Here is a 144179-nt window from a genome sequence, read left to right on the forward strand (position 1 = left end):
AGACTATTGTGGTAAATGACTGCGAGAACACCGCCCTTCTTTGAGGGTCTATTAAGGGTGCGACAGAGAAAGGCTGAGGAGATGCTTTGACAATGTCAGGGCCAGAGGATTCGTCAGTCCAAGACTCGGTTATGAATGCCACCTTAATGTAATATTTCTCAATGAGGAGAGCACATTCCAGACTGTGCTTGACCAGTGGATCAAGTTTCATTAGTGTATCTCTGGAGTAGCATAACGTCCCAGGGGCAAAAAGACCAGGGGGACTGGCCCTGAGCCTGGTCCGAGTGTAGACGGGCACAGACGGGCTTGCCTTCGGCGCACCAGCGCTGTACTCTGCCTCATACCTTTTTAAATGCTCTTCCACCTGCCGTCTAGCATCTGACGTGCCAGAGGGGTGCGTCGCTCTGTGTGTGTCCGCCCTCCACTCAATCAGCGTCAGCTGCGGTGGACCGGGGTCGGAGCACACAAGCCTGATTCAAGAGTGGCAAGTGCAAACCACGCAACAAAATAGCAGCAGAATGTGCCCAGAATTCTGGACCCGATTCACAGAATGAACTTAAGACTCAATCCTAAACTTACTACTATTTTGGTATTTACAGAATGCACTTACTACTTTGGGCATTCACAGAATGAACTTACTACTTTTGGTATTCACAGAAGTTAGGATTTTGTCTTAAGTCTGTCTTAAGTCTGTCTTAAGTCTGTCTTAAGTTTGTCTTAAGACAAACTTAAGACAAAATCCAAACTTCTGTGAATACCAAAAGTAGTAAGTTCATTCTGTGAATGCCAAAAGTAGTAAGTTCATTCTGTGAATACCAAAATAGTAGTAAGTTTAGGATTGAGTCTTAAGTTCATTTTGTGAATCGGGCCCAATAAAACAGGTAAAAGCAGTTTTTTTAAAATATCCAGCATCGGCGCCGGCAGAACCTACAGGAGTCCGCAGCGCGTCCGTCTCATAGCTGTTTCAATTCCTTTCCGCCTGCCGACTAGCGTCTGATGTGCAAGGGGGTTGTGTCGTACCGTGTGTGTCGGCCCTCCACTCAATCAGCCTCAGCTGGGGTGGACCAGGGTCAGAGCACACAAGCCCGATTCAAGAGTGCCTAGTGCAAACCACGCAACAAAATAGCAGCAGAATGTGGCCAGAATATTAAAACAGGTAAAAGCAATTTTTAAAAATATCCAGCATCAGTGCCAGCACAACTTATAGAAGTCCGCTGCACATCCGTCTCAGCTTTTTAAATGCTCCTCTGCCTGCCGTCTGCTGTCTGACATGCCAGGAGGGGGGTGTCGCACTGTGTGTGTCCGCCTTCCATTTAATCAGCGTCAGCTGCAGTGGACCGGGGCCGGAGCACACAAGCCCGATTCAAGAGTACCTTGTGCAAACCATGCAACAAAATAGCAGCAGAATGTGGCCAGAATAATAAAACAGGTAAAAGCATTTTTTTTAAACATCCAGCATTGGCGCCAGCAAAATTTACAAATAAGGGGGCCTCACCCACGTAATGTGGCACACTTCAACATTGGCCATCTCATTTTACCCTGGTAAGATAGTGCTACAAGTGTGGACTCAACCTCAACTTATGAGGGAATTCTTAAGATGAATGTCTGACAGAATATTGATGGACAGAAAATCTACCTACAAAAATATCAACACAAAATACCGAAAGTCAAAAATATCGAAGTCCAATCTACATAATGGTAAGTACAAAAATATCGAGAAAAAAAGTATAGTGTTGTCAAAAATATTAATGTTAGAAATATCGTTTTTTTAAATGTTTTAATATTAATGTAAAATTAAGTAAATAATACAAAAAATTAAAAGAAATATAGTTTAAAATATTAAAATATATTTAAAAATGATAACTAATACATACAATGTTCAAATAAATTAAACATATACATATAAATTAATATATATACTTACTTCACATAGTGCAACAGTAGGGAAAGTGTTGGACAGCATAGGGGTAAAAATTACTGTTCCCATTTCAGAGAGTGCAACAGTGGGGAAAGTGCTGGATAGCGTAGCGGTAAAAATTACTATTCTCACCCCAGAGAGTGCAACAGTAGGGAATGTGTTGGAAAGCGTAGGGGTAAAAATTACTATTCCTACTCCAGAGAGTGCAACAGTAGGGAAAGCGTTGGATAGCGTAGGTGTAAAAATTACTAATCCACTCCAGAAAGGGCAACATTAGGGAAAGCGATGGATACTGTAGGAGTAAAAATTACTATTCCCACTCCGGAGAATGCAACAGTTGGGAAAGCGCTGGATAGCGTAGGGGTAAAAATTACTATTCCCACTCCAGAAAGTGCAACCGTAGGGAAAGCGTTGGATAGCGAAGAGGTAAAAATTACTATTCCCACTCCAGAGAGTGCAACAGTAGGGAAAGTGCTGGATTGCTTAAGGGTAAAAATTGCTATTCCCATTCCATTGAGTGCAAAAGTAGGGAAAGCGTTGGACAGCGCAAGTGTTAAAAATAACATACTTATAAATCAAATAAATATTGTGAAAAATAATGATTTATTTATATATTTATGAAAAATAAAATATAAACTACAAATATATCAAAATTAATAATTACTTTAATAATATTAAATACTTTCCACCCTATTCCCCAATAAACACACAACACACTCCATATATCATTTCCTACAATTAATTTAATTTTCAATTAATCAATTATTAAAAATTAATTTGCAATTAATAATTATTTAAAAATAAATTAATTATCAATAACAATAAATAATATGTATTTAACAAGTAGTAACTAATTAATCATTCATTAGCAAATAAATATTTATCAATACCAATAAATAATATTTAAAAACGGTTAATAACGCATAATAATTAATGAACACAAAAATAATTATCGATACCCATTTTTTTTATTATTTACTTAATTACAAATAAATTACTTACCACCCTATTCCCAATAAACCCACAACTCACTCCAATAATAAATTATTACAAATAATATAATTATAAATTAATAATAATTATTACCAATTAATAATTATTTAACAAACAATTAGTTATTAATACCAATTATTAAAAATTTATAATTACTTAATTAAACTTTAATTACGTCCCACCCTATTCCCCTATAAACCCACAACGTGCTACTGTACTAGAAAGCAAAATGTACCTTAAAAAAAAATACTAATTTCTAAAAAATATATACATATATTTTAAAAAACAGTACAATACTTAACAAACAATATTGGACAAATACATTTAAAATACATACTAAAATACATAACACGAATATGAATATCGATATTATTAACATCAATAATTTAACTATCGATATCAATAACATCTATATTTGCAACATGAATATTTCTTGCCTTAAGTCCGATATTCTGGTTGTCGATATTCTTGATGTTGATATTCTGTCCCTACGATATTTAAAAACTCGATATAAATATACTTCGATATTTAAAAATCAATATTTTTTCTGTTCACCTCTTAAGATATACTAATTATCTGGTGAAAGCAGGGATGCAGTTCAATTTAAGAATGCCTTAAGGCATACCACATGAGTGCCCTTTATTAAGTGGTACCTTAGATATGATTAAAAAATGAAACAGTTAATCATTGGTTGCTTAAAGGTACTAAGACCATGTCATCCTTCCAATATGCTAAAATGTTTCTGCCTTCACTTAAGCCACGTAAATGGTCTGGACTCTAAAAATGAAAAGGACAAGCCAATATGCTCACGGGACATGGGTAACTGTATACAATAAAAACACAAAGTCATGTGGGACTTATTCAAATAGGGAATACTCAACCAAAGGTTTGAAGGATTCCTATTTCTACTTACTTATATTCAGTCTTAACTCAATTGTCAGCACAAATGTTGATGGTTAGATATTCAAACATGGTTCATATTGAGAACCCTCACACCCACGACTAGGAGGATCACTTTTTCACACCTTCAATATATATATATATATATGTATTAACATAATACATAAATGAGGGAAACTGTCCTTTGTTCAGCATAATTTTCATTTTTCCACATATATGATGTTTTCCCTATTTGAATGAGTCCCACGCGACTTTGTATTTTCGATTTATATATGTACATAAATGGTCAGGGTGGAAAAATAACAGTAGGTAAAACAGGGATTTCCTACCTTCTCTGATGTTAACTGACAACCTAGGATACAAAAACAACAAGATTATTGTTGTGCCCATCATTGTGCTCAAATGGTAGCAGTCTGACAAACAAACTATCTGCATACCTGATTATGAAGTGTCACAGTAAACAACACAAACACACAACATGCATATTCGGTGGGAGAACAAGTGAAAAAGCCATGCACTCCTACAGATTTTCCAAAAGGCTTGCCCTCCTTAGGGCTGTTGTTCATTTCATGGTGTGTTAAAGTTGGTAACTTGTGTAGTCACACACTTCATTGTATAAAGTATTAAGTCATGAATCCTCGTAAGTAAGGTAATTGCATCATCATGGTGCACTTGTTGCCTATGGTGCTAAAGAAGATGTTGTTAGCCTACATTAGCTTCGTGCAAAAAATGGTGGTAATGTAATAATATTGCTAGTGTGTTGTGTTCATTTGGCACTGGATCGAATGTATACTTGTTACACTGATAAAACGTATTAAAGACATTTCAAAAACTAGGATTTTGATTAACATTATGAGAACATTTACAAAAAAATCATACATCAGAACAGTGGCTGAAGTATTAGGTTCACAGCGGAAAACTCCTAAGAGGATTAATGTTTAAGACCAGCGCCGTCTCCCCCATTAGAGTGAAGGAGCGCCACCCCACAGCTTTTTCGCAGCGCGAGAAGCAGAAAACAAAATGGCATTTTAAATACCATTTTATTTTCTGCTTCTCTCGCTGCTAGAAAGCAGAATACAGGGGTATGCCAGGTTGGGGTGGGATGGAGGATATGCCTGTTTGGGGACGGGTGGCTGGGTGGGTCAGGTAGGAGTGGTTTGCACCACTCTGAGTGCCCTGACTGCTTGGTCGGCCCTGGGGCTGACCAAAGCAGTCATGCACACTCTACATTTTCACTATGTAGGCAAAGAGAAAATGGCCCCCCTACCTGGTGCCCGGCTGGGTGCTGCAATGTAGGCATAGATAAAATGGCCTCCCTACCTGGCTCCCGGCTGGGCGCTGCCCGGGACTCAATACCAATCACAACACTGCGTTGTGATTGGCCACAGGATGGGAGGGAGCATGCCTGGTCCAGACCGGCACAGGAGTAGGGGCGGCGGGGGACCAGATCGGGTAAGTTTAACATTTATTTTCTAATTTTACCACCTCCCTCGCATTAACACCCACACAACTCCCCTCCCTCCCGCCAATTGCGAGCTGCGAGTGGGCCACGCTCTCTGATGGCCACCTGAACAGTGGCATTAGATTTGGGAACAGAAAAAATTGAGTGAGACAGCAAATGAAGAATGCAGAGGAGAAGGGAAGGGGGTGGGAGGGTCTTGGGAAGGGAGAGAAATGGAACAAAGGAGAAACGGACTAGGAGAGGAAAAGGAGTAAATAAGATGCCTTGCCGGTGTGTGACCACTTACTGTTATGAGGCGGCAGAGAGTTGCTGTCTTTGTCCTTATCAACTAGGGAAGATGAACGGCTGAGTCTGCCTTACCCAGGCTCTACGATTGTTCGGATTTAAGTCTGTGGCCTATGTGAACAACCAATAGAAAGGAAATAAGCATAAAACTAGAGGATATCCTACCATCTTATCCGCCGTCTGCACTCTTCTCTAGTGGCACGACCCTCTCTGTATGTTTGGTACAAGGGTGCCTCGCTGTCCAATGAGCATTAGATTCAAGAGTGGTGATCGAGCTCTATCAAGTCATGTATGGGGCTTCCCCGGTCTGACTGTGCTCTCCTGTGACTTGCTGAGTGTAAACACTGTACAAGGCCTCAATTAAGACTACAAATCTAAATGATTGGTGATGGGTGCACATAGAGTGCTGCTAAATATTCATTGAATAGTAAAAACTGAGCTGTAAGGGCTACACATACAGAGAAACCATAAAAGCACAGTGCACACGCATGCTTGTGGGTATGTTAAAATAGGCTGTGACTGCATAGTTTTGGGCTGGATTGTTCCTATTGGAGCAGGAAAATAACTGAGGGAGTGAGAGGACATACATAGAGGTGTGTATGCTCCCAAAATTACATGGACTAACAACAGCATATAAAGGGGCCTCGGTTGTTATATTGAGTACCCGGATTACACCGCTGAAGTCATGAGACAACTAGAAGATCAGGAATGTTACCGTAAAATTAATAAAGACCCCACAACGGAGCTACTAGGGTAATTGGCTAATATCCTGAAGGAAGGGTCTGATCAAGAAATTTTGAGTAAAAAGGAGGTTGAATATTTAAATCAGTAACACCCTAGGATTCTGATCCTATATGTCCTTCCCAAGATACATAAAAATTAAACTCGCTCTCCAGGTAGGCCGATAGTGTCGGGATGTGACTCCTTAATGGAGCCCATCGCCAAATATGTGGATCATTTTTTGAAACCATTTCTAAAAGATGTTCCATCGTACCTTCGGGACATGACGGATTTCATCAATATAGTTGAATTGATACATTTTGAATAAGGAAACAATTTTTTGTCACGCTTGATGTAGTATCACTCTACACCCAGATACCACTAGAGGATGGACTCACAGCAATTGAATGTTTCCTGAATGAGAGGGACAAACCAAAATGAGCCCCTAGAGATTCCATTTTGCGATTGGTCAAGTTCGCATTAAAAAACAATTATTTTAAGTTTGGGAATTATTTTTTTTTTCTATCAAATCAAAGGAGTAGCAATGGGGTGTCCATTCGCCCTAGAACTGGCAGTTCTCTTTGTGGCAAAATTTGAAGAGACGTATATATATATAATAGCAACCCATTTTTCCAATTCATTACAAATTGGGTACACTATGTAGATGACAAATTTTTGGTATGGACAGGAAATGAAGACCAGCTGGTGCAATTTCATGGATGGCTCAACTCAAGATCGGCAGACATTAAATTCAGTTTGAATTATGCTTTGCAAAGAATGATGTTCCTAGATGTGGAAGTTTATGTCTCAGAAAATAAGTTGGTGACAACACTTTTAAAAAAATCAACGGACGGAATAAAGCACTCCCTTTCACCAGCAACCATCCACGCAGTTTGCATAACAATTCACCATATGGTCAATTATTAAGGATTAAACGCACTTGCTCATTTAAAGATGAGTACATGCACCATGCCAATAATCTAAAGGAAAGATTACTTGATTGAGGATACCAAAAGAAACTCCTCAAGAATGCCTTGAAAAGAGCGTGGTGGACACCATGTGAGTCATTAGTCCAAAAAAGAGAGAAACAGCCACTAATCAGAGTTGTCTCTGAGACAACTTTTTGCCCTAAATCTAATTTATTTTAAAAAACTATCAATCAGAATTGACATTTGATCGAAAATCTTGATCCAATATTTGCAACATACCCCCTCTTTGCTTTGAAGAAAGAAAAAAGTATTTCGAATCAGATAGTTCAGGCAGCATTACCGAAAGTAACATTAAAAAACACATTGAGAGACCACATGGGCTTACCTGCCATCAGAGGACACCACAAGTGTGGCACTTGTGTATGTTGTTAAACAACTATAGATGGTTTCCTGTTTTCTCATAAGACCCTAAATTGGAAACACAATGGTTACACAAACTGTAAAACAAGAAATGAGATTTATGGCATTCCATGGCCTTGTCCCAAACTTTATAATGGGAAAATTAACCAGGAGGTCAGACATAGGATACCCCAACATACGTCTAGAATTAGGAAAAATTCACAATCAGCCCCTTTGGTGAATCATTGGTAGACTAATAATCATTTGGAAAAAGATTTGAAGTGGTCAGTTATTTCTAAAATACAACAAGACCATTGAGGTGGGGATTTAGACCTCAAACTGACTGAACAGAAAGCGCTACTTATAGTCAAGATTAATACAGTGGTAGACGGCTTCTATGTATTGTCCAAAATATACAGGCTAAAAAAATGAAAATAGATGTTCATCATCGTAATATCTCTAGTGGCTAAGATGTCAAGGTACGCTTTCATCGCATTTTTTCATCGCATTTAGAATACTGCTTTGACAAAACTTAAGTAGTTCTTGCCACTTGACAAAAGCTTGTGCCTTTCATTGTTAGGTCCACTAATTCCAAAAGCTTTGTTTGAAAAAACTTGACAGGACGTTGATTTCTGAATATGAATTAAGTTCATCTGAACACAGTTGTCGGTTATTTTAAATATGATGACCAACTGAGACTTGTTCTTAATGTCCTTTACGTTTATTGTTTTCTCTTTCAATTATAAATTGGATTGGAACGCTACATTGATTTGAATGTGAGATCCGCTGATCTCTACTAATAGGTGAGCATCCTGGTGCTTTTCTGAAACTGACTCTAAGAGGTCCTAATGTTGTGATCTTAACAGAGTTGTGAGAACATAATCAGCACTTTGAGATTAAAAAACTTCCCCCTCTTTTTCTTCTCTATTTCAGTGCTTGTTCCTGAAGCGAACCCCCATCTAGTAAACGTGGGGTTCGAAACACGTCGACCACTTCTGTACAAAGCAAGATATTGGCACAAAAGTAATCGGGAAGTGGAGACAAATGAATTGCCAGATCACATTACTGTTTGCATAGGGCTGTGGAGCAGTTTACACAACAAACCATATTGGCTGACGTAGTTGGGTTACCCACTTCAGTTGCAAGGCATGCAGATGGTAATGTGATGCTGTGGCACCAAGAGTGAATGGTGTATCGCAACACAAGTCACTCTTGGTGAGAAACCTGGCCGAAATTCGAGTTGTGCAATTGCAAATGGTTTCTACTGGTTCCTTTTGCTATTTTATAGGTGATCTGTACATATATGGTATTCACTGGGGAAATTCCAGTGTCTTTCATTCTACCTTGGACATGCTTACACCTGTGTAACGTTTTACGTTTAGTTTTTTTTTAGCCTGAATAATATACCCTGTTTTGGCTTGACACAAAATGTAAATTTCCAAAAACTCAAGTACCTAATCTAGTCAGCAGAACGGCCTTGACGAAAGGAGAAACATCACAACAAAAACAAATATGAAGAAACCGGTTCTGAGCACCATCCTCCATGTCTTCTACATGTGGTTTTGATTGAATTGCATGAGCAAATGTTTTTTATATTGCACACTAGTGATCTGGCGAGATAAAATACTGTGGCGGAGTAACCTGTCCAAAAATATTATAGAATAACAATTACTGGTTGAGACTTTGCCTCTTAGTGGTTCATATTATGCAGCCTTTGCGATAAAGATTGAGCTGATACTAGACTGTTCCTTGGAAATCGTAGTCAGCCAGTCGCAAATTGGGCAAGTGGGCTTTAATAAAAGCGGTCTTAATTCCCGCCTGGTAAAACTTGGGAAATGTAAATCCAGTTGCAACAAATAGACATAATAAGAAACCAGTTCAAATGTGCAACTAAACTCTTCTACGCAGCAGTTCATTAAATGTACAGTCAATGAACGTATTGATTGTATATTTAAAACCATTACAAGTGTATCAGTGTGTTCAAAAGTTAATATGGGCAAATGATAACATCAGCATACGAACAGATTGTCCTCTATAGCTCATAAATAATGAATTATTCAATCGTATTGCTTTATTAACCTTCCTGCTTCCTTAAAGTTGATTGAAAATGCATCATTAGTCCACTCTTTTTTCAAAATGTTCTCGGGGGCGAACCACCCCAAATCCCTGAAGGTTGTTCAGGCATGCTCGCTACGCTCACTCGCCGCAGTGCAGTCCGACGATCATTTTACGCCTCACCACTTTCAAATGTCACCAGCCGCCACTGTTCAGGGCTTCTTGTAACACAGACGAGAAAAGACGATGACTGTTGGTTCAGGCAGAGTGCATTCCAGTCAACGGGGCTAATTGGATTACAACTGGAAAACTGAGCAACATTTATGATGCAAATTTAATAGTTCTACTGTGTTCAAAGATGAAAAAAATCAGAATCTAGTTTGTGTCCATTTTTTGGAAGGAAAAGTGTGATCAGCGCTGAAAGTATGTTTTCTGGTCAATAAGACCAGGGATGAACAGCAGAACGAATGTCCACTCAACGTCACTACAGAACGTTCATGAATGATAAAGCAGATAATGATTTTCATGCAATTGTTCAGAGACAGGGCTTCTCCTAAGGTAATGCTTCGGTTTAGACTGGTTCTAGGCAAACATTTTAGATAAAAGGCTGATGTCTGGCGGAATGCTTATTTGTAACTGAAAGCCTCTGTAAGGGCAGTGTCATGCCATTCCTGCACAACATTTATTTTCCTTTTTTTTTTTTAATTACTCATATTTCACATATACCAGTTTATAATTTCAAATACATTATCAGCATTTCAACTACTCCCGGCAATGTGCACTAAAGTTTTACTGTCGTCAAAAAAAGAAGAAATAATTACTATGAAGAAATGAATGAATGAAGGAACATTTCTAAAGTGCCTGATTACCCATGGGCATCCCAGTGCTACCACGCCAGGTAAACTAAGAGGAGGTTAATGAAAGAGGAAGGTTTTCAGCAGTTTTCTGAACTTGAGGTAGTCAGGTTCGCAGCGTATGTGGAGGGAGATACTGTTCCAGAGTCTGGATGCATTGTATGTGAACAGTTGGCCTCCACTATGTGCACGTTTAATTTTAGGAACTAAGGGTGGAAAGTTTATTAAGTAATAATAAAAAAATATGAATTCTTTAATTGATTATTAATTATATACATTCTGTATTAATGATTCGTGAAGTGGGGGCTGAGAAAAAAGGGGGGTCCACAAAACATGTTTTCCCTATGCAATTTTCCATAGAACTTTTAGCAAGGGCTACAGCCCGAACGGCTGAACGGAATTACACCAAATTTGGCAAAAAGGTAGAGTTTGGTTCGCAGATCACGCCTTTTGTTAACTGGTGTAAATCCGTTCAGTAGTTCCTTAGAAAATCAAAAGTAAAATCATAGATATATCTATAGACGAAGTACAGTACGCGTACGGAAAGCGTACCGAAAACCGACAATTACAAGCACGAGCTGCATGCTGATTGGTTGTCAACTGTCTGTCAACACTCCAAACCAGGAAGTGTTAGCAGCCATCTTGTGCCTCGGTAGAACCGAGTCACAAGAAAACAGTAAATCAAAGTTGAAAAATGCGAAAAGGGGGCAGGGTAGAAGCACCCTAACCCCCTAGGCCTGCTTAAGGGGTCCCACAAGGACCCCCAAGGCCCCAAAAAATTTTGGGGGAAAAAATTGCGGGATACACGTATGGTACGCGTACCATGCCGATCCCCCCCAAAAAATTAAGGCACCACTCTGCAAACGCACCCTCTGGCGCGTTTGCAGGCAGGGAAATAATTCCCCTTGAATACTGGGGGTCCCTGGGGGCCAAGTAGCCCACCAGGAACCTCCAGTAAGTGCCAGGGGGCTGCCTTGCAGAGACGTGTAAAGAGGCCACACCCCTCTTTACACCTCTCTGCAACGCAGCCCCCTGGTGCATACTGGAGGTTCCTTGTGGTCTAGTTGGCCCCAAGGGACCCCCAGTATTTAAGGGGAATTAGTTTCCCCTCTGCAAACGCACCGGGGGCTGCCTTGCAGAGATGTGTAAAGAGGCCACGCCTCTTTTTACACCTCTCTGCAATGCAGCCCCCTGGCGCATACTGGAGGTTCCTGGTGGGCTAGTTGGCCCCCGGTTTCCCCCAGTATTCAAGGGGAATTAGTTCCCCCTCTGCAAATACGCCAGGGGGCGCGTTTGCAGACTGGTGCAATCTGTCACCTCAAGCCCCGCCCCTCCCTGCACCACTCTGCAAACGCGCCACCCAGTATTCAAGTAATTTCCCTTGAATACTGGGTGTCCCTGGGGGCCAACTAGCCCACCAGGTACCTCCAGTAAACGCCACAGAGGGGGGGACCTCAGGATGGAAGAGAAATGTATTCCCCAACCTAAAATGCGCCACAGTGTGTGTTTGCACACATGTCACCTCAGGCCCCGCCCCCTTCCTTCACTATTGTGCACAATATTCCTCTAAAATCAGCGGAACTACGAATTCCGATTTACTCACCTGTTATCACGAGAGACGTCAGTGCTGCATCTTTGAAACCAGCACGGATCCTGAAAAGTAAATCTAAGCATACTTACCAGTAACTTGTATTTCCTTCCATAGGAATCTATTGTATGGTTTTCACCAGAAAAGTTTCAAAGTGTCTATTTTTGAAACGTACAAATATTCCTGTAAAATCTGCTGAACAACGAATTCCGATTTACTCACCTGTTATCAGGAGAGACCTCAGTGCTGCATCTTTCAGCCCACTACTGATCCTGAAAAGTAATTCTAACCACACTTACAGTAACTTGAATTTCCTTCCATAGGCTAACATTGACTGATTTCACTTGGAAATACTACTAAGTGTGGAGTTTTAGAACTTTAAAAAATTCCTTTAAAATCAGTTGAACTACGAATTCCGATCTACTCACCTGTTATCAGGAGAGACCTCATTGCTGCATCTTTCAGCTCACTACTGTCCCTGAAAAGTAATTTTAACCGTACTTACCAGTAACTTGAATTTCCTTCCATAGGATATCATTGCCTGCTATATAAAATATATATAAATTTAAAAAATATAAAATAAAAATAAAAAATATTACAATTTCAATATTTTTAAAAACATTTTTTTCAATTTATATAAAAAATATGTAATGTAATTTAAAAAATAAAATATCTAAAAATAAATACTATAAAACAATGTAGTAAATCAGTATAAAAAATATAACAATTAATACATTTAAAAATTATCATTTCAAAACCTTTGAAATTCACTGAAAAAATCATAGGTTTCAGCCACATTATAGTTAGGAATTAGCATTTAAAAGACCTTAGAAATTCACTGAAAAAACCATAGGTTTCAGACATGTTATAGTAAGGAATTAGCATTTAAAAAAACCTTAGAAATTCACTGAAAAAACCATAGGTTTCACACATGTTATAGTTAGCTGGACATTTGACTCATACAAAACCATTGAAATTCCCCCGTTATAGTTAGTTCAGCTAACTATAACTCGCGCGCCCGCAATGCACTGCTGATGACGTCACATGTTACATTACTCATGACATGGTCAGTGACATCACTCATGACATCACTGATGACATCTCAAATGACATCACTGATGACAAAACTGATGACATCATCCTTGTGAAAGAGTGGCAGACCTCCTCTCGGCGTAATATAACCTTTGATACACACATTCAAAAATAGAAACTAAAATTTTCAAAAAATGGAGATACCAATACCACTTACAACAACCTATACAGTAATTCCGCCATCTACATACACATCCACTCATGCACCAACAGTTCTATATAGTCACTCACACATGTACTCTTTCATCATATGTACTCATACACCTATACATCCTGTTACACACTGACACTCATCCATAGAGTTACTCACACACATACTCACACATGCAAATAAACTATCAAACATCCATTTATTTGCATATACAGCTATACACACACCACTACACTTGCTTTTACAGAAACGTACACACACTTAGGGGTCGATTCCGATTCGGGAAAAAAAACGTCCGTACGATTTGTATCCGGAGCCCTCTCCGTACGAATCGTACCCGACCGTCCGAGTCGTGAAGTACAATCCGTATTCCGTGAATCCGTCCGAATCGTCGCGATCCGTACGTATTGCAAGGCTGAAACCGTGAACCGTACGACTCGTACACATACCGTATGACTCGTACACATGCCGTACGACCTGACGAGTACGATCCGGACCGGTGTATGAGGACGCGATTCGTACGGTCCACGTCAGGTAAGGGCGAGTCGTACGGAAAAGCACACAAACACATACACACCGTACGGTCCGTACCCCGCATAATCGCAGGGGTACGCACCATACCCCTGCGATCATGGGGTGTACGAGCCGTACCCCCATTGTACGATCGGTGTACGAGCCGTACCCCATGTACGATCGGTGTACGAGCCGTACACCCACTGTACGATCGGTGTACGAGCCCTACCCCCATTTTACGATCGGTGAACGAGCCGTACCCCCATTGTATGATCGGTGTACGAGCCGTACCCCATGTACGATTGGTGTACGAGGTTTTTTTAAATGATAATTCCTAACTATAACGTTTGTGAAACCTATGGTTTTTTCAGTGAATTTCATAGTTTTTTTTAAAGCTAATTCCTTTGTATATCGACTTTGTAACCTACGATTTTTTATTTTTTTTATTAGCTGTTTTTTACAACTATTAATTATATATATTTTTTTAACTATTTGTTCAATGTATATATATATTTTTTTATCATTTTTTCCTGGTGCGCTCAGGGTGCGCGCACCGGTAAGCTTACCCGTATCATTTTGACTTGGAGCGCTCAGGGTGCGCGCACCGGTAAGCTCTCCCAAGAGCGCAGCGAGAGCGCTAATTCTGCGTTCGTTAAAGATGATGATTGAGGATAACTGAACGAACTGAAGTAAGGGAACAAGGATGAGGGAGGTTGAGTTCAGGAGAGTGAGGTAGATAAAAAAGGAAAATAAAAAGACGATAAAAGCAAATGAGCTTGAGACAAAGGAAGTGAAAGAGTGAGAACATAGAGGTAGTGAAGGAAACACTGGCAGAAAGAAACTGAATAAGAGACCAAAGAAAGATAAGTAAGGGAGTGTGGGTGAGTTTTAGGGAGTAAGGATGACGGAAGAGGAGTGAGAGAGTGAGAGGATCGAGAGACTGAAGCTAAGAGACAGGGAGTGAGGGAAAGGGAGAGAGGATGTGAGAGGACAGAGGAAGTGAGAGAAGGAGTGAGTGAAGTGTAATAAGGTGAGTGAGAGAAGGGGAATTATTGAGGAAACAAAGAAAGCAAATAAGGGGAAGGGGAGTGAAGTAGAGGGACTGACAGCTGGAAAGTAGTGAATGGGAGAGCGGGAAAGGGCAGTGAAGGAGTGGTTAATGAGAATAAGTGAGGAAAGTCTAATATGGGAAGGGAGGTGAGGGAGAGTGAAAAAAGGCCAGTGAGGATGACTTAAGAGGAGTGATAGAGGGTGGACATAGATAAGTGACCATAAGAGAATGGGAAAATAATATATATTTAATAATAATTGAAAATACAAAATAATTTCAACATCAAGTTAAATGGTTTATTTTTGCTGTTCTCAGAATATATTGAATTTCACTTAAAACAGTGACTTCAATGGTACTGATCATATAACAGCGGGCAAAAAAACCCACAATCAAAATGATTGTGTTTAAAAAACCCATTAAATCATTTCTTAAATAATGTAAAATTTTAAAAAACATATCTAAACTAATTTTTGATCCAACCACTTTTCCATGAGGCCAAATAGTATTTGGAAAGTCCTTTTCTATGGAAATTAGTCCAGAGTATTCTTAATGTCTCATTTACCCAACTTTCTGAAAGAAAAGCTCCAACATCTTTTACATTATGAAACAAGAGTTTTACTTCCACCTCTAGCTTACTTTTTATAAATAATTTGTATAATACTCACAGCACACACTATATGATAAACATATACTAGCTCTATGAGAACTACATGTTTTTTATTATCTTCATCACTCTCATTCAGAAAGTAATTTTGAAGAGCAAACTAAGTTATATTAACTGCTGCAATCTTCATAGGCCAATTATCTTCCCTAAAATTTCGGTTGTAAGAACACTAGGTAAGAATTTAGTAAGTCAGAAGGCAAACGTTGTTTGAAAGTCAATTGAGTATCATTACAGAGCTTGCAGCCTTTTTGACATTTTAAATAACATGTGTAATGTCCTGATGTTGTTGAAGGAAAATCATGGTAAATAATTGCTGCAGTTGTAAAGGTTCTTCCTGAAATTGATAATTGAGAAGCCAAAAAATGTTTTAATTAATGTTGTCAATTTAGTTCCATCAGGTCTACATCGTTGGAACATTAAAATAACATACTGTCCATATCTTCTTAAAAATAAAGTTGACAGCATTGCAGATTTACATTGACTACAAACCATGTTTTGATTTGCTGCTCTAACTAGATTATTAAAAGACACTGATTTGCAGTCTGGTAAAGTCAAATATATAAATGTTTCAGTGTCTATTGTAGTACTACTTGAAAAGGAGCAATTGTCACAGTCATGTTGCCATTTATAAGAAAGGCCAAAAAGATTTTCTACATCTACACCTTCATCTTGCAAAACAACAAGCATATACATTAGACATTCCTGACAATATTGCTGAATATTCTGTGTAAATTGATTTAGACCAGAACATATGTCTAAAACCTTTCGAATTTCAGAAACACTTTGTATTTTTGTTCTATCACTACTACATTTCTCTAATACAGAATTTAATAAACAACAACGTGTTTGATCACGATTTTCAGCAATCTGTTCTTTTACAGTTTGGAGAAAAAAAACAACATTAACCACTACATTAGCATAGCAGTTGACACCAGAACTATTTTCAAACTGAAATCCAACAACATCTTTACCTGATTCCATTTCGTTTCTGCTTACAATTACTGTTTCATCTACTTTTTTTCTTTTTGCTACAACTTCACTACAATTTTTCTCATTTCTTCTTTTTCAGCCTACCACATGCTTTTCAGACAGAGGATATTGAGGTAAATTTGGAGCATACTCTCTTCTTAAACTATTATATTCTCTTACACAATTTAGATCTGCATTAATCTTTGTCTCATCAAAATCAATCAAGTACCATCCAGATAAAGTTCTGACTCGAGATAAAGCAACACATGCCATACCCTCCTTGAACACAAAATTTCCAATATTCACCAAAGCACTATCAACACTTAAACCTTGAGATTTATGAATAGTTACTGCATATGCCAAAGAAACAGGAAACTGTTTTCTGCAGACATATAAATCTTTCACTAGCAGAAAACGAGCAGAACAACGATTGATTTGTTGTACTTCTTCAATACCATCAAATTTAATTTTTATAATTTCAATTCCATCTCTATTTCGGTAATTCAGAAAATCCACAACATGACCCATTGCTCCATTTACTAAACCTCTTTCCACATGTAAATTACATCATAAAATGATATGACAATTTAAAGATGCATACAGAGTCTTTTCCATACCAGCAGTTTTAGATATTGTCTTCTCTAAAGAATCTAATTTTGATTTCAACTTTTCTGACAAAATAATAGTTGCTCCTTCATGTTCTATTTTATCAATAGCTTCCAGTTTCACAATCTCTTGATTTTCCAACTTTAACATTTTGGTGTTGAAGATTCAACATTCTTGCAGAGTTGGCATCAAGCATATGACAGATTTGTTTTCAGGAATTTTCTTAAAAATATTTTCTGGGAGAATATTTTCCTTTGGAAACACATTTGAAATTAATCGTCCATGTAAAGGTTCTTTGCCATGCTCAGTTAGTTTCCCAATTCTTACATCTTGTAGAATATTTTTTATAATCTTCATCCTTTGCCTGTCGCATATTTTGAAGTAGTTCTGCATGTTTAAAATTTAACCATATGTTAACATTTCCAATGCTTCTAAGCAATTCCTGGTATCTTCATGCATAAGCATTTTAAACACTGGCTGTCCTTTCACTGGAGTTAGTTGCAGTAGATCTCCAAAAACAATGACGTGTTTGCCTCCAAATAATACATCATAGTCCGTTTTAAGAATGTCTTGCATTCTTAAATGCACAAAAGCAAACATTACATTTGATACCATGCTTACTTCATCAATGATACGAAGTTTCATTTTCTTTAGGACTCTTGAAACTTCACAACAAGCTTCTCCAGATAGCTTGTGGTATTGTAATTTGTTATCATGCTCCACTGGCAGCATCAATAAGCGTTGTAAAGTAATCCCTTTAATGTTGTGTGCTGCCAACCCAGTTGGAGCAGTAACAACACAAGAGAGCGATGACTCCGTTGTTTTCTGCAAATATGTTGCAATCGCTTTAATCAGGAAACTTTTCCCAGTTCCTGCTTCTCCACTCACATACAGTTGGATAGGTACAAATGATGTACATGAGCACTCTTTTTTCTCATGAGATAAACCATGCTCAATTTGTTCTGTGACTTGGTCATATATTTGTCTCTGCTCAACGTTTAGTTCTTTTTCCAAATCTTCTAAGTCAACTCCATCCTCCTGAGCTTGTTCCATGGCTCTTTCAACTTCATCCATGGCAGTGGCAGCTTCATTTTGTATAATTGGTCCTCCTAATGGATCCTGACTCAATGAAGCAGAACTCTGACTATCTTGAGAACTGTCTCTAGCAATCTCTGCTACAATTGTAGCTTCTTGCTGTATTTCCTCGTTCAACATTTGCAGATAATTTGAAAAAACATGACATTCTATCGTATCCTTGGTTGCATTGAACGAATCTTCATAAGTAAGAAAATCTCCAAGTAGTTCCTCTTCTCTACGCCAAGGCTTAAAGAGTTGCAAAAGAGCTAAGTAACAAAATTCCCTTTTGTTCGGAGAATCACAACTCAATTTTCGATGATTAATCAAATGGCCTTTTCTTTGTTTTACTAGACAGCCTTCACATCCAATTACAGCATATACACCTTTATTGATGTCTTCTGTGACGTTCTTTTTAAAAATGTAGGTTTGCAGAACTTCTTAGAGACAAGCATTCTCAAGGTGAGTACCTCTATTTGGATAGTATGTATCCAACATGTTTGTCTTCAAAATATCTGTACTGTCTGGTTCTTTCTCCGCCAAATACTCTATTTCTTGTACAGATTTCAAAACTCGGTTTCGTGTTGCAGCAAGACCTAGACTCACCCAAATGATGGTTCTAGATTTGGCATATAGACTTGCTGATGACAACCGATCAGAACATTCATATGCTCCAATTTCTCGATGCGACAACATCTTCAGACTGTAACTGTATAATTTCATGCTTAGACTCTTTTCATGTGAAATTTCCTCCCACATTTCCTTCAGTTCCATTTTTTCTGATTTTGTGATGTAAGACGTCACATATTGAGCCACAGCAATAGAGTTGTCAGCCACATATTGAATATCCATGTTAGCATTCCACATGGACCAAATGACTGGGTTGTAGTCATTTATAAATTTGGATTCCACATTTCTTCTTAGGTTGTATGTATTTTTGGGTTATTTCCTTGTCACAGTATGTCGCAGAGAAGACATAAAATTGTTGACTCTTCCTTTCAATGTTACTGGACGTGGAAATGCAAAACAACATTTCGTGTAGAATTTGTCCTTGGATTTGTATTTTCAACGACAGTATTTCCCACAACGATGGCTTTGAAAGCGTAAAACTTGGTGTCTTAAATTGTTTTCTTCTGTACTATTCGGAACAGCACATGTAGAATACTGCTCAATGAAACTCATCCCTTTCTCATCTGAATCTGTTCCAAATTTAGGTGCATCTTTAATCCATAACAGCATATGTATATGAGGAGCACCTCTTGCTTGATACTCCTTTCTCCAAAAGAAATCCAACACCTCTCCAAGCGGAGGATTTTTTTTGTTTGTAATAAAAGACATCATAGCTTCAAACCTATGATTGAAATACCTGCATACATTAACTGGATCCAAAGAACACAGTTCTCCAGGTGTCTTGTATTCAATATTTTCAATATTTTTATTTGCCTCTCGTAGAAATTCAAGTAAGTCTTCCCAAGCATACTCAGCACAGCTAAGAGTGAGGAACCATGTAGGAGTTCCTAAGTTTCTTAGCATACATTTCAATTCCCCATGACGACGGTACCAATACTCGTTAGTACCACGCTGACATGCCATGAGATTAATTAGCTGAGATTCCAAAACACTGTCTTGCAGTTTCACTTTATCCATAAAATCCCTTGCCGAAACATTTTGTAGATGTGCTCCACTTTTCAGTATATGGTTTACTGCATAGGAAAGTCAAGACAAGTCACTCTCAAACAGTAGATGGAACAAATATGGAATGCATTGATGAAACCTTGGATCTTTTGCATATAATCTTGAAGTCCGGTATTCAGATGCAGGAATTTGAACAGGTCGGTCGTCATATCGTCCACCTTCACCTGTTGGAAATAACTGTGGAAAACAACGAGCTTCGTCTTTTTTCATCTGAAACAAGTTAATAGCATTCCGCATTACTTCTTTGGAATGCAATGGATAAACACTATAATTTTCGTAAATTTCTTCACTTCTAGAGACATCAACTTTTTCTATTTACCCAGCAGAGACATCAGTGTCGTCTTGTACAGTTGTTTCCACTTCTCCCACATACACATTTTTATAGTACTGATTATTTTTTACCAAATACACCGTTGCCTTTTTGACTTTCCTAACATCCACTAATTCTTGCCAGATTTTCTTAATTTTTGTCGGAACACCATTAACTAGAATAACCAGAGTTTCCTCTTCTACTTTTTCAACACCAAGGGGTCGATTCCGATCCGGTAAAAAGCGCTCCAAATTGCTGTTCGGAAAGTTTTTCCCCGTACGAATCGTACCCGTAAGCGTCCCCGTACGATTCAGCAAGTACGATCCCAACCAACAGCGTCACTCCATACGCCTCATAAAAAACGCCCTACAAATCGAAAGTCCATACGATTTGCATTCGGCTGACGCTCTACGCTATGTCCGAACGTAAATAGACCGCGTCTTCCAAACCAGGAAGTACGATCCGTGTTGAACACACTCCGTACGGCTCTTTTTCTATGAGAGCTCAAAACTACCGTAAAACCAGACACCGGCACGAACCGCACCCCGGTACGCGACAAGCAGGACATGAACGCCATCGTCCGTGTCATCCCAATCCTGTACGGCCACCACCTCGTACATAGAAACCGACGACGGCGCAGAAGGTGAGTACAACGAAGTCCAACATACCTGTACGTGGTGCTACACGCGCACATCTCCATTGCACGACTGTAATGTCTGGGTACGTTACGACACACACTCCCGCACATCACCAGTGTAATACGGAGACGTGCCGCTCCTACGTCATTGACCTCGGGGTACGGTAAGTCACCGCACATCACCTGTGTAATACGGAGACGTGCTGCACCTACGTCATCGACCTCTGGGTATGGTACGCCACCGCACATCAACATGTAATACGGAGACGTGCCGCACCTACGTCATCGACCTCGGGGTACAGTACGCCACCGCACATCAACAGTGTAATACGGAGACGTGCCGCACCTACGTCATCAACCTCGGGGTACGGTATGTCACCACACATCACCAGTGTAATACGGAGACGTTCCGCACCTACGTCATCGACCTCGGGGTACGGTACATCACCGCACATCACCAGTGTAATACGGAGACGTGCCGCACCTACGTCATCGACCTCGGGGTACGGTACGCCACCGCACATCAACAGTGTAATACGGAGACGTGCCGCACCTACGTCATCAACCTCAGGGTACGGTACGCCACCGCACATCACCAGTGTAATACTGAGACGTGCCGCACCTACGTCATCGACCTCGGGGTACGGTATGTCACCACACATCACCAGTGTAATACGGAGACGTGCCGCACCTACGTCATCGACCTCGGGGTACGGTACATCACCGCACATCAACAGTGTAATACGGAGACGTGCCGCACCTATGTCATCGACCTCGGGGTACGGTACGCCACCGCACATCAACAGTGTAATACGGAGACGTGCCGCACCTACGTCATCGACCTCGGGGTACGGTATGTCACCGCACATCACCAGTGTAATACGGAGACGTGCCGCACCTACAACATTGACCTCGGGGTACGGTACGCCACCGCACATCAACAGTGTAATACGGAGACGTGTGGGACATACGTCTGCTATGTCAGTGTAAGTGTAAGAGGTGTGTAGAAAACACACCCAGCAGTGCCCAGCAGCATAGGGTATGTGTGGCTAAGACCCCCACCAGTGCCCAGCAGTGCCCAGCATTAGAGTGTGTGTGTGGCTAAGACCCCCATCAGTGCCCAGCAGTGCCCAGCATTAGAGTGTGTGTGTGGCTAAGACCCCCACCAGTGCCCAGCAGTGTCCAGCATTAGAGTGTGTGTGTAGCTAAGACCCCCACCAGTGACCAGCAGTGTCCAGCATTAGAGTGTGTGTGTGGCTAAGACCCCCACCAGTGCCCAGCAGTGCCCAGCAGTGTCCAGCATTAGAGTGTGTGTGTGGCTAAGACCCCCACCAGTGCCCAGCAGTGCCCAGCATTAGAGTGTGTGTGTGGCTAAGACCCCCACCAGTGCCCAGCAGTGTCCAGCATTAGAGTGTGTGTGTGGCTAAGACCCCCACCAGTGCCCAGCAGTGCCCAGCAGTGCTCAGCATTAGAGTGTGTGTTTGGCTAAGAACCCCACCAGTGCCCAGCAGTGTCCAGCATTAGAGTGTGTGTGTGGCAAGACCCCCACCAGTGCCCAGCAGTATCCAGCATTAGAGTGTGTGTGTGGCTAAGACCCCCACCAGTGCCCAGCAGTGTCCAGCATTAGAGTGTGTGTGTGGCTAAGACCCCCACCAGTGCCCACCAGTGTCCAGCATTAGAGTGTGTGTGTGGCTAAGACCCTCACCAGTGCCCAGCAATGCCCAGCATTAGAGTGTGTGTGTGGCTAAGACCCCCACCAGTGCCCAGCAGTGTCCAGCATTAGAGTGTGTGTGTGGCTAAGACCCCCACCAGTGCCCAGCAGTGCCCCGCAGTTTCCAGCATTAGAGTGTGTGTGTGGCTAAGACCCCCACCAGTGCCCAGCAGTGTCAAGCATTATAGTTTGTGTGTGGCTAAGACCCCCACCAATGCCCACCAGTGCCCAGCAGTGCCCAGCAGTGCCCAGCATTAGAGTGTGTGTGTGGCTAAGACCCCCACCAGTGCCCAGAAGTGTCCAGCATTAGAGTGTGTGTGTGGCTAAGACCCCCACCAGCGCCCAGCAGTGTCCAGCATTAGAGTGTGTGTGTGGCTAAGACCCCCACCAGTGCCCAGCAGTGCCCAGCAGTGTCCAGCATTAGAGTGTGTGTGTGGCTAAGACCCCCACCAGTGCCCAGCAGTGCCCAGCAGTGTCCAGCATTAGAGTGTGTGTTTGGCTAAGACCCCCATCAGTGCCCACCAGGGTCCAGCATTAGAGTGTGTGTGTGGCTAAGATGCCCATCAGTGCCCAGCAGTGCCCAGCATTAGAGTCTGTGTGTGGCTAAGACCCCCACCAGTGCCCAGCAGTGTCCAGCATTAGAGTGTGTGTGTGGCTAAGACCCCCACCAGTGCCCAGCAGTGCCCAGCAGTTTCCAGCATTAGAGTGTGTGTGTGGCTAAGACCCCCACCAGTGCCCAGCAGTGTCAAGCATTATAGTTTGTGTATGGCTAAGACCCCCACCAATGCCCACCAGTGCCCAGCAGTGCCCAGCAGTGCCCAGCATTAGAGTGTGTGTGTGGCTAAGACCCCCACCAGTGCCCAGAAGTGTCCAGCATTAGAGTGTGTGTGTGGCTAAGACCCCCACCAGCGCCCAGCAGTGTCCAGCATTAGAGTGTGTGTGTGGCTAAGACCCCCACCAGTGCCCAGCAGTGCCCAGCAGTGTCCAGCATTAGAGTGTGTGTGTGGCTAAGACCCCCACCAGTGCCCAGCAGTGTCCAGCATTAGAGTGTGTGTGTGGCTAAGACCCCCACCAGTGCCCAGCAGTGCCCAGCATTAGAGTGTGTGTGTGGCTAAGACCCCTAGCAGTGCCCAGCAGTGGCCAGCATTAGAGTGTGTGTGTGGCTAAGACCCCCACCAGTGCCCAGGAGTCTCTAGCATTAGAGTGTGTGTGTGGCTAAGAGCCCCACCATTGCCCAGCAGTGCCCAGCAGTATCCAGCATTAGAGTGTGTGTGGCTAAGACCCCACCAGTGCCCACCAGTGCCCAGCAGTGTCCAGCATTAGAGTGTGTGTGTGGCTAAGACCCCCACCAGTGCCCAGCAGTGCCCAGCAGTGTCCAGCATTAGAGTGTGTGTTTGGCTAAGACCCCCATCAGTGCCCACCAGGGTCCAGCATTAGAGTGTGTGTGTGGCTAAGATGCCCATCAGTGCCCAGCAGTGCCCAGCATTAGAGTCTGTGTGTGGCTAAGACCCACACCAGTGCCCAGCAGTGTCCAGCATTAGAGTGTGTGTGTGGCTAAGAGCCCCACCAGTGCCCAGCAGTGCCCAGCAGTGTCTAGCATTAGAGTGTGTGTGTGGCTAAGACCCCCACCAGTGCCCAGCAGTGTCCAGCATTAGATTGTGTGTGTGGCTAAGACCCCCACCAGTGCCCACCAGTGCCCAGCATTAGAGTGTGTGTGTGGCTAAGGCCCCCACCAGTGCCCAGAAGTGCCCAGCATTAGTGTGTGTGTCTGGCTAAGAACCCCACCAGCGCCCACCAGTGTCCAGCCGTTAAATCAAAAACATACCATTGTTAACCTCATTACCATCAGGAGATAGACACATGTTAACATACACATATTTGAACATCACACCAGCTCCCAGGCACACACCAGTCACAGACATTATCAGACAAACTAAAGTTCAGAAACTGAAACAAATAGCTTTATTCAGCTGGTTCCAAATAGAAAACGCAAATAAGAGTCCTTGCTCATAAAAGGCCAATGGCCAGTCCAAACAAGTCAGAATAACAGTTTGTGCCTTCATGGATGTGCTCACACCCAAACTTGCCTGCACATGGAGTTCAATCCGCTGTGGTAACTTTGGGGACATCATCTGTGAAATCCTCCGGCACCGCATGGACAGGAGAGGGAAGGACAGGTGGAGTGGGTGCAGGTGTTGTGGATTAATCGCTGGGTGCATCGCTGAAAGTAGCAAGATAAACTTGGCTGCACACTTCAGCCAGTTCGGAAAAACTACCACCTGAACCCGGAAACACATTGGGGGTGGAGGTAGAGGGATGTGAGTCTGTTCTCCTGGGTCTGTGGATGCATGTGTGAGGTGTGTCCCATCTCCCTGTGGGTGTGCCTACATCCCCTTGAGATTGTGTGCGTGGAGATTTGAGCTTCTTCTGCCGTGTGGGTGTGCTGGGTGTGTCTGGTGTTGTGTCTGACCTGTGGCGTCTGAGTGTATGTTGGGTAGTTATGGGAGCGGCAGAGGTGGATGGGTCTGAAGGATGGGGGGACAGATGCTGCTGGGTGTACAGAGCTGCCGTCAGTGTTGACTCTATGGCAGCCACACTCCGACGTAGATCAGACATGGCAGATGACATAACCTCCATGAACGACACCAACTGTGTAATGAGTCGTGTATGTCCATGGAGGACAGTCAACATGGATGTCTGACCTACTACAATCTGCCGAAGTAGGTCCACAGACTCAGCACTGAGGGCAGCAGGGGACACAGGGGCAGGGGCTGCGGTGCCGGGAACAAAGGAGACACGGGGCTAGCATGGACCCTAGGGACACTAACCACTGGGAGGGTGGAGATGGTACTGGAGGAGGGGAGGCCAGACAAAGATGAATAAGTGACCATTGCTGCATATTCCCCCTCCTCCTGAGAGTCTGATTCGGAGCCGTCCGCATGGTAGGATGTGTCAGTCACATGTGGTCCGGCCTGCAGACTCTCCTCACCCTCCGTGCCACTGCCTCCCTCTGACTCCTCAAAGCAGGTGGCACTGTCGCTGGGTCCCTCTGCCTGGTACGCGCCTGTGTCTCCTCCAGATTCTGATGATGATGCTGTTGGCAAGGAGAATAAGAAAAACATATCAGTCACCTGTACACATCAGACATATCAGCTACAAATCATTTGGGCACATTTCTAAACATGGCATGCATCATGAGTCCCATGCCACTGAACTCTGCACAATGCTAAGTCTAGTCATGGGCAATTGTAAGAGACACAACGCTCAATGTATAGTAGGACACAAGCAACAGGCAAGGCAAAAATTTGTATGAGAGACACAATGATGAGCCACTGCCTGACAACAGGATAGCTGATGATGCATCATAGTTCATTTGCCCACCCTGCCACCCAAATCCAGACCTGGTCATGTTTGATTTGCTTTGACCTTGTGCCACATGGGAAAAGTCCTGCCTGAACTGCCATGTGATGCCATCCTGGGACCTGAACCAAGTGTCCCATCACCTCACACTGGCATCACAGCTGTCTACACCCAAAGCCACATTGTGTGGCTGACCATCAATATTATTTACAAACAACATGCAACATATTTAGAGAATATGCAAACACGCACTGCCCAGTGTGAGTATGCACAAGCCAAAATTAGTGCACATGTACAGTGTGCACCTGTAGCTAACACATGACAATTAGAAAGTGTACCATGGACAAAGGCCACTGAGACTGACTCGTCCAGTAAACACATGTTGAGACTCAAGATCAGTGCCAAAATATGAAGAAGGCAAAAAACACAGTTGATGGACAGAATGTAGAACAATGTCATACATTCACCCCAGTACAAGGATCTGGGCCTAAATCCATCGTTTTTTTGCACTCCACACAACCCTGGGTTAGACACTGGCTATTTGCAAATCAGCTCTGACCCTGTGCCTCATGGGAACAGTCCAGTCCGAACTACCAAGCCATGTCTTTCCCAGACCGGAATCAAGTATCCAAGGACCGGTTTCTGGCTATCAGCCTTCATTCAGCCTGGATAGCTTGACTCCAATGGTGTGGAGAGCCTGGGACTTACGTCTGAGCATACCCAGCCCACTCGGGGTGAAAATTGCAAAAAACACAGTTGATGGACAGAATGTAGAACAATGTCATACATTCACCCCAGTACAAGGATCTGGGCCTAAATCCATCGTTTTTTTGCACTCCACACCACCCTGGGTTAGACACTGGCTATATGCAAATCAGCTCTGACCCTGTGCCTCATGGGAACAGTCCAGTCCGAACTACCAAGCCATGTCTTTCCCAGACCGGAATCAAGCATCCAAGGACCGGTTTCTGGCTATCAGCCTTCATTCAGCCTGGATAGCTTGACTCCAATGGTGTGGAGAGCCTGGGACTCACGTCTGAGCATACCCAGCCCACTCGGGGTGAAAATTGCAAAAAACACAGTTGATGGACAGAATGTAGAACAATGTCATACATTCACCCCAGTACAAGGATCTGGACCTAAATCCATCGTTTTTTTGCACTCCACACCACCCTGGGTTAGACACTGGCTATATGCAAATCAGCTCTGACCCTGTGCCTCATGGGAACAGTCCAGTCCGAACTACCAAGCCATGTCTTTCCCAGACCGGAATCAAGCATCCAAGGACCGGTTTCTGGCTATCAGCCTTCATTCAGCCTGGATAGCTTGACTCCAATGGTGTGGAGAGCCTGGGACTCACGTCTGAGCATACCCAGCCCACTCGGGGTGAAAATTGCAAAAAACACAGTTGATGGACAGAATGTAGAACAATGTCATACATTCACCCCAGTACAAGGATCTGGGCCTAAATCCATCGTTTTTTTGCACTCCACACCATCCTGGGTTAGACACTGGCTATATGCAAATCAGCTCTGACCCTGTGCCTCATGGGAACAGTCCAGTCCGAACTACCAAGCCATGTCTTTCTCAGACCGGAATCAAGCATCCAAGGACCGGTTTCTGGCTATCAGCCTTCATTCAGCCTGGATAGCTTGACTCCAATGGTGTGGAGAGCCTGGGATTCACGTCTGAGCATACCCAGCCCACTCGGGTGAAAATTGCAAAAAACACAGTTGATGGACAGAATGTAGAACAATGTCATACATTCACCCCAGTACAAGGATCTGGGCCTAAATCCATCGTTTTTTTGCACTCCACACCACCCTGGGTTAGACACTGGCTATATGCAAATCAGCTCTGACCCTGTGCCTCATGGGAACAGTCCAGTCCGAACTACCAAGCCATGTCTTTCCCAGACTGGAATCAAGCATCCAAGGACTGGTTTCTGGCTATCAGCCTTCATTCAGCCTGGATAGCTTGACTCCAATGGTGTGGAGAGCCTGGGACTCACGTCTGAGCATACCCAGCCCACTCGGGGTGAAAATTGCAAAAAACACAGTTGATGGACAGAATGTAGAACAATGTCATACATTCACCCCAGTACAAGGATCTGGGCCTAAATCCATCGTTTTTTTGCACTCCACACCACCCTGGGTTAGACACTGGCTATATGCAAATCAGCTCCGACCCTGTGCCTCATGGGAACAGTCCAGTCCGAACTACCAAGCCATGTCTTTCCCAGACCGGAATCAAGCATCCAAGGACCGGTTTCTGGCTATCAGCCTTCATTCAGCCTGGATAGCTTGACTCCAATGGTGTGGAGAGCCTGGGACTCACGTCTGAGCATACCCAGCCCACTCGGGGTGAAAATTGCAAAAAACACAGTTGATGGACAGAATGTAGAACAATGTCATACATTCACCCCAGTACAAGGATCTGGGCCTAAATCCATCGTTTTTTTGCACTCCACACCACCCTGGGTTAGACACTGGCTATATGCAAATCAGCTCTGACCCTGTGCCTCATGGGAACAGTCCAGTCCGAACTACCAAGCCATGTCTTTCCCAGACCGGAATCAAGCATCCAAGGACCGGGTTCTGGCTATCAGCCTTCATTCAGCCTGGATAGCTTGACTCCAATGGTGTGGAGAGCCTGGGACTCAGGTCTGAGCATACCCAGCCCACTCGGGGTGAAAATTGCAAAAAACACAGTTGATGGACAGAATGTAGAACAATGTCATACATTCACCCCAGTACAAGGATCTGGGCCTAAATCCATCGTTTTTTTGCACTCCACACCACCCTGGGTTAGACACTGGCTATATGCAAATCAGCTCTGACCCTGTGCCTCATGGGAACAGTCCAGTCTGAACTACCAAGCCATGTCTTTCCCAGACCGGAATCAAGCATCCAAGGACCGGTTTCTGGCTATCAGCCTTCATTCAGCCTGGATAGCTTGACTCCAATGGTGTGGAGAGCCTGGGACTCACGTCTGAGCATACCCAGCCCACTCGGGGTGAAAATTGCAAAAAACACAGTTGATGGACAGAATGTAGAACAATGTCATACATTCACCCCAGTACAAGGATCTGGGCCTAAATCCATCGTTTTTTTGCACTCCACACCACCCTGGGTTAGACACTGGCTATATGCAAATCAGCTCTGACCCTGTGCCTCATGGGAACAGTCCAGTCCGAACTACCAAGCCATGTCTTTCCCAGACCGGAATCAAGCATCCAAGGACCGGGTTCTGGCTATCAGCCTTCATTCAGCCTGGATAGCTTGACTCCAATGGTGTGGAGAGCCTGGGACTCAGGTCTGAGCATACCCAGCCCACTCGGGGTGAAAATTGCAAAAAACACAGTTGATGGACAGAATGTAGAACAATGTCATACATTCTCCCCAGTACAAGGATCTGGGCCTAAATCCATCGTTTTTTTGCACTCCACACCACCCTGGGTTAGACACTGGCTATATGCAAATCAGCTCTGACCCTGTGCCTCATGGGAACAGTCCAGTCTGAACTACCAAGCCATGTCTTTCCCAGACCGGAATCAAGCATCCAAGGACCGGTTTCTGGCTATCAGCCTTCATTCAGCCTGGATAGCTTGACTCCAATGGTGTGGAGAGCCTGGGACTCACGTCTGAGCATACCCAGCCCACTCGGGGTGAAAATTGCAAAAAACACAGTTGATGGACAGAATGTAGAACAATGTCATACATTCACCCCAGTACAAGGATCTGGGCCTAAATCCATCGTTTTTTTGCACTCCACACCACCCTGGGTTAGACACTGGCTATATGCAAATCAGCTCTGACCCTGTGCCTCATGGGAACAGTCCAGTCCGAACTACCAAGCCATGTCTTTCCCAGACCGGAATCAAGCATCCAAGGACCGGTTTCTGGCTATCAGCCTTCATTCAGCCTGGATAGCTTGACTCCAATGGTGTGGAGAGCCTGGGACTCACGTCTGAGCATACCCAGCCCACTCGGGGTGAAAATTGCAAAAAACACAGTTGATGGACAGAATGTAGAACAATGTCATACATTCACCCCAGTACAAGGATCTGGGCCTAAATCCATCGTTTTTTTGCACTCCACACCACCCTGGGTTAGACACTGGCTATATGCAAATCAGCTCTGACCCGGTGCCTCATGGGAACAGTCCAGTCCGAATTACCAAGCCATGTCTTTCCCAGACCGGAATCAAGCATCCAAGGACCGGTTTCTGGCTATCAGCCTTCATTCAGCCTGGATAGCTTGACTCCAATGGTGTGGAGAGCATGGGACTCACGTCTGAGCATACCCAGCCCACTCGGGATGAAAATTGCAAAAAACACAGTTGATGGACAGAATGTAGAACAATGTCATACATTCACCCCAGTACAAGGATCTGGGCCTAAATCCATCGTTTTTTTGCACTCCACACCACCCTGGGTTAGACACTGGCTATATGCAAATCAGCTCTGACCCTGTGCCTCATGGGAACAGTCCAGTCCGAACTACCAAGCCATGTCTTTCCCAGACTGGAATCAAGCATCCAAGGACTGGTTTCTGGCTATCAGCCTTCATTCAGCCTGGATAGCTTGACTCCAATGGTGTGGAGAGCCTGGGACTCACGTCTGAGCATACCCAGCCCACTCGGGGTGAAAATTGCAAAAAACACAGTTGATGGACAGAATGTAGAACAATGTCATACATTCACCCCAGTACAAGGATCTGGGCCTAAATCCATCGTTTTTTTGCACTCCACACCACCCTGGGTTAGACACTGGCTATATGCAAATCAGCTCCGACCCTGTGCCTCATGGGAACAGTCCAGTCCGAACTACCAAGCCATGTCTTTCCCAGACCGGAATCAAGCATCCAAGGACCGGTTTCTGGCTATCAGCCTTCATTCAGCCTGGATAGCTTGACTCCAATGGTGTGGAGAGCCTGGGACTCACGTCTGAGCATACCCAGCCCACTCGGGGTGAAAATTGCAAAAAACACAGTTGATGGACAGAATGTAGAACAATGTCATACATTCACCCCAGTACAAGGATCTGGGCCTAAATCCATCGTTTTTTTGCACTCCACACCACCCTGGGTTAGACACTGGCTATATGCAAATCAGCTCTGACCCTGTGCCTCATGGGAACAGTCCAGTCCGAACTACCAAGCCATGTCTTTCCCAGACCGGAATCAAGCATCCAAGGACCGGGTTCTGGCTATCAGCCTTCATTCAGCCTGGATAGCTTGACTCCAATGGTGTGGAGAGCCTGGGACTCAGGTCTGAGCATACCCAGCCCACTCGGGGTGAAAATTGCAAAAAACACAGTTGATGGACAGAATGTAGAACAATGTCATACATTCACCCCAGTACAAGGATCTGGGCCTAAATCCATCGTTTTTTTGCACTCCACACCACCCTGGGTTAGACACTGGCTATATGCAAATCAGCTCTGACCCTGTGCCTCATGGGAACAGTCCAGTCTGAACTACCAAGCCATGTCTTTCCCAGACCGGAATCAAGCATCCAAGGACCGGTTTCTGGCTATCAGCCTTCATTCAGCCTGGATAGCTTGACTCCAATGGTGTGGAGAGCCTGGGACTCACGTCTGAGCATACCCAGCCCACTCGGGGTGAAAATTGCAAAAAACACAGTTGATGGACAGAATGTAGAACAATGTCATACATTCACCCCAGTACAAGGATCTGGGCCTAAATCCATCGTTTTTTTGCACTCCACACCACCCTGGGTTAGACACTGGCTATATGCAATTCAGCTCTGACCCTGTGCCTCATGGGAACAGTCCAGTCCGAACTACCAAGCCATGTCTTTCCCAGACCGGAATCAAGCATCCAAGGACCGGGTTCTGGCTATCAGCCTTCATTCAGCCTGGATAGCTTGACTCCAATGGTGTGGAGAGCCTGGGACTCAGGTCTGAGCATACCCAGCCCACTCGGGGTGAAAATTGCAAAAAACACAGTTGATGGACAGAATGTAGAACAATGTCATACATTCTCCCCAGTACAAGGATCTGGGCCTAAATCCATCGTTTTTTTGCACTCCACACCACCCTGGGTTAGACACTGGCTATATGCAAATCAGCTCTGACCCTGTGCCTCATGGGAACAGTCCAGTCTGAACTACCAAGCCATGTCTTTCCCAGACCGGAATCAAGCATCCAAGGACCGGTTTCTGGCTATCAGCCTTCATTCAGCCTGGATAGCTTGACTCCAATGGTGTGGAGAGCCTGGGACTCACGTCTGAGCATACCCAGCCCACTCGGGGTGAAAATTGCAAAAAACACAGTTGATGGACAGAATGTAGAACAATGTCATACATTCACCCCAGTACAAGGATCTGGGCCTAAATCCATCGTTTTTTTGCACTCCACACCACCCTGGGTTAGACACTGGCTATATGCAAATCAGCTCTGACCCTGTGCCTCATGGGAACAGTCCAGTCCGAACTACCAAGCCATGTCTTTCCCAGACCGGAATCAAGCATCCAAGGACCGGTTTCTGGCTATCAGCCTTCATTCAGCCTGGATAGCTTGACTCCAATGGTGTGGAGAGCCTGGGACTCACGTCTGAGCATACCCAGCCCACTCGGGGTGAAAATTGCAAAAAACACAGTTGATGGACAGAATGTAGAACAATGTCATACATTCACCCCAGTACAAGGATCTGGGCCTAAATCCATCGTTTTTTTGCACTCCACACCACCCTGGGTTAGACACTGGCTATATGCAAATCAGCTCTGACCCGGTGCCTCATGGGAACAGTCCAGTCCGAATTACCAAGCCATGTCTTTCCCAGACCGGAATCAAGCATCCAAGGACCGGTTTCTGGCTATCAGCCTTCATTCAGCCTGGATAGCTTGACTCCAATGGTGTGGAGAGCATGGGACTCACGTCTGAGCATACCCAGCCCACTCGGGATGAAAATTGCAAAAAACACAGTTGATGGACAGAATGTAGAACAATGTCATACATTCACCCCAGTACAAGGATCTGGGCCTAAATCCATCGTTTTTTTGCACTCCACACCACCCTGGGTTAGACACTGGCTATATGCAAATCAGCTCTGACCCTGTGCCTCATGGGAACAGTCCAGTCCGAACTACCAAGCCATGTCTTTCCCAGACCGGAATCAAGCATCCAAGGACCGGTTTCTGGCTATCAGCCTTCATTCAGCCTGGATAGCTAGACTCCAATGGTGTGGAGAGCCTGGGACTCACGTCTGAGCATACCCAGCCCACTCGGGGTGAAAATTGCAAAAAACACAGTTGATGGACAGAATGTAGAACAATGTCATACATTCACCCCAGTACAAGGATCTGGGCCTAAATCCATCGTTTTTTGCACTCCACACCACCCTGGGTTAGACACTGGCTATATGCAAATCAGCTCTGACCCTGTGCCTCATGGGAACAGTCCAGTCCGAACTACCAAGCCATGTCTTTCCCAGACCGGAATCAAGCATCCAAGGACCGGTTTCTGGCTATCAGCCTTCATTCAGCCTGGATAGCTTGACTCCAATGGTGTGGAGAGCCTGGGACTCACGTCTGAGCATACCCAGCCCACTCGGGGTGAAAATTGCAAAAAACACAGTTGATGGACAGAATGTAGAACAATGTCATACATTCACCCCAGTACAATGATCTGGGCCTAAATCCATTGTTTTTTTGCACTCCACACCACCCTGGGTTAGACACTGGCTATATGCAAATCAGCTCTGACCCTGTGCCTCATGGGAACAGTCCAGTCTGAACTACCAAGCCATGTCTTTCCCAGACCGGAATCAAGCATCCAAGGACCGGTTTCTGGCTATCAGCCTTCATTCAGCCTGGATAGCTTGACTCCAATGGTGTGGAGAGCCTGGGACTCACGTCTGAGCATACCCAGCCCACTCGGGGTGAAAATTGCAAAAAACACAGTTGATGGACAGAATGTAGAACAATGTCATACCTTCACCCCAGTACAAGGATCTGGGCCTAAATCCATCGTTTTTTTGCACTCCACACCACCGTGGGTTAGACACTGGCTATATGCAAATCAGCTCTGACCCTGTGCCTCATGGGAACAGTCCAGTCCGAACTACCAAGCCATGTCTTTCCCAGACCGGAATCAAGCATCCAAGGACCGGTTTCTGGCTATCAGCTATCGTGAGTCCCTTGCTCACTTTGCCACTGGATTCAAGCAAGCCGGGCTGAAGACGGCTGGAATGCCAGAAACCGGTCCTCGGAAGCTTGTTTCCGGTCCAGGGAAGACATGGCTTGGCAGTTCGGGCTGGACTGTTCCCATGAGGCACAGGGTCAGACTGATTTGCATATAGCCATGTCTGAACTGGGGTGGCAGAGTGGGCTAAAGAACGGTGATGGATTAAACCCAGATCTTTTGACTGGGTGTGAGTGTTTGATTGATTCAGATGCTCAATCCATCACGACCCCCTTTTGTACCAATTTTGGCCGCCATAAGTGTGGCAGGGTATGCTCAGACGTGAGTCCCTTGCTCACTTTGCCACTGGATTCAAGCAAGCCGGGCTGAAGACGGCTGGAATGCCAGAAACCGGTCCTCGGAAGCTTGTTTCCGGTCCAGGGAAGACATGGCTTGGCAGTTCGGGCTGGACTGTTCCCATGAGGCACAGGGTCAGACTGATTTGCATATAGCCATGTCTGAACTGGGGTGGCAGAGTGGGCTAAAGAACGGTGATGGATTAAACCCAGATCTTTTGACTGGGTGTGAGTGTTTGATTGATTCAGATGCTCCGTCCATCACCACCCCCTTTTGTACCAAATATGAAGAAGGGCAGACACAGTGCACATGTGGTGCTACATGATGATGTGCAAAGGAAGATGCATACTAAGACATTGCACCATAGGAGTACATGTGAAGAACAATCATTAGCCAAAGCGCTGGTCAAATGTGGAGTAGGGCAAGGCATGTAAAGAAGCAGCTGCTAAAACTGGGACATTCTTATGCCAATGCATTAAGTGCCTGTCTGACTACACGACTCCAACTATGGGAGTGTTACCATGCCTCGGAGCACTGCAGGTAGCATGTGACACACATGAAAACAAACAGACAGGTACCTACCCCCTTCTTGCTGCTGTCCCTGCTGCAACTGCCTATGGAGGTCTGGGAACACCACTTCCAGGACCCGGAGCATGTGGGGGGTGAGGTGGCTGGTGCCGCCATGCCGGCGTGGAGCTTCCAGCTTCAGCTGTACTCTGGCGATGCGGCGGGTCCAGCACCGGATGTCCTGCCACCTCTTCTTGATGTTTCTGAGCCTCCTGCGAGGCCCCCCCTCACTCCTGACAGCCCTGGCGATGGCCACCCAGATTTCACCCTTCTCATAGGCAGATACCTGTCACAAATGTAAAGTAAAAGAAAATCAGTACACCTGGTCCATGTTTCAAAGACACACATATGTGCACAAAATACTTGAGGACAACAGGGCATCGGATGCTCCACACATTTGCATCATTGTCCAGGAATATGTGGCTGTGAGAAAACACAACTGCATTACATGCCATTTAAAGGCTACAGATGACATGAGGGGTGCAAACCACTCTTTGAGCATGGCACTCACTGAGCGATATATGCTACATCTGGGTGCACTGCAGCACGTGACATGCTGTCACACACCCCACTACAACAAAGAACCCTCTTGAAACAACACTGTACACCCTGGCACTCACTCCCAACAACATAGCATCTATCCACTATGCATACACAGTGGCTATAATGTCACACACACAACAGGTGCACACTCCAATGTAGTGCACACATCACTCACCTGCTCCTCTGGTCTCCCATACAGCTTGCTGTAGTTAGGCAGGAGGGCATCCAGCAGGGCCTTGTTCTCACCATCACTGAATGCAGGTGCCCTCTCCATGCTCAGCTAATCAGGGTCAAGAGGATACAGAGACAGCAGCTGTGTTTACCACTCCAATGTTGTGCAGGCAAGTGCCCTCACACAGCCACATGCTGCCTTATATTTGTGCTGCAGAGGGTCTCTGAGTCCAAGGAGTAGTGTGTGATAGGCCACCATAGTTAGCATCCTATGTTTCATCCAATCCCATCACACATAAGGCCATGACACACATATGCATGGTTTGAAAACTGAGCCAGAGCTGAACAACAACTTTTGCAACATTGTATTCTTTTGCCCAACTGAATTTTCTAGAACACCTGTAGGAGGCTCAAAACTCTCTGTATCCATGACAACCTGGTTGCATTCTGATCATTCCACTGTTCCCCTAGATGTTCCCTATGTATGTGTTTGAATACCCACACAAGTACGGTGCCATTGCCGCTGCAAATGCAACCCATTCAATGGTGAAACGAGGCGTACACACGCACGTATCATTGGGGTACGCTGTGCACGCATATGGCTACATTGCAATAGGGAAACAAGGCGTACACACGCACGTACCATTGGGGTACGCTGTGCTCGCGTATGGCTACATTGCAATAGGGAAACGAGGCGTACACACGCACGTACCATTGGGGTACGCTGTTTACGCGTATGGCTACAATGCAATAGGGAAACGAGGCGTACACACGGACGTACCATTGGGGCATGCTGTGCTCGCGTATGGCTACATTGCAATAGGGAAACTAGGCGTACACATGCACGTACCATTGGGGTACGCTGGGCACGCGTATGGCTACAATGCAATAGGGAAACGAGGCATACACACGCACGTACCATTGGGGTACGCTGTGCACGCGTATGGCTACAATGCAATAGGGAAACGAGGCGTACACACGCACGTACCATTGGGGTACGCTATGCTCACATATGGCTACATTGCAATAGGGAAACGAGGTGTACACACGCACGTACCATTGGGGTACGCTGTGCACGCGTATGGCTACAATGCAATAGGGAAACGAGGCGTACATACGCACGTACCATTGGGGTACGCTGTGCACGCGTATGGCTACAATGCAATAGGGAAACGAGGCGTACACACGCACGTACCATTGGGGTATGCTGTGCACGCGTATGGCTACATTGCAATAGGGAAACGAGGCATACACATGCACGTACCATTGGGGTATGCTGTGCTTGCGTATGGCTATATTGCAATAGGGAAACGAGGCGTACACACGCACGTACCATTGGGGTATGCTGTGCATGCGTATGGCTACATTGCAACAGGGAAACGAGGCGTACACACGCACGTACCATTGGGGTACAGTGCGTCAGACATGCTCAAGTGAACGCTTGTGTAGGCTGCGTTCCTGACCTCCTTCATGTCACCATTGGGAGAGTGACTCCAGGAAATCACATTGCAGGGATGTAGTCTACACTCATGTTGACGATGTGGATGCATACATCACCATGGCATCCTTACATCAGCATGCCCCAGGTGTGGCAGACATTGAAGAAGCACAGGGGCTGTGATCTTGTGGGTCAGTTGATGTGTGAAGAGCTGTTGAGACATGTCATTAATCATTGTGCACATGTGTAAAACATACATTCAACACTTCGCACCTGAGTAACGTCTACAACATATTGTGATGCACATCAACACTGGAATGGCACACCATTCAGTACAGGGAACTGTCACATAATGACAGCAACATGGCCACTGTCACAGAGGTCGAATTGACGCACAGCATGACCCTGTGTGACCATGTCATGTGTGTGCCATGTGCGACATTGTGCATGCTGTTTGCATATGAAATAAACAGGTCAGTATTATATTCCTCACCTTAGAATATCCCCAAGTGTCATACTGGATATGCCAATTTCGGCTTAGCAGTACACTTGTGTGTCGGTAGGCAATTCCTGCGGCTCCGCGTGTGTCGTTGGCGTTGTGTGCGCCGTGATGACGTTGTCTGAGTACTCATACATCGCCTCTGCTTGCTCACGTCAGATCCTCTCTTTTTCACACCACCAGCGCTGTTCCCGTATAAGTGTAACCTTGCTCATTTTTCTTTTTCAAATCATAGTACGATCACTTCTGACGATTTAACTTGGATTGTCCGACTCAGGACAGTGCCAATAGGGATGGCCGTTTCCAAGCCTGTGAGGATTGCGACCGACTCATGTCGGTGACTGACCCTCACCGTCGGTGTCTCCACTGTTTTGACGTCAAGCACGACAACAAGAGCTACTCCGACTGCCGGGACCAGACATATGAAGCTAGGTGTGAGTGGTCCCACAAGCGGCTCGGACTCCAACAGTTGGCCCTGCATCGCAAGAGCTCATGGTCTGGACGTAGGTTGAGTGCCCGGGCGTGGGGGTTGAGACATCAGAGCCCCGGGATTTGACATCAGTCCTCCAGGGCAAAGTCGTCAGGTAATCACAAGAAGTCAAAGAGACGTCATCGCACTTCAAACTCACCACAATGCACGTGCAATGCTGCATGGGATTCGGGTGACACCGCCCATGCGGCTCCGTCAGATTTGCAGCCGTCGTAGCCTGCACCACGACCTCCGGTCCCTGGCCAGCATCCGACGCAGGAGGAGTAAGTGCGCTTCCTCATGGCCATGATGTCCCTCACTCCACCGACGGGCTACGCCGCGGCTTAGGGCCCAGCAGACCCGTCTGGGGGCACTAGCGCGTCTGGTGCTTTGCCCCCGATGCCGTCACTTGCTTTGGATCTGACGCTGGCGGCGCCTTCGTCCCGACCCCGCTGGGACAGACAGGATCCGATTGGTGATCCTGGTCCTCGCTGGTTCACCTCACGACCTCACCGGCAACAGTCCCCCAGGAGTCACCCTTGGCGCCGTCCTCCGGTGGTGCTGTCCCCGATACCACACACTATACGGCTCCGGCGTGGGAACTGCACGGCAGAACACCGCTTTTAATGCTGCATGGGGAGTTAAACTTCAACAAGCCGGGCACAGCTTATGACAACCCTGATTATCAGGGAATGGGTGATAAGGAGTATTGGGAGGGTTCTGAAGACCCACTGACACGTGAGTGTCAGTCCCAAGACGACAGGACAGGTGGACTGGGGGATGCGGAGTGGTCTGGACACCTCGCCAGACACTGGTAATGTCCCTACTCCAAACGTATCCTTCGATGAGCGGGCAACGTACAGTGTTGTGTTTACGTGGGTGGCCAAAGCCTTGCCCCTTCATCTCCCCATTGCGGCCGTGAGGACCAACCTCCTCACTGAGGTCCTTAAACTGCAGTCAAGCTCAGCTGAGCCTCTACAGCCGTTTCTCTTTCAGAAAGCAACTAAAAACTTGGATATTCGATAAGTAAAATACCCCCTATCCCTCAAGCACCTTGAGACCCTCTGGGTGGGAAGTGTGCTATACAAATTCTTGAACTTGAACTTGTTTCATGAGGCATTGACTGACGCTATGTTGGCCACCATGTCCAGGCCCGCTGCAGGTTTGGCTGTAGGTAGGCACGTTGCCAGACGCCCACACCCATCCCCGGACGACCCATGTTTCCTGTCCTCCCACCCCACCCCAGAGAGCATGGGCATCCAGGCCTCCAAATCACAGACCACATTCCCGTTTACTCCGCTGGACAGGGTATCCAAGAGGTATGAGTAGTACGGAAAGATGGTATCATCCTCCCTGAGTCTGGGGCTGAGGTTTTCCAACATCACATGCCTCTTTGTCCGATACACACACTCTCTGTGGGACATGGTTGTGGAACTGCTGCCAGAGTGCGGGTTGTAGGTACGGGCAATACTTGGCCAAGCCCTTGTAGAATGCCGATCTGCGGCACGGTATTTGATCCAGTGTGGGCTGGATAGCACTGACTCACTGGGCAGAGCGATGGCATCCACGGAGGTGGTTTGTTTCCAAGCCTGGTATGTATTCCAAGGTTGGAATATGGTACTAACTACTGTTCCTTACAGATATTTATTTACATAAGGTAAGTAACTTGTTCATACTGTTCAGTATATCTGCTGTAGGAGCATTTATGATGGGTCCTTGCCGTGATGACAGGGTGTCACATGTACGCACACCATGCCACTTGTGCAAATGAACCGCTCACATGTGTGATGGCATCACAGACCATTTGTCACAAATAACACATTTCTGCTGTCTGATGATGTCCATGGAATAGTTTAGGAAATATCACACCGCAATAGGAATATGTCAGATATGTGCAAATGATGCCACATGTGATGTGGGTGTGTGTATTGCTGTCAGCTGTCTGGATGTGCATACAACCTCCTAATGCAATTCACGTGACGTGTGTCACTAATGTCATACATTGTCATGCTCACTCACACCTTCCCATCAGATCATTTGTATGCATGTCATATCCATTCCACAGACCACAGGTCTTTTACTTTTCACGGAGGAGTGGCTGGCAGCTGGCACATGTTTCCTCAGTGTGTATCCCACACCACACTCAATTCAATTTCAATTTCAAAGCTTTATTCGATTATTAAAAACAATCCCAAAAGCATACAATATATAAAACACAGGCTACAACATTTCAGTAGAATAGGAGAAAAACAGTTCATCAATAATGGGATTTAAAGGATTAAAACACCAGGCTTTTCCTATGTGAAACAGCTTTAAGTAAAAAAGTAGCGGTAAAAAAGCAGATATCCAAAGTATCAAGTGCAAATAAAAGTTTCAATGCTTGGGCTGTAGTATACACAGAATATTTCTTAAAAACAGGTCTGAGATAATAACGACGAAGGTGCATGTAAAGAGGGCAGATAAGCATAAAGTGCAAAGTGCTTTGCCTAGTTAGGCCATCACAGTGGCAGGGAGATTGGCTATAAATTTTCATCACTGGAAAAGCCACTAAATTATGAACAATACCAAGTCTCAACCTCGTGAGAACAAACTGGTGCGATTGCTTGGTAATAGTTTTAAGGTACATAGGCATACCCTTGTCTTCCAACATATTAGAATAATAAAATACATGGGTTGACATGAGGCTGCATTTAGCCCTGCGTGAATTAGATTTGGTCCCAAGAAAGACATTTTTGAGTTCCTTCTTAGGTACAGTAACAGCACTAAGGGGGTCATTAGCAATGTCCAGGTTAAAGATTCCACTAAAGGAAGATGAAACATAGTTTAACCAGGGAATTTTACGGGCGTTGTACAAATGGAGACAATCTAAAATAATCCGCCTGGTAAAATCAGTCTCATCTTTAACCCAGATTGACCTCCAGACCATTAAAGGTCGCATTCCCATTAGGTCTGTAAGATGGTTCATGCCCACCTCGCTATGGCACAGTTCATTAGATGCCGAGGAGGGTAGACAAAGGAGTCTTTTAAGGAACCGGTTCTCAGTGACTTGCAATTCCCTGTGATTACAATAGCCCCATATACCAGAACCATATAGAGCAATAGATACACATCTATGCCTATAGATATTTAACATGTCAGGTATGCGGCGACTACCTAGCTTGGATGCAAAGCGGAATACACCGGAGGAGCTTTTGCCCATCCTAGCATTCACGTTTAAAATCTCGGGTGCCCAAGTCCCTCTGTTATTGAATATTACTCCAAGGTAACAGAATCTATCCACCACCTCAATTTTGTGATTATTAAAATGAAACGGTTTGGAAAGTTTCATCTGTTTACCACAGGCCATAATGTAAGTCTTGGAGTTGTTGATTTTCAATTTTCTCCCTTTAATAAAATCATAAAAATAGTTCATTAAATTTTGGAGCCCGTTAGGAGTACGCGAGAGTAAAACCGTGTCGTCGGCATATAGCAGGACTGGCACAGGAAAACCACCAACCTGCGGAGAGTCAGCCTGTACCCTCTTCAATTCGGACTCCATAGAATTTATAAAAAGGGAAAAAAGCAGAGGGGCCAGCACACAGCCTTGTCGTATGCCTGAGTTAACCCTAATTTTCCCAGTGCATTCACCTGCCTGACCATAATGGATCTGAGCCGATAAGTTGTTATAGAGTCTGGCCAGGAAGTATATAATTGCTGGGGGGGCTCCCATGTCCAATAAAGTGTACCATAACAAAGCATGGTCGACTAAATCAAAGGCACTTGAGAGATCAGCGAAACAGAGAAATAAAGAGCCCTGTTTCGCTTTAGTGTACTTTCCGATGAGGAGGTCGAGATTGATACACTGCTCTATTGTCCCAAGGCCTTTACGGAAGCCGTATTGGGACTCGGCCAGAATTTTATTTTCCTCCGCCCATTCCTCTAAACGCACCAGGAGAACCCTACTCATAATTTTGAGGGAGGAATCCAGAAGGGAGATAGGGCGGTAGTTCTTTGCCTTTCCTCTATCTCCCTTCTTATAGATGGGTAGGATTATGGATTCACTCCAGGTGGGTGGTGTACTCTCTATGACCGTGGCATTAAACCCCTGTGTTAGGAGTGGACTCCAAAGTGTCGGGTTGGATTTATACAGGTCAACCGGGACCCCATCAGGTCCCGGTGCCTTTCCTCCTTTACTCTGACTAATAGCAATTTCAACTTCTTGTAGAGTAATGTCCAAGGATAACTTCATTTCGGATGGGGGGGGGGGGGAGAAACTGACGCAATCCTCCCTAGTCGGGTTAAAAATTTCAGAAAAGTGTGCAACCCAGTTCGCTTCACTAACCTGGGCTGACAGTATCGGGAAGTCTTCTTTTACAAGAAAGGGGCTATTAACCGTAGTCCAAAAGAGCCTACTATCGTGCAATATAGCTGCTTTATTAAGATCATCCCAAGCTTGTTCCCTTAGCTCTTGTTTCCTGCGTGTAAGATGTGTTTTGTACATCATTCTAAGGGATGTAATAGCCTCCCTGTCTCTGGGTTGTTTAGTGAGTGCCTGCTTGAGTTCCCGGAGAGATGTAGTGCACATACTATCAAACCAACCAACATTATCCTTCTTGATTTGGCCTTTGGTAAGGGTAAGACATCTTTTTATAATTGTGCCTAACTCCACAAAATCGACTATAATGCACTCAAGGGTTGCCTCTGGATCCAAACATTTATATATTACAGCAAACCCTGTTTCTACAATTTTAAGCTGCAGCTTCTCGGAATTACCCATACACCACTTAATATGGATACCATTCTGCCTACAGGGGGTTACATCTTCAATTATCAAGCGTTGAGTGTTAGCTGGTAGCCCCCATACAAAAATCGACGAGGTAATAGCATTATGATCACTACTTCCAAGATCGGCAACAATGGGAACCGTACAAAAAGGGACAAAATGTGTAGAAACCAATAAATGATCGATAACAGAGGCCAAATTCGATCCAACAAAAGTTGGAACAGGGTTACCATCAGCGTCTGCAGCCGGAGGGTGAATCATAAGGTCCAAATTTAACATTAGAGAATTAAGAGAATCACCATAGGGTGAATGAATGAAATGTGCCCGGTTTTCCCCGTTATCCCCATCATATCCGCAAATTCTAGTAAATGAATGGGGACAGGTACGAATATTAAAATCCCCTCCCCAGATGATATCAAAAGATTTGTGAATGTCCTTACGAATGTTACTCACGGCTAAACCCAACTCATCCACCACAGTAGTATTAGAAGCATCAAACAAATTGTTGTAGTGGTTAATCAACATAGTTACATGGCCCCTTACATGTTCCAAAATTAAAATTTGTGAATGGTGACCCACAGACTGGTGTAATTTCATACATACAGGAAGATTCACAGAAAGTAGAATTACTAACCCCCCTTTGGCCCTGCCCATATTGGACCTTTGGGCCGGGTTGCTATATGACACAAATCCATCGAGATTGATATCGGTGGTTACCCAAGTCTCTTGTAAACATAAAACATCAAAGTCAGAAAGGATTTCGCTCCAGCCCAAGGACGACATTTGCCGGCTCTAACCTGAAATATTCCAGCTGGCAAATTTAAAACCAGGGAAACCAGGGGATGGTTCGATGGTCTCGGGTACATTGGAAATTGGAGACTTGTTGGCAACTGGGGGAACCATCGTAGCAGGAAAATGGGCAAGGACGGGTGAAAGAGCTTCATGAGAATGTATGTGCACCAGTGTAGAAATGGACGGGGTTACGGCTACAAGACATTGGCCCATATCTTCAACTACATTATTATCGATGGCTTCTATTCCCTGGGAGGGTGAGTACGCCGGGACAGCAGTAGGAGGCATCACAGAAGGGGGAATGAATGAAGAGCTGGTACCCGATGTAACAACTAGACCTTTTACACTAATGGGGGGGTGAGAACTAGGGCTGGAGGCAGTCAATAAACACCATCCAGCCCATTAAGACAGTTGAATCAGTTATAATCACAAAAAGGGGTCTCCGGGGGCAGAAAACCCGGTCTTGCTTCATGCCCACGAAATTTACCCCTCCGTTCAACCCTCGTCCAATTACCTAGGACTTGGTCATGGTGCATATGGGTAGGGGGGAAGAAGAAAGACACTGGCAATGTCTGAATGGTGGAATTGGGAGATCTATTAAACCCGGCACATATGTGTAGAACTGTCCTAGGGTCTCGAAAACTCACCGTAATACAATCCCCATTTATGGATTTTCTGGTTTTACCCAGCCAAGGTACCCTTCTCACCATGATAATTTCATTATTAAAATGGGCCGGGAGGGGTCTATTCCAATTCAGCCATTTAATGACTTTACTTTTAAGTGAGTGAAAGTTCTCACCTTCACCCACCTCAAGAGGGGGGACCCCAGCCATAACTACCATGAAGCGATTGGCCTCAGGGGGCAGGTCGGGTCTACGTGGTCTGGGGGCAGGCTTTTTGGGGGGTGGGGGAGCTAAATAGTCATTGGATATAGTCCCATTAAAGGCGGTCGTAGGGTGAACTGGACCTACTGATAGCAAAGGTGGAATAATAGGTTTGCTATTTAGTATCGGGGCAGGGTTGACCATAAGAGGTTGCGGAGGGGGGGCAGTAGTAATCACTAAGGGAGGTCCTATGTTAGTTGCAAGGGTTAGAGGGTTAGAAGGAGGATAAGAGGGCGAATTAGACTCAGGGGACCTACCTAAGATAGTAGCCGAGGTTTTCATACTACTTATGGCAGTCTCCAAATTGGTGAGTCTAACTTCCACTTTCTTTATGCTCTCACTAATGGGCAGGAGCAATGACCTAAGTAATAATTCCAGATTCCCTAGCAAAGTAGCGGGGGGTAAAGCATTCGGTTGTGTATCCCCAAGAACATTGGCATGGTCTGTGAGGTTGGTACCCCTGACAGATGGAACTTCTGGCACCTCCACTATTGCCCCTTCAGAGATGGGAGGGGGTTTTGAAACTTTCCCAAAATCGGAGTGGGGGGTTTTGGTTTTGCCCTGCCCTACCCTCAACTTCCTTCTTCTCTTATTTGGAGGTTGGCCATGCATCTCTACCACTACTACTTGCTTCGGCTTCGTTTTCCTTGGGTTTACTGCAGTAGGGATCTGGGTGGTTAGATCAACAGCCGTACAACTGAAACTGTGAAGGGGGGGTGCACTTGAGTCCTGGTCAGGAGGCAAACAAGGGTTGGGAATATAATCCCGCAATAAAAAAGGGACGCCATCCTGAGATAGTAGGTCCTCACTAATGTTTGGAGAGCCTCCCTCCTGGGCGACAAGATGGTGGGAAGTGTCGATAAAGGGACTATTATTTAGGTTCTCAAAGGAGCGACGACGCTCAGCCCTTCACTCAGCCAGGGAGGTTTCCTTATCCCCATCACCCGGAGCCCTAGAGAAATAGTTATCCAAAGTCCCATTTCTGGCTCCCGCCGCCTTCCCAGTGATTCCCTCCACAGCCGGCGATGTCATGTCCGTCGCCTGTGTCGAGGACCACTGATCCAGTACAGAGCAGGCGTAAGAGGGTAGGCCCAGCCCAGCCTACACTGGCCTACGAGGGCCTCAGAGGGCCCGCCCTTTGCCCGGGCTTAGCCCCGGGCTACTCCCGCGCGCGTCCCGCGATGCGCGTCAGCAATTCACACTTATGTGTGTACGGGGCGTGGCACTGAGAGGGGGCGTGGCTCGGCCGGGAAGAGGAACCAGCTGTAGATCACGGAATGCTGGTCCTCGCAGTCCCGGTCACCACATCTCTCGCCTCTTCAGCCTTCCAGGTCAGCCCTCTGCAGCAGCAACAGGGTCCACAGGGAGCAGGGACCCCCACGCACTCCGCAGTCTAAGCAGACGAACTGCGAATGCCAAGTCAATCTCGAGCGGCTCCCACGAAGCGGGGGCTGCGAGAGGTAATGTAGTGATTAGAGGGGGCGTGGCACTGAGAGGGGGCGCGGCTCGGCCGGGAAGAGGAACCAGCTGTAGATCACGGAATGCTGGTCCTCGCAGTCCCGGTCACCGCACCTCTCGCCTTTTCAGCCTTCCAGGTCAGCCCTCTGCAGCAGCAACAGGGTCCACAGGGAGCAGGGACCCCCACGCACTCCGCAGTCTAAGCAGATGAACTGCGAATGCCAAGTCAATCTCGAGCGGCTCCCCTCAAAATTGTCTAGATTTGTTGAAGCAGTGTTGCTTGTGCCGTGTACATTGTCATTGTCTTTGTCTGACAGTGGTACACATTTTCTACTAAATATGTTTTGCAGGGCACCCCCTCTGGAAAAGCCGTTGCCAGAGTTGGAAGCCATGAGGGAACATATTTGCATACGGCATTACCGCTTCGGCAGACAGTTGATCAAGGACCTGACGGACAGGCTGGCACAACACCTGCAACCACGACACAGGTATCCAACTGCGCTGACAGCCAAGGTAAAGGTGATGGCAGTCCTACATTTCTTTGCCACAGGTACGTTCCAATTTACCATAGCTGATGTGGGAGGGATGTCTCAGACAATGGTTAGCCGGGTATTGAGCGATGTATTGGCAGCGATGTTGCTGCACATAGATGAATTCATTACATTCCCTACTCCAGAACAGTTGACCCATGTCAAGGGGGAATTCTATGCCCTGGGACGCATGCCACATGTAATTGGTACAATTGATGGTACACATGTTACTCTGGTGCCACCACAGGCTCAGGAGCAAGCGTACCGCAACAGGAAACACTACCACTCGATAAATGCCCTGGTGGTGTGTCTTGCCAACATGCTTATCTCACATGTTTCTGCATGTTTTCCAGGATCGTGCCACGATGCTTTCATCATGAGGCGTAGCAGGGTACCACAGATGATGTTGCAGCTGCACAACCATCGGGCATCTCTTGTTGGTGGGTAAACTCTGTCAGCTATGTATGTCAGTATGTCAAAACTTCATGGACTGCATCATATTACACACTCATTTCCATGATTTCAATTTGCAGGAAACGCAGGGTATCCAAACATGCCGTGGCTAATGACTCCGCTACGCAACCCCAGGACAGCTGCAGACCAGCGGTACAACAATGCTCATGGGATGACCAGGTGGGTGATCGAGCGAACATTTGGACTCCTGAAGAGCCGGTTCAGGTGCCTGGACAAGACAGGTGGAGCCCTCCAATACACCCCACGCAAGGTGTGTGACCTCTTCACCGTGTGCTGCATGCTACACAACATGGCAGTGGAGAAGGCCGTGCCACTCTACCTTGATCCTGATGAGCTGTAACATCCACCCGTTGAGGATGATGACCTTGCCCAGGATGCCAGTGATGAGGAGGATGAAGATGATATCCGGAGTCACCTCATCCGCAACTTCTTTTCATAATGGTGAGTCATAGGTGCATTTTGGTAAAACATGTACTATAGAGTTGCATGGGTAGCATGCTGTGTATGCAACTGACTGTAGGCAATGTCAATTGGATGTTTGTTGTGCAGTGCCACACAGGTGCAGATGTAATGCAACACACATACATGCTATGTGTGTACTTGGAATGTACAGATGTACTACAACATCAGGCTATTCAACAGGACAATGTCAGAATGACATTATACGGAACTTGACCCCTTGTGTGCCTCTCATCCACAGCTCGCCCTGCCTGTTGTCCGTTGGTGTCATCGTAGTCAGCCTGCTATTGCTCATTATGATTGCAACGTCAGCCGAATCAACGGAGCATGCATGGACATGTGGAAAAGTCAATTTGGGTAAGGACTCATATGAGGCTGTTTAGCGTTGGTATGGTTTCAAATGTGTGGTACATGTTCATGCGCATGTTGTTAGACCATGCATACATGCAACAACATCATGTTTCTTATTACATGTAGGCCCACTCCCATGACAGGATAGTCACCCCATCTGACAGTCATCTGTTGTAGTTTTAGACTCTGGTGAATGCATCAATGTGTGTAGACATTGACACTGCAACATTGCATATACCATGGTTTGACATTGTGTTAGAGGTCACAACCACGGACTCTGTGGGTGATTGCAGCCTCACTGTGTGCATTAGAATGTGTCTGGTTCCTCTCTTCCACCTTGTTGGCCACTCCAGTTTGTTTACCACAAAACCATGTCGTGTAGGTGTGGCCCAGTGTATGTTCCACATGTTAAGACAACTGTCCTGTGATTCTGTTTTCGCATGGATGCATTGCCCCTTGTTGCAGTATGTCATGTCACTGTCATGTTGTTACCTCAGTGCAGGTTGAGAATACTGCTAGGCCAGCCTTCACAGTGAGTAGCAGTTCTGTTTTAATTCACATGATGCCATGAATGTTTAGCATTAGACATGACAATGTTGGGATGATGCATATGTGAATTATTGTGTTGCACCAGTGGAGTGCGGTCATTCACATGATTCTCTTGTCCCGTGCAGCATTTCTGTGCGATGGTAGGGTATCATTATGTGGCTTGGATCAACATCACTTGCTGTTGAGTTATTGTCAACCTGCTTGTCATGTTTAGCATAGTGATGCAAAGTTGATAGAGCAAAAGACTGGCGACAGAGTGCCTTCATTGCATGTAGGTCATTAGCTTCCTCATCATATGTGATTCTTACAGCTGTTGTGGGTGATGTCAAGTTTGCCTACATGGCCCTTACGGGTACACATAATCAAATACAGATATTATACTTTGCGTAAGTAGCAATGCCATATGTTTTAATTTGTTTGTAGGGTCCACATCATCAGAGACAGTGAATTAGTTTTTGTCCACATAGATCTCATTGCATGGTAGCTGACTTGTGAGCATTACACAAGACTCAAATAGATGACAGACTGTCCTAGGTCTTATGTGTCCGTGTTACAGCATCGGATCTCATGTGATAGCATGATGAGTGATCTCTAATTGGCTACAGTTGTTACACTTCACAGGTGTGACTAGTACAGTGTATCTCATGAGGTATTTGTAGTGTCAGTGACATGAGAAACTACTCCTAATGGTTATTTGCCTCTGTTTCAGGTCTCCCTCCCTGCAGTTCCCATCCTCTCCTTCCCTCGCCTGATCACCCTTTTGTGTCTGTTATTTGTACTCAGACCAAGGGGCTATTTGGAGGTGGAACCCTTTGAGCATCACACCACTCTGATGAAGAAAGGTACGGCCAGTCTCTGGCAGGCTTGTAGCGAATAGTTCTGCTGCATTACAGGTGACATCATTCATAGACTTTTTTTGTCTTCTTGCCAATGCCAATGACCATGTATGTTTGATAATGCTCCATGGGCTCACAAGGTAATTCTTCATGTTGTGCATGACATGTGATTTCAACTGAATATTGTGCCTTCTTGATGTCAACGCACATGTCCTTCTAATGTGCATGTATACTATATGGCATGAAGTAAGCTTATGCTTGTTATGTGGTTACGTGTACAGTGACTACATGCATGGTGTTGGTTAAGGCTAAAATACTATATTGTGTGTGAGGTAGATGGCTTTGTAGCTGCTGTTTAGCTTGGAACACACTAGCTGTAGTCTACACCTGCTGACGCTGTGTGTCCTGTGCCCCACTTGTCCCTAAGGGGCCTGATCCAGTGACCGTGATCTTTGGTGATTACTGTGCCATTTTATTTGCAATGACCCTGAGTGAAACAGACACTCCTGCATTCACATAACATGTCACTTTGTGGCTTGCCAATGCCCTTGTGGTATGTGCTTGTTTGAACAAAACTAGAACAGGAACTCGCACAGCTGAAGGTGATCAGGGTAATGTTTTTTAAACAGTGAGTGTGCAGCGAGAGGGAACACTGTCTGCACTGGCAGTGTGGAAACCAAGGTACTCTTACAAAGCTCACTCAGTTGAGAGAGCGCCTCTGCGCACAACAATAAAGACCAGATGGTCTAGTTCTTTATAAACATGAATGTAAAATCGTTGATTCCAAGTAAAGTGTTCATCAGCTGTCACATTTTATTCATGTTTTACAGATGAGAATCAAAAGATGTATCCAAAACGTAAATTTCATCCCAAAAGTGCGTCTATGCCAATCACATAATCACGCATCCCAATGCATTTCGGGCCGAGCCCTTCTTCAGGGGAATGCTCTAAGAAAACAATCAAAATGAAAACCATTCAGTCTGATATTCAAATAAACCATAGTCAGTTACATGCATCGCGAAAAATTAAATAAAAATGTATAGTCATGCCACAAAACTAGACCAACCTCAAGGTTTATGTGCCTCCGTGATTTATGTACCCCCGTGATAAATGATAACAAAAACACACTCATGGAGTAGCCAACAGTCGTTACAATGAACTAACGGTGATCTTTAATCTCTGAAAGAGCAGTGAAATCCCTCGGGTAGCCGCCGTGATAAAGGTCTGCTTTAACCAAAAAAACATGATAGAAATCGATAACCCGTGAATGTTAAAAAACCTCGCGCTCCCAAATCAAGTGACGTGTAGATTCATATGTCCGGGTGCCGGTACTTACATCATGCGGGCGTTTGGTCAGTTCAGCGTTGGGCCGCCGAATCAGTGAACCATCAAAGGAGTCATGGTGCGAATGTTCAATAAGGCGAAAAGTGATCCGGAAAAGAATCCGGAAAATAGACAAAGGACTATCGAACTTAACCAAGGGAGAGCTAGACAACCAAAGTGGGGGCCATCTTAGAACGACAAAACAGAGTGAAAAAGAGTGAAAAAGAGTGCAGGAACTTTCCTGCACTCTTTTTCACTCTGTTTTGTCGTCCATATTGTTGGTCTAGCCTGGCTTTTTGCTCTGCCTGCTGTTCTTTCACCTGGTTGAGGGCCTCCGCTAGCTGGCTTACCTCCCTGGTGTCCCGCCGGTATGCCTCCAGGATGTTAGTCAGTTCAGGCATACCGGGCCCTGCAGCTGACTGGCCAGAATCTCGCCTCCGCCTTGCGCCACTCCCACCACCCTGACCCACACGAGCACGGCCTGCGCTTGTGGGCACATCCGATCGACGGGCCCCCTGAGTGCTGGCAGGGTGGATGTTGTCTGCCACCTCAGGGGTGCTCGACAAAGGGTGTCCCTCATTTTCAGACAGGCTCTCTGGTGGATCATGGGCAGGGCTCTGACCTGTCTGCTGGGATGTGGTGGGAATGGTTCCAGTGGTTGGCACGGATGTCGCTGGTACAGTTGCTGCGGGGATTTGGGATCCAGAGGAGCAAGGATGGTTGGGGTCATCCACAGTGCGTTGAGTGGCGTCGCTGTCGGTGGGGTCAGGGTCCTGCTGAGCCTGGGACTGGGATCCTTCTCCCCCCTGGTTGGGGGGGTCTCCACACGTTGCCCTGTGTGTGGGAGAGACAGACACTGTTAATGCACTATCAAGTGACATCTTAATTAGTTAGCCATTATCAGCATCACAGTTCCACAAGCTTTACATTGTTGCCATTGTTCAGTTGTGTATGTAGTGGTAGTAACTTGACATGTACTCTGGGGTATTTTCCTTCTTCCATTCTCTTGACAATGACTGACACAGCCATTGCTGTGTCTTGTCTTGCCGGCACAAGACATATACAGCAGTGCTCTGGTTCACGCAACATCCAGGATACGGTGTTAATCCTTATGTCTGCGTCAAGCATACACAGAGTTTAGATACAGCATGTTCATGTAAGAGACAGAGCATTATTTTTTTGGATAAATTCTTCTACTTTGGATAGGTGTTGCTGTTCCGTGATGGCCAACCAATGCCAACACCCCTGGACCTGTACACCGACTTCTAGATCATGGCTTTAGAACATGGTACTTCTCCAAGATGCATTACCTTATCAATACCCATGTCCATGTAGGTACTTAAGTACATCCACAACGTTCATGAGATGGGGCACGTGCATTGTGTGAGAGGCACAATGGACTGGAGCATCTGCAATGTGCATGTAAAAGTTGTATGCGTATTCATATGAGTGAGTGTTTAGTTGTGGTACATGACAATTGTGACAGTGTTGCACTCCATTGCTTGTCCCCAGGGGATGAGTTTCTGTAAGGGGGGTGTATGACAGGCCATGCTAGTAGTTTGCGTGTGATTTGCAAGCGTCCATCCTTCATGATTTGGCTGTCCCCTCATGCAGCATCCTGGCATAATCGTGGTTGTGGGTTCCTGCACAGGAAGTGTGACCTTGTCCTGGTGTTTGTGTTTGCAATGATCACAGGATGGACTTGTGCAGCCTACACCTGTGCCCATTGTGTACTACAGAGCTTTCCAAACTGTGTGTCCCGACACAGTACAGTGTCGCCTGCAAATGGTGGGTGTGTCGCAGGCACTTAGTACAAGACTGCTGGTAATTAGGAGACATCCCTAAACACTCTGCTCTATGGTCTTTATAAGGCCTGTGCAGTGCTCGGGTGCAACTGTGTGTGTGCCCAGGGAGCTGGGGTGAGGTGACAGAGGGAGGAACACTGAGGGATGGATACAGAGGGAGGGAGGGACACAGAGGGAGGGAGACAGAGGGAGGGAGGGAGACAGAGGGAGGGAGACAGAGGGAGGGAGACAGAGGTAGGGAGACAGAGGGAGAGGGAGACAGAGGGAGGGAGACAGAGGGAGAGGGAGACAGGGATGTAGGGAGTCAGAGGGAGGGAGGGAGACAGAGGGAGGGAGGCAGAGGGAGGAGGGCAACAGAGGGATGGAGACAGGGATGGAGGGAGTCAGAGGGAGGGAGGGAGACAGAGGGAGGAGGGCAACAGAGGGATGGAGACAGGAATGGAGGGAGTCAGAGGGATAGAGGGAGACAGAGGGAGAGAGACAGAGGGAGGGAGACAGGGATGGAGGGAGTCAGAGGGATGGAGCGAGACAGAGGGAGGGAGACAGAGGGAGGGAGACAGAGGGAGAGGGAGACAGGGATGGAGGGAGTCAGAGGGAGGGAGGGAGACAGAGGGAGGGAGACAGAGGGAGGAGGGAAACAGAGGGATGGAGACAGGTTGTTTGTGCTCGCTTGCTTGCTACACTGCCTTACTGTGTAACAAAATGATGCATCTCAGGAAGGTGTGTCAGCAACATGAAATTGTTTAGAAGCTGTGGTCTACTATCTTGTGTGATATTTCCCTATCCCTGTGTATTGGGCATGGTGCTTGGGTTTGTCCCTGGGACATATGGGATGAGAGCTGCCTCCTACCCTACACCTTCCACCCTTTGTGCCTCCCCCTTGCAACTAACCCCATTCTGTTGTGTCCTGCTGGGACTCATGGCCACCCACCCCATGCTGCTAGGCACTGTTGTTAGTCCACCCATGTAACATGTGTTTTTTGTACACTCACCAGAGTCAACGGCTCCTTCAATTCCGTGTACTCCCACCAGTGGCAGCAGGCCATGACTTTCTCCTCCCAGGGCTGGTATACAGGAGATCTGCGGGGACCACCACCTCCAGTGTAGTGTGCATTGGCGTAGTCCTGGTCCATTTTCTTCTTCACCATCCTCCGCAGATCATACCACCTGGACTGGCATTTCTGCCTGGTGTGCCTGATGGGTGCAACAGCATTGACCTTGTCAGCGATCCTCTCCCACATGCGTGTTTTTTCAGCCATGCTGGTCTGTCTGACCAATGCGCCAAACAGCTGTGGCTCAACTCTGATGACTTCATCGGTAAGTATCTCATTCTCCGGATTAGTGAACTTTGGATTCTTGGGTGTGGTTATGGTGTGGGGTGTATGTGATTGAGGGGGTGATGGTGTGTATGGATGAGGGTGTGTGGGTCTGATTGTGAAGGGGGTGGTGTGGGTGTAGATGAGATAGGGTGTATGTGTGAAGGTGTGTGGCTGCAATTGTTTGTGAGATGTCTGTGTCTTCGCAAGAATGGGTATGTTGCAAAGGATGATGGGTTGTATGTGTGGACCCTTTTATTGGTCAATTTGTGGGTGTGGTTTAATTTGAATTGGTGGTGTGTGTGTTATATGGGGTGGGTGTTAGTGTTGACCTCTGTTTGCCTGTTTGGCTGTGACCAGGACATTGTTTCTCAATGGTGTGTACACAGGAGGCATGTTTAGTGTGGTTGTGCGACTCGTTAGCAAAGTCCTTGTGCTGGTTTAGGTGTTGGCGTTATGTGTGCGTGTCGTACTTGTGCGTGCGGTTGACTTGTACGGGCCGTTGGTGGGTGGGGGGCTTCACGTGGGCTAGATCGAGGGGGGTGTGCGTGTCGTACTTGTGCGTGCGGGTGAGTTGTACGGGCCGTTGGCGAGTGGGGGGTTCACGTAGGCCTGATGGGGGTGTGTGCGTGTCGCACTTGTGCGTGTGGTTGACTTGTATGGGCCGTTGACTGGTGGTGGGGTTCGCGTAGGCATGATGGGGGTGTGTGCGTGTCGTACTTGTGCATGCGGTTGACTTGTACAGGCCATTGGCGGGTGGGGGGGTTCTTGGTCGCTTGATGGGGGGGTTCGTGTCATACTTGTGCGTGCAGTTGACTTGTACAGGCCGTTGGCGGGTTGGGGGGTTCGCGTAGGCCTGATGGGGGTGTGTTTGTGTCGTACTTGTGCGTGCTGTTGAGTTGTACAGGCCGTTGGCGGGTGGGGGCTTCATGTGGGCTTGATCGAGGGGGGTGTGCGTGTCGTACTTGTGCGTGCGGTTGACTTGTACGGGCCGTTGGCGAGTGGGAAGGTTCTTCGTCGCTTGATGGGGGGTATGCGTGCTGTACTTGTGCGTGCGGTTGACTTGTATGGGCCGTTGGCGGATGGGGGGCTTCACGTGGGCTAGATCGAGGGGGTGTGCGTGTCGTACTTGTGCGTGCAGGTGAGTTGTACGGGCCGTTGGCGAGTGGGGGGTTCACGTAGGCCTGATGGGGGTGTGTGTGTGTCGTACTTGTGCGTGCGGTTGACTTGTACGGGCCGTTGGCGGGTTGGGGGGTTCGCATAGGCCTGATGGGGGTGTGTGCGTGTCGTACTTGTGCGTGCGGTTGACTTATACGGGCCGTTGGCGGGTGGGGGGTTCTTGGTTGCTTGATGGGGGGGTGGGCGTGTCGTACTTGTGCGTGCGGTTGACTTGTACGGGCCGTTGGCGGGTGGGGGGCTTCACGTGGGCTAGATCGAGGGGGGTGTGCGTGTCGTACTTGTGCGTGCGGGTGAGTTGTACGGGCCGTTGGCGAGTGGGGGGTTCGCGTAGGCCTGATGGGGGTGTGTGCGTGTCGCACTTGTGCGTGTGGTTGACTTGTATGGGCCGTTGACGGGTGGGGGGGTTCGCGTAGGCCTGATGGGGGTGTGTGCGTGTCGTACTTGTGCATGCGGTTGACTTGTACGGGCCATTGGCGGGTGGGGGGGTTCTTGGTCGCTTGATGGGGGGTTCGTGTCATACTTGTGCGTGCGGTTGACTTGTACAGGCCGTTGGCGGGTTGGGGGGTTCGCGTAGGCCTGATGGGGGTGTGTTCGTGTCGTACTTGTGCGTGCTGTTGAGTTGTACAGGCCGTTGGCGGGTGGGGGCTTCATGTGGGCTTGATCGAGGGGGTGTGCGTGTCGTACTTGTGCATGCAGTTGACTTGTACGGGCCGTTGGCGAGTGGGAAGGTTCTTCGTCGCTTGATGGGGGGTATGCGTGCTGTACTTGTGCGTGCGGTTGACTTGTATGGGCCGTTGGCGGATGGGGGGCTTCACGTGGGCTAGATCGAGGGGGTGTGCGTGTCGTACTTGTGCGTGCAGGTGAGTTGTACGGGCCGTTGGCGAGTGGGGGGGGTTTACGTAGGCCTGATGGGGGTGTGTGTGTGTCGTACTTGTGCGTGCGGTTGACTTGTACGGGCCGTTGGCGGGTTGGGGGGTTCGCATAGGCCTGATGGGGGTGTGTGCGTGTCGTACTTGTGCGTGCGGTTGACTTATACGGGCCGTTGGCGGGTGGGGGTTCTTGGTTGCTTGATGGGGGGGTGGGCGTGTCGTACTTGTGCGTGCGGTTGACTTGTATGGGCCGTTGGCGGGTGGGGGGGTTCGCGTAGGCCTTATTGATGGGGGTGTGTGCTTGTCGTACTTGTGCGTGCAGTTGACTTGTTTGGGCCGTTAGCGGGTGGGGGGTTCTTGGTCGCTTGATGGAGGTGTGTGCGTGTCGTACTTGTGCGTGCGGTTGACTTGTACGGGCCGTTGGCGGGTGGGGGGTTCTTGGTTGCTTGATGGGGGGGGTGCGTGTCGTACTTGTGCGTGCGGTTGACTTCTATGGGCCGTTGGCGGGTGGGGGGCTTCACGTGGGCTAGATCGAGGGGGGTGTGCGTGTCGTACTTGTGCATGCGGGTGAGTTGTATGGGCCATTGGCGAGTGGGGGGTTCACGTAGGCCTGATGGGGGTGTGTGCGTGTCGTACTTGTGTGTGCGGTTCACTTGTACGGGCCGTTGGCGGGTGAGGGGGTTCGCGTAGGCCTGATGGGGGTTTTTTGCGTGTCGTACTTGTGCATGCGGTTGACTTGTACGGGCCGTTAGTGGGTGGGGGGGTTCTTGGTCGCTTGATGGGGGTGTGTGTGTGTCATACTTGTGCATGCAGTTGACTTGTACGGGCCGTTGGCAGGTGGGGGGGTTCTTGGTTGCTTGATGGGGGGTGTGCGTGTCGTACTTGTGCATGCGGTTGACTTGTACGGGCTGTTGGCGGGTGGGGGGCTTCACGTGGGCTAGATCGAGGGGGTGTGCGTGTCGTACTTGTGCATGTGGGTGAGTTGTATGGGCCGTTGGCGAGTGGGGGGGTTCGCATAGGCCTGATGGGGGTGTGTGTGTGTCGTACTTGTACGTGCGGTTGACTTGTACGGGCCGTTGGCGGGTGGGGGGGTTCGTGTAGGCCTGATGGGGGTGTGTGCGTGTCATACTTGTGCGTGCGGTTGACTTGTACGGCCCGTTGGCGGATGGGGGGTTCTTGGTCGCTTGATGGGGGGTGTGCGTGTCGTACTTGTGCGTGCGGTAGACTTGTACGGGCCGTTGGCGGGTGGGGGGGTTCGCGTAGGCCTGATGGGGTGTGTGCGTGTGGTACTTGTACGTGTGGTTGACTTGTATGGGCTGTTGGCGGGTGGGGGGTTTCTTGGTCGCTTGATGGGGGTGTGTGCGTGTCGTACTTGTGCGTGTGGTTGACTTGTATGGGCCGTTGGCGGGTGGAGGGGTTCGCGTAGACTTGATTGAGGGGTACACGTGTGGTATGTGTTGATGCCTCTAGCTGTGAGGCGAATAATCCCGTACGAATCATTCTTCATGCGCAAATACTTTGGGCCGTACGAATCGCGGACAGGCTTTTCGTACAGGATCGTACTAGTGTGTTTGTACGGCATGTTTACAAATCGTACGGTAGGATTCCCGATGCTTATTCGTACAGGTCATCGACTGTGGTTCGTACGGTTCGCTGATATTTGTACGGCAATCGACGGAAATGGATCGGAATTCGAAGGTCGGACGGTAGTTTCCCATTCGTACGGATTCGGCTACGAATACGATTCGTACGGCGGATTATTTTACCGGATCGGAATCGACTCCCAATTGTATCAACATACTGTTGGCAGAGACAGACATGGTACATTATATCTAAAATCCTACTAATCTGCCTAAGATCACACTGTAAGTGAAGCTTGATTCACCCATCATTGTAATCTTAGGCACAGTCACACATACTGTTGGCAGAGACACACATGGTACATTATATCTAACATTCTGATCATGAGCCTAAGATCACACTGTGACTAAAGCTTGATTCACCCATCACTGTAATCTTAGGCAGAGTCACATATACTTTTAGCAGAGACAGACATGGTACATTATTTCTAACATTGCGCACACGGCTTGTAAATATTCCAATGAAACCATTACACTATCTCTGGACCAGCATTAATGTCAAACATTGCGCAAGCGGCTTGTAAATATGCCAATGAAACCATTACAATATCTCTGGACCAGCATTAAAGTCAAACATTGCGCATGCGGCTTGTAAATATGCCAATTAAACCATTACACTATCTCTGGACCAGCATTAATGTCAAACATTGCGCACGCGGCTTGTAAATATGCCAATAAAACCATTACATTATCTCTGGACCAGCATTAATGTCAAACATTGTGCATGCGGCTTGTAAATATGCCAATGAAACCATTACACTATCTCTGGACCAGCATTAATGTCAAACATTGCGCACGCGGCTTGTAAATATGCCAATGAAACCATTACACTATCTCTGGACCAACATTAATGTCAAAGATTGCGCACGCAGCTTGTAAATATGCCTCTCTTTTTTTGTATATTCTATCTCAATTTTTGCCATTAAAAAAACCTTTAAACATCTCTCACGGCATTTCATATTCTTGTCTGGGTACCAATTTTATTATGCTGCATTAATTTTCTGCTTGCACCCATGTCTAACATTGCGCAAGAGTCTTGTAAATATGCTCCTCTTTATCTTATATTCCATCTCAATTGATACCATTACTGAAATACTTTATGCATCTCCCACACCATTTAATATGGTTTTCTATCTGCTATTCCTATCCCTCTCCATACATTCACTGCTTCCACCCAGGTTAAAGGTTTCACAAGGCGCTTCAAAAAAGGAGCATATTTACAAGTCCAATGAAACCATTACACAATTTCTAAACCAGCATTGAATCCAAGCATAAAAAACAATTTATAAAGAAGTCTACCTTATAAACACACAGCTAACATTGTGGAAAAAGGTAAACATATAATTCCTTAATTCACACAGACACTCACTGTGATACTTGTCAAAAATCTTTGAGCTCTCTATCTTTTTTAAAAGAATCATTACTCACCTTTAAAAATGCTTTGGAAGATGTAAAACAGTGTCAGTCACAGTCAACAGATATTCTTAAGCAGAATCTCTGAATAATGCTTCCTTCACTGGAGCCTTTCAATAATGGCACAGCTTCTTTCTCATTTCAGACCGATATTCTTGTAAATAGCCAATAAAAATTGTTCCCACATAAATTCAAAACCAAACTGCACATTTTAATTGGTTGTACATTTCAAGACTTTGAAACTCACATAACATTCACCCATCCCCCCAGTGCTCATTCACCAAGTAACCATGGTAACTGCCTCTTAAACCAGCACACAGTTCACAAGTTCATCATACTATGTTGCAAAACAATCCATCAAGGCTGTTTGACCTCTCAATCTACTAGCTAATGAAATGCAATGTTTCTTTAAATGACTTTTTCTCAACCATTGAAATTACTTCTTACAACAAAAAAAAGCATGCACCCAAATTTTCAGTGGAGATTTTTAACAAAGCTCCAATCATTTCTGGTTATTCATTTGCACTGATTCTCAACCACTTGTTTTCATAATCAACCTGCCATTTCATTTCCACAACTCATCTGACTAGAAGCACACCTACCTTCAAAATGCCAAAAGTCTGGTTTGTGGGTCATAGCTATGTCCACTGGAGTCAAAAATACGCAGCTAACAGAGGTATTTACAACCTTGATTTACCAAATGTGGACATTGTATGGATTGGACAGAGAGGATTGAGGAGTCACCAATTGATACCATTGGTAAAATCCTTTATGCATTTACCACACCCTGACCTTATAATTGTGCACTGTGGTGGAAATGACCTGGGCACTTTGACTGGGGTAGGTCTGGAAATGCTTTTAAAGGACATCTATGGGCAATTGATGTCACTTTTTCCAAAAACTGCCTTGGTATTTTCTAATATATGCCAAAGGCAAAAATGGAACTGGTCCAACCAATTTTGTCCACAGATTGAGAAAGCAAAAAAACATGTAAATAAAACTGTTTCTGCTTTCCTCAGAGACTATGGTATGGGTTCCATTTATCACAACAACTTGCGTTGCAACATGCAAGGCATGTATAGGGGAGATGGTGTGCATTTTACAGATGAGGGGAATAGAGTTTTCCTCTTGAATATAAGACTCTGCATTGGTACCTACTTGTAGGTACAAAAAACACCCACTTAACACAACAGCTCTTTTCAGAGCTAACTTACCTCTAAACACTCAACTTAATTTTTTTCCTAATTTTTTTACACTGTTTTTCCCCGTGGTGCGCTCAGGGTGCGCGTACCGGAGAGTGTACCCGGGAACGCACCCCGTGCTTACCCCGAGAAAATGTTTATAAAAAAAAGAGTTTTTTGCCCTTCAGGGTCGTTCTAGGCCCCCCTCAGAAAACTTAGGGGGTCAGGATGTGTCTACTCTGCCCCCTTTTAATTATATCCGCTTTCTTTTTCACCTCTTGTGTCTCGATTCTACCAAGACACAAGATGGCGGACTCTCCAGACTGTTTAGAATGTTGACAGACACCCGACAGCCAATCAGCTTTCCGCTCGCGCACTTCCGTAGCGCGCCGGGTGCGCTCCCCGGTACGCGCACCTGTGAGCGCTCGGAGAGCGCTTATAGATATATGTGTGTTTTTTAAGTTAATTTTCAAAAAAACCACTGGAGCAATTTTTAGCAAATATAGCAAAGGCACATCTGCGTACCAGTCCATACAATTTTGCCAAGTTTGGCGTAATTCCGTTCAGCGGTTCGGGCTGTAGACTTGTCAGACCGTCCCATGGAAATTAACATGGGGAAAACACGTTTTGGGACCCCCCTTTTTTCTCACTTCACGAATCCCCCCGAAACTTTCAGGGAAGAAGCGCAGCGGAGCTGGCCAAAATTTTGGAAAATTACACACAAATTCCTCAAGCGGCGCCAGAGGTATTCCCAATAGAATGTTGCGGATTTCCTATGGTAGCCAATCCTAACTATAACTACCAACTGGCGACCGCCAGTAGGTAAAAAAAAAAAAAAAAAAAATATATATATATATATATATATATATATATATATATATAAACACGAGTTCCACCAGTTGTCAGCAGCAAACGGACTCGATTTCCAACCACTGCACCACCAAGAAACAGGAGACCCAAATTTTTCTGTGAGTTGATTTATTCTGCAACAGACAGCATAACGTTTCGGCCTACAAGAGGCCTTGGTCACATGGCGCCTAAGGAAGCGGTGGCAGATTTTTAAAGTGCAAGTGCTAGTGAATACAACATTTTCATTGGATGTCAAATGAATGCAATATAAACATAGAAAAAATACTAATATATTTTTTTCTCCTCGTGTAAAAAGGCAAATATATATATATATATTACCTACTGGCGATAGCCAGTAGGTATATATAGTTAGGATTGTTTTCCATAGGGAAATCGCAACATTCTATTGGGAATAACTTTGGCGCCGGTTGAGGATGTTAATTTCCATAGGGCGGTTGGACTCACTTTTAGCCCGAACGGCTGAATGGTTTTCCACCAAACTTGGCAAAATTGTAGGGACTGGTAGCCCGCTGTGCCTTTGCTATGTCTCAAGATATGTGCTCCAGTGGTTTTTACGAAAATTAACTTTGAAAAAATATATATTGGGCTACATTGGGCTATATATATGTTAGAGCCCAAATGTAGCCCAATGTAGCCCAATGTAGCCCAAAGATGGCCACCAGAGACAAAAAAAAACAAATGTAGCCCAAATATCAGCCAGATGTAGCCCAACTAAAGCTTTGATTTTTTCAGTGAATATATATATACATTCATACATATATATATATATATATATATATATATATATATATATATATATATTCACTGAAAAAACCATAGGTTTCAGGCCTTATATAGTTAGGAATTAGCATTTAAAAAACCTTTGAAATTCACTGAAAAAAACATAGGTTTCAGGCCTTATATAGTTAGGAATTAGCTTTTAAAAAAACCTTTGAAATTCACTCAAAAAACTATAAGTTTTAGGGGTGTTATGGTTAGCTGGACATTTCACTCATACAAAACAATTGAAATTGCTCCTATATAGTTAGTTGTACTAACTATATTTCGCGCACCCGCAATCCACTGCTGATGATGTCACATATTAGATCATTCATGACATGGTCAGTGACATCACTGATGACATCACAAATGACATCACTGATGACATCATCCAGTGAATGTGGTTAGCTTCGTTATTTAAATATGCATTATATATATAATATATATATTGGGGTCCTTGTGTCCTAACTATATATTGGGCCTCAAACCTATGTTTTTTTCAGTGAATTTCATAGGTTTTTAATAGCTAATTTCTATAGCTGTGAAATATAATATTTTTATAATAAATCCTATATTGTATATTTAGGTAATACTATTTTTTTTTATGTATATTCTTCTCTTTTTTTATTTTTTTGCCTTGGTGCGTACCGGTGAGCGTCCCGTTAGCGGCATTGCCGGGAACGAAAACAACATCGTGACGTATCGCGTAGCCGCGTGATGCGTCTTATGACGCACAGCGTAAGCGCACCTGGAAGCGCCCGAGCGCATACGATCGCGCAACATAAGCGCCGCCGGGCGCGACCCCGGGCGCGCACCGGGGCGCGTAGCGTAAGCGCGTCGGGTCATGTGACCTGAAAATAACACTTTTCATTGGTTCAGAACAGTTTTGGTTTCCAAATGATGAAAGCCCGGATCATGTGACTTGAAAATAACACTTTTCATTGGTTCAGAACAGTTTTGTTTTCCAAATGATGAAAGCCCCCACCTTTTTTCCTCTTTCTCACTTTTTTCTTTGAGTGAGGAAGACCTGCTTTTTTCTTAGAGATATGGCTACAATACTGTCAGCAGCTGGAGCATCTGCCCCACCACCACCACAAGGACCACCAGAACATCACATTGGTGGCCAAGAAGAAGAGGAGGAGGAGGAGGAAGAGGAGGAAGAGAGAAGGCAGTTCCTGCCAGAAGACAATCCCCCATACAAACCTAGGGAGCACTTTATATGGGAGTTTTATAAAATCCCAAGGGGTTCCAAAAAAGTAAACGCTGCAAAGGTGACCTGTCTCATCTGTGGCGCTGTACTATCCAGGGGGAACCCTGCCAAAAAATATTCATTTGGCAATCACACAATGATTCACCACATGCAACGATTGCATCCCAATAACTATTCTGCAGCAGAGGTGAGAGAACTGTGCAGAAACCTACCCCAATCGTCTTCCAGAACCTCAACAACAAAAGAACCCACTCCATCGGGTCCAGAGGCAAGGGAGATGGTGCCAAACATTCAAACCAAGTTTGGTGGGTACAAAATCGTTTGCATTGTTTGTGGAAAAACAATTACCTATGGTGAGCAAAGTATTAATCTCATCAACCTTGCTGGTGACAACCACCAGTGCCGAAAGAAGCCTTAATTTTTTCCAGTTTTTTTTTTGCTCCAGTCGAGCCGTTTACAATTCCCTGTTTTTTGTTTGTCCCCATAAAAAATACAAAAAAAATATAAAATTCTTCATAAAGGCCAAAAAAAGTAAAAAAAATTCAAAAAAACAATAAAAAAATATAAAACAACAAAAAGAATAAAAAAACAGTTCTTTTTAGAACTACCTCTAATTGTTTTTTAAAAATGCTACATTTTTTGAAAACTCTGTCATTCTTTTTTCTCCAGGGTACGCGTACCGGAACGCTCCCCGGTGCGCGTACCGGGGCGCGCACCAAAAAAATAAATAAATAAATAAAGGAGTGAGCATGAGGGAAGCACACAGAGAGAGTGATGTTAAGAGAAAGAGAGCTAGAGGGAGCAACACAGAGGGACTGTGTATTAGATAGTAAGACAGAGAGAAGGTGTAATAGGGTGTAAGTGAGAAAAGGAAAATGAATAAGGGAGCAAAACAAGGGAAGAGAGAGGAAGAAAACTAAAGCAGAGGTACTGGGAGAATGTGAGTGGGTGTTGAAAGTAAAGGGAAGGACAGTAAAGGATGGGGAATGAGGGGTAGTGATGGAACTGGAGTAAAGGAACAACGGTGAGGGGGGTTAGAAAAGGGCAGTGACTGTAAGTAAAGAGGGGTGAAAGAGGGTGGATAAAAGTGAATAAGGGTAAGACATGGGGAGTGACAGAGAGAAAGGAGAGAGCGAGTAAAGGAAGGAGTGACTGAAAGGGAGTGAGTGAAGCAGCAAAGAAAGGTAAGTGAGGGAGCGTGGGTGAGTTGTAGGGAGTGAGCATGACAAAAGAGTATTGACAGAGTGAGGGGACAGAGACAGCGACGGTAAGAGAGACAGAGTGAGGGAACGGAAGTGAGGAACTGTGAGGACAGACGGACTGAGAGAAGGAGTGAGAGAAGTGAAGTAAATGAGTAAGGGAAAGGGAATGAGTGAGGGAGCAAAGGAAGGGAACAGAGGGTAAGGGAAGTAAAGCAGGGGGACTGAAAGAAGTTGAATGTGGGAGGGGAGTTAGGGAAAGGGGAGTAAACATGGAGGATAAGAATAAGTGAGGGGAGCAGAGTAAGGAAACAGGAGTGAGGTAGGGTGAGAAAATAGTAGTGAGGTTAAAGCAAAGGATGATGACAAACTACATCTTTTTTAGTCACACTTACCATATAATTAATGTAACTTTAATTACATTTTTTACTGCATTTTGTATCTGTGAAAGAGAGAAGAAAAAATAAGTTATAATTAGTAAAATATCTATTTTAAAATAAAAGATACAAATGAAGAGGTTAAAAATCATAACAGTGTATTAAGAAATAAAGTACGAGTGAAAGACACAGAAAGGGAAATAAAGTAATGTAGAAGGACAAAAAGAGGGTAAAAGAAATAGAAGGAGAACAAATTACTAAGAGTAAAGCATATAGATTCACTGACAGAGAGGAAGAGAAGAAGAGAGAAATGAACTGAAGGTAAGAAAGATACTAAAAGAATGTGAGTTAGCAAAACTAAATCAGGAAACAGGAGTAAGTAAAAAGAGAATGACTGAGAGGGAAAGGAGTCTGATTGAGGATGTATTTAGAAGAATGAGGAATGGAAGATAACTGAGAGTAAGTGAAGGAGAGTCATAGAGTGAAGGGATGAAGGGATGAAGGGAGAGAGGATAATATAGAAGGATTGAGGGAAAAGGAGTGAGGAAGTTAGTAGACAGAGAGACTAAGGGAAGGACTGAGTGAAGTGCAGTACAATGAGTGAGGAAAAGAAAATGAGTAAGGGAGCAAAAGAAGGAAAGAGAGGAGAAGAGGACTAAAGCAGTGGTACTTAGAGAAAGTGATTCGGTGATGAAAGTAAAGAGAAGGACATTGAAAGATAGGAAATGAGGAGTAGTAATGGAACCGGACTAAAAGAACTGGGGTGAAGAACGATGAGAGAGGAGCAGTGAAGTTGTTGTAAGAGAAATGATAGAATGTAGATAAACACAAATGAACATAACACAAGGAGAGTGAGGGACTGAGGACATAGAGGTAGTGAACGGAAAATAGAGAGAAGAGGTCAAAAGAAAGGAGCAAACAAAGATAAGCGAGGGAGAGTGGGTGAGTTTTAGTGACAGAGTGTGACAATACTGGTGAGTGAGTAAAGAGGAATTACTAAAAGAGCAAAGGAGGAAAAGACGGAAAAGGGAAGTAAAGCAGAGAGACTGAAAGCTGAAAAGTGGTGCAAGGGAGAGAGGGGATGCAGACAGTTGAAATGGAAATGAGGGGTTGTGAAAGAAGTGCAGTAAACGAATGGGTGTGAAACAGAGTGAGAAAAAGGCAGTGTGAGTGAGTAAAGAGAGCTGAAAGAGAGAGGAAAAAGGAAAGTGAGTGTGAGACAATGGGAATACAATATAAATTACACAATACAAACTATAGAATAATTTGTACAACATGTTAGATAGTTTATTTTTGCTGTTCTCAGAACATATTGAATTTCACTAAAAACAGTGAGTTCAAACTATTCATCATATGATAGCGGGAAAAAAAAACACAATCAAATAGATTGTGCTTAAAAAAACATATAAACTTACAAATCACATATGTACACTAATCTTTGATTCACTTACTTTTCCTTTAGGCCAAATAGTACATCATGAAGGTCCTTTTCGTTGGAAGGTACTCTGCTGTTCTCTAAAAATTCCATTTCATCGACTTTCTAGAAGAAAAGCTCCAAGAACATCTGAAATATGTTTCAATGTTTTCATATACTCCTTGTGTTCAGTCATGACTCTTTCCTCATTCCTTCACCTTTCCTTAAGGCCAAATAGTGTCAAATGTATCATTATATTTTCAAATTACTTAAAACAAACTCTAAAATTACCGTTTTCCCGACGTTCTGAAAGAAAGACTCAAACAACATTTTCACAATATTTAAATATTCATAATTCCATCTCTGGCTCTCTCATGTTGAACATTTCCTATAATACTGATATTACTTACTATGCGATCCACTTACCGTACCTTTATGAGAACTATAATTTTTATATTATCTTCATCACTTTTACTCACAATATAATTTTAAACAGCAGAGTAACTTTTATTAACTGCTCCCGTCTTCATAGGCCAATTACCTTTACTTAAATTTTGGTTGTAAAAACACTAGGTATGAATTTTTTAAGTCAAAAGGCAAACGTTGTTTGAAAGTCAAATGAGTATCATTACAGTTAGTCCAACCTTTTCGACATTTTAAATAGCATGTGTAATGCCCTGATGTTGTTGTAAGACCGTTATGATAAATAATAGCTACAGTTGCAAAAGTTCTTCCTGAAATTGATAACTGAGAAGCCACAACATTTTTAATAGAAGTTGTCAATTTAGTTCCATCAGGTCTACATCGTTGGAACATTAAAATGACATACTGACCATAATTTTGCATAAATAATGTGGACAGCATTGCAGACTTACATTGGGTGCACACCATATTGTGATCAGCTGCTTTAACTAGATTATTAAAAGGCACTGATTTGCAGTCTGGTAAAGTCAAATATATAAATCTTACGGTGTCTATTGTAGTACTACTTAATAAACTACAGTTGTCGCAGTCATGCTGCCATTGATAAGAAAGGCTAAAAAGATTTTTTATATCTACACCTTCATCTTCCAATACATCAAACATATACATTAAAAATTCCTGACAATCCTGCTGAATATTCTGTGAAAATTGATTTTGACCAGAACATATGTCTAAAAGTTTTCGAATTTCTGAAACACTTTCTATTTTTGCTCTATCACTGCTACATTTCTCAAACACAGAATTCAATAAACAGCAGAATGTTTGATCCCGATTTTCAACAATCTGTTCTTGTAAATTTTGAAGAAAAAAAACAACATTAAGCACTACATTAGCATAGCAGTTGACACCAGAACTGTTTTCGAACTGAAATCCAACAACATCTTCAACAGAATTCTTTTTCTTTCTGCTTACAATTTCAGTTTCATCTACTTTTTGTTTTTTTGCGACTACCTCACTGCAATTATTCTCATTTCTTCTTTTTCGGCCTACCACACGTTTTTCAAACAGAGGATATTGAGGCAAATGTGGAGCATACTCTCTTCTTAACCTATTGTATTCTTTAACACAATCTAGATCTGCACAAATCTTTGTTTGATCACACTCAATCAAGTACAATCCTGATAAAGTTCTGACTCGTGATAATGCCACATATGCCATACCCTCTTTAAACACAGAACTTCCAATGTTCACCAAAGCACTATCTACACTTAAACCTTGAGATTTATGAATTGTCACCGTATATGCCAAACAAACAGGAAACTGTTTTCGGCGAACATATACGTCTTTCACAAGCAAAAATCTAGCTGAACAACGACAAATTTGTTCTATTTCGTCAATGCCATCAAATTTAATTTTTAAAATTTCAATTCCATCTCTATTTTTGTAATTCACAAAATCAACAACATGACCCATTGCTCCATTTACCAGACCTCTTTCAACATTTAAATTCCTTCTCCAAATGATACGACAATTTAAACACACATTCAGAGACTTTTCAAAACCAGCAGTTTTAGATATACTCTTCTCTAATGAATCCAATTTTGATTTCAAATTTTCGGACAAAATAATTGTTGCTCCCATATGCTCTATTTTATCTATAGCTTCCAGTTTCACAATCTCTTCATTTTCTAAATTTAACATTTTGTTGTTGAAGATGGAACATTCTTGCAGAGTTGGCATCAAACATATCCCAGATTTGTTCTCAGTAGTTTTCTTAAAAATATTCTCTGGAAGAATATTTTCATTTGGATACAAATTTGAAATCAATCGTGCATGTAATGATTCTTTCCCATGCTCACTTACTTTTCCGATTCTTACATCTTGTAGAATATTTTTATAATCTTCATCCTTTGCCTGTCGCATATTTCGAAGCAGTTCTGCATATTTGAAATTTAACCATATATTAACGTTTCCAATGCTTCCTAGGCACTTCCTAGTATCTTCATGCGTGAGCATTTTAAACACTGGTTGTCCTTTCACTGGAGTCAACTGCAGTAGATCTCCAAAAACAATAATGTGTTTTCCTCCGAATAAGACATCATAGTCTGTTCTAAGAATTTCTTGCATTCTCAAATGCACAAAAGCAAGCATTAGATTTGAGACCATGCTTACTTCATCAATGATAAGAAGTTTCATTTTCTTCAGGACTCTGGAAACTTCAGAACAAGCATCTCCAGATAGCGTGTGGTATTGTAATTTGTTATCATGCTCCACTGGTAGCATCAGTAAACGATGTAAAGTAATCCCTTTAATGTTATGTGCTGCCAACCCAGTTGGAGCGGTAACAACACAAGACAGCGGTGATTCAGTCTTTTTCTGCAGATAAGTAGCAATTGCTTTAATCAGAAAACTTTTTCCAGCTCCCGCTTCTCCACTCACGTACAGTCGGACAGGCTTAAATGATGTACGTGAGCACTCTTTTTTCTCATGACTGAATCCCTGTTCAACCTGTTCTGTGACTTCATCATATATCTGTTTCTGCTCAAGGTTTAGTTGTTTCACCAAATCTTCTAAGTTAACTACATCATCTTGAGCTTGTTCCATAGCTCTTTCCACCTCATCCATGGCAGTGGCAGCTTCATTTTGGATAATTGGTCCTCCTAGTGGATCCTGACTCAATGAAGCAGAACTCTGACTGTCTTGAGAACTGTCTCTAGCAATCTCTACAGCAATTGTGGCTTCTTGCTCTATTTCTTCGTTCAACCTTTGCAGATAATTTGGAAAATCAGGACATTCTATGGTATCCTTGGTTGCATTCAAAAAGAATCTTCATAACAGAGAAAATCTCCAAGTAGTTCCTCTTCTGTACGCCATGGCTTAAAGAGTTGCAAAAGAGCTAAATAGTAAAATTCCCTTTTCTCTGGATTTTCGCAACTCAATTTTCGATGATTAATCAAATGGCCTTTTCTATGCTTCACTAGACATCCTTCACACCCAATGATAGCATATATTCCATTATTGATATCTTCTCTGATGGTCCTCTTATAAATATAGTTTTGCAGAACTTCATACAAACAACTGTTCTCAAGATGACTACTTCTATTTGGATAGAATGTATTCAACATGTTTGTCTTCAAAATATCTGTACTGTTTGGTTCTTTCTCTGCCAAATACTCAATTTCTTGTACAGATTTCAAAACTCGGTTTCGTGTTGCAGCAAGACCTAGACTCACCCAAATAATTGTTCTAGACTTGGCGTAGATACTTGCTGATGATAACCGATCAGAACATTCATATGCTCCAATTTCTCGATGCGAGAACATCTTCAAACTGAAACTGTATAATTTTTTACTTATACTCTTTTCATGTGAAATGTCCTCCCACATTTCCTTCAGTTCTGTCTTTTCTTTTTTTGTGATGTAAGACGTCACATATCGAGCCACAGCAATAGAGTTGTCAGCAACGAACTGAATATCCATGTTAGCATTCCACATGGACAAAATCACTGGGTTGTAGTCATTGATGTACTTGGACTCTTCGTTTCTTTTTAAATTGTATGTATTTTTTGGTGATTTCCTCGTCACAGTATGTCGCAGAGAAGACATCAAATAATGTTCATATATTTCTTCACTTCTAGACACATCAACTTTTTCAATTTGGCCGGCTGAACAATCACTGTCTTCTTCTGCAGCTGTTTCCTCTGCTCCAACACATACATCTTTGTAGTACTCATTGTTTTTGACCAAATACAACGTTGCCTTTTTGACTTTCCTAACATCCACTAAATCTTGCCAGATTTTCTTACTCTTTGTCGGAACCCCATTAACTAGAATAACCAGAGGTTCCTCTTCCACTTTCTCTACACCAATTGTATCAATATTTTTCTTGAAATCTAGAGGCAAATAAACAACTCTTCCCTTTAATCCTCTCTGTAAATCCGAAGGAGGCAATTTCCCTATCTTAGGCTCCATGCGAACAATAGCCTGAAAAGGATGGACACATTGAATCAAAATAGATTCATATATATTTAAATCCATCAATTCAGGAGGAATGTCTACCAACTCAAGATTATTATGAACAGCTCTAGCAGGCATTCTGTTTTCATTTAATTTATTATAACAATATTTACAAATACGCTGATCAGAACTCAAATCAAAAGAATTCTCCACCAACAAAAAAGTTGCAAAATTCTTCCATTCACTATTATTTTCCATTTCACTTTCTGCATATAAATCAACTAACCTAGTCTGAATCTTATAATGAGTCTGTCTACAACACACACAAGTAAAATTAGGCCTTTCACTTGATTTCACCTTAAACTTGGTAATTTCCTGGTCAAACTTTTCGGGTACTTGAAATCTGACATTGTCTTCCACATTACCTTCTATTACTGTGCCAATTTCTACACTGTCCTCTTTTTCACCAAAGTAACTTAACTCAATTTCTTCACAAATTTTCTTCACATCTAATTCAGTTCCATGCAAAAGAGCACTGTTTAACTGTTTAAGCTTAAGTGCTGGACTTTTTGCATAATATAACATTCTCACTAATTTCCTCATTTTAGTATGATGCACTGCTAACATCCTAAAATGATGAAAAACACTCTGACATACTTTTCTAGAAAGACAAGCCAGTGAATGCACATGCAAACCTGTGTTTTCATTGACTCTGCAAGGATCTAAGTCTTGCAACATCTTCATTTTCTGTTTTAGACTTTTCTTACTATATGTCCGTAAGAAATTACGAAGCAAATCAATTGAATCCTGTCGCACACTACAAATACTACTATACTTCCAATTGTACACAGGACCCTTAGTACGTCTCCCTAAAACGTCATCAGCTAACACCTCCTCTGCATCTCTAGACACAAGTTTCTCTTTTTCAATCGGACAACCATCTATCACCTCATATGCTCGACCATTGTGGTCAACTGCATGCACCAAATCATTCTCCTGGAAGTAACTCTCCTCATTAAAAAATGGCTCACAACTTGAACTATGCATCCATTCTCCAGAAAAAACTTTACAAAAATTAGTCCGATTAATTACTCTTTTGCATCTACTGTTTGATTTGAAAACATCAATTGTCTTGTTAAGTGTCCTAATTATATTGATTACTAAAATAAATAATTTGTTCTTAACTTCAAAAGCCTCATCAACAATTTTCTCTACATTTTTCTTTTTCTTGTAAAAAGCAGCTCTCTGTTTACCTTTCTTAATATTTTTTAACAAATTTAAAACTACCCTATTGCGAAACATTCGTTTACGAATGTCCCTAAATTGGTTTTGCCTTCTATTTCTATACATATTATTCTCTCCTGCTGCAGTAGTAACATTTTTGGGGGGCCTCTCCTTCCTCTTCAAATTTGCTCTCTCCTTCTGTTTATTCACATTCTCATCAACATTTTTTATTGATCTACATATGTTCCGAAAGAAAGACTTAGTTGTCTTACCAGGCGCTTTTTCCTGTCTTTTGAAGTATTTGCTGTAGAGGAGTGCTTTAATTCCGTTACTGTTTTAGATTTTTTCTGCTTGGCATCTTTTCTTCTCCTCTGCCTTGAGGGCATATTTCCTTACTATTGAAATCTTGATTTTAATCTGTGTTAAAGAAAAAAGATAACACATTTTAGACCACTATTACCAAACAACAAAGCAATGACAATAAGCAAACGATATAAACACTACTTTACAACATATCTAAGTTTATATCACAGCAACTATGTAACTAGGAGTAAGACAGAGAAAAAGAGCTAGAGGAACTAACACAAAAAGACAGAGAGAGTCAGACAAAGAAACAGGTAGAGGGAGTAAAACATAGAGAAGGAGTAAGACAGAAAGAGTGTATAATATGTTGTAAGACAGAAAAAGGATGTAATAAGGAGAGGGAGTCAGTCAAAGAAAGGGACAAAGGGAATAAGTCAGAAAAAGGAAGTAACAGGGTGTAAGACAGAGAGAGGGTGTAAGAGGATGTAAGACAGAGAGAGGGTGTTAGAAGGGGAGAGGATGTAAAAGAGACTAAAACAGAGAGAGGCTGTAAAAGGTAGAGAGAGAGACTAAGGGGCCGATTAGGATGGAGAATTTTCCGCCTCCTCCGGGCCGGTGGAAGCCCCCTCCGGCCCGGAGGAGGTGGAAAATCCTCTGCGGAGTCACCAAAGACCCACCGCCGCATTACGATGGCTGGTGGGTCTTGGTTTCTGTCCGCTGCTTTTCCGCCGCGGTCGGATTACAACCGCGGCGGAAAAGCTCTCATTTGGCTGGCAGTGTCTATCAGACACAGCCAGCCAAATTAGGATGCATTTGGAAACATGCTTTTCCGCGGCGGTTTTTCCGCCGTGGAAAAGCATGTGTACTTTTGATTTTGGGGGCCCGTTGCGGGCCCCCAGGGTGTAGGCGGGTGGGGGGTGCACATGGGGGGTACCTATGGTACCCCCCAGTATTTACATGCACAAAGCGGCAGGCACCGCGCGGTGCCTGCCGCTTTGTGCATGTAAATGTTAAACATGCACTTTTAACATTGCGGCGGGTGCTGCTTGAAGCAGCACCCGCCGCAATGTTAAATATCCAGGACGTGACCGCCAGGGTGGCGGTCACATCCTAATTTGCACGGAGGGACCGCCGCAGCCCATGCGGACGGTCCCTCCACCTCTGGGATGGCGGACGGACGCAAGTCCGTCCGCCATCCTAATCGGCCCCTAAGTTTGAGAGAGGGTGTAAGAGGAACTAAATCAGAGAGAGGATGTAACAAGGAGTAATAAGAGAGAGGGAGTAAATCAAAGACAGGGTGTAAGAGAAAATAAGTCAAAGAGAGAGTGTAAGAGAGTGTAACACGGAGTCAGGATGTAAAAAGAAATACGTCAGAAAGAGGGTGTTAGAAGGGGACAGGTGGAAAAATACAGTAAGTCAGGAAGAGAATATAAGAGAGACTTATACATTCTTGATAATACTTAGTAAAGAAATGTTGGTGCATAAAGGAATTGTATTTTGTAAATGAGCGAGATTTCAGTACTATAATGAAATGCTTATACATATGACCTTTTCTCTGTTTTTGATTTCGGGCACATGAATTTGTTTTACATTATTGACAAGGATTAGATAGTATCTGCATGATTAAATAAATATATTTGAACCTTTCACAATCATGTCACCTGTGTTTCCTCAGATTAGTAAGCAGATTGTGCACATGAGGTGAGGCATGTCCAGCGGTGCAGAGGAGGTGAGGCCTGTGTCCAAGAGTGCAATGGACAGGACTTATCTCCTCTGACCCTTGGACAAGCCTCACCTCCTCCGTGCGCCCTGGACAGGCCTCAATGTATTGGATATAATTGATGGTAACAGGATGCAGATAAGGTGAGGCCTAACCAGACGTGCAGATGAGGTGAGGCCTGTCCAGGGGAGCACAGGAGGTGAGTACTGTGTCCAAGAGTGCAGTGGACAGGACTTCATAAAGCCTCTCCCCCCACTGCACTCTTAGACACAGGCCTCATCTCCTCAGCAAATTTCACAATCATGAAAGCCATTTCGACTTTCCTCACCTCCTCTGCACCTTTTGCAATCATGTCAGGTGTGTTTCCTCATATTAGGAATCACATTGTGTTTTTTTATTGTTGCTTTCTGTTATTTTTTTTCTTAATGCTTCGTTAAAATTTTCTGCTGCATACAGGAATTGTATTTTGTAAAAAACTGAGGTTTCAGTAGTGAAATGGAATGCTTGTACATATAACCTGTACTCAGTTTTCTTAATGTTAATTTAAATTGATTAAAGGGCAAATGAATGGCTTTTACATTTTTTAGAAGGAATAAATAGTGTCTGCATGATTAAATAAAAAATGTTGAACCTTTCACAATGATGTCACCTTTAGGCCTCTTTAAAAAACGATTTAGGGTTGCAGATGAGTTAAGGATTGTCCAGAGCTACAGAGGAGGTGACACCTGTGTTCAAGACTGTAGTGGGAGAGAGGCCTCTCCAGGGGAGCAGAGGTGGTGAGGCCTGTGTCTAAGAGTGCACTGGACTGGACTTCATGAAGCCTATCCCCCTCTGCACTCTTAGACACAACCCTCACCTCCTTTGCACCCCTGGACATACCTCTCTTGCACTACACTCTTCAACACAGGCATCACCTCCTCTGCACCCCTGGACAATCCTCATCTCATCTGCAACCCTGAATAGACCTCAACTCATTTCCACCTCTAGACAGGCCTCAGCTCATCTACACCCCTGGACAAGCCTCATCTCATCTGCACCCTGTTACCATCAATTATACCCAATATATTGAGTCCTGTCCAAGGGGCACAGATGAGGTAAGGCTTGTCCAAGGGTCAGAGGAGGTGAGTCCTCTCCACTGCACTCATGGACACAGGCCTCAACTCATTTGCACCCCTGGACATGCCTCACCTTATCTGCACAATCTACTTCCTAATATGAGGAAACACAGGTGACATAATTGTAAAAGGTTCAAATGTATTTATTTAATCTTGCAGACACTATTTATTCCTTCTCAAAAATATAGAAGCCATTCATTAGCTGCAAAATCGTTTTTTAAATAACATTTACGAAACAGAGCGCAGGTCCTATGTACAAGCATTCCATTTCACTACTGAAACCTCACTATTTTTCAAAATACAATTCTTCTATCTAGGAAATGTTGATACCAAACATTATCATTAAACTTAACAAAATGCAGCAAGAAAAAAGCTCAATCTGCTCCCTAATCTAGAGTAACACAAGTGACATGATTGTGAAAACTGCAAACATATTTATTTAATCATGCACACACTATTTATTCCTCGTCAAAAATGTAAAAGCTATTCATTTGCCCAAAAATCGTTTTTCAAATAAGATTTTAGAAACAGAGCTCATGTCCTATGTACAAGCATTCCATTTCACTACTGAAACCTCACTATTTTACAAAATACATTACCTCTCTCTTGCAAACATTGCTACCAAGCATTATCGAAAACCATGACACAATTCAACAAGAAAAATTCTCAATCTGCTTCCTAATTTGGGATAACAGAGGTGACATCATTGTGAAAGGTTCAAGTATATTTCTTTAATCATGCAGACACTATTTATATCTTTTCAAAAATGTAAAAATCATTGATTTGCCCCAAAATCATTTTTTAAATAACATTTTAGAAACAGAGCACAGGTCCTATGTACAAGCTTTCAATTTCACTACTGAAACCTCACTATTTCACAAAATACAAATCCTCTATCTTGCAAATGATCTTACCAAGCATTATCAAAAAACATGACAGAAACCAACACCAAAGAAGCTCAATGTGCTTCCTAATCTGAGGTAACACAGGTGACATCATTGTGAAAGGTTAAAATATATTTATTTAATCATACAGACACTATTTATTCCTTCTCAAAAATACAAAAGTCATTTATTTGCCCCAAAATCGTTTTTTAAATAACATTTTAGAAACAGAGTGCAGGTCCCATGTACAAGCATTCAATTTGACTACTGAAACCTCACTATTTCACAAAATACAAATCCTCTATCTTGCAAATGTTGTTACCAAGCATTATCAAAAAACATGACACAAACCAACAGCAAAGAAGCTCAATGTGCTTCCTAATCTGAGGTAACACAGGTGATATGATTGTGAAAGGTTCAAATATATTTATTTAATCATGCAGACACTATTTATTCCTTCTAAAAAATGTAAAAGCCATTGATTTGCCCCAAAATTGTTTTTTAAATAACATTTTTAGAAACAGAGCGCAGGTCCTATGTACAAGCATTCCAGGTCACTACTGAAACCTCACTATTTTACAAAATACATTTCCTCTCTCTTGCAAACATTCCTACCAAGCATTATCAAAAAACATGACACAAAACAAAAGCAAAGAAGCTCAATGTGCTTCCTAATCTGAGGTAACACAGGTGACATGATTGTGAAATTTACAAATATATTTATTTAATCATGCAGACACTATTTATTCCTTCTCAAAAATGTAAAAGCAATTGATTTGCCCCAAAATCGTTTTTTGAATAACATTTTAGAAACAGAGCGCAGGTCCTATGTACAAGCATTCAATTTCACTACTGAAACCTCACTATTTCACAAAATACAAATCCTCTATCTTGCAAATGTTGATACCAAGCATTATCAAAAAACATGACACAAACCAACAGCAAAGAAGCTCAATGTGCTTCCTAATCTGAGGTAACACAAGTGACATCATTGTGAAAGGTTCAAATATATTTATTTAATCATCCAGACACTATGGGGTCCATTAGGATGGTGGGCGGACTTTGTCCGCCCACCACCCTAACAGAGATCGGGACCGCCCGCCATAAGGGCGGGGGTCCCGTTGTGGGTATTAGGATGAGCCCGTCACAGTGGTGGGCACATCCTATATGTTTTGCATTGTGGCGGGCGGTGCTCTCTGCACCGCCCGCCACAATGCAGAACATTTGTTGACGCATTTCAGGATGCAAAGCGGCAGGCACCGCGCGGTGCCTGCCGCTTTGCACATGTACATGTGGGGGGGTACCATAGGTACCCCCCCCCTGTCCCCCCGACAGTGGTGGCAACCTGGGGGCCCTGCAGGGGGGCCCGCAGCAATCACCGCCTTCCTTTCCGTGGCGGCATTGCCGCCGCGGAAAGGCCCCTACATTGTGGCATGGTAATATGGCTGGCGGTGTCCATTGGACACCGCCACCATATCAATCTATTACTGCCGCGGTCGCAAGGCGACCATGGCGGTAAAGCGGCGGACGGTCTTTCCGTCCGCCGCTGTCCCCTCCGCCATCCTAATCTGGCGGAGGGGAAAACGAGAGTGCTTGTCGGGCGGATTGCCCCCGCCAGGGTGGCGGTGGCCACCGCCACCCTGGCGGAGGCAATCCGCCCGACATACTAATGGACCTCTATGTATTCCTTCTCAAAAATGTAAAAGCCATTGATTTGCCCCAAAATCGTTTTTCCAATAACATTTTAGAAACAGAGCGCAGATCCTATGTACAAGCATTCAATTTCACTACTGAAACCTCACTATTTCACAAAATACAAATCCTCTATCTTGCAAATGTTGATACCAAGCATTATCAAAAAACATGACAGAAACCAACAGCAAAGAAGCTCAATGTGCTTCCTAATCTGAGGTAACACAGGTGACATCATTGTGAAATGTTCAAATATATTTATTTAATCATGCAGACACTATTTATTCCTTCTCAAAAATGTAAAAGCCATTCATTTGCCCCAAAATCGTTTTTTAAATAACATTTTAGAAACAAAGCGCAGGTCATATGTACAAGCAATCCAGGTCACTACTGAAACCTCACTATTTCACAAAATACAAATCCTCTATCTTGCAAATGTTGATACCAAGCATTATCAAAAAACATGACAGAAACCAACAGCAAAGAAGCTCAATGTGCTTCCTAATCTGAGGTAACACAGGTGACATCATTGTGAAATGTTCAAATATATTTATTTAATCATGCAGACACTATTTATTCCTTCTCAAAAATGTAAAAGCCATTCATTTGCCCCAAAATCGTTTTTTAAATAACATTTTAGAAACAAAGCGCAGGTCATATGTACAAGCAATCCAGGTCACTACTGAAACTTCACATTTTTACAAAATACAATTCCTCTTTCCAGCAACAACTTTTTGTCAAGCATGTTAAAAAAACATGAAAAAAGTCACATTAAAAAAACACAATTTGCTTCCAAATCTTCTCCATAGAGGATACATGTCTCTATCTATATTAAATGAATCATTACTCACCTTTACAAATGCTTTGGGAGATTGAGAACAGTGTCAGATACACACACCAATATTTCTTTAGCAGAGCAAAAGGTATGTACTCCAGGCACTGCAGCCATGAATGGCACAGAAAATCTCTAATTCTACACACATATCCCTCATGTTAACCAATCAAAACTCTTCCCTCTCTATTTTCAAACCAACCCCCTTCCCCCCTCAGCTCTTTCTACCTGTTACCATAGCAACTCCCTCCTCACTGAGCTCTCAGGTTTAAAAGTTTATTCTACAATGTTGCAAATGAACTCAGCAAGGATGTTTGACCTCTCAATACACCAGCTTATCCGGTGCAATGTTTCTTTAAATGACTTTTTTCTTAACCATTCAAATTACTTCTTTCACACAACAGAACCATGCACCCTACCTTTCAGTTTTCAACTATCTGAATCCACCAATCATTGCTTATTATTCAAGAGCACTGAAACTCCACAGTTTTTTTTTTGCAAACTCCTACTGTTCCAACTGCCATTTCATTCCCACACTTCATCTGACTGCACCAAAACCTCCTCTCACCATGTATTCTGTCTGGATTATTGGACATGGCTACATCCACTGGGCTCAAAGGTATGCAGCTATCAGAAATTTTCACAACCTTGATTTACCAAATGTAGACATCAAGTGGATTGGCCAAAGAGGATTGAGATGTCATCAATTGATACCATTGGTGAAAACCTTTTACCATCTGCCACACCCTGACCTCATAATTTTGCACTGTGGTGGAAATGAACTAGGCACTTTGACTGGGGTAGGTCTGGAAATGCTTTTAAAGGACACCTTTGGGCAATTGATGACACTTTTTCCACAAACTGCCTTGGTATATTCCAATATATGACAAAGACAGAAATGGAAGTGGTCCAACCAATTTTGTCTGCAATTTGAGAAAGCACGGAAACATGTGAACAAATCTGTTTCTGCTTACATGAGAGACGATGGAATGGGTTCAATATACAACAATAACTTGCGTTATAACATGCAAGATATCTACAGAGGAGATGGTGTGCACTTCTCAGATGAGGGGAATAGAATATTCCTCCTGAATTTAAGACTGTGCATTGGAACCTACTTGTAGGTACCTAAATCAGCCACAGAACCCAAAAGCTCTTTTCAGGGCTACCCTACCTCTCATCACTCAAAATGATTACTTTACTCTTACTTTTTTCACTGTTTTTCACCAAAGTACGCTCCCCGGTACGCTCCCCGGTACGTGTACCGGGCGCTCCCCCCGCAAATGTAAAAAAAAAACAAACAAAAAAAAATTCGCCTATATGGGCCTCCTAAGCCCCCCTCAGAAAACCTAGGGGGTCAGGGGGTGTCTACCGTGCCCCCTTTTACCCATTCCCAACGTTGTTTGTCCTCCATCTTGTGTCTCAAATCTACCAAAACACAAGATGGAGGACTCCCGTTGTGCTGCCGGTACACGTACCGGGGCGCGTACCGGGGCGCGCACCGGTAAGCGCTCCCAAAATTTTTTTAAAGTTAATTTACATAAAAAACGCTGGAGAGACTTTCACAAAATATAGAATAGGCCCTACTACATACCAGTCCCTACCATTTTCCCAAATTTGATGGAATACCATTGAGCCATTTGGGCTGTAGCCCTGTCTAAATATCCTGAGGTAAATTACATGACAAAAACACATATGAAGTGTTAGAATTTACAACCAATTAAAATGTTACTTTCATTTTCTACTTTTATTTCCTGACATTTGATTGGTTATGTACATGAATATAAATGAAAAATTAGAGGGAAACACGGCCATTTTGACTACAACTACCTGAGGTACATCTTTAAAGGATTTTCTCATTTATCTTCATCACCTTTATATAAGGTAAGTTGTTAATTTGTAAGGGTCACTTTAAGTTAATTTGTAAAAATGTTTTCTGATAGTTATTTACTGTCCCTCTGTTATAGTTATAGATTAAGATAGGCTTCTTCTGTGTTACTTTGATTTGCTTTCTGTCATGTAGAGGATCCTGGGTAAATATAATGGTTTCTGTACAGCCAGTACCTTTCACCCCTACCCCCAAACTGCTTACTGCCTGATACCATAGTAACAGTTCATGGAACATTTATGTGAGCGCAGAGGTTAGAAATTCACCACAGAATGTTGCTAATCGGAGCAGTTACTGTGCTGGAGTTGTAAAGGAACCGTTAGTAGTAGCTATAGACTGTATCTATGGGCGTGGAGTAGGAGGGACATCTGATTGGCTGATGTGTTCTAAGGAGGAGCTTCCATAACTTAATGTTGATTGGTTGTGAACCATTGAAAGTAGAAGTGTTGGCAGACATTCACTTCCGCTTGGCAGAGTAGGAGGGACATCTGATTGGCTGACGTGTTCCAAGGAGGACTTTCCCAAGCATAATGTTGATTGGCTGTAAACCGTTGAAAGTAGAAGTGTTGTTAGCAATTTCATCCCTCTTCGCAGAGTATTAGGGAAATTTCATTGGGTAACGTGTTCCAAGCGGGACCTTACGAAGCTTAATGTTCATTGGCTGTGAAGCATTAAAAGTTAAAGTTTTGGCCGTCATTCCTTCCTCTTCTGCGGAACAACATTGAACAACATGAACATTTTATTGGCTAAACTGTTTTGAGCACAAGTTTGCTCCTTATTGCGTTGGAACGGTTCACTATTGTCAGTGATTTTGTGACGCACTTGCAAAGGAGTATGGGAAAATAAAGTAGTAGAGGGGAGGGGAGGAACACTATTAACTCTGTACAGTGGCTATAAGGTGGTGGACAGGGATTATGAAGGTAAAAATTGTTTTATATGTTTTAAGGGCCATTATATATTTGCTGTGGGGTGTACAAATCATGGCGGAAAAATGACAGTGTATTTCGGTGTTATTTTATCAAGTTTGCAGGTGGGATACTTCCCAGGAGCACTATTTACTTATAATGTGGTGTTTACTTTTCTGTTGGGGAGGTGTGGTTGCGCAGCAAAAATTTCAGTCTACGTTTTCATTGAGCAAATACAAATAAACTTTCTTCAGAAACTGACGCTGTATATATGAAAGGGGTGAAAATAAAAATGGAATTTAATAAAATATCAGTTAAGCGTGGACATTATCTCCTTTTTTCTGCTATAGTTTGTAAAAGTGTTGCCCCATATTCTTGATAATATAAGAGGGCATCAGTTACTTTTAGATAAAGTAGAATACAAGTGACTTTATATTACATAGAACTGTATGCATTATTATTTTTTAAATTTGTATTTTGTACAATTCAGGAACGTTCTGTCGTAGTGCTTAGAGGTCGCACACTGTTTCGCTAACAAATCACATAGGGCCATATGTTTGGCGAGGGATACCCCTTTGCGATTCTGAAATAGCGATTTTTAGCGAATTGCAATATAAGAATCGCAAATTGGTATGTATGTAATAATTTGCAATTAAATAGCGATACAGTAAAAATCGCAATTTAATTGCGAGATTCCCAATAGCGATTCCTTAACAATGGGAAAAAATGGCAATTCTGCGAATTTCGCAAATCTGCCAATCGGAAATTCAGGTGCAGCTTGATGACATCACAACCAGGAAGTGTGACTACCCATGCTGCACCTGAGTTGCTGAGTCACAGTCAGAGAGAAGGAGTGGTGGAGAGGGAACTCTTCAGTTTTCAACAGTATGGCAGAAACTGGAGACATGGCCAGCCAGGGAGCACAGCAGCAGCAGCATGATGAAGGTAAGAGGAAGAGAAAGCAGAAATTCTCAGAGGCAGAGTTGGAGGTATTAATCCAAGAAATGGTGCTCAGCCATGAGCTACTATTTGGAAAAAAATCATTGAGGGTGCCGGAGACTTGCAAGAGGCGCATTTGGGCTGAAATTCAGCAGAAAGTTAATCCAGTGGGAGTGACACACAGGAGTGTCGATGAACTGAGAAAGCGATGGTATGATCTGTGCCAGCGCTCGAAGGAGAAGTTCGCTGCCAGGCTGGAGCAGTCCAGGATGACCGGTGGAGGGACCTCAGCAGTCTCTGACTCTACACCTCTGAAGGAACTGGTGGAGGGGACCCTGCAACCAGAAAAAGTCATGGGCATGGCTGATCTCGACAGCTCCGAGCAACCAGTACCAGGACCATGTAAGAAGCATGCCATCACACCCCTGACACCCCCTAAACACCCCCCAGCAGCGACCTAGGGGCAGGAGAAAATTAGTAGTCCAGAGCAGGTACAGAGGCACACACAGCAATGCATTATGGGAGATGTAGTCCCATGAACAGTGAAGTGGTGCATTTTCACCCAGCCAGTCCCCAATAGCATGTGCACGTCAGGAAAGGAAAGTACATGACACATGTAACCTAAAACAGTGAAATTTATTAATTGCCAAGTGCAAGTGACAACAGTTAATAAATCTGTGCATTTACGTCCACAGCACCATCTGGAACACAGCCCACAGGGAGTGGGACACTGGCCGAAAGTCCAAACTTAGGAGACGCAGGGCATGAGGAGAATACAGATGAGGAGGGCAGCCCCATCATCCCTCCGAAGCAACGCAGGAGACACGTAGTCAGACCACTACCCACATTGGAGGGCGAGGCCGAGGACAGCTATGTCAATGTGCACCCTGAGCCAACACAGCCACAGCAACAAGTCCGTGCACATGCTGACCAACTCCCACAAGGCACAACCAGATGCAGGTCTCGCACAACCAGCAGTGCTGCAGATCCGGGGGAGGGAACAGTCTTTGCTGACCTGGAGATGCAGGTGCAGCGCCTGCAAGCAAAAAACATAAAATCTTTACAGAGAGAAGTGAGGGCAGGCTTCAGGGGCATGATGGGTGTACTGACGGGTGCCCTGCAGGCACTCTGTGAAGAACTAAGAACAGACCGTGCTGCTAGGCGCCGAGAGATGCAGCGCCTGGACATCTACACATGGGTGGTGAACCGCCTGGCCTCTGCCACCAATGTCCTCTCCAGGTGCAGCATATCCATGCAGCGCGAGGTGGCACACGGTAGCCAGGACGTAGCTAGGGCACTGGTACAGGTTACAGCTGCTCTAGACGAGCTGTGGGCAGTTCGTACTACTGGGCCAGGAGTCCTAACTCCCACTGAAGAGGACGCACTGTCAGGGCGGAGCAGCACCACCCCCCCAACCTTCATGGAGAGGCGCTGTAGTGGCCGAAACAGTCGGCCTACCATGCCTAATGAGGAGGACACTGTGCAATCACCAACAGGGGCTTCATCTCGCCAGAGCCGCATGTGAGGTGCAAAGTTTGTGACCACTGGAAGGGGGCAGCTAGCCACTTGACTTGTACACTACCTCCTGTTTACAGACTTGCACTGTGACAATAACATGTGCAGGAAATATGGAGTGTGATTGGGTGGCATTCAGGCTGTGTGACATAATTGATCCTGCAGTTAAGGAATTAAACACAGTCGCACACATGAAAACTGCCATTGTGCCATATTTTCTTACCTAGAAATAGTTGCGTGTAATCTTATCTCGCCTCTGGTGCCCAGCTGCTGCACCAGGTACACCAGCTGGCATATGTCCTGGGCCAGGCCCCTCCATGTCTGAGGATTCTGATTCACTGACCTCCACTGGTGTGCCTTTCATGGTGGCGATGTTGTGCAGCATGGCACATGCTACCGCTATCTTGCAACACGTCTGGGGGCTGTATTGTAGTGTACCTCCGCTCTTGTGTAGGCATCTGAATCTGCTCTTCAGTATCCCAAATGTGCGCTCAATGATGCCTCTGGTTGCTATGTGTGCTCTGTTGTATCGCCGCTCCCCAGCGTTGGCAGGCTTCAGGTAGGGTGTCAGTATGAAATCCCGGACAGCATATGCACTGTCACCTGTGGGGTGGGATGGATTTGGTTAGTCACTGTACTGCACATACTAGTCTGAACAAATGTGGCCTTTGTTGAAATGCATTTACCTAGTAGATATCCCTCGTCAAACTCCCCACTTGTGAGTCTACGGTATATCCCACTGTGACGGAAGATGAAAGCGTCATGAGTGCTGTCTGGGTATTTCGTGACAATGTCTGTGATGATGTGTTTGGCATCACACACCATCTGTATGTTCAGTGAATGGTAGCATTTGCGATTCCTGAACATGTACTCATTCTGGGAGGGAGGGGATATTGCAACATGTGTCCCATCTATGCATCCTACGATGTTGGGGAATTAGGCTATTTGGTAGAAGTCCTGCTTGGTCTGGCCTAGTGCCTGTGGGGTGCTTGGGAAGTAAATGTGGTGTTGCATCCTCTGTACCATGGCATCAAGGAACGCATGGAAAAAGCGCGATAGTGCACTTTGTGACACCCATCCTGCTGAGGCTATCACCCCCTGGAAACTACCTGATGCCAAGAGGTGTAGTGAGCGCAGGACCTGGATGTGAGTGGGTATGGAATGTGTCCTGCATGTGGGGTGTTCATGGAAGGGTTTGACTTCCTCAATGAAATCATGGATACTCTCTTCATCCAGTCTGTAGTGTGTGTAGATGTCCTCCTCAGTGCGCTGGTAGATGGTAATGTGCGCACAGAATATCCTCTTCTGGCGTCTCCTCCTCTGTGCAGCAGCTCTGAGTCGCATCCTCCTGGCTATCACGTACAGCCCAGCCATTGTGGAAAACAGTCTGTTGCATTCTGGTACTCCTTAAATAGTTTGCACCTGGTTGCCACCTGCTCCTACTTGGTGGTAATTGCTATTCGGTAAATTGCCAATTTTCCCCTTCGCAATTTGAGATTTTTTCATACATTCCATTGCGATTTTTTGATTTGCTATTTCCTGTTTGCAAATTTCGCACACTGAAAAATCGCAAGGAAATTCGCAGAATGTTGATGCTTGCAAAATACGGAATCACATTTTTTGCGATTTCTCATTTTGCGAGGCACTTTTGCTTCATATATTCGAAAAAGCGAATTTAAATTCGCAAACGCTGTTGTTTGCGATTCACAGAGTTTGCGAATAAAAATTGGCTTGATACATATGGCCATACTCACTTAAGAATATATATGATAGTGCTATTATAATATACAGTACTGGTCCTATATATTCTTTAGGGAGAAGGAGAATAGGAACCATAACTGAGAAGAATAGAAATTAGAAAATAACATTCAGAAATGTAGGGTTTATCAAATGTTTAAAGTAATAAAGTATGTATGAAAGCTATATTTTTTATTCTGCAATTTTGTAAAATATGCTCCTTGAAAAAAATATCTGATCAAATACGTTCTAATACGTTCTAATGTTTCGTAAGCTGTAGTACAGATGGCACCGAAAAATCTCCTATTCCTCTTCTGTAACAATAGGACAAACTATTACAATATAACGATTGATACCATTGTTACAGTAAAAAGAAAAGGAAAATAAAGTTATCTATTTAACAGAACATCCATAACGAAATACTATCGAGCGGTAATTATTTTCTGAGCTTCTTTTCTTGGGGAGATCAAAAAGTTTGATCTTCGTGGCGACGGGTCATAAACTCCTCTGAGATCATGACTGTGAAAATTATAATATATATATTCACAGTATATGATCAAAATGGGGGAACAGACTGAAAACCAGAAGCTGGTGACGTTGCTTATATATCTTTACTCTTTGTGCCGACGGGTCATGAACTCCACTGAGATCAGCATAACTGTTAATATTATAATATACATATTAACAGTATATGATCCCTAGGGGAAAACACACTAACAACTGGAAGGTGGTGACATTGATTGTAAATGTTTAGGGTTTGCGTCGACGGGTCACCAACACCTCTGAAGCGAAGTACAGTGTCAATATTATAATATAGAAAGTTACAATATATAAGCTGAAAGGAGCCAGGAAAGGAGCACTGTTTATTGTAATCTTTCTGTTTTTGACATTACAGAGAAATACATGCAATAACTCTTTTTTTCTAGATATAAATGTTTAAATATTGACAAATAGCCACAAATTATAACTATCTACTATGCCATAATGAAACAACTTACAACTCCGGAATATGTTTGTTGACGCAAAACAAGAATCCGATGCTAGAAAAGGGAACCTGCATCACTGATTGGCGACGCAGAAATAACTCGCGAAAACTAAACTAATCGCACATTAGGTGTGGTTTATATAGTTTTTGGCTGTTTAGTAGTCTATGGAAGGAAGATCCGGCTCCGCCTATGTAGATGTCACGTTTTACAGTTTACACATGCTCATGTTTTAACTGTTTTACTTGTGTACGTGTTGGGAAAAGTTACAAACTGTGAAGCTGTAAAGGTTTCGATTTCCATAGTAACATGTATAAGGTCCTTACTATCTACGCACGATGGAGGGTTTAACAAGTGTTACCCGGTAAACTGTGTCCTTTGTATTCTCATGATTACAAACATTCAAATAGAAGACATAAAAAGGTGTTACCTACAGTGAGATAGTTGTGGGCTAAGATGCTGATGGACTTTGGAATCGAACTGTGAACGCTGTTGTTTGAAGTCACGTATTATAGGTGTTGCGTCATACTTTTAGCACACTTATATGTTAATTACTGCTAATTAAGTTGTAAACATTCTTAAATTATAAGTAGGGCTTCTTGGTTTCTGTTTTTACTGATTTTTACAGATAAATACAGACAGAAAAGTATTTATTTTCCTCTGTATTTATTTTTAAAGTGTGGATAAATACGGAAATGGGGTTATTTTTTGAGTGATTGTAAATGCTGGCAATGATGAGTACTAGGCCAATAGGTCTGTCGTTCTAATAGTAAAAGGGTAAATACAATAAAAGACTTTTAGTAAAGACCCTTAAAGAGCAATATATATGGTCATATAAGAAAACTTGCACATTTTAATATGAAGGTTGTGTATTGTTTATCATCTAAGAGTGTTTACATGAGTGAAAACGGTCAGTCTTTCAGCCATGAGTGTATATTTATCAGTAAACTAAATGTGGAAATATACAAATTTCAGATTCATTTTTTTTTACAAAACCCGAAATAAATATGGGTAAATACAGATACAATTATTTAAAAAAAAATATGGATAAATACAGATGGAAATGTCCCAAAAATAAATATCATAAAACCAGGAGGTATAATTATAAGTTATAAAACAATACTGTTAAGTTTGTTTTTACTATAAAAAGTATACATGTGTTTTTAAAAGTTACTTAAAAAACACTATAGGTTATAGGGATATTGTAGTTAGATATTGACATTTAAAAACCTTTGACATTCACTGAAATAACCTGAGGTTTGAGGCAGATTATAGTTAGGAATTATCATTTAAAAAACTTTGGAAATTCACTGAAAAAATATAGGTTTCACGGGTGTTATAGTTAGCTCGACATTTCACTCACACAAAACCATTGAAATTCCTCCGATATAGTTAGTTGTACTAACTGTAACTCTCGCGCCCGCAATGCACTGGTGATGATGTCACATATTAAATTATTCATGACATGGTCAGTGACATCACTGATGACATCACTGATGACATCTCAAATGACATCACTGATGACATCACGGATGACATTATCCATGTGACAATCAGATACACCTCATCATACACTAGTATAACCTTACATCATTCACTAAAAAATACAGAGTATCGTATTTTAATCAATTGACACACCAATACAAGTATCTAAAAACCTACTCAGTGATTTCTAGATCTACACACACATCTAATCAATTACCTATAGATTCACTCATACATGCTGTCAATAAACAATAGAACACTATCAAATATACTTATAAACCTATATTGATATTACACACTAGCACACATTCTATTCACTTATGCAGTCATCCTACTCACTTTTGGAAATAATGTATCATATTTACATTTACTCAGCTACATACTTATACTAATAGCACTTCATTTATTCATCTAGATAGTAACTGATACTTGGTGTGTTATGAAATCACTATTACAAGTATACAATTATCTATACAGTCACTCATGCAATTAATGAGTTTTATGTATAGTTATTTACGACTGTCATATATACTGCCTTTTATTTTTTGTACTTTGTTGGACATGTACCATTGGGAAATATATTTGCTCATCACCATACCCATAAAGATATTAACTCACCCAAACAACTATTATAACAAGTAGTCTTAACGTTATATACCTACTGAATTACCTATTTACATATCTTTGGGCAGTCACAGATCCCCCACATAACCACACACAGATTTACTCTCCCATACAAATAATAAGTTAACTAACCAATAACTAATATAGACTTTCACGTAGCTAGTAACTAACTGGTGCAGCAGTTTACACAACAACTGACAAAATAATATAGATATTCACACAGTTTAGTCACTATCCAATATATTTAGTGAGACACTATAAATTAGTCAAGTAAACAGTCAACCACACTGCTGCTGAATCCTCTCTCAAGATAGGAATATATTCACTGATTTTCAAATGCAGATTGCTATTTATATAATAATTCCTATTTAAATATCAAACCAAACCACATTCACTGGATGATGTCAACAGTAATGTCATCAGTGATGTCATTTGAGATGTCATCAGTGATGTCACTGACCAAGTCATGAATTATGTAATATGTGACATCATCGCCAGAGGATTGCGGGCACGAGAGTTACGGTTAGTACAACTAACTATAATAGAGGAATCTCAATTGTTTTGTATGAATGAAATGTCGAGCTAACTATAACACCCCTGAAACCTATGTTTTTTCAGTGAATTATATATATATATTCATAATTTTGAGTGTCTAATGAATTATGTACATATTACACTTTTTACATTTCTTCTAAAATAATAGGATTGTTCAAATATTTAATGTGTTTGAAGTGAAGTACTTTCCCTGCTGTTGCACAGACCAGACTGGAACTAGCAAATTTATTTCCTCCGAAGTCCAAAGCTTTCCCTACCACTTCACAGTGCAAATAGTATATCATATCCCTCTGAAGTCCAATGCTTTCCCTACTTTTGCACATACTGGAGTGGGAATAGTAAATGTAACCACTCTGAAGTCCAACGCTTTCCCAACTGTTGGACAGACTGGAGTGGGAATCGTAAATTTAACCCCTTTATAGTCCAATGGTTTGTCTGCTGTTGCACTGACTGGAGTCGGAATAGGAAATATTACTCCTCCAAAGTCTAACGTTTTCCCTACTGATATGCAGACTGGCTTGAGAATAGTGAATATTAACCCCCTGAAGTCCATTGCTTTCCCTACTTTTGCACAGACTTTAGTGGGAAAGGTAAATATTACCCTCTGAAGTTAGATGCTTTCCCTACTGTAGCACAGGTTGGAGTGGTAATAGTGTACTAAACCCGTCCAAAGTCCAACGCTTTCCCTACTGTTGCACAGACTGGAGTGGGAATAGTAAATGTATCCCCTCCAAAGTCCAAGGGGTCCATTAGGAGGATGGGCGGATTGCCCCCGCCAGGCTGGCGGTAGCCACCGCCAGCCTGGCGGGGGTAATCCACCTGCCATCCTTCCCTGCATTCCTCCCCGCCATATTAGAATGGCGGGGGGGACCATGGCGAAGCACAACACCGCCCGCCACTTTTCCGCCCCCGTCGCATTGCGGCCGGGGCGGAAATGATTAATATGGTGGTGGTGTCAAGCAGACACCGCCAGCCATATTATGATAGGCATTTCGGCAAGCCTTGCCGCCACGGAAAGGCAGGTGGTGTGTGCTGCGGGGGCCCCCTGCGGGCCCCTGATGTAGGCAGAGGTGGGGGAGGCAAGGGGGGTACCTATGGTACCCCCCTAAATTTGCATATGCAAAGCGGCAGGCACCGCACGGTGCCTGCCGCTTTGCATATGCAAATGTGAAAAAGCATTTTTAGCATTGTGGCGGGCGGTGCACTCTGCACCGCCCGCCACAATGCTTAAACTACAGGATGTGCCCGCCACTGTGGCGGGCACATCCTAATTCCCCCCACGGGACCCCCGCCCTTCAGGCGGGCGGTCCCGTTCTACGATAGGGTGGCGGGCGGACAATGTAATGTAATGTTGCACTTACTGGAGGTGGAAAAGTACATTTTTACCTTCCTAAGGATGATAATTTCCCTCCTGTTGACCAAGTTGAAGTAAAAATAGGAAATGCAACCCCTCTGAAAGCCTACCCTTTCACTACTGCTGCATAAACTGGAGTGGGAAAGGATATCTATTATTGCCAGACTTCAATACTTCTCTTAATATTGTTTACATATATCTATAACTATTATTTCTTTAACTTTACTTTATTTGTTTATTTATATATTTTTCAATTTTTAATAAAATTTTTAGTAAATACATTTCTTGGGATTTAATAGTTGTTTATATTAAATTAAAGTGTTACTTTATTTAATGTTTTGCTGTTGATTTGTTAATATTTCTTATGTTCCATCTATCTATATTATGATGTAAAAATATATATTTTAAAAAATAGTGTTACTATATATGTGTGTGCGTGTGTATGTATGTATGTATATATAAACATATACATACATGTAGACATGTGTGTGTGTGTTCATATGGGTATACATTAATATACATTATGACATATTTACATTTATTTAATTTACAGTATATCAATGCTAAATAATAAATATCTAATATTGACTATTTTAAATGGTATATATTGGAAAACGATATATATATATATTTTTTTAATGATATTAGTGTGAAACGGTATTTAAAAATATATATTTTTGTGCTTACCATTGTAGGTATAGGGAAACTATAGTTTTGTAATAAATATTTTTGACACAATATTTCTGTATCTCGATATTGCTGTTCCCGATATTCTGCCAGTGATCCGTAGGACAGTCCTTTTTAGGTCTTGCCTAAGCAGTGCATATACTGTCTCTTCGCGACATGCTGTATCTAGAATATGGGTGTTAAGCACTGACCCTTTTTTTCAATTGGCTCCTTTAACTGTCCTTCCTAAATGCCTGCTTTTCTTTGGTTAATTTGCTTAGTAGTTTCTCCTTTTCGGCTTTTGTAACCTCCCTTGAGAATTGCCCCTATTACATGTGATTCTACTCTTCATGTTATTTTACAATACTTAGAGCGCACTCTTCTTTTTCGTTGGCCTACCTCTGCATTGTTTACTCCATGCATGAAACTTCGGTCGCCTTGCAGTCCCTTAATCTTCCTGTGGCATACCTCTCCCCCTCACCCCTCCCACAACACTCCTACCACCCCTCTGAGGTCGCTGCTTGTTTTTTTTCTTATGTTTAATTTGAACTAAACTGTTGCTTCATTTGCTGTGCCATCTCCCCCACCCCTCCTTCCTCCAGCAAACACTGTATGCCTGTGTCCACCACCCCTCCGAGATTACTGATGCTTTTTTATATTTAATTTAAAATTAGATTAGTAAATTACATTAGTAGATTTATATAACGCTCTCCAGGGAAATGGTGGAAATTAGGTGAATTGCCCAAAATCAAAAGGTGTTGAGCCAATGCTGAAACTCAGATCCCCAGATCCCGAGTAGGCAGCTCTGGCCGCTGTGCCACCCCCCCCCTCTGATAGCAAGAACAGTTGAGAAAAAAAGCGAGAGGCACATTTCTGCAGGCTACTCCTGTTCTCCATCCACCTTTCCCTTTCTGGGAAGCCATGGATTTGTTTGTTTGCAGCTCTCTGACTCACTTCCCTTCACTCTCCTCCCCAGCACGTAGATTCAAGGAGAAAACAGATAATAAATCTTCCAGCCTGACTCGAAAATCAGTTTAATTTCCTCAGAAACTGACATCTAATGGTTACCTTTTGCATAGAAAAAGTGTCTGTAGAATGCATAACAGGAATCTCCTTAAGTGTTTAGTGCAGGAGTGTTGTTTTCACTTAACTCAGTGATTAAGGCAGAGGTGTGAGTGTGGATGACACAGGAAGACTTGAATAAAAATTATTTAACCAAAGCCTGGAATAAATGTGAAGTATCCATTTTACTTGAGTATTTACAAGAGAAACAAGAGATTAATGGTCACAAGAAAACAACTGAAGAAAGTGAATATAAATTTTAATTACCCCTTTAAGCAAACGTGTACATTGTTTTTCTTTTTTTTTTTTACACAGAGCATGCAAAACTGCTATTAATGTTGGTTATGTGCTTATATCGTTATAGCGGTCACACACTTTTTTTATTTATTGTATATTTTTTATAGCAATAGGATGGGAATATTGTTTATATTAAGTACTACAACATCTCCAGGCACTCTGCTGCTTGAATCAGAAGATCTTTAGAACTACTAAAATGTGGTCACTTAAAAATGTTCTCAAAATTGCCAGCAAAAAGATTCTGACCTAATACATATTTGCAAAGTGTTCTGTTACCAAACTACCAGATTTCAAAATATTGTCTTCCTTGGTGTTAAGATTTAAAGACAAAAAATTGTGACATTGTTGTTTAGAAAACCAAAGGCTCTATATCACGCAAATTGCATTACAAATCTTGTTCTTCTTTTGTTCCAGGCAGCGAGCAGAAGAGCTCCTACAGCTCTGCAATATTTATCCTCCAATCTAGGCTTGCAGGAGGGATACACTCCAACCAATGGTAATAACGATGCCACCTCTGCTATGACCACTTCCTGCGAAGTGTGGCATATTTATGACCCAGAATACACTATTCTCCAAAAATCGAAATAAACAAAATCTTTGCCTGGTATGTGTTTGTGTAACCCAACTCAAAGGTGTGGTTAACAACCGACTATACTCCCCTGACTGGCCCTCTCCAACTCTAATTAGGGGGGCTCCCATTTGGCTGGGGATCAAAGAAATGGGGGCTTGCCTGGATCCTGTGACATCTGTTTTCTTACCTTTGAAGTCCAGCTTATTTCCTCAGCCCCCTTCTTTTCCATGACTTCTCCAGGACACAGATCTCCTCCCACCAAATAGTGGTATTGTTTCAGCCCCAGGCTTTTTCACACCTACTCAGGGTGCAGGTTGGCTCAGGCTGTCAAAAGATGACCAATCAGAAGAGGCTGCTACAGAGCTGATTTAGGTAACTTCAAGAAAGTAAATTATAAAACGTATTTCCTATACTAGTTATTTTAAATCCTACCCTGTCAGGTTGTTGGATTTATGTAGCCAATATGTTGATACTTTGAATGGGAATGCTAGCTATTGCCAATGAAAAGAAAGACTTTAGTAGATTTAATAAAGTCTTCCTACCTTATGTTATCTTATGGGGCTAGCAGCACTACAATAAGGAAAAATGACTGTGGCTGCTTTTCCTTAGCGGGGCACATAAAACATATTTTATATTGTATCTGCTTTTTATAACAATTCTCCTTACCATTAGGACACCTTGGGCTGACCTTAGGGGTGACTGATAAGTCAGAAAAAGGTAGTTTTGGACTTTGGATGTACATTAAATTCTAAAGTCGAATTTGAACATAGTTTTATTTTATAACCAGTTTACAAGCCAGGCATGGCCTTAATATGACACCCGACATCACAGTATTATACACTTAAGTGCTTTAAGTCCACTGGGGCCCCTAAGCCCACTTGCCCTAAAATATACTAGGGACTCACAGGTAGGTTGTTTTTGCCAAATAGAATTATACCAATTACCATGTACATTTAGGGGACAGATCACTGGCCCTGGGCCTGGTTAGTAAAGCCCAGAGCCCTTTCTGAATCAGTAACCATCAGCATCTGGCAAAACATGTGGGTGATCAGGGCAAAAAGATGACTCGTCTACAATGGTTAAAACCTTTAGCAAACCCAGTAGGTTCCATTGTTGAGACTTACTGGCTTTGCCAATGTTTGTTAATAATACTGTGAATACTACATACATCAAAAAGTACCGATTTTAGCCATTAATATGCTAATAGTAGTGAAGAAACACAATTTAATAAAGCACTGGCTCTAATTATTTGTATCTGTCAGAAGCTATTCTGTGTCTACGTACCACACAAACAAGCATGTGCACTGCCTAATGCAGTAAATATCAGAGGCGCTGCTGTTTACATATTCAGCAACACCTGTTGGCGTTGCCTAATGCCCAGCCCATTTTCCTAAATTGTTAAATACTGAAAGTTCTGCTTAAGAGGAACTCAAACTTAAGTAATTAGTATTTGCATTGTATAATGAGCTTGATAAAAAAACAATTAGGTAAAATATTTACTTTTAAGATAGGAAGCATAATTGTCGCCGCCTATTCTTTCCTCATTAAGAAAGGTTTCACTTGCTTTAACATTATATCTTTCCTTTCATTGAGTTAAAGTCATTGAAAGTGTAATGCTGACCCGTTTAACTAATGGTCTAAACTATGTTTGGAAGAGCAAAATTTTATATGCGTTCTTTGTTTTATAGCACTCTTTAGAAACACCTCATAAATATCTGTGGTTAGCATATAAAAGGAATACAAATGTAAAGAATGTCTTTTTCAAAGAAAACAAAAGCTGAAATGTTCTCCTTAAGGCTGGGAGGAACTGTTCTAACAATTCAGTACAGCGGACCGCCCTTTTCCCTCAGTCATGGTGTTAAAACATACATCAAAAACAAAGCACAAACACATCTTTTAGCCATGTCACACACACATCAGATCGGTTCTTGCCAATAATCAGCAAGTTACATATGATGAGAAAATAAGGATACGTGCTGGCTGCAAATAATCAAATCACTGCAGGCAGATGTTGCCTCTATCTTCACTATTAGTGTTAGTATTTCCAACTGCGTTATTTAAAGAGCATTCAAATTTAGGAAACCATCTAGCTTGTACAAAATATTTAATACAGAACAGATTTTGGGGGTTATTATAGCATGGCAGACTGCTGGTCAGTCCCCCAACCCGTGGGGTCATTTAGAGTTTGGCAGAGGAAGGGGACTGCTGTACATTCGCAGTTGTGAGAATGTGGATTATCTGTTAACTTGATGACAGTCCACCACAAGTAATAATGGCATTATCATTATTAGGTCCAGTAAACGTTTCAGTAGTTAACCTGAGCTCAACCCCTGGGACTGTAGTACAGAAAGTGCCTTGGGTGCACAACGGGCATGTGAGTCGACATTGCAGCCTTTGGTATTACAGAAGGGGCCACAGACGCTTTTGCGACCCCTACCACTATCTTAGGAGGACATTGGCTCAATTGCATGGGGGTGTGGCCCTAGGTAAAGGAGGGAATCTCTTTACCTCTGCGCCATATTATGGATGCAAGTGCACTGGCAAAGAAACTGTTAGGAGGCTCATTTAAAGTGTGCTACAATAAGTTGGCGCACTGTCAGGATGCCTCCTGATGACAGGCCTCTGAAGGGGGAGAAGCTAAACATCATCCTGCAGGTGGGTGTAATCGCTCACTTTACCAGCCTGGAAAGGGAACTTGAATCCCTCTTTTAAGTGCAGGTGGGTTCCCACCTTCACAGTGAAACACGGAGTGGCTTGGAAGCAGCTGCTCCTTAGTTCGCTTCAATGCACTGTTCTTTTGTGGCTGCCTCCAGGACAGGGCATTCACTGTAATAGGGCGCACTTTCCTAGTTTGCACACAGCGCCCCTACTTAAAGGTGTGCCATGGCACAAACAGGAAAAGGGCACCCATGTGCAATAGTACCCCTAGTGGATATGGCACAGAGCAGACAGGCTTAACTTAAAAAAATGAATGTGTAAAGCATTTAGAAGTACCAAAACAAGTACATTTTAAAACACAACACAATAAAAATTCCACTCCAATTTATAAAAATAGAGAATGTTTTAATGAACACAATGACACCAAAATGACAGAGATTCAATAGGGGAACTAGAGATATGAATTTTTAAAGTTCAAATAACATTTTAGCGCCAACATTCACAAAGTGCCAAGCGTGAGCAACAGGCCACACAAGATATGGACATGCTGACTGGAATAGAGCACTGGTCTGATACATACACCTGTTTTCCCCCTCAACGGGGCAAACTAGCAGGCTGAGATGGTCTCCATGAGGATGTGTACCTATTCTGCGAAGTCCTGTTGAAACGGGAGCAATCTGATTCATCAGCCACACACCTTCGTCAGATTAACTTGGCAGGTTGTGCCTGGTCTTCTGTCAAGGCAAAAATCCTTAAAGAACTTTCAAAGTCACATCTTTTAGGGTTAAACAGGAGGAGTACACTCTGACAAGAATACTAAAGGCCCTAGAGCCTTAGGCACACCACTTAGGCCTCAGGGCTCACTCCAGTACAAGCCACCAGTAGGGTCCAGGACAGGTCCATTTGGAAGTGGTCAACTGGGCTCATGAGGAAAGTTGACTTCTTTCAGCTTTTGTGTCCTTGTAGCTTAATTGAAGGTCAGCCAACTGACCCTTGTAGTCCACTTCTCAATCCAAGGTATATGTGGGAGGAGATGCAGCCTTTGATAGTCTCCGTACAGGTCACAACAGCAGGTTCAGTCCTTCTTTTCTCCTCCATAAGTCCAAAGGTATTCTGAAGGTGGTATTGGAGGTGGCACATGTATGCCCAGTTCCAGTCTGTGGGCAGGGGAAATTCCTGGCAACCCGCTAACCAATTAAGTCAAACTTCCCTGGGGTGACCCTACATACTTTTACAGCACTTCCTGCGTGTTTTACTGTAAACTATTCCATAGTGCCCTCTCTACCTAAAACCAACATGGCAAAAAACTTCCCTCTCTTGTGCAGAGGTTCCTGTGCCCAAACTAGAAGTGTGGCCTCAGAAATGAACAAACCCTTCTATGTGGTCACTCAAAAACAGTTATTGGGGCAGCTCATCTCCTATTGGGAGCGTAGCCAGGCTAAGAAAAACAGAGGACAGGTCCAGGTGTGAGCTACATCTGCTTGTGTAAGGCAGGTCCCTTTAAGGATAATTAAGTTATTTGCACTGCCCAAATGGTAATCCTGTTAAAGGAAAAAGGAACAGGACACATCCACTCACACACAGCATTGTTATCTCAGCCCTTGTATCCACTTCCCACCTCATAAAGGAGCCAGTCAGCTCTTGAGTGACACTGCACACTGAAGACGGCTCCTGGTTTTTCGTTTAAACAGTTTTTGCATTTAAATACAGATGGAAAATATTTTTCCTTTGTGTGTATTTATAATTGGAAACAAAAAATGCCAGTTAAATATGTTTAATGTTAATGCTATCTGCGAGGAGAAGAGGAGCCTGTCCGAATGCAGACAGGGAGAGGGCGTATCGGAATACAGCTGAGCTCGTAACAAAAGTCGCAGTTGAAGGGCCATCAGGCCTCCTTTTGTTTAAGTATGGTGCCAAGAAGCAGGAGAAGAGAGGGTGGAGGCACACACCTAAAAGCAATTGAGGGTAAACAAATGCACACATCTTATCACTTCACAGGTATTCAAGAGAGGAATGCGTTTGACATTGTTCAGTCCCTGAATCCAAGAGATATGCATGCACTGTATGAATGTTAGATGTGTGGGTCTGTCCAAGTATTTACATAAATAACAATTTAAATACCACTATGTTGGTATTTCTTTTATAGCACTACTCATCCCAATGCAGGGTGTCAGAGCGCTTTACATCACACATTATACATTGACAATAAATCATGGAAGTGTGTAAATCAATGCATTGGATATTTTACAAAAGACAGTGAGGGTTACAAGGTCCTTCATGGCTCATTTTGCTATATTAGAAGGATTGCAATTTATCAACTGCAATTAACAAAATAATCTATTTGTTAAAAGCAGTAACCCATTTACCCACCTATAAAAATCTATCTAAACCTATAAATACCAATCACACAGTGCCTATGTAAATAAATGTGAAAAAATACTAACTGCAGCATCTTTTTTTGCGTCCAACAAAATAAAATATGGATAAATACAGATAAAATTACCAAACAATAAATATGGATAAATACAGACAGAAATGTTAAAATAATAAATACCATAAAACTAGGGCACTAATTATAAGGTGTTATAATTTAACCCGGTGCTTTTCTATTGGAGAGCCAGCCTTACCACCGTGAAAAATGTCTTTGGGGAGTTTTCCCTTCCATGTTATGTAAACCTTAAGTGCACATGCCCTACTTTTTAAAAACCATGTACCCTGCCCTATGGGCATTTAGGAATGACTTATAAAGCCTGGAATATGATTGAGAAGTCGAATTGACAGTTTGAATACTGACTACCATGACTGCTATGGGAGGTCTGAAGACTCACTTTGTATTGGCACTTTAGTGATAGCACAATATGTACTGCAGTCTGTTAGGGACATTTAACTTATTGGCCCGGGTAATCTTTTGTACCATATGCTAGGGATTTATAGGTATGTTAAATATGCCAATCTGGAGTGTACCCAATTTTGGCATGGTTTAGGGGTCAGAGAACATGCATTGGGGCCTGGTTAGCTGAGTTAAAAAACAGCAGCATTAGTCCTGAAAAATGATGGTAACCATACAAAAAGAGGCATTTTCCAACAGCAGTGCTCCCTCCCCACCAAACTGGCAGCTCCCATGGTCTATTTAGAATTGGGAGAAGAACTGGATTTCCGATATTTGAACCTCCAGTAACGTTGCAATTAGAAACTCTGACCCAATGGATTATTTGCCACAGGGCTCTTAAGCCACAGTTTGTCCACCTTTATTTGGTAGAGTGACTTTGTTTATATTTCCCAGCCTAGCATCGTCATGTAAGGCATGACAGTCTCCTGAAGTGTGATCACCCAATGACCCTTATGTGCAGAAAGAAATCTCTTGACACCTTGAGGACATTGACATTGATTGTTTGTTTTTCAAGAATAAGCTTCTGCTTTGGGAATTTATTCCTAAAAAGCAAACATTGCAACGTAAGTGCCAAAACATTTTGCCCACTCAACAAAATTCACTTCATTAAATGGAGACAGCACATTAGTGGTTCCTCTGAAGGCAGAGAGATCTCTAGGGGGATCGCTTTGTATGACGTGTGGCAACTTGACAGGAAAGTGGAGGTAAAGACCTCTGCCAAAAAGGCAGCTTGGTAAATAACTCACCCTACTTTATATTACCCTCTTAAACTTTTCATGTTAGTAATATTTGTGTACTGAAAAGACACATTTACTAAAGATATAACCGAAATGCCATATTTCCTATATGGTGTGTGTTAGGCGTGTCAGCCTTAGGGCGGTCTTCCCCCAAACTTTTTGCCTTTTTCCCTCCTGTTTGCTGAATTTGTTTTTGTTGGACTTAGGACTCTGTGCACTGTGCAAGTGGAGGGTAAAAGACAAAAGGTTTGAGGATTTCCCTGCTGACATGACCAGGTCCTACAGTAACATAAAAGGAGACTAAGTGTTGGCAGAACGGGCCATTCTGACAGGATGGAAGGAGCAGAAATATGCACAGTTCCACCTACATTTCAAAGGAGCTGCCTCAGCACACACACAGAGAACTTCACTCTAGCCTTTGGTAACCTCGGACCCAGTGGAGCCTGGGCAGAGAAGCAAAACATTCCAGTACTATCTGTGCTTGGAAAACTCAAGAAGTTTCTTCCACTGGTACAGAGTATGAAAATGTAAGTTGTAGCCCTGCTCTTTAATTCACTTTTAGATCTGCCGATGTCTCCCACAGTGCTTTCCTGCTGCCAGTGGCATGTTGTGTGCTTTGAGGTCTGTCCTGCTACACCAAAAGAACTGTCTGTCTGCCTGAAGCCCTCAGAGGACTGCCATGCTGCTTGAGACCTGCTTTCGATTTGAGCCCAGAACAACCAGTGTGACTCCAAAGGCTAGTTTGCTAGCCTCCTGTTTCAGAGATACTGGGATACAAAAAGCTCCAACAACTTTTAAAGTGCACCTTGAACTAGCCCGACGTGAGCCTTGACCCTCCAAGTGGTGTCCCTCCAGTATTGGACCCAACTAGCCAAACTCCAAAACATGGGACTCTGACAACCGAGAGGAGATCAAGACCTACTTTATTGCCTATCTGCCCAAGGTAAATCGCCAGTCGGCCTGACTTCATGGCAGTTTCCGCTATGTTCTTCTCCCTAGCAGCAAATCCTGTTCAGCAGCTTCTCTCTGGAAAGGGTATCTGGTCTCCTGCAACCCTCGTCAGCTACTGTCTGCAGCTTTGTCCCGCTGGAGATTTACAACTTCCAACAAAGAGACAAAATCCAAATAGAGAAATCTTCACCACAGCTTCGTCCAGCAGCTCACTGATGATGATGCCTCCTCCTCGGACACCACCGTCTGCCCTGCTGAACTTTACCTTCTCAGGCATTTTCTGTAAAATTTCTCTTAAGTCCAAATAAATAAAGGGACAGGGCCCAACTCACCATGTGTATACAAACCCCGCTCCATCGCGGTCACCATAACGTTCAACTTTGGCCCGGTCTCACATGAGTACGTTTGAGGTTGGCGCTTTGAACTTTTAGGCATTAAATTGCACTGAAATCTTTAGAAATTCATGAATCTGGTTCTACTGATTTGATTTTTGTAGTTTTGGTGTCAAATAATGTATTACATTTTATTCTAATTTTCTAAATTTGCATGGGATTTGTCTTGTGTTGCGTGTTCTCTTTATTATTCTTTATGTGCTGCAAAAATACTTTACACATTTCCTCGAAAAATATTTATTCTAATGGAACTGGGGTAATTAAGGCCATTTATGCAAAACACTGCTCCTGTAGGAATCTCTTCAAAAAAACATAAAATTCTTCGGCAGTCGATATCCTACTTAATTGAACTGCGAACACAATCAATGTGCTACAAATCTGTGAGAATGATAATTGTATCCTTTGTCATTGGTTGTATATATATATATATATATATTACCTACTGGCGGTCGCCAGTAGGTATATATAGTTAGGATTTTTTCTCTATGGGATTTTTGAAAATTCTATGTCTAATAACTTTGGCGTTTGTGGACGGAATTGGCTGAAATTTTCAGGAAAATGGAACATTTTGTTTCTGAGCAGCCCTTGAAAATTTGGGGGGTGTTCGTCAAGGGGGGGCTGAGAAAAAAGGGGGGTCCCAAAACGTGTTTTTAACATTGAGTTTTCCATAGGGCGGTTGGCCTCACTTTTAGCCCGAACGGCTGAATGGATTTGCATGAAACTTGGCAAAATTGTAGGGACTGGTAGCCCGATGTGCCTTTTGTAGGTCTCAATATATGTGCTACAGTGGATTTTGAGAAATTAACGTTTAAAAAAAGATATATATCTGTAACAGCGGACCGGGCAGCGCTCTGGTTCGCGGACTTTTCGCGCAACGGAGCTTTGTGAAGCGAAGCTGATTGGTTCTCCGGCGTCTGTCAACATTCCAAACAGTCCGTAGCGGCCGCCATCTTGTCTCTCGGTAGGATCGAGAGACAAGAGGAGGCCAAAGCGAAGGGGCAAATGACCATAAGGGGGAATAGTAGATCCTCGCTGACCCCCTACGTTTGATGTGGAGGTTTTAAAAGGGCTCCGCGGGGCAAAAAAAAAAAAAAATAATAATAATCGAACGGCTGAATGGATTTGCACGAAACTTGGCAAAATATTAGGGACTGGTAGCCCGATGTGCCTTTGCTAGGTCTCAATATATGTGCTCCAGTGGATTTTGAGAAATTAACGTTCAAAAAAAGATATATATCTGTAACAGCGCTCCGCTTCGCGTACTTTTCGCGTTACGGAGCTTTGCGAAGCTGATTGGTTCTCCGGCGTCTGTCAACATTCCAAACAGTCCGTAGCGGCCGCCATCTTGTCTCTCGGTAGGATTGAGAGACAAGAGGAGGCCAAAGCGAAGGGGGAAATGACCATAAGGGGGCATAGTAGATCCTTCCTGACCTCTTAGGTTTGATGTACCATTTTGTCAAGTTTGGTGTAATTCCGTTCAGCCATTCAGGCTGTAGACGTATGTAAATGTCCTATGGAAAATTGCATGGGGAAAACACATTTGAAAGTGTTGAAATTTAGAACCAATTAAAATGTTACTTTGGTTTTGTATTTGTGTGTGATGAAAGTTAATTGGTTATGTATATATGTCAAATGAGAGGAAACCACAGCCATTTTGTGATACTACTGTCTGAGGTACATTTGTGAGGAATTTTTGGTGGTGAATTTCTGGTGTTTGATTTACACAGTACTAACACTTCTGCTACTTTTAAAAAGGTGAGTTGTTAATTTGTAAGGGGAACTATGTTGTACACTTGAAGATAATTTGAAAAATGTTTTCTGTTATTTATTTGCAGTCCTTCTGTTATAGTAAATACTTGATGAAGTTAGTTTTATATTATGTATTACTAAAAACGATAAATGAAAGTGATTATTTTTTTCTGCAATTTACAGCAAGCAATTTCAAAATAAAATGGCTCACAATGAAGAGACCGTGGCAATTTCTTTTGAATTGTCCACTACATTGATTGAAATTGAGAGCACCAATAATGAAATATTGTCACAAGGAGGACATGACTTGTATGATTCCATTAGATTGATTGAAATGGACAGCACCAAGAATGAAATATTGTCACAAGGAGATGACTTGAATGATTCCACTACATTGATTGAAATTGAGAGCACCAATAATGAAATATTGTCACAAGGAGGAGATGACTTGTATGATTCCATTAGATTGATTGAAATGGACAGCACCAATAATGAAATATTGTCACAAGGAGGAGATGACTTGAATGATTCCACTACATTGATTGAAATTGAGAGCACCAATAATGAAATATTGTCACGAGAAGATGACTTGAATGATTCCACTACATTGATTGAAATTGACAGCACCAATAATGAAATATTGTCACAAGGAGGAGATGACTTGAATGATTTTTTTGATCAATCTCTTGATGGCGAATTTATTGAGTGTTTGGAGACCATAGAGTTACAAGAATCATCATTGGAGACTTTTAATGAGGACATTGCTGATGAGGACATGTTACTAGTTCTTTCAAATTTAGAAAATTCTGAAGAATAAATTTATATTTAGAAATCAAAAATTGTTTGAGACATTATTCATTTTTATTTTTAATTTATGAGGTTGTAGCGAAGTGATTGTAGTATAAAATGAGACTTATAGTATAGAGTGCAACATTTTTATGTTACATGGTAAGTTTACTCATATTTACTTGCCTTCTGCCACTATATTATCTCCAATGTGTATTTGACATCTCTTCTTCATCTCCGGCCTCCTTTCTCTCACTGTGTGTCTCCGATGCATCTTATCGCTGTTATTTTGTGTAATTACAGAAGAGAGTAAAATAAGATAGTTCGGAACGTGAAAAGGGGGCAAAGTAGAGTATTCCTCACCCCCTAGGCCTTTTTAGGCGGTCCCAAAAGGATCAGTTTCTGCTTTCCTGAGAGATTATGGTATGAGTTCCATATACCACAATAACTTGCATTACAACATGCAAGATATCTATCTCCTATTACCAACTTTTGGAGATATTCGCGCTAAGCGCGAATATCTCCAAAAAGTAACACCTGCCCTGAGCAGTTCTTAGCCATGTTATCCAATGGGAGGTGGATAACATGGCTAAGAGCATTAGCTCGGTAATGCATGAATATCGCTGAGTTTTTAGCGATATTCATGCATTGCGGCCGTTTATTATCGCATTTGCGATAAACCTTGATAATAGCAAGGTTTATCTTCGATAATTTCTGACGATGCTTAGTGGTAAAAAATTGGTTGGTAAGCATCGTTAGCGATAAATATCGCTTAACTTTGGTAATATGCCCCAACGTCTGTTAACGTTCGATTCGAAGGAAATGAGGAAGTGTTGAAAAACATTGTCTGCGCCATCTTGCCTTTTTTGAAATGCCACACTTTTGTCGTGCACGGCAGCCATTTTAGATGTCTTGACCAGACCCACTCTCTGCACGCTGTCGATTCGTAGCATGGCTCCTCACCCACGCAAGCATCTTCCCTAGGCACTGGTCACCACCGCTCTCTGTCTTATGCATGGGCAATAAACCTCCCCCCATCTGCGCTGCTCTTCCCTGAGAATCACACTCTGTGCCCGCCCGACACCTCCCTTTCGCCCTATTCACTACCGCACCCTCTGACACTCCTCTTTCTCTGTGTCCGATTGTCCAGGCTATCAGCTAGCCCTGCAGATGTAGTTTATGGCCCCAGCTGTAAAGAATCACCCCTCTTCAAAGGAGTTATAGTAGATCAAGGCCCACACCCGATGAGATCCGTCACACCACACGTGTTCCTACTATCTGAAAACCATCCTGTATTGTGATTGGGGAGGGGACCGAGCCTGAAGCGGAAGATTCCAGGAATGACTCTTTGTACATCAAAGTTTTTACAATTATGTGTCACATTAAAAATATATAGCACTCCAACAAAGTAGTAGGAATATAAAACTTTAATAACATATAAATATATACAAGAAAACAAAAACAGTAAAAACATTTAAACAACGAAGAGACCGTGGCAATTTCTTTTGAATTATCCAATAGATTTATTGAAATTGACAGCACCAATAATGAAATATTCTTGTCAGTAGCGGTCTGTTGTGCGAATAGTTCCAAGGCAGCAGAACGCGCTGAAATCTAGATGGCACGAAAGTGATGTCTAGTAAGTTGCCGCCCAGCAAAAAACGGCGTGGGGCGCCGCGGGGGTGAGTGAGTCCAGTAGGCACCACAGCTATTCTTACCGGCATTGCAGAATTACTGCTGGGGACAATGCCTGTGCTGTAGCAGGGTCACAGCAGAAACAAAAAGGATTCTGTTGAAGATGTTGTTGGTTTTCAATTTGAAAACAGTTCTGGTGTCAACTGCTATGCTAATGTAGTGGTTAATGTTTTGTTTTCTCTAGAAAATGTAAAAGAGGGGGAGGCAGTCCAAAGTTCCGTTAAAAGGGCAAAGGAAAGGATCGGTGGTTTGAACTATCAGTCAAAAAGGGGAGGGGGTGCAATAATTTTTCCTACCGGGTCACACTGTGCTTTCACCGGAAGTGAGGTCTGCAGGATTCTAGTAATTCAAAGTGAGGCTGGCGCCAGCATGGGAGCGCCGACGTCCCGCGGATACAGTTTCGTCACTCCACGGGCGATCATGGCAGTCATTCCCCATCGGGGGTCGGAGACTCCCGCGGCTCCTCTAGAATTTTCAAGGTCGTGGAGGACTACGGTGGTGGAGTCAACCAGTGACCGGGCCATTTCTTTATGCTGGGCCCGCTCTTGCCAGGTCGACCGCCATTTTGAGAGTTCGGCAGCTACCGGCGATCGCGGGGTCACATGAGCGGACGGGCTCCACCCTGCCGGGCGAGACGTTGCAGCATGGCCACAGTGGAAGAACCCTTTTCCGGGCGCCTGGAGCGCTGAGGGTGCAGCTGGGAAGCCTCCACCTGGGGAGGCAGGAGAGGCCTGTTCGCACCGTCTCTCCCTCCCAGTGCACCCCACGGCGTCTCGCTTGAGATTTGTTATGGCCGGACCAGGCGATGAGGACGAGGGGGGGGGTCGGAGGCATGTGCAAGACATCCCCCCCCAGTGTTGTCGCAGCCATTATAAAAGAAAGAAGTGTCCCGTCCGTCTTCGGGCCGGGCTTCCGGTGGATGTCGGCCGGACGCCCCTGGCTCTGGCCCCATGAACGGGTTTCTTGGTTTATCGGCTGCAGCCGGATCCCGTCGGCCTCGGCCCCCCGACCGTTGGTGGCCGGACCGGAAGAGCATGTGGCGGGACTACCTGCAACTCTCAAGGGCCACCGCGGCCGGACTGGGAGAGAGAGGGGAGGGTCGAGGAGACATTCCCCCCCCCTGCAACTGTTCAGCGTTGTAAAGGCAATCCCCTGGCCGGGTCCCGCTGGCCTCGGCCTCTCCTCCGGCTACACCCTACGTTAGGATCTCCTGGCCGAGGCGTGGCAGCAGGACCTGCCTTATATGGGCTGCTTCCGGCTGGGCGTAGCCGGAACCCTGCCCCACCTTGGAAGTTTCCAGAGTGGGGGCGGATGTTCTACTGACTTGCATTTTCCCTAGTCTATCGATTTTTTTGGCGTGGCAGGCGGTGGGACAGCGAGGGGTGATTTGGTTTCTCTTACTGTTTTTCTGGTCTCTCACCACTGGCATATTTTAACGTTTTCTTGTTTCTAGGACATTAATAGGTTTTATCATTACGTTATGTTATCGTTTCTTTGTTCGTTGTTTAATAAAAGTTCATGTTCATCAGTGGCCTACTGATTTTCGTTTTCCTATTTTTTTCTTTCCAGGTTGTTTCATGGTAAAGTTTCTGTTAACAGGATACAGTGATCACTTCGTTATTATTGCATATGTCCTTTTCACTAGGGGTGCTCTCTGGTCGGGCCAGATGACGTATCTCTAGTAAATGGTCCGGGTGAAAAAGGTGCATCAATCAGTGGGGAGTAGATAGGCATGACAGATTACAACGGGGGAGAAAGGTCCGCATTACGTACCCTTTCACTACTTGCAAAGATTTTCCTACGTTTATTTGCAAACAGGGAATACCTCCAAAAAGAACTAATTCCCAAACAGTCAATGTTCGGACAATCAATCAATCAATGAGGAATGAAATAGGTACGACGTGTTAAAGGCTTGCGTTACCTACCCTTCACTATCTGCAAAGGGAGAGAGAATATTCCTATTCTTCCTCGTTTGCAGGTAGAGAAGATCCTTAAGAGAATTAACTTCGAACAATTCAATGCTCGATTGAAACAATCAACAAGGGGTACTGTGAACACAAATGAACGCCGCTTATGTACATACGCATTGCTATTTTCAACAGGTTGTTCCTAATGTTTCTATTTTAGCGAGGTCAAAAAGAGATCCCATTAGTGGCCTACTGATTTTGCTCGATTCCTTTTGTTTTTTTACACGATTTTTCGCTATCTGCAAAGACTAAACAGAGTATTGCGACTCTGTGCTTGTTTGTAAATAGAGAATGAACCAAAGAGAACAATCAATCAAATGGAGAGAGAAGCAGGCACGACGGATTACAAAGGGGGCAAAGGGCTGCCTTAACTACCCTTCACTATCTGCAAAGAGAGAGTACTCCTAATAGAAATGAGGGGTGGGGGGCAGCATTCAAAGCAGATCAGTGTGCATAAACACGAAAATGTTTTTACTTACCACGTACTTGACATTCGACAGCTTATGATATTTGCTATTAAAAAACCATTGAAATTCACTGAAAAAACCATAGGTTATAGACCATATATAGTTAGGAATTAGCATTTACAAAACCTTGAAAATTCACTGAAAAAACCATAGGTTATAGACCATATATAGTTAGGAATTAGCATTTAAAAAACCTTATTTTACTCACACAAAACCATTGAAATTCCATATATAGTTAGTTGCACTAACTATATATCGCGCACCCGCAATCCACTGCTGATCATGTCACATATTACATCATTCATGACATGGTCAGTGACATCACTGATGACATCACTGATGACATCTCAAATGACATCACTGATGACATCACTGATGACATCTCATTTGACATCATTCTTGTGCTAATACGATAAACCTCTTCAGACTCTAATATAACCTTAGATACACTCAGTGTATACAGACACTCACACGCTGCCACTCATCCATGGAGTTACTCACACACCCAGTCAGTCATGCAAAGAAACAATCTCACCTCCATTTCTTCAACTATACAGTTAAACACACCTTACTTATTGAAACATATACTAACACATATTTACTCTCTTATACAATCCCTGATACAAGTTCACAATGATCGATACAACCACTCACTCATTCAGTGGCTCTCATGCACAGTTATTTATATATGCCAACTCTCACATGTACTGTGTTTTACATATGTACTTACTATGACATGTAGCATTGAGATATCCATTCACTCATCAATACACTCATGCACACAGTCAACTGCCCATGTAGCTGTTTCCACATGCACTCTTGAACTCATACACCTAGTGAATAAACTGCTCACACATCTATGCATAGAGTCTCACACCTTCCAGCCACCCCCACACAAACTCAATCTCCCATAGAAATACTTGGGCAACCAATTAATAACACATATAGCCTCTCGTATAGCTAATGATCAACACATGCAGCAGTTTACAGAACAACAGACATAATGATGCACAAATTAAGACAGTTTAGTCACTAACCCATGCATTCAGTGAGACACATTTAATCACTCACTCATACAGTCAGTCATGCACCTACTAAATCCTTCATCCAGACACTTATACATCCACTCAAGACATATTTTAACTTTACAGAAAAATACAGTCACTGGATGTTGTCATCAGTGATGTCATCAGTGATGTCATTTGAGATGTCATCAGTGATGTCATCAGTGATGTCACTGACCATGTCATGAATGATGTAATATGTGACATGATCAGCAGTGGATTGCGGGTGCGCGATATATAGTTAGTGCAACTAACTATATATGGAATTTCAATGGTTTTGTGTGAGTAAAATAAGGTTTTTTAAATGCTAATTCCTAACTATATATGGTCTATAACCTATGGTTTTTTCAGTGAATATATATATATGTATATATATATTACCTACTGGCGGTCGCCAGTAGGTATATATAGTTAGGATTTTTTCTCTATGGGTTTTTTGAAAATTCTATGTCTAATAACTTTGCCGTTTGTGGACGGAATTGGCTGAAATTTTCAGGAAAATGGCACATTTTGTTTCTGAGCAGCCTTTGAAAATTTGGGGGGGGTTCGTCAAGGGGGGGCCGAGAAAAAAGGGGGGTCCCAAAACGCGTTTTTCCCATGTTAATTTCCATAGGGCGGTTGCCTCACTTTTAGCCCGAACGGCTGAATGGATTTGCACGAAACTTGGCAAAATTGTAGGGACTGGTAGCCCGATGTGCCTTTTGTAGGTCTCAATATATGTGCTCCAGTGGATTTTGAGAAATTAACGTTTAAAAAAAGATATATATCTGTAAGCGCGGACCAGGCAGCGGTCTGGTTCGCGGACTTTTCGCGCAACGGAGCTTTGTGAAGCGAAGCTGATTGGTTCTCCGGCGTCTGTCAACATTCCAAACAGTCCGTAGTGGCCGCCATCTTGTCTCTCGGTAGGATCGAGAGACAAGAGGAGGCGAAAGCGAAGGGGCAAATGACCATAAGGGGGAATAGTAGATCCTCGCTGACCCCCTAGGTTTGATGTGGAGGTTTTAAAAGGGCCCCGCGGGGCAAAAAAAAAAATAATAATAATAATCGAACGGCTGAATGGATTTGCACGAAACTTGGCAAAATTGTAGGGACTGGTAGCCCGATGTGCCTTTGCTAGGTCTCAATATATGTGCTCCAGTGGATTTTGAGAAATTAACGTTCAAAAAAAGATATATATCTGTAACAGCGCTCCGCTTCGCGTACTTTTCGCGTTACGGAGGTTTGCGAAGCTGATTGGTTTTTCGGCGTCTGTAAACATTCCAAACAGTCCGTAGCGGCCGCCATCTTGTCTCTCGGTAGGATCGAGAGACAAGAGGAGGCCAAAGCGAAGGGGCAAATGACCATAAGGGGGCATAGTAGATCGTCCCTGACCCCCTAGGTTTGATGTGGAGGCTTTGAAAGGTTCTCGCAGGGCAAAAAAATATATACCGTTTTTTTAGTTTTTTTGCGTGGAGTGCGCTCGGTTCGCGAACCGGGAAGCGTTCTGGGGAGCGTACTTTCTTGAAAATTAGTGAAAAAAGTTAGAGTACAATAATAATTGTGAGTGATCAGATGTAGGGTAGCTCTGAGAAGAGCTTTTGGGTTTATGGTACATTTAGGTACTTATAAGTAGCTACCAATGCACATTCTTAAATTCAGAGTGAAAACTCTGTTGCCCTCATCTGAGAAGTGAACTCCATCTCCTCTGTAGATATCTTGCATGTAGTAACGCAAGTTATTGTTGTACAGGGAGCCCATTCCATGGTCTCTCATGTAAGCTGAAACAGATTTGTTTACATGCTTCCTCGATTTCTCAATTTGTGGACAAAATTGGTTCGACCACCTCCATTTCTGTCTTTGGCATATATTTGAATATACCAAGGCAGTCTGAGGAAAAAGTGCCATCAATTGCTCAAAGGTGTCCTTTAAAAGCATTTCCAGACCTACCCCAGTCAAAGTGCCCAAATCATTACCTCCACAGTGCACAATTAACAGGTCAGGTTTTGGCAAATGCATAAAGGTTTTCACCAATGGTATCAATTGGTGACATTTTAATCCTCTGTGGCCAAACCACTTAATTTCCACATCTTGTAAATTGAGGTTAGGTAAATTCCTGTTTTCAGCGTACCTTTGAGCCCAATAGATGTAGCTATGTCCAACAATCCAGACAGAAAACATGGCGAGAGAAGGTTCTCCTGCAGTCAGATGAAGTGTGGCAATGAAATGGCAGTTGAAAAAATGAGAGTGTAAAATGAAAAAAACTGAGGAGTTTCTGTGTTAATGAAGCAGTAAGAGTGATTGGTGGATTTTGATTGCTGAAAACAGAAAGTTAGTGTGCATGGATGAGTTCGTTGAAAGATGTATTTTGAGTGGCGAAGAAAAAATCATTAAATGAAAGAATGCTTTGGATATGCAGGTGCACTGAGAGTTCAGAGTTCAATTGCAACATTGTTGTGTGAGAGGTCTTGCAAGAGGTGGTTGCTATGCAGAAAAAGCAGAGAGGGGGCAGAGGGGGGAAGGGTTTTGCTTTGAAAAAAAGTGAGGGAAGAGTTTTGATTGGGTGACATGAGAGATCTGTGTGAGGAATTACAGCATTTCTGTGCTTTTGATAGCTGCAGACTCTGGAGTGCATACCTTTTGCTCTGCTGAAGACAAATTGGTGTGTTTCTGAGACTGTTTTGAAACTCAAAGTACTTGCTAAGGTGAGAAAAAATTTCTTTAATTTAGATAGAAAATAGTGTGCTTTAAGGAGAAAATTATGAAGAAAGTTGTGTTTTTCAAATGTTGCTTTGTCTCAAGTGTTTCACAAATAGATTTTGTTTGTTTGAGAAATTGTAATTGGAGAAAATGTGAAGTATTAGTACTGACAGGGCTTTTATGTGCATAGGAGCTGTGGAGTGTTTTCAAATTATGACTTGTAAATCGTTTTTGAGAAAAAGCAATGGTTTTAATATTGATGAGAAGGACATAATGGTGTCTGCTTCTTTATAAGGTAATTGAGAGTCTTTCCCATTTCAATGTAAGAAGTTTGTCTGTGGAGCAAATTGCTTGTAAATATGCTCCCACCTGTGCATGGCAAATTTAGATTTTGAATGTTTCCGTTACATAGGCATGTTAAAGGTGACTGAAACATGCTGCAAAGGCAATCAAAAAATGCTTTTATGTGTCTTAAGGACATTTTAAGTCATTTCCCCATGTGCAGTGTTTTCAAATTATGAGTTGAAAATCGTTTTTGAGGTAAAGGAATGTTTTCAAAATTTATGTGCGCCATATGACCCCAAATTTTTTTTTCAGGGGTGCAGCAGGGTGTTCTTGAGATACCCCTGCACCGTCGGAAAAATTCGTAATTTGCGATGAGGTAATTGCTAATCGCAAATTGCACCTTCATTCCTATGGGCCTCCTGCTGCATGGAAATGAATGGGTAATCTTGCTGAAATGCAAAGTCGAATCTGTATTTAAAAGGGTCTGCACCTCTGTACGGGTGTTCGCTATGTGAAGCACGAAAGTTTCACGGGCCGAACTCAAGGCCACCTCTCTCTGAGACAAAAGAGCTCTTATTCTTGCCATGCTGTTGAAATGTGCTCCCAAGGTTGGTATTTGTGGCCAGATTGAAAACTCCCTATGTTCATGTGTGGGAGGAAATAGAACATTTCTGCAGCAAATAACCCGTTCATTTACTGTTACGATAAAATGAATACTTTTAATTAACCCAGAACAATCTTCATTATTGAGCATCAAATAACTACCATTTTCCAAGAACTTGAACGTGGGGATGATAGCAGGAACTGGCGTGCCTTGCAACACGCAAGCCATATTTGGTCGGTGTTTGTTGCATGAACCGTGTAACTGTCTGTGCCTACACATTAGTGAATGATCTGGCGTCTCAGTGCATTCCTCTCCATTCAGATAAAGTTCTTGATCATCTTTGAAAATCTGTATGTGTATGGAAGCGACCAGACTTGATGAAGAAAACCACTACCTAAAGGTTAATAACGACCTATTGGTATATATTTCATACAATTTGAAAACTTATATAAAGCAAAAGGCAGCGTTATTAAACCGTGGATAAGGCACGTTGCCAAAGCAGTCAACCTTTTGGATTTATACTGGAAATGTTAAAGGAAGAATTACGGAGTAGGGCCTGTAAATCTTTAATAGACAACGAGTAAAATTACTCCAACCATCGTATTCCTCTAACTCCGGGATAGTAGGGGTGTTTAATTTTTTAGAAGTAGCCAATCCAAAGCATTTGGTCTGGGAAATTGTTTCATTCACAAACAACATATGTTTTGGGATGAGACATGCACGGTGGAAAGCCTCAGTGCCTTGTACCTGCCAGGTTCGTGAACCCCAAACTGATGTAGATCCTGGATATTTTTACTCTGTATTACGTTAGCATGGTCTCATTACTGGTTTAAACGCCATTTTTCCTTTTTTGTAACTTCTGCACACGACACTTAGTTGTTGCTTTAGCTTTCAGCCTACCTGCGTCAAGATCTATGCCTGCTTCAAGCAGGCGCAGGGTTTTGATGTAGCTTTGTCCTATCTGATTGTAAATGCGGCACACCGTGGGTGGCAGAGCAGCGGTGCACGTTAACTGGTGCATCCCTGGGGATGTGCTAGTTAATATAAATCTGCCCCTTTACATTTAATTATGTGCAGGGGACACAGAGTAGGTGAGGTTTATCCAAGGTTAAGAAGAGATGAGTCCTGTTCAGTGAAAAATTGAAGATAGGCTTCAGTATATTATATACTTAAGTAGTGTGTTAAGTTTTTGATGACTGTTATTAATTTACTGTTGGGTAATAGTGGTTAATAACATTTTTTATTATATTTTACCACAGATTCAACTGCACATTATTTCAAGATTTTAGGATGCCTAGCAAAGAAAGAGTAAGAAAGGCTGGAAAACGTCAAAGACAGCAGGAGCATGGAATATTGCAGCAGTCCTCTAACAAAAAGATTTGTCAAGTCACCAAGAAAGCACCGGGTAAGAGTCGAAAAACAGTCATAAGAAATATGTGTAGTAAAAAAAATATTACTACAGAAAATGTTTCACTCCAGAAAAGGAGACCGAATTCAAATGGTAAGGAAAGGCCAATGAGAAATGTTACTGCTAGAGTAAGAGATAACTCTATGCATGAAAGTAGAAGGAAACAACAGTTTAGGGATATTCGTAAACGAATGTTCCGCAACAGGATAATTGGGAATTTGTTAAAAAATATTAAGAAAGGTCAGCAGAAAGTGTTTTTTTATAAGAGAAAAAAAATAGTTGAGAAAGTTATTGATCAGGCCTTTGAAATTAAACGTAAGTTATTTATTTTGACAATCAATAGAATTAGGAAGCTAAACAAGGTAATTTATGATTTCAAAAGAAATAGTAGATGGAAGAGAATAGTTAATCGTAGTAATTTTTGTGAAGTTTTTTCTGGAGAATGGATGCATAGTTCAAGCTCTGAGGCATTTTTTAATGAGGAGAGTTATTTCCAGGATAATGATTTGGTGCATGCAGTTGACACCAGTGGTCGAGCTTATGAAGTGAAAGATGGTTGTCCAGTTGAAAAAGAAAAACTTGTGAGAACAGAGATAGAAGAGGTGTTAGGTAATGAGGTTTTAGGGAGACGTCCTAAGGGTCCTGTGTACACCTGGAAGTGTAGTAGTATTTGCAGTGTACGACAGGATTCCATCAATTTGCTTTGTGATTTTATACGGTCATTTAGTAAGAAAAGTTTGAAGCAGAAAATGAAGTTGTTGCAAGAATTAGATCCTTGCAGAGTGAGAGAAGTGATAGGTTTGCATGGTCATTCACTGGCTTGTCTTTCCAGGAGAGTATGCCAGAGTGTTTTTCATCATTTCAGGATGCTAGCAGTGCATCATAATAAAGTGAGGAAATTAGTTAGAATGTTGTATTATGCTAAGAGTCCAGCAATTATGCTAAAACAATTATGCGCTGCTCTTTTGCATGGTTCTGAAATAGATGTGAAAAATATATGTGAAGAAATTGAGTTTTGTTACTTTGGAAGTAAAGAGGAGAATGTTGAAATTGACCAAGAAGAAGAGAGTAATGTGGAAGATAGTGTACAGGTTTCCAGTACAGATAATTTCCAGAGGGAAATTGCGACGTTTGAGGTGAAATCAAGTGAGAGGCCAAATTTCACTTGTGTGTGTTGTCGACGCACTTATTATAAGAATCAGACTAAGTTAGTGGATTTATATGGAAAAAGTGAAAGGGAAAATAATAGTGAATGGAAGGATTTTACAACATACTTGATGGTAGAAAATTGTTTTGATTTGGGATTGGATCAACGTGTGTGTACTTATTGTTGTAACAAATTAAATCAAAACCAGATGCCTGCTAGAGCAGTTCATAATAATCTGGAATTGGTTGAAATTCCTTCTGAATTGAAGGATTTAAATACTTATGAATCTATTTTGATTCAAAGTATCCATCCCTTTCAGGCTATTGTAAGAATGGAGCCAAAGACAGGGAAATTGCCTCCATCAGATTTACAGAGAGGATTAAAGGGAAGAGTTGTTTATTTGCCTCTAGATTTGAAGAAAAACATTAACACAATTGGAGTAGAAAAAGTGGAAGAGGAACCTCTGGTTATCTTAGTTAATGGGGTTCCGACAAAGAATAAGAAAATATGGCAAGATTTAGTAGATGTTAGGAAAGTCAAAAGGGCAACATTGTATTTGAAAAAATATAATAAATACTATAAAAATGTATATGTTGCAGAAGAGGAAGTAAGTGAGGAAGAGGATAGCGATTTGTGTGCTGGTCAAATTGAGAAAGTAGAACCCTGTACTAGTGAAGAAATATATGAACATTATAGTGTTCATCCTTTGCATTCCAAGGAAGTCATGGGGAATGCTATTGAGTTGTTTCAAATGAAACAAGCGAAAGGGAGTCCCATTAGTGTTTGGGAGGAAAGTTTGGAAGCTCGGTGTTTCCCACAGCTTTTTCCAACAGGTCAGGGAGGAAGATATGATGAGCGACCTCATCAAATTCCTGCTTCTGAATACCGGACTTTGCGATTGTATGCAGGAGATCCTAGGTTTCGACAATGCATTCCTTATTTGTTTCATCTCCTGTTTGAAAGCGATCTGTCTGGACTGTCATATGCAGTGAACCACATCTTGAAAAGTGGTATACACATGCAAAACATCTCGGCAAGTGACTTTATGGATAAAGTCAATGTCCAAGACAGTATTTTGGATTCTCACCTGATTAATCTCATGGCGTGTCAGCGTGGTACTAATGAGTACTGGTACCGTCGTCATGGTGATTTAAAATGTATGCTGAGGAACTTAGGAACTCCCACATGGTTCCTCACTTTGAGCTGTGCTGAGTATGGCTGGGAAGACTTACTTGAATTTCTACGAGAGGCAAATGCTAACGTAGAAAACATCGAATTCAAGACACCCGGAGAACTGTGCTCTTTGGATCCAGTCAATGTATGTAGGTACTTCAATCATAGATTTGAAGGTATGATGTCTTTCATCATGAATAAGAAGAATCCACCTCTTGGAGAGGTGTTGGATTTCTTCTGGAGGAAGGAGTACCAAGCAAGAGGTGCTCCTCATATACATATGTTGCTGTGGATCAAGGATGCACCTAAATTTGGAACGGATGCAGACGACTCAGTGATGAGTTTCATAGAACAGTATTCTACGTGTGCTGTTCCAAACGCAAAGGAGAAAAAAAGCCTAAGAGAAAAAGTTCTACGTTTCCAAAGCCATCGATGTGGAAAGTACTGTCGTCGTAAATTCCGGAACAAAGACAAGTTCTACACCAAATGTCGTTTCGGCTTTCCACGATCGGTGATTTCTAAAGGAAGAGTGAACAGTTTGATGTCTTCGCTGCGACATAATGTGATGAAGAAATCACCTAAAAACACATACAATTTGAAGAGGAACGAAGAGTCTAAGTACATCAACGACTACAACCCGGTGATTTTGTCCATGTGGAATGCTAACATGGATATACAGTTTGTGGCTGATAACTGTATGGCTGTGGCTAGGTATGTGACATCTTACATCACCAAAAAAGAGAAGACAGAATTGAAGGATATGTGGGAGGACATTTCCCATGAAAAGAGCCTCAGCAAGAAGTTGTACAGTTTCAGTCTGAAGATGTTGTCGCATCGAGAAATCGGAGCTTACGAATGTTCTGACCGGTTGTCTTCAGCAAGTCTCTATGCCAAGTCCAGGAGTATCGTTTGGGCGAGTGTTGGTCTTGCTGCAACGCGTAATCGAGTTCTGAAACCTGTGCGGGAAATTGAGTATTTGGCGGAAAAGGAGCCAAACAGTACCGACATTTTGAAGAGCAACATGTTGGATACATATTATCCAAATCGAAGCAGTCACCTCGAGAATGTTTGTCTGTATGAGGTTCTGCAAAATTACATATTCAAGAGGAACATCAAAGAAGATACTGAGAAAGGAGTGTATGCTGTAATAGGAAGTGAGGGATGTCTGGTCAAGCAAAGAAAATGCCACTTGATAAACCATCGAAAATTGAGTGGCGAATCTCCTGAAAAAAAGGAGTTTTTCTATTTAGCACTTTTGCAACTTTTTAAGCCTTGGCGTGCAGAAGAGGAACTGCTTGGAGATTTCCTCTGTTACGAAGACTCTTTCAATGCTGCCAAGGAGACCATAGAATGTCCTGCTTTTCCCAAATATGTAGAAATGTTGAATGTGGAAATTGAGCAGGAAGCAACGATTGCAGCCGAGATTGCCAGAGACAGTTCTCAGGACAGTCAGAGTTCTGCTTCATTGAGTCAGGATCCACTAGGAGGACCTCTTATCGAAAATGAAGCTGCCACTGCTATGAATGAAGTGGAAAGAGCCATGGCACATGCTCAGGAGGATGCGGTTAACTTAGAAGAGTTGGAAAGACAACTCAACGTTGAGCAGAGGAAAATATATGACGAACTTACCATGCAAATTGATCATGGATTAAGTCATGATAAGAAAGAGTGCTCATGTACGTCGTTGAAGCCTGTCCGACTGTACGTGAGTGGAGAAGCGGGAACTGGAAAAAGTTTCCTTATTAAAGCAATTTCATGTTATTTGCAGGAAAGGACAGAGTCATCGCTGTCTTGTGTTGTCACCGCTCCAACTGGACTGGCAGCACATAACATTAAAGGGATTACTTTACATCGTTTACTGATGCTGCCAGTGGAGCATGACAACAAATTAGAATATCACAAGCTATCTGGAGATGCTTGTTTTGAAGTTTCAAGAGTCTTGAGGAAAATGAAACTTCTTATCATTGACGAAGTAAGCATGGTTTCCAATGTTATGCTTGCCTTTGTGCATTTGAGAATGCAAGAAGTTCTCAAAACAGAGTATGATGTGTTATTTGGTGGCAAACACATCATTGTTTTTGGAGATCTTCTGCAGCTGACACCAGTGAAAGGGCAACCTGTGTTCAAAATGCTCACGCATGAAGATACCAGGAAGTGCTTAGGGAGTATTGGCAACGTCAATATATGGTTAAACTTCAATTATGCTGAACTGCATGAAAATATGCGTCAGGCAAAGGATGAAGTTTACAAGACTATTCTACAAGATGTTAGAATTGGAAAAGTGACCGAGCATGGGAAAGAAGCTTTACATGCACGATTACTGACAAATTTATATCCAGACGAAGATGTTGTGCCTGAGAATATTTTTCAGAAAGTTACTGAGAAAAAATCTGGAATATGTTTGATGCCAACTCTTGCAGAATGTGCCAAATTCAACAACAAAATGTTGCATTTAGAAAAGCAAGAGATTGTGAAATTGGAAGCTATTGACAGAGTAGAGCATATGGGATCAACAATTATTTTGTCTGAGAATCTGAAAACAAAATTGGATTCATTAGAGAAGAGTATATCTAAAACTGCGGGTTTTGAAAAGACTCTGAATGTGTGCTTGAACTGCCGTATAATTTTAAGAAGGAATTTACATGTTGAAAGAGGTCTGGTAAATGGATCAATGGGTAATGTTGTTGATTTTGTGAAATACAGAAATAGAGATGGAATTGAATTTTTAAAAATTAAATTTGATGGCATTGAGGAAGTACAGCTAATTGCTCGTTGTTCTGCTAGATTTTTGCTTGTAAAAGACTTATATGTTCGTCGTAAGCAGTTTCCTGTTTGCTTGGCATATGCGGTGACAATCCATAAATCGCAAGGTTTAAGTGTAGACTGTGCATTGGTGAATATTGGCAGTTCTGTGTTCAAGGAGGGTATGGCATATGTGGCATTGTCACGAGTTAGGACTTTATCGGGATTGTACTTGATTGAGTGTGATGTCACAAACATTTGTGCGGATCTAGATTGTGTTAAGGAATACAATAGGTTGAGAAGAGAGTATGCGCCACATTTGCCTCAGTATCCTTTGTTTGAGAAACGTGTGGTAGGCCGGAAACGAAGAAATGTGACCAATACTGGGGAGGTTGTAGCAAAAAGACGAAAAGTTGATGAACCTGAAATTATAAGCAGAAACAAAAAGGATTCTGTTGAAGATGTTGTTGGTTTTCAATTTGAAAACAGTTCTGGTGTCAACTGCTATGCTAATGTAGTGGTTAATGTTGTCTTTTCTCTAGAAACTTTAAAAGAACAGATTGTGGTCAATTCGGATCAAAGATTTTGCAGTTTGTTAAATTCTGTGTTAGAGAAATGTAGCACTGATAGAACAAACATAGAAAGTGTGTCTGAAATTCGAAATCTGTTAGACAGATGTTCAGGCCAAACACAATTCTCTCAAAATAGTCAGCAAGATTGTCAGGAGTTTTTAATGTATATGCTTGATGTATTGCATGATGAAGGTGTAGATGTAGATCACCTGTTTGGGCTTTCTTATCAATGGCAGCATGACTGCGAGAACTGTAGGGTATCAGCTACTACTAGTGTAGACTCAGAAAGATTTATATATTTAACTTTGCCAGACAGTAAATCAGTCTCTTTTAATAAGCTAGTAAAAGCAGCTGATCACAACATGGAGTGTAGCCAATGTAAATCTGAAATGATGTCCACTTTATTTATACGAACATATGGCCAGTATGTCATTTTAATGTTCCAACGATGTAGGCCTGATGGAACAAAATTGACAACTTTAATTAAAAATTTTGTGGCTTCACAGTTGTCAATATCAGGAAGGACTTTTGTAACTGTAGCAATTATATATCATGATGGTCCTTCAATAACATCAGGACATTATACAGCTTATTTAAAGTGTAGAAATGGCTGGTCATTCTGCAATGATTCTGTTTTAATTTTAAAAAAAAAATTGCCATATGACCTTAAAAACTCTTACCTGGTGTTTTTAAAACCAAAATTTGAGGGAAAGAATCTCGGGATGTGCTCTGAGGAATTTCAAGAAGTTCTTATGGCTCCTACACTATTTGGCCTTGAGGATAAGTGTAGTACAGAGACATAACTTTTTACCATAACACTGGACGTTATTGAGAAATACGTGCACTTTGAATGAGTTCAGAAAAACTATTTCTTTTTATAAGCTAATTGAAGCAGCGAATCAAAACATGGAGTAGAGGGAATGTAAGTCTGCAATGCTGTCTACTGTTTTACATTGCTTTGTGATTAAAAGTGATGTAGAGAATTAAATAATTGTACTAGTCATAAAGGTAGTGTAAGTCTGCTTCATAGTAAGCAGTATCAGTGTGATAGGAAATGTAGAACATGATTGAGCAAGAAGGGGAAGATATTACTAGTCCAGGATTGTGTAAATGATCTTCAACATTTTAATTCTGAAAGTTGCGGAAATGCGAAAAGACGGGATTGGCTTACAAGAAATCCAAGAGTTATACATGGCTCTGACACGATTTGGCCTTGTGGAATCGTGTGGTAGAGAGCGAGAAGTCATTTATTGTATGTAACATGTTTTTGAAAACGATGGAGGTTTTCTTTCAGAAAGTGGCGGGTTGAAAGTAATAACAGCACAACAGAGTGTAAGCTGTTCATAGGACATCCTTGGCCGTCATGGAAAGTAAGTTAACTTTAAGGAGTTCTGAATTCTGATTTGTAATGTATGGGTTTTTTAAACACAATCATTTTGATTGTGTTTTTTTTTTCCCGCTGTTATATGATGAATACCTTCAAGTCACTGTTTTAGTGAAATTTGATACATTCTGAGAACAGCAAAAATAAACCATTTAACATGTATAATTAATTCTGTTCTGTTTGCATTTATGATGTACATGTAGAACTGTGTAGGAGGCATGGAGAAGGTGAGGCTTCTGTCAGTGTCAAAGTTGTTGCATACAGTGCTCATATTCTACGTAGTCTTTTATATTTCATTACTTTCACTGTTTCTGACAGATCTAAAAAATTTTTTTTTAAAAGAACAGTAAGTATAAGGGAAGGAAACAGACAGTTATGTTAAAAGAAACACAGCTATAGGGAATAAACTAGGGATACTGTTACCCGCAATCCTCTGCTGATGATGTCACTGAGCATGTCATGAATGATGTAATATGTGACATCATCAGCAGTGGATTACGGGTAATAGTATCTCTAGTTTACTCCCCTATAGCTGTCTTTCTTTTAACATAACTGTCTGTTTCCTTCCCTTATACTTACTGTTCTTTTTTATAAAAAAAAGTTTTTTGGTTCGCTTCCGGTTCGCGTACCGGGGAGCGAACTGGGAAGCGAACTAAGAGAAATAGAGGTTGGCACAGTTGCAAATATTGTACCAATTTTTTTATAACGGGGAGGTAGTTCTGAAAAGAACTTTTTTTTAAATTGTTTTTGTTGTTTTATATTTTTTTTATTATTTTTCTGAACATTTTTTTTACTTTTTTTGAATTTTTCTGAACAGTTTTATATTTTTTTTGTTTTTTTTTCGGAGGGGGCAACGAAAACGATTCATTGTAAAGGGCTCAACAGGAGGAAGAAAACAAAAAAAAGAATTTATTGTTTGGGGAGTTTCGGACAAACATGAGCATGATTGTTAATAGCTCTGTTGATCAGAGTGATGCTACTTTCTGCGTAGCAAATGATTCCACTGCAATGTACGCAGACTTGTTTTACTTCACGAAATCTCGTTTGTATATTTGGCACCATCTCCCTGCCCTCTGGTCCCGTTACTTCCGGTACAACAGATCTTCTGGCCATAATAGGGAGATTATCTAGGTCGTCCTGTTCCTCTTCTTCCTCTTCTTGCTGAATTATAACTTTAGCAGGTGGTCCACTCTTCCTTGGATGTGGTGGAGGTGGTGGGGAAGCACCAGCTGAAGCTAGTAAAGAAGCCATTGCTCACTGGTAACAAAGGGTCTTTCTCTCACAATGATGAAAGTCAGAGTGAGGAAAGAAGGAGGGATTTTCACCATTTGGGAAAAAAAATAGTTCTCAACCAATGAAAAGTGTTCATTTTAGATCATATGACCTAGTCTTACATCATTAGGAAACCGAAAGTGAAATGAACCAATGAAAAGTGTTATTACCAAGTCACATGACCTGCTGTGTTTACGTTACGCGCTTTGCAGGGCCTCCCGGTTTGCTTCCAGAAACCTGTGCTTTGCGACTCGGTAAGCGTACGAGTTCGCTAACGTAGCACGTCATATGACGTATCACGCGACAACGCGAAACGTCATGCGGACGGGAGGCGTCACGATGTTGTTTTCTAACGCGGCAGTTGCGGTAAAGAAACGTTTACCGGCTCGCGGTCTATTTCGCGGCATCAAGGTCAGCTAACGGGAAGCTTCCCGATTCGCGAAGCGGGAACGAAGAAAAAAAAATATTTAAAAAAAAAAATTATTCATAAACATATAAAATATATTTTTGGATTTAAAGAAGAATACATTTTACAGCTACAGATATTAGCTGTTAAAAAACCAATGAAATTCACAGAAAAAACCATAGGTTATAGACCATATATAGTTAGGAATTAGCATTTACAAAACCTTGAAAATTCACTGAAAAAACCATAGGTTATAGACCATATATAGTTAGGAATTAGCATTTAAAAAACCTTATTTTACTCACACAAAACCATTGAAATTCCATATATAGTTAGTTGCACTAACTATATATCGCGCACCCGTAATCCACTGCTGATGATGTCACATATTACATCATTCATGACATGGTCAGTGACATCACTGATGACATCACTGATGACATCTCAAATGACATCACTGATGATATCTCATTTGACATCAATGGTCACATCAATGATGATATCATTAATGTGACAATACAATGCATCTCCTCACACTTTAATATAACCTCTGTTACACCCAGTGTTAAATACAGAGTATAATTTTTGAAACCATTGACACACCAATACTAGTTACTACATACCCACTCACTGATTCCTACGTCTACACACACATTCACTCATTCACCCATACAATCATTCATACATACAATCACTCATCTTTACAACACTATCATATGCACTCATACACCTATACAGACACTCACACTCTGCCACTCATCCATGGAGTTACTCACACACCTAGTCAGTCCTGTAAAGAATCAATCACAGTTCCATTTTCTAATCTACACAGTTAAACATAGAGTACCTTACATTTTAAAACATATACTAACACATACTTACTCTCTTATAGAATCACTGATACAAGTACACATTGATCTGCACAGAGTCACACACCTCCCAGCCAGTCATACACACACTCAGTCTCCCATACAAATACTTGTGCAACCAATCAATAACCCATATAGCTACTTATATAGCTACTGATCAACACATGCAGCAGCTTGCACAACAACAGACATGCTGATGCACACTTTCAGACAGTTTAGTCACTAACCCGTGCATTTAGTAAGACGCATTTAATCACTCACTCATACAGTCAATCACGCACCTACTAAAACCTTCATTGAGACACTTATACATCCACTCATTCTTCAATATGTAAAACATATTTAAACTTTACAGAAACACATAATCACTGGATGTTGTCATCAGTGATGTCATTTGAGATGTCATCAGTGATGTCATCAGTGATGTCACTGACCATGTCATGAATGATGTAATATGTGACATCATCAGCAGTGGATTACGGGTGCGCGATATATAGTTAGTGCAACTAACTATATATGGAATTTCAATGGTTTTGTGTGAGTAAAATAAGGTTTTTTAAATGCTAATTCCTAACTATATATGGTCTATAACCTATGGTTTTTTCAGTGAATTTTCAAGGTTTTGTAAATGCTAATTCCTAACTATATATGGTCTATAACCTATGGTTTTTTCTGTGAATATATATATACATATATATATATATATATATATATATATATATTACCTACTGGCGGTCGCCAGTAGGTATATATAGTTAGGATTTTTTCTCTATGGGTTTTTTGAAAATTCTATGTCTAATAACTTTGCCGTTTGTGGACGGAATTGGCTGAAATTTTCAGGAAAATGGCACATTTTGTTTCTGAGCAGCCTTTGAAAATTGGGGGGGGGTTCGTCAAGGGGGGGCCGAGAAAAAAGGGGGGTCCCAAAACGCGTTTTTCCCATGTTAATTTCCATAGGGCGGTTGGCCTCACTTTTAGCCCGAACGGCTGAATGGATTTGCACGAAACTTGGCAAAATTGTAGGGACTGGTAGCCCGATGTGCCTTTTGTAGGTCTCAATATATGTGCTCCAGTGGATTTTGAGAAATTAACGTTTAAAAAAAGATATATATCTGTAAGCGCGGACCAGGCAGCGGTCTGGTTCGCGGACTTTTCGCGCAACGGAGCTTTGTGAAGCGAAGCTGATTGGTTCTCCGGCGTCTGTCAACATTCCAAACAGTCCGTAGCGGCCGCCATCTTGTCTCTCGGTAGGATCGAGAGACAAGAGGAGGCGAAAGCGAAGGGGCAAATGACCATAAGGGGGAATAGTAGATCCTCGCTGACCCCCTAGGTTTGATGTGGAGGTTTTAAAAGGGCCCCGCGGGGCAAAAAAAAAAATAATAATAATAATCGAACGGCTGAATGGATTTGCACGAAACTTGGCAAAATTGTAGGGACTGGTAGCCCGATGTGCCTTTGCTAGGTCTCAATATATGTGCTCCAGTGGATTTTGAGAAATTAACGTTCAAAAAAAGATATATATCTGTAACAGCGCTCCGCTTCGCGTACTTTTCGCGTTACGGAGGTTTGCGAAGTTGATTGGTTTTTCGGCGTCTGTAAACATTCCAAACAGTCCGTAGCGGCCGCCATCTTGTCTCTCGGTAGGATCGAGAGACAAGAGGAGGCCAAAGCGAAGGGGCAAATGACCATAAGGGGGCATAGTAGATCGTCCCTGACCCCCTAGGTTTGATGTGGAGGCTTTGAAAGGTTCTCGCAGGGCAAAAAAATATATACCGTTTTTTTAGTTTTTTTGCGTGGAGTGCGCTCGGTTCGCGAACCGGGAAGCGTTCTGGGGAGCGTACTTTCTTGAAAATTAGTGAAAAAAGTTAGAGTACAATAATAATTGTGAGTGATCAGATGTAGGGTAGCTCTGAGAAGAGCTTTTGGGTTTATGGTACATTTAGGTACTTATAAGTAGGTACCAATGCACATTCTTAAATTCAGAGTGAAAACTCTGTTGCCCTCATCTGAGAAGTGAACTCCATCTCCTCTGTAGATATCTTGCATGTAGTAACGCAAGTTATTGTTGTACAGGGAGCCCATTCCATGGTCTCTCATGTAAGCTGAAACAGATTTGTTTACATGCTTCCTCGATTTCTCAATTTGTGGACAAAATTGGTTCGACCACCTCCATTTCTGTCTTTGGCATATATTTGAATATACCAAGGCAGTCTGAGGAAAAAGTGCCATCAATTGCTCAAAGGTGTCCTTTAAAAGCATTTCCAGACCTACCCCAGTCAAAGTGCCCAAATCATTACCTCCACAGTGCACAATTAACAGGTCAGGTTTTGGCAAATGCATAAAGGTTTTCACCAATGGTATCAATTGGTGACATTTTAATCCTCTGTGGCCAAACCACTTAATTTCCACATCTTGTAAATTGAGGTTAGGTAAATTCCTGTTTTCAGCGTACCTTTGAGCCCAATAGATGTAGCTATGTCCAACAATCCAGACAGAAAACATGGCGAGAGAAGGTTCTCCTGCAGTCAGATGAAGTGTGGCAATGAAATGGCAGTTGAAAAAATGAGAGTGTAAAATGAAAAAAACTGAGGAGTTTCTGTGTTAATGAAGCAGTAAGAGTGATTGGTGGATTTTGATTGCTGAAAACAGAAAGTTAGTGTGCATGGATGAGTTCGTTGAAAGATGTATTTTGAGTGGCGAAGAAAAAATCATTAAATGAAAGAATGCTTTGGATATGCAGGTGCACTGAGAGTTCAGAGTTCAATTGCAACATTGTTGTGTGAGAGGTCTTGCAAGAGGTGGTTGCTATGCAGAAAAAGCAGAGAGGGGGCAGAGGGGGGAAGGGTTTTGCTTTGAAAAAAAGTGAGGGAAGAGTTTTGATTGGGTGACATGAGAGATCTGTGTGAGGAATTACAGCATTTCTGTGCTTTTGATAGCTGCAGACTCTGGAGTGCATACCTTTTGCTCTGCTGAAGACAAATTGGTGTGTTTCTGAGACTGTTTTGAAACTCAAAGTACTTGCTAAGGTGAGAAAAAATTTCTTTAATTTAGATAGAAAATAGTGTGCTTTAAGGAGAAAATTATGAAGAAAGTTGTGTTTTTCAAATGTTGCTTTGTCTCAAGTGTTTCACAAATAGATTTTGTTTGTTTGAGAAATTGTAATTGGAGAAAATGTGAAGTATTAGTACTGACAGGGCTTTTATGTGCATAGGAGCTGTGGAGTGTTTTCAAATTATGACTTGTAAATCGTTTTTGAGAAAAAGCAATGGTTTTAATATTGATGAGAAGGACATAATGGTGTCTGCTTCTTTATAAGGTAATTGAGAGTCTTTCCCATTTCAATGTAAGAAGTTTGTCTGTGGAGCAAATTGCTTGTAAATATGCTCCCACCTGTGCATGGCAAATTTAGATTTTGAATGTTTCCGTTACATAGGCATGTTAAAGGTGACTGAAACATGCTGCAAAGGCAATCAAAAAATGCTTTTATGTGTCTTAAGGACATTTTAAGTCATTTCCCCATGTGCAGTGTTTTCAAATTATGAGTTGAAAATCGTTTTTGAGGTAAAGGAATGTTTTCAAAATTTATGTGCGCCATATGACCCCAAATTTTTTTTTCAGGGGTGCAGCAGGGTGTTCTTGAGATACCCCTGCACCGTCGGAAAAATTCGTAATTTGCGATGAGGTAATTGCTAATCGCAAATTGCACCTTCATTCCTATGGGCCTCCTGCTGCATGGAAATGAATGGGTAATCTTGCTGAAATGCAAAGTCGAATCTGTATTTAAAAGGGTCTGCACCTCTGTACGGGTGTTCGCTATGTGAAGCACGAAAGTTTCACGGGCCGAACTCAAGGCCACCTCTCTCTGAGACAAAAGAGCTCTTATTCTTGCCATGCTGTTGAAATGTGCTCCCAAGGTTGGTATTTGTGGCCAGATTGAAAACTCCCTATGTTCATGTGTGGGAGGAAATAGAACATTTCTGCAGCAAATAACCCGTTCATTTACTGTTACGATAAAATGAATACTTTTAATTAACCCAGAACAATCTTCATTATTGAGCATCAAATAACTACCATTTTCCAAGAACTTGAACGTGGGGATGATAGCAGGAACTGGCGTGCCTTGCAACACGCAAGCCATATTTGGTCGGTGTTTGTTGCATGAACCGTGTAACTGTCTGTGCCTACACATTAGTGAATGATCTGGCGTCTCAGTGCATTCCTCTCCATTCAGATAAAGTTCTTGATCATCTTTGAAAATCTGTATGTGTATGGAAGCGACCAGACTTGATGAAGAAAACCACTACCTAAAGGTTAATAACGACCTATTGGTATATATTTCATACAATTTGAAAACTTATATAAAGCAAAAGGCAGCGTTATTAAACCGTGGATAAGGCACGTTGCCAAAGCAGTCAACCTTTTGGATTTATACTGGAAATGTTAAAGGAAGAATTACGGAGTAGGGCCTGTAAATCTTTAATAGACAACGAGTAAAATTACTCCAACCATCGTATTCCTCTAACTCCGGGATAGTAGGGGTGTTTAATTTTTTAGAAGTAGCCAATCCAAAGCATTTGGTCTGGGAAATTGTTTCATTCACAAACAACATATGTTTTGGGATGAGACATGCACGGTGGAAAGCCTCAGTGCCTTGTACCTGCCAGGTTCGTGAACCCCAAACTGATGTAGATCCTGGATATTTTTACTCTGTATTACGTTAGCATGGTCTCATTACTGGTTTAAACGCCATTTTTCCTTTTTTGTAACTTCTGCACACGACACTTAGTTGTTGCTTTAGCTTTCAGCCTACCTGCGTCAAGATCTATGCCTGCTTCAAGCAGGCGCAGGGTTTTGATGTAGCTTTGTCCTATCTGATTGTAAATGCGGCACACCGTGGGTGGCAGAGCAGCGGTGCACGTTAACTGGTGCATCCCTGGGGATGTGCTAGTTAATATAAATCTGCCCCTTTACATTTAATTATGTGCAGGGGACACAGAGTAGGTGAGGTTTATCCAAGGTTAAGAAGAGATGAGTCCTGTTCAGTGAAAAATAATTGAAGATAGGCTTCAGTATATTATATACTTAAGTAGTGTGTTAAGTTTTTGATGACTGTTATTAATTTACTGTTGGGTAATAGTGGTTAATAACATTTTTTATTATATTTTACCACAGATTCAACTGCACATTATTTCAAGATTTTAGGATGCCTAGCAAAGAAAGAGTAAGAAAGGCTGGAAAACGTCAAAGACAGCAGGAGCATGGAATATTGCAGCAGTCCTCTAACAAAAAGATTTGTCAAGTCACCAAGAAAGCACCGGGTAAGAGTCGAAAAACAGTCATAAGAAATATGTCTAGTAAAAAAAATATTACTACAGAAAATGTTTCACTCCAGAAAAGGAGACCGAATTCAAATGGTAAGGAAAGGCCAATGAGAAATGTTACTGCTAGAGTAAGAGATAACTCTATGCATGAAAGTAGAAGGAAACAACAGTTTAGGGATATTCGTAAACGAATGTTCCGCAACAGGATAATTGGGAATTTGTTAAAAAATATTAAGAAAGGTCAGCAGAAAGTGGTTTTTTATAAGAGAAAAAAAATAGTTGAGAAAGTTATTGATCAGGCCTTTGAAATTAAACGTAAGTTATTTATTTTGACAATCAATAGAATTAGGAAGCTAAACAAGGTAATTTATGATTTCAAAAGAAATAGTAGATGGAAGAGAATAGTTAATCGTAGTAATTTTTGTGAAGTTTTTTCTGGAGAATGGATGCATAGTTCAAGCTCTGAGGCATTTTTTAATGAGGAGAGTTATTTCCAGGATAATGATTTGGTGCATGCAGTTGACACCAGTGGTCGAGCTTATGAAGTGAAAGATGGTTGTCCAGTTGAAAAAGAAAAACTTGTGAGAACAGAGATAGAAGAGGTGTTAGGTAATGAGGTTTTAGGGAGACGTCCTAAGGGTCCTGTGTACACCTGGAAGTGTAGTAGTATTTGCAGTGTACGACAGGATTCCATCAATTTGCTTTGTGATTTTATACGGTCATTTAGTAAGAAAAGTTTGAAGCAGAAAATGAAGTTGTTGCAAGAATTAGATCCTTGCAGAGTGAGAGAAGTGATAGGTTTGCATGGTCATTCACTGGCTTGTCTTTCCAGGAGAGTATGCCAGAGTGTTTTTCATCATTTCAGGATGCTAGCAGTGCATCATAATAAAGTGAGGAAATTAGTTAGAATGTTGTATTATGCTAAGAGTCCAGCAATTATGCTAAAACAATTATGCGCTGCTCTTTTGCATGGTTCTGAAATAGATGTGAAAAATATATGTGAAGAAATTGAGTTTTGTTACTTTGGAAGTAAAGAGGAGAATGTTGAAATTGACCAAGAAGAAGAGAGTAATGTGGAAGATAGTGTACAGGTTTCCAGTACAGATAATTTCCAGAGGGAAATTGCGACGTTTGAGGTGAAATCAAGTGAGAGGCCAAATTTCACTTGTGTGTGTTGTCGACGCACTTATTATAAGAATCAGACTAAGTTAGTGGATTTATATGGAAAAAGTGAAAGGGAAAATAATAGTGAATGGAAGGATTTTACAACATACTTGATGGTAGAAAATTGTTTTGATTTGGGATTGGATCAACGTGTGTGTACTTATTGTTGTAACAAATTAAATCAAAACCAGATGCCTGCTAGAGCAGTTCATAATAATCTGGAATTGGTTGAAATTCCTTCTGAATTGAAGGATTTAAATACTTATGAATCTATTTTGATTCAAAGTATCCATCCCTTTCAGGCTATTGTAAGAATGGAGCCAAAGACAGGGAAATTGCCTCCATCAGATTTACAGAGAGGATTAAAGGGAAGAGTTGTTTATTTGCCTCTAGATTTGAAGAAAAACATTAACACAATTGGAGTAGAAAAAGTGGAAGAGGAACCTCTGGTTATCTTAGTTAATGGGGTTCCGACAAAGAATAAGAAAATATGGCAAGATTTAGTAGATGTTAGGAAAGTCAAAAGGGCAACATTGTATTTGAAAAAATATAATAAATACTATAAAAATGTATATGTTGCAGAAGAGGAAGTAAGTGAGGAAGAGGATAGCGATTTGTGTGCTGGTCAAATTGAGAAAGTAGAACCCTGTACTAGTGAAGAAATATATGAACATTATAGTGTTCATCCTTTGCATTCCAAGGAAGTCATGGGGAATGCTATTGAGTTGTTTCAAATGAAACAAGCGAAAGGGAGTCCCATTAGTGTTTGGGAGGAAAGTTTGGAAGCTCGGTGTTTCCCACAGCTTTTTCCAACAGGTCAGGGAGGAAGATATGATGAGCGACCTCATCAAATTCCTGCTTCTGAATACCGGACTTTGCGATTGTATGCAGGAGATCCTAGGTTTCGACAATGCATTCCTTATTTGTTTCATCTCCTGTTTGAAAGCGATCTGTCTGGACTGTCATATGCAGTGAACCACATCTTGAAAAGTGGTATACACATGCAAAACATCTCGGCAAGTGACTTTATGGATAAAGTCAATGTCCAAGACAGCATTTTGGATTCTCACCTGATTAATCTCATGGCGTGTCAGCGTGGTACTAATGAGTACTGGTACCGTCGTCATGGTGATTTAAAATGTATGCTGAGGAACTTAGGAACTCCCACATGGTTCCTCACTTTGAGCTGTGCTGAGTATGGCTGGGAAGACTTACTTGAATTTCTACGAGAGGCAAATGCTAACGTAGAAAACATCGAATTCAAGACACCCGGAGAACTGTGCTCTTTGGATCCAGTCAATGTATGTAGGTACTTCAATCATAGATTTGAAGGTATGATGTCTTTCATCATGAATAAGAAGAATCCACCTCTTGGAGAGGTGTTGGATTTCTTCTGGAGGAAGGAGTACCAAGCAAGAGGTGCTCCTCATATACATATGTTGCTGTGGATCAAGGATGCACCTAAATTTGGAACGGATGCAGACGACTCAGTGATGAGTTTCATAGAACAGTATTCTACGTGTGCTGTTCCAAACGCAAAGGAGAAAAAAAGCCTAAGAGAAAAAGTTCTACGTTTCCAAAGCCATCGATGTGGAAAGTACTGTCGTCGTAAATTCCGGAACAAAGACAAGTTCTACACCAAATGTCGTTTCGGCTTTCCACGATCGGTGATTTCTAAAGGAAGAGTGAACAGTTTGATGTCTTCGCTGCGACATAATGTGATGAAGAAATCACCTAAAAACACATACAATTTGAAGAGGAACGAAGAGTCTAAGTACATCAACGACTACAACCCGGTGATTTTGTCCATGTGGAATGCTAACATGGATATACAGTTTGTGGCTGATAACTGTATGGCTGTGGCTAGGTATGTGACATCTTACATCACCAAAAAAGAGAAGACAGAATTGAAGGATATGTGGGAGGACATTTCCCATGAAAAGAGCCTCAGCAAGAAGTTGTACAGTTTCAGTCTGAAGATGTTGTCGCATCGAGAAATCGGAGCTTACGAATGTTCTGACCGGTTGTCTTCAGCAAGTCTCTATGCCAAGTCCAGGAGTATCGTTTGGGCGAGTGTTGGTCTTGCTGCAACGCGTAATCGAGTTCTGAAACCTGTGCGGGAAATTGAGTATTTGGCGGAAAAGGAGCCAAACAGTACCGACATTTTGAAGAGCAACATGTTGGATACATATTATCCAAATCGAAGCAGTCACCTCGAGAATGTTTGTCTGTATGAGGTTCTGCAAAATTACATATTCAAGAGGAACATCAAAGAAGATACTGAGAAAGGAGTGTATGCTGTAATAGGAAGTGAGGGATGTCTGGTCAAGCAAAGAAAATGCCACTTGATAAACCATCGAAAATTGAGTGGCGAATCTCCTGAAAAAAAGGAGTTTTTCTATTTAGCACTTTTGCAACTTTTTAAGCCTTGGCGTGCAGAAGAGGAACTGCTTGGAGATTTCCTCTGTTACGAAGACTCTTTCAATGCTGCCAAGGAGACCATAGAATGTCCTGCTTTTCCCAAATATGTAGAAATGTTGAATGTGGAAATTGAGCAGGAAGCAACGATTGCAGCCGAGATTGCCAGAGACAGTTCTCAGGACAGTCAGAGTTCTGCTTCATTGAGTCAGGATCCACTAGGAGGACCTCTTATCGAAAATGAAGCTGCCACTGCTATGAATGAAGTGGAAAGAGCCATGGCACATGCTCAGGAGGATGCGGTTAACTTAGAAGAGTTGGAAAGACAACTCAACGTTGAGCAGAGGAAAATATATGACGAACTTACCATGCAAATTGATCATGGATTAAGTCATGATAAGAAAGAGTGCTCATGTACGTCGTTGAAGCCTGTCCGACTGTACGTGAGTGGAGAAGCGGGAACTGGAAAAAGTTTCCTTATTAAAGCAATTTCATGTTATTTGCAGGAAAGGACAGAGTCATCGCTGTCTTGTGTTGTCACCGCTCCAACTGGACTGGCAGCACATAACATTAAAGGGATTACTTTACATCGTTTACTGATGCTGCCAGTGGAGCATGACAACAAATTAGAATATCACAAGCTATCTGGAGATGCTTGTTTTGAAGTTTCAAGAGTCTTGAGGAAAATGAAACTTCTTATCATTGACGAAGTAAGCATGGTTTCCAATGTTATGCTTGCCTTTGTGCATTTGAGAATGCAAGAAGTTCTCAAAACAGAGTATGATGTGTTATTTGGTGGCAAACACATCATTGTTTTTGGAGATCTTCTGCAGCTGACACCAGTGAAAGGGCAACCTGTGTTCAAAATGCTCACGCATGAAGATACCAGGAAGTGCTTAGGGAGTATTGGCAACGTCAATATATGGTTAAACTTCAATTATGCTGAACTGCATGAAAATATGCGTCAGGCAAAGGATGAAGTTTACAAGACTATTCTACAAGATGTTAGAATTGGAAAAGTGACCGAGCATGGGAAAGAAGCTTTACATGCACGATTACTGACAAATTTATATCCAGACGAAGATGTTGTGCCTGAGAATATTTTTCAGAAAGTTACTGAGAAAAAATCTGGAATATGTTTGATGCCAACTCTTGCAGAATGTGCCAAATTCAACAACAAAATGTTGCATTTAGAAAAGCAAGAGATTGTGAAATTGGAAGCTATTGACAGAGTAGAGCATATGGGATCAACAATTATTTTGTCTGAGAATCTGAAAACAAAATTGGATTCATTAGAGAAGAGTATATCTAAAACTGCGGGTTTTGAAAAGACTCTGAATGTGTGCTTGAACTGCCGTATAATTTTAAGAAGGAATTTACATGTTGAAAGAGGTCTGGTAAATGGATCAATGGGTAATGTTGTTGATTTTGTGAAATACAGAAATAGAGATGGAATTGAATTTTTAAAAATTAAATTTGATGGCATTGAGGAAGTACAGCTAATTGCTCGTTGTTCTGCTAGATTTTTGCTTGTAAAAGACTTATATGTTCGTCGTAAGCAGTTTCCTGTTTGCTTGGCATATGCGGTGACAATCCATAAATCGCAAGGTTTAAGTGTAGACTGTGCATTGGTGAATATTGGCAGTTCTGTGTTCAAGGAGGGTATGGCATATGTGGCATTGTCACGAGTTAGGACTTTATCGGGATTGTACTTGATTGAGTGTGATGTCACAAACATTTGTGCGGATCTAGATTGTGTTAAGGAATACAATAGGTTGAGAAGAGAGTATGCGCCACATTTGCCTCAGTATCCTTTGTTTGAGAAACGTGTGGTAGGCCGGAAACGAAGAAATGTGACCAATACTGGGGAGGTTGTAGCAAAAAGACGAAAAGTTGATGAACCTGAAATTATAAGCAGAAACAAAAAGGATTCTGTTGAAGATGTTGTTGGTTTTCAATTTGAAAACAGTTCTGGTGTCAACTGCTATGCTAATGTAGTGGTTAATGTTGTCTTTTCTCTAGAAACTTTAAAAGAACAGATTGTGGTCAATTCGGATCAAAGATTTTGCAGTTTGTTAAATTCTGTGTTAGAGAAATGTAGCACTGATAGAACAAACATAGAAAGTGTGTCTGAAATTCGAAATCTGTTAGACAGATGTTCAGGCCAAACACAATTCTCTCAAAATAGTCAGCAAGATTGTCAGGAGTTTTTAATGTATATGTTTGATGTATTGCATGATGAAGGTGTAGATGTAGATCACCTGTTTGGGCTTTCTTATCAATGGCAGCATGACTGCGAGAACTGTAGGGTATCAGCTACTACTAGTGTAGACTCAGAAAGATTTATATATTTAACTTTGCCAGACAGTAAATCAGTCTCTTTTAATAAGCTAGTAAAAGCAGCTGATCACAACATGGAGTGTAGCCAATGTAAATCTGAAATGATGTCCACTTTATTTATACGAACATATGGCCAGTATGTCATTTTAATGTTCCAACGATGTAGGCCTGATGGAACAAAATTGACAACTTTAATTAAAAATTTTGTGGCTTCACAGTTGTCAATATCAGGAAGGACTTTTGTAACTGTAGCAATTATATATCATGATGGTCCTTCAATAACATCAGGACATTATACAGCTTATTTAAAGTGTAGAAATGGCTGGTCATTCTGCAATGATTCTGTTTTAATTTTCAAAAAAAAATTGCCATATGACCTTAAAAACTCTTACCTGGTGTTTTTAAAACCAAAATTTTAGGGAAAGAATCTCGGGATGTGCTCTGAGGAATTTCAAGAAGTTCTTATGGCTCCTACACTATTTGGCCTTGAGGATAAGTGTAGTACAGAGACATAACTTCTAACCATAAGACTGGACGTCATGGAAAAATAACTGCACTTTGAATGAGTTCAGAAAAACTATTTCTTTTTATAAGCTAATTGAAGCAGCAAATCAAAACATGGAGTAGAGGGAATGTAAGTCTGCAATGCTGTCTACTGTTTTACATTGCTTTGTGATTAAAAGTGATGTAGAGAATTAAATAATTGTACTAGTCATAAAGGTAGTGTAAGTCTGCTTCATAGTAAGCAGTATCAGTGTGATAGGAAATGTAGAACATGATTGAGCAAGAAGGGGAAGATATTACTAGTCCAGGATTGTGTAAATGATCTTCAACATTTTAATTCTGAAAGTTGCGGAAATGCGAAAAGACGGGATTGGCTTACAAGAAATCCAAGAGTTATACATGGCTCTGACACGATTTGGCCTTGTGGAATCGTGTGGTAGAGAGCGAGAAGTCATTTATTGTATGTAACATGTTTTTGAAAACGATGGAGGTTTTCTTTCAGAAAGTGGCGGGTTGAAAGTAATAACAGCACAACAGAGTGTAAGCTGTTCATAGGACATCCTTGGCCGTCATGGAAAGTAAGTTAACTTTAAGGAGTTCTGAATTCTGATTTGTAATGTATGGGTTTTTTAAACACAATCATTTTGATTGTGTTTTTTTTTCCCCGCTGTTATATGATGAATACCTTCAAGTCACTGTTTTAGTGAAATTTGATACATTCTGAGAACAGCAAAAATAAACCATTTAACATGTATAATTAATTCTGTTCTGTTTGCATTTATGATGTACATGTAGAACTGTGTAGGAGGCATGGAGAAGGTGAGGCTTCTGTCAGTGTCAAAGTTGTTGCATACAGTGCTCATATTCTACGTAGTCTTTTATATTTCATTACTTTCACTGTTTCTGACAGATCTAAAAAATTTTTTTTTAAAAGAACAGTAAGTATAAGGGAAGGAAACAGACAGTTATGTTAAAAGAAACACAGCTATAGGGAATAAACTAGGGATACTGTTACCCGCAATCCTCTGCTGATGATGTCACTGAGCATGTCATGAATGATGTAATATGTGACATCATCAGCAGTGGATTACGGGTAATAGTATCTCTAGTTTACTCCCCTATAGCTGTCTTTCTTTTAACATAACTGTCTGTTTCCTTCCCTTATACTTACTGTTCTTTTTTATAAAAATATTTTTTTTGGTTCGCTTCCGGTTCGCGTACCGGGGAGCGAACTGGGAAGCGAACTAAGAGAAATAGAGGTTGGCACAGTTGCAAATATTGTACCAATTTTTTTATAACGGGGAGGTAGTTCTGAAAAGAACTTTTTTTAAATTGTTTTTGTTGTTTTATATTTTTTTTATTATTTTTCTGAACATTTTTTTTACTTTTTTTGAATTTTTCTGAACAGTTTTATATTTTTTTTGTTTTTTTTTCGGAGGGGGCAACGAAAACGATTCATTGTAAAGGGCTCAACAGGAGGAAGAAAACAAAAAAAAGAATTTATTGTTTGGTGAGTTTCGGACAAACATGAGCATGATTGTTAATAGCTCTGTTGATCAGAGTGATGCTACTTTCTGCGTAGCAAATGATTCCACTGCAATGTACGCAGACTTGTTTTACTTCACGAAATCTCGTTTGTATATTTGGCACCATCTCCCTGCCCTCTGGTCCCGTTACTTCCGGTACAACAGATCTTCTGGCCATAATAGGGAGATTATCTAGGTCGTCCTGTTCCTCTTCTTCCTCTTCTTGCTGAATTATAACTTTAGCAGGTGGTCCACTCTTCCTTGGATGTGGTGGAGGTGGTGGGGAAGCACCAGCTGAAGCTAGTAAAGAAGCCATTGCTCACTGGTAACAAAGGGTCTTTCTCTCACAATGATGAAAGTCAGAGTGAGGAAAGAAGGAGGGATTTTCACCATTTGGGAAAAAAAATAGTTCTCAACCAATGAAAAGTGTTCATTTTAGATCATATGACCTAGTCTTACATCATTAGGAAACCGAAAGTGAAATGAACCAATGAAAAGTGTTATTACCAAGTCACATGACCTGCTGTGTTTACGTTACGCGCTTTGCAGGGCCTCCCGGTTTGCTTCCAGAAACCTGTGCTTTGCGACTCGGTAAGCGTACGAGTTCGCTAACGTAGCACGTCATATGACGTATCACGCGACAACGCGAAACGTCATGCGGACGGGAGGCGTCACGATGTTGTTTTCTAACGCGGCAGTTGCGGTAAAGAAACGTTTACCGGCTCGCGGTCTATTTCGCGGCATCAAGGTCAGCTAACGGGAAGCTTCCCGATTCGCGAAGCGGGAACGAAGAAAAAAAAATATTTAAAAAAAAAAATTATTCATAAACATATAAAATATATTTTTGGATTTAAAGAAGAATACATTTTACAGCTACAGATATTAGCTGTTAAAAAACCAATGAAATTCACTGAAAAAACCATAGGTTATAGACCATATATAGTTAGGAATTAGCATTTACAAAACCTTGAAAATTCACTGAAAAAACCATAGGTTATAGACCATATATAGTTAGGAATTAGCATTTAAAAAACCTTATTTTACTCACACAAAACCATTGAAATTCCATATATAGTTAGTTGCACTAACTATATATCGCGCACCCGTAATCCACTGCTGATGATGTCACATATTACATCATTCATGACATGGTCAGTGACATCACTGATGACATCACTGATGACATCTCAAATGACATCACTGATGATATCTCATTTGACATCAATGGTCACATCAATGATGATATCATTAATGTGACAATACAATGCATCTCCTCACACTTTAATATAACCTCTGTTACACCCAGTGTTAAATACAGAGTATAATTTTTGAAACCATTGACACACCAATACTAGTTACTACATACCCACTCACTGATTCCTACGTCTACACACACATTCACTCATTCACCCATACAATCATTCATACATACAATCAGTCATCTTTACAACACTATCATATGCACTCATACACCTATACAGACAGTCACACTCTGCCACTCATCCATGGAGTTACTCACACACCTAGTCAGTCCTGTAAAGAATCAATCACAGTTCCATTTTCTAATCTACACAGTTAAACATAGAGTACCTTACATTTTAAAACATATACTAACACATACTTACTCTCTTATAGAATCACTGATACAAGTACACATTGATCTGCACAGAGTCACACACCTCCCAGCCAGTCATACACACACTCAGTCTCCCATACAAATACTTGTGCAACCAATCAATAACCCATATAGCTACTTATATAGCTACTGATCAACACATGCAGCAGCTTGCACAACAACAGACATGCTGATGCACACTTTCAGACAGTTTAGTCACTAACCCGTGCATTTAGTAAGACGCATTTAATCACTCACTCATACAGTCAATCACGCACCTACTAAAACCTTCATTGAGACACTTATACATCCACTCATTCTTCAATATGTAAAACATATTTAAACTTTACAGAAACACATAATCACTGGATGTTGTCATCAGTGATGTCATTTGAGATGTCATCAGTGATGTCATCAGTGATGTCACTGACCATGTCATGAATGATGTAATATGTGACATCATCAGCAGTGGATTACGGGTGCGCGATATATAGTTAGTGCAACTAACTATATATGGAATTTCAATGGTTTTGTGTGAGTAAAATAAGGTTTTTTAAATGCTAATTCCTAACTATATATGGTCTATAACCTATGGTTTTTTCAGTGAATTTTCAAGGTTTTGTAAATGCTAATTCCTAACTATATATGGTCTATAACCTATGGTTTTTTCAGTGAATATATATATATATATATATATATATATATATATATATATATATATATATATATATTACCTACTGGCGATAGCCAGTAGGTATATATAGTTAGGATTTTTTTCCTATGGGATTTTTGAAAATTCTATGTCGAATAACTTTGGCGTTTGAGGACAGAATTGGCTGAAATTTTCAGGAAAATGGAACATTTTGTTTCTGAGCAGCCCCTGAAAATTTGGGGGGGGGGGGTTTCGTCAAGGGGGGGCCGAGAAAAAAGGGGGGTCCCAAAACGTGTTTTTCCCATGCAATTTTCCATAGGGCGGTTGGCCTCACTTTTAGGCTGAACGGCTGAATGGATTTACACCAAACTTGGCAAAATTGTAGGGACTGGTAGCCCGATGTGCCTTTGCTATGTCTCAAGATATAGGCTCCAGTGGTTTTTACGAAAATTAACTTTGAAAAATATATATTGGGCTACATTGGGCTATATATATGTTGGAGCCCAAATGTAGCCCAATGTAGCCCAATGTAGCCCAATGTAGCCCAAAGATGGCCACCAGAGACAAAAAAAACAAATGTAGCCCAAATATCAGCCAGATGTAGCCCAACTATAGCCCAATGACAGAATGTCCCAGAGTGTTCTAAAGAACAACTAGAGTGCTAACAGTCCAACTTATTACAAAGGTATGGCACACCTGAAGCCATCTTGATTGGAATAAAGTGGTAACTCTTAAAACATTTAATTTAAAAAGGAACAAAATGAGGGGGTTCATTTTGCCATAGAAAGTATGATTAGCGAATATATGACGAAATCCCGCATACCATCAGTCCGCAAAAAAAATCCCGCATGTACTATTAGGCCGCAAATTAAAATAACGAAAACTTTTAGAACGAATATGCCTTTAGCATACACTAAACAACTAAACTACCCTAAACCCTAAAACACTACCCCCAGCATGACCCTACACTACACAAACAGTACAACACTACCCTAAACCCTAAAACACTACCCCCAGCATGACCCTACACTACACAAACACTACAACACTACCCTAAACCCTAAAACACTACCCCCAGCATGAGCCTACACTACGCAAACACTACAACACTACCCAAAACCCTAAAACACTACACCCCAGCATGACCCTACACTACGCAAACACTACAACACTACCCTAAACCCTAAAACACTACCCCCAGCATGACCCTACACTACACAAACACTACAACACAACCCTAAACCCTAAAACACTACCCCCAGCATGACCCTACACTACGCAAACACTACAACACAACCCTAAACCCTAAAACACTACCCCCAGCATGACCCTACACTACGCAAACACTACAACACTACCCTAAACCCTAAAACACTACCCCCAGCATGACCCTACACTACGCAAACACTACAACACTACCCAAAACCCTAAAACACTACACCCCAGCATGACCCTACACTACGCAAACACTACAACACTACCCTAAACCCTAAAACACTACCCCCAGCATGACCCTACACTACGCAAACACTACAACACTACCCAAAACCTTAAAACACTACACCCCAGCATGACCCTACACTACGCAAACACTACAACACTACCCTAAACCCTAAAACACTACCCCCAGCATGACCCTACACTACGCAAACACTACAACACTACCCTAAACCCTAAAACACTACCCCCAGCATGACCCTACACTACGCAAACACTACAACACTACCCTAAACCCTAAAACACTACCCCCAGCATGACCCTACACTACGCAAACACTACAACACTACCCTAAACCCTAAAACACTACCCCCAGCATGACCCTAAACTACGCAAACACTACAACACTACCCAAAACCCTAAAACACTACCCCCAGCATGACCCTACACTACGCAAACACTACAACACTACACAAAACCCTAAAACACTACCCCCAGCATGACCCTACACTACGCAAACACTACAACACTACCCAAAACCCTAAAACACTACCCCCAGCATGACCCTACACTACGCAAACACTACAACACTACCCAAAACCCTAAAACACTACACCCCAGCATGACCCTACACTACGCAAACACTACAACACTACCCAAAACCCTAAAACACTACACCCCAGCATGACCCTACACTACGCAAACACTACAACACTACCCAAAACCCTAAAACACTACCCCCAGCATGACCCTACGCTACGCAAACACTACAACACTACCCAAAACCCTAAAACAGTACCCCCAGCATGACCCTACACTACGCAAACACTACAACACTACCCTAAACCCTAAAATACTACACCCCAGCATGACCCTACACTACGCAAACCCTACAACACTACCCAAAACCCTAAAACACTACCCCCAGCATGACCCTACACTACGCAAACACTACAACACTATCCTAAACCCTAAAACACTACGCCCAGCAAGACCCTACACTACGCAAACACTACAACACTACCCTAAACCCAAAAACACTAACCCCAGCATGACCCTACACTACGCAAACACTACAACACTACCCTAAACCCTAAAACACTACCCCCAGCATGACCCTACACTACGCAAACACTACAACACTACCCTAAACCCTAAAACACTACCCCCAGCATGACCCTACACTACGCAAACACTACAACACAACCCTAAACCCTAAAACACTACCCCCAGCATGACCCTACACTAAACAACCACCACAACACTACACTACACAACACTACACTACACTACACAATCACTAACCCACGAAAAAATTAACACAAACCCACTTACCTCTCTCGTCATCGTGGTTTTCACAACGCAAATGCATTTACCATACATGCCTTTAAAACGTAATTCTTTGTAAAGGCATGCGCGATAAATGCACATGCGTTTTGAAAAAATGCGGGATAATGGTATGCGCGGTCAATGACCTTGCGGGATAATGGTATGCGGACTGAAAGTCTGCGGGATAAAAAATGCGGGAAAATGGCTGCAAACCATGATTAGCAGCAGACTTCCCTGGTGAGCACTAGCTTTACTACAGTGATCTAATGAGCAACTAGAGTGCTAACATTCAGAATTTATGGCAAATGTGTGACACATCTGAATGCCTTCTTGATAGAACCAAAGTAAACAAGCATTGAAAATGCAATCGATCTCGCCCTCGTTTAAGTTAAAGCCATTCTGTTTGTAATGAGGTGGCTTTTTAGCTTTGCTTTTATTAGTGTTTTTAAAACTTTCATGTAAATAACATGCATATGTATGCATATATGTATATGTATGCATGCATTTATATTTATATTCACTGAAAAAACCATAGGTTATAGACCATATATAGTTAGGAATTTGCATTTACAAAACCTTGAAAATTCACTGAAAAAGCCATAGGTTAGAGACCATATATAGTTAGCTGGACATTTTATTGACATAAAACCAATGAAATTCCATATATAGTTAGTTGCACTAACTATATATCGCGCACCCTCAATCCACTGCTGATGATGTCACATATTACATCATTCATGACATGGTCAGTGACATCACTGATGACATCACTGATGACATCTCAAATGACATCACTGATGACATCACTGATGACATCTCAAATGACATCACTGATGACATCATCTAGTGTCTGTGTGTTTTTGTAAAGTTTAAATATGTTTTACATATTGAAGAATGAGTGGATGTATGGAAGACTGAGTGTGTGTGTGGCTGGCTGGGAGGTGTGTGACTCTGTGCATATCAATGTGTACTTGTATCAGTGATTGTATAAGAGAGTAAGTATGTGTTAGTATATGTGTGAAAAGTATGGTGTTCTGTGTTTAACTGTATAGATGAGGAAATCGAAGTGTGATTGATTCTTCACAGGACTGACTAGGTGTATGAGTGCATATGATAGTGTTGTAATAATGAGTGACTGTATGTATGAGTGATTGTATGGGTGAATGAGTGAATGTGTGTGTAGACGTAGGAATCTGTGAGTGCGTATGTAGTAACTGGTATTGGTGTGTCATGATGTCATCAGTGATGTCATTTGAGATGTCATCAGTGATGTCATTTGAGATGTCATCAGTGATGTCATCAGTGATGTCACTGAAGTATGGTGTTCTGTGTTTAACTGTATAGATGAGGAAATGGAAGTGTGATTGATTCTTTACAGGACTGACTAGGTGTGTGAGTAACTCCATGGATGAGTGGCAGTGTGTGAGTGTCTGCATAGGTGTATGAGTGCATATGATAGTGTTGTAATAATGAGTGACTGTATGTATGAGTGATTGTATGGGTGAATGAGTGAATGTGTGTGTAGACGTAGGAATCTGTGAGTGCGTATGTAGTAACTGGTATTGGTGTGTCATGATGTCATCAGTGATGTCATTTGAGATGTCATCAGTGATGTCATCAGTGATGTCATTTGAGATGTCATCAGTGATGTCATCAGTGATGTCACTGACCATGTCATGAATGATGTAATATGTGACATCATCAGCAGTGGATTGCGGGTGCGCGATATATAGTTAGTGCAACTAACTATATATGGAATTTCATTGGTTTTATGTCAATAAAATGTCCAGCTAACTATATATGGTCTCTAACCTATGGTTTTTTCAGTGAATATATATATATATATATATATATATATATATATATATATATATATATATATATATATATATATATATATATATTATGTATATATATATATATATATATATATATATATATACATAAATATATTGCGATCCAAGGATTCCACAGGAAAGGAATTCAGGCGAGCCCACAGCCGTTGCAGCAAGTACGTTTATTTCAGACAGAAAAAACAGCGCGTTTCGACCACGTCCGTGGTCTTGGTCACATGACCCACGTCTCCAAAGTGCAGGTATATATAGGTGCATTTACACACAGTCATGTTAATGGACATAGAAAACATTAAGTTTTTCGATCTGTTTGTGTCACAGAATGAAAGAGTTGCTTTTTAAAGGTGCAGTACACATATTAATTAGCATTTGTGACTTTGTTGTAAATATGTTACATCACAAATTCATTAAATTGCATGACATATGGTGTGCATTTAAAACAAGGGGTACTGTTCTTGACATTTATATGCTTTCAAGTTTTTCATATGTATAGTACAATGATTGTAGGTATCTCTGAGTACTAGTCGGTACACGTGTAGTTCAGGAATGGCATGTACAAAGTACATAAATATACTGGTAACTGTTGGTCATTGTGTGTTGCAGCTTATATGTCAGTGGACGAGTGCCATCATATCCTTGAGGTTAATCCTCCTAGTGCCGGTATTGTACCTGGGTGCGCTAAATTCTTGTAGGTGACTTAGAGTTTGGACTGGTGTCCATGCCTCTGGTGCTCTTATCTTTGCCATAGTGGTGACATAGCGCAGCCTGTTGTGTGGTACTCTCCTGTGGGATAAAAATCAGACCATTAGTGCTCAAAATACACTGTATTGTGTTGTGCTGTTCTACAAAGTGCTGACTGAGTTTATCTGGTTTAGCAAGGAAATAGTACCCTAGGGTAAAAAGGTGGAATGTGCGGTGGAGGAGAAGTGAGGGGTGTGTGAGTTAAAAATGGGAAAGGAGGAATCAGCGTGTTTCAGCGATAAATGATCAAAAGATCTATAGTGAGCATAGAGGTGTTCTATAGATGACTATACATATCCTCATCTTGGTTCATACCATTGGGGAACTTGGTGCCTGCCTGTAATATGAAGCGTGACTCGCGTTTCCGGAGTGCAGCAAGACGATTGCCTCCTCTCGGGTTAACACTGACACTGTCCAGAGCAAAGAATTTTGCTTTGGTCCAATCTGCTTCATGTTCTTTGGCAAAGTGTCTTGCCGTGCTGTAGCTGTTGTCCCTATTGGTGATGGCTCGCCAGTGTTCTAATATGCATTTTTTTACTGCAAATGTAGTGGACCCAATATACCAAAGGCCACAGGGACACACAATCACATACACAACAAACTCAGTGTTGCAGTTGATCAGCAGGGGTATTTTCCATTTTGTTTTTGTTCTCTCTAGTGTAACCTCTGTGACATTCGAGCTATGTTTACATGCCTTGCAGTTTCCGCATTTGCGAAACCCCTTAGTCCGTTGTAACCAGCTTGTTTTCTTACCTTGGAAGTGGCTTTGTACTAGAATATCCCTAAGAGACTTATTTATTTCATACATGACTGATGGTCTTACCCCTATTTCATATATGTATTACCTACTGGCGGTCGCCAGTAGGTATATATAGTTAG

Source organism: Lissotriton helveticus, chromosome 6 (genome assembly GCF_964261635.1).
Source record: "Lissotriton helveticus chromosome 6, aLisHel1.1, whole genome shotgun sequence".
NCBI classification, from domain to species: domain Eukaryota; kingdom Metazoa; phylum Chordata; class Amphibia; order Caudata; family Salamandridae; genus Lissotriton; species Lissotriton helveticus.